Source organism: Microtus pennsylvanicus, chromosome 6 (assembly GCF_037038515.1).
Source record: "Microtus pennsylvanicus isolate mMicPen1 chromosome 6, mMicPen1.hap1, whole genome shotgun sequence".
Lineage (NCBI taxonomy): Eukaryota > Metazoa > Chordata > Mammalia > Rodentia > Cricetidae > Microtus > Microtus pennsylvanicus.
Genome location: NC_134584.1, coordinates 73,179,266 through 73,323,444, shown reverse-complemented (window position 1 = coordinate 73,323,444; position 144,179 = coordinate 73,179,266). Strand labels below are relative to the sequence as shown.

Genomic DNA, 144,179 nt, shown 5'->3' with positions numbered 1-144,179 from the left:
ACTGAAATCTATTTGGCACCTACATTTCCTTTGCTTACTTCAACCTCTCCTACCTGAATACTCCACTATGTTATGGGTGCAGCTATCGACAAAATGGCTATTGTCCTTTCATGGAGTTACCATAGATAATTTCACTGATAGCACTGAAGAGGGGAGTGGAGGAGAGGACAAAATTCAGCAAAATGGCAGCATTAATTGGCAAAACAGGACCAAAAAATCCTAGATCAGAGGCAATGATCATAGTGATGTGTCCCCAGTTCACTATTCTGATGTATTAAACTTATTACAGTTTAAAAAGATAATTAATTAACATCAGTCTATTGTCTGTTCCAGATTGAGTAATTTGTATGTGTGTTTCCAAGTAGTATCAACACATCTTCCAGATTTGCCTGGTAGGTGTTATTGTTAAAGTTTATACTTAGTTTAAAAGCTGGCGTAGAAGAACAAAGTATAAATATTTCATCACAATTGAAATTGAGATAGACTGCACTTTCCTGAGGATTTTAGTTGGCTACATGAGACACTAGCTGCACTTAAGGTGTGCTGAAGGGTGCTGGGAAAACTAACAGTCTTGATGGTTAGCCCAGCCATCGGTATACAGCACCCATAAGGAGTAATCTCCAAGAAATCCAGTGCTGTCTTCGGAACCAGAGTTAGGAAAGTTATGGAAAGATAAAAAGACTGGCATTAGTCCTCAAAATCATGCAGTCATATTTTCTGACTTACAATGCAAGAGGCTAAATGGGTACTCTCTTAGATCCTCAAGCCTGCAGTACAACAGGATAGATGCAGTACTAAGGAGAAATAATAGCAAAATAAACTTGTCCCGAAAAAGTCTGGCTTAGAGCTTCTCAAACACAGCCAAGAGACAGCCTGGTGCAGACGGCACACACTCTGGACTTAAAACCAAGTGATGTGTGTGCTAATCTTCACACACTAGTTAGTGACTGCTTTCACTTAGCCTCTCTGAACTTGTCTTCTTTTTTTGGGGGGGGGGCGGGGTTGAGACAGAATTTCTCTGTAGCTTTGGTGCCTGTCCTGGAACTAGCTCTGTAGACCAGGCTGGCCTCGAACTCCCAGAGATCCGCCTGCCTCTGCCTCCTGAGTGCTGGGATTAAAGGCATGCGCCACCACCGCCTGGCTCTGAACTTGTCTTCTTATTTGTAGGATTATAGCAAGAATGTCCCTCTAAAGTACGAATAAAAATAGAGTGATATTTTAGCTTTCCTTTTTGCACATGTATGTGTGTATGTGTGTTTGTGTGTTTGTATGTGTGTGGACATGTGTGTGCAAGAAAGCAAATATATGTGAAGGCCCATGGTTGATGTCAGGAGTCCTCAGTTGTTCTTTACCTATCTCATTGTGGCAGGGTTTCTTGACGTAGCCTAGAGTTCGTTGATACAACTAGTCTAGCTAGTGAGTTTGCTCTGGCTCTACCCTTTGGGAATTGGAATTACAAATGGGTCAGCACCAGGCATTTGCATGGGCTCTGAAGTCTGAACAACAGTGCCATTACTTGCACAGCAAGCACGTTATCTACTAAGCCAATTCCCTACCCTCAGAGCCTTTTTGAGTGAATCAAGTTGCAATGAATTATGAGTATCAGTGAATAAAAAAATGTTCATCTTCCAAATATCTAACATGGTATTTTATAAAAATAAACACAATTAAAGATCACATTTAACTTCAATAACACATCAGTAAACTTATACACAAAAACTGAAAGTTATTTATTGGGATAAGTTCAAAAATTTGTTTTATGAGTCTTCTAGTTGATATTGTTACTTCAATTTTTTCTAATTAATGTTGCCTTTATGAGACAAGCAGCTAATTACGGGGTTAATTCAATCTGGAAAAAAATAACTGATGAAGTAAAAGTCAAGGTGCAGTGTGAGGCTCTGTGGAGAAGTGGTAATCATGGCCTTGCTTCTGCACTTATGGACTTGGCCATGGTGAGCATCCATGCTCATTCATGCTTGCTTTGTAATGGTTGCTGCAGGCTTTGGCAATAAGCTGAGCATAAAGAGATGGATATATATATATATATATATGTATATGTATGTATATATATATATATTCTCTTAGTCTTGTGTCATCTCAATTAATCTAGGATATCAACAATATTTTATTGATTAAAATGTGCTCACTCTTTGGTTTAGTTGATCCTCAGCATGAGTTTGGCCAATCTAACTTAAATTTAGATTTTATAGGGAAGATATGTGGCTTCCTGACTTCACTGTTTCTCTGGGTACTTTATTGAAGACAATCTCACTGACTGTTAATATAGTCTACTTATAAACAACTTGTATACCAGATGATATATTAAGCCTAGATCTATTAGTTAGAGACTTTGCAAAATCAATTCTATTCCCATTTATAAATCAAGTAGAAGTAATTTGTGCATGTCTGAAGGAGTGATGACTCAGGAAAGTAAAGGGGCAGACCCTAGGCCTACCTGTGCTCACAGCGGACCTTTCAACCATTTCTATTGAACGACTAGCATGGTTAGCAGGACTTGTCCTTAGCATGGGCTCCACTTCTCTAGCTGTATTCCTCTCCAGCACTAATATTTCTTTCCCATCAGACTGCAGTTTCAAATGGAGGCCCACACTTACACAATAAAAACCCAGAAGTTTCCTCTCTGGTGAAGATAAATGGCATTTATGTTATAATCAGATGAAAACACATCAATTATTAGAACAGAGTGGATGGCTCTTGTTTCATTAAAATTCATTTCTAGAAATTTCATGAATTTATGGAGGGACAGGAAAACCTCCCATGAATATCTGTAAATCCAGACATAAAAGCCTCTAAGCATCATCCAAACCAGAAAGCTGGATGTTGTTGGACAGGGGTGAGGAGTGGGAGACTACTCATCGATCAGATCGTTGCTGTATGAAGGACAATAAACTGGGGTTTTCATTTGCTCCTTCTGATTTGTGACTTGCCTTCACTGCAAAGCACCTTGTGACTCTGGCTTCTTGACAATTAAGCATGAGCCAACCTGTGCTAACCTTTGTAGATTCTGTTTGGTCTCATTTCCTGTTTCTCCTTCAGGTCTAGCCAGATTTTATTTAAAAGATCATTATTGACAGATTGCTTCCTAAGGATATTTTTAGTGCTATGGATAAGAAAATCTCCAACAAAGGTCAGATATTTCACTGTCTTAATTAAATTGCAGTGGAAAAAGATTCTATCATGAAGGGAACGGCCAACTCATTCTTCTGTAGTATGCACAGGGGTGCCACAAGTCCCCTTCATCACTATGCTCACGGAAGAGTGATGTGGAGAACTAGGACCCGGTTTTAATTTAAAATGAGACTTTATAATTATTTAGTTATCTTCGGAGATGTCAAGGGATATTTAATAATGTTTTACAGATAAACTGTGATCATAATTAGTTCATTTTATTGGGATACTATTTCATTACTTTCCCTTCTGATATGAGGAGGTGTTTTCTAACCCATAGGGTCTTGTGATTAGTTATTAAATGCCTCCAACGAATCTGCCCAGTGACTTTCAGAAAATATGTCTCTATTGGAAATTTTCCATAGCATTTCCCACTTATTTACCTCATCACATATTCTCCTGAGGACAAACTTGTTAGAGTCCATTTCAAAAGCAAACGTTACACGAATTTCAGAAAAGATGATTTATTCTGTGGAAGAAATCCCATTAAAGACTGTGCAGTGTTATGGCTGAAATGAAGGTGAAATACTGTTGCTTTTAGATGAATACATTCTCACTGGTGCTACATCTCTACAGGACTACATCTCTACTGATGCTACATCTCTACACAAATGATTCAGCTTTATCTGCTTTGTGGACTTAGCAGGCAGTCATGATTTTTTATTTCATTTTAAATTGGTTTTCATGGGTTGCAAATTAGATACTAACATCTTTATTTAAAATGCTAAAAAATACTGTCAAAATTGCTTTTATGGGTAAAGGAAAGCTCTTATTTCAGAACTACTTATCACATGGAAACATTTTGTAAATTTATAGTAAGTGGTACCTATTATTTATCATCGTTCTATGTATCTTTCTATGTATCATCAATTATATATATAATTATATGCATATATATGTATATAATCAATTATATACAATCAAATATATATATATATATATGGGGTGTCTATGTATTTATATATCTATCATCTATCCATTCATCTTTGCTGGGGATCTATCTGTCTTATTTAGGGTTTCTATTGTTGCAATGAAACACCATAACCAAAAAGCAAGTTGTGGAGGAAATGGTTTATGTGGCTCACACTTCAGCACTGCTGTTGATTACTAAAGGAAATCAGGACAGGAATTCAAACAGGAAAAAATCCCAGAGCCCAGAGCTGATGCAGAAGCCGTGGAGTGGGAATTGCTTACAGGTTTGCTTCCCATGGCTTCTTCAGCATACCTTCTTATAGAATCCAAGACCAGCAGCCCAGGATGGCACCACCCACCAAGAGTCGGGTCCTACCCCATTAATCACTAGATGAGAAAATACTTTACAGTTGTATTTCAAGGAGGCATTTCCTCACCTGAGGCTCCTTCCTCTGATAAGTCTAGCTTGTGTCATGCTGACACACGAAACAATCCAGTACAGAACTCATGACCCGGTGCATGTTGGTCAAGAAGCACACCATGATTTAGCCATACTCCCAATCCGATAAGTGTTGCTGATTAAGCAAAGACAAATATTGTGTCAATAAGGAATAACATCAAACTACATGTACATGTATACAATAGTGCTGGATAGTGGCTGTTAATGCTTTTTGAATGAGTTTATTCATACATCATCATATTACTTCATTATTTGTTCTTCAGAGGACAAACTTGCCAGCGTTAGAAAATGTAATATAATATGATATGATATGATATGATATGATATAATATGTACATATATATGTATATATATTATAAAATACCTGTGTATGTGTGTGTTCTTAAAATTTATAGGAGAAGAAAAAGGATGTGGTAAAGATAATAGGTGGAAGAAGGAAAGAAAGAATAGGGAAGATGGGAATTAGAATACAGATTTACTTACCTTTGAGAATGATCCCAATGTCTTCCATTTTTAGTCCCCTTTGTCTGATTGAGAGCTTCTCTCTCCATGTGCAAATTTAGCAGTAAGCCTCCATCCTGAGAAGTCTGTGAAAGGTATCCATTATTACAAATGACTATCTTCAGTGACAATCTTGTTCTTTGTACAGCTATTTTCAGTCTAAAATCTGTCTCCTCTCTATTTTGTCACCAAAAACTGTTTTCTCAACCCAACAGTATAGACCACCCTGAATTGTAGAAGGAGCAGTGGGCTGTGTTCCTGCCGCCTGGCTAGCTTATGCCCTGAAATAACAACACACAAATTGTATTCTTTTAAACACTGCCTGGCCCATTAGTTTCATCCTCTTATTGGCTACTTCTCACATCTTGCTTTAACCCATAGTTAGTAATCTGTGTAGCACCACGAGCTGGTGGCTTATCGGGAAAGATCTTTGTCCATCTCAGAGAGGAGAGGCATGGTGTCTGCCTCACTGCCTTCTTCCTCCCAGCATTCTGTTCTGGCTACTCCGCCTACCGAATCTTTTGTCCCATCAAAGGGCCAAGGCAGTTTCTTTATTAACCAATGAAAGTAACACATAGATAGATGACCCTCCTCCATCACTAAATTCTCTTAAATATCTTCTAATCTTAATATCCATGGGATCACAGTATCTGACTTCTAGTCCACCGCATTAACCACTCCTCCATTTTTACCAGCTGCTTCATCCAGTTCCCAACAACTTTAGAATCTATCAGATGTCAGTAATAAGCATTGATCTGTTCAGGTCACCTTTTTTACTGACAAAATTATTGGCACACTTACTTAGGACATGTTACAAGCACTAAAATGCTAACTTGTTCAAGAGTGACTCAATCTTCTCTGTCCCGAGAACAACTGTTCAAACACATTCTCCCTACATTCTTCATCTAGACTGATTCAGAATGTCTTAGTATTTTCAACACAGTCCTCTGTTGTTTAACTCTATAGTTTCTTTCTCCCTATTTGCAGGAGCATAACTTACCTTTCTGAACTACAACCCCACATTCCACTCTATAAGCAGAATGATCTTTTTGTGATGAATATTTCCTCCCCGTTGCCCACCTCATTAAAACCATTGATGTCTTCCCAAAACTCTAAAGATAAGATCCAAATGTAACCTAACTAAATATTCTATTGTTTGGAATTTTCTTTCTCCCTCTTTCCCTTTTTCCTTTCTTTTTTAAAAAACCTCTTAGCACCTTCTCTTGATTGGTTTTAGATAATCCCTCTTTACACTTCTTCCAATGAATTGACTTGCTCTCCACCTGAGCTTGATGCTTTTCCCTTCTCTGCTTTTGTATTCTCTTTTGCCTGAGGAATTGCTCCTCACATTGCCTCTAGGTTTCAATTGTGTTTTCCTTCTTATAATTTGTTTTAATTCTGACCTTCCTTGACAAGCTTTAAGGCACATTAAGGCAGAGACTTCTTATATGTCACTATCACCTGACATGGAGTTAAGTAATCAGTGAGTATTTTCTGTGGTAATGAAGGAATTATTATTTTGGAAAAGAAAAAAGTATTTTTATGTTATATTAATCCATCTTAATGTAGTTCATCAAAGACCATGGGGGTATATTAAGCACTACTTACAACTATAGCAAGATGATTGACAACAAGTATCTAAAAAAAAAACCAACAAATAAAATAGTATGAAACTTTATCTAACCAATAATAAAGAGCATTGAACTTAAGAAATGTGGTAGCCCAGCAAACTAAGAATGGACTAAGGCAAATATTTGGAACTTCAATTTTAACCAATGTGAATTTTGGATTAGCTGTATGTCATCACAGTTGATATGGATGGACTATTTAAGATATATAAATTTTGTTGAGGTAAAATGAGTCATAAAATGTAGTAGTTCTCAAAAGTGTTAATAGCAGGAATTGGTTAAATCTTTGTGTTTATTTGCATACACTATCACTTCTTTTTACCATGGACTTAAAGTAGATTGCATATTCACTTCTTAAGAAGTAAAAGCAAAAACAGCTAATGATAGGTTTCACTAAAATCATAAAATAATCACAGACTTATGAGGAAGTGTTAATGATTCAACTTTGCCTGAAATAGTATGCTATCTGGAAAATAGACATATTTCTACTTCAAAAGAAATGCTTAAATTAGCAGGGTGAATTGAGGACATGACAAGTGGTATTTGAAGGTTTAGTTGTGTTTGTGGCTTGAATAGGTTTTTGTGTGTCACTGTCTTCTGGCTTAGGTGTAAAAATCTTACTTAAAATAACATGAGCTGAAGACGGACCTTAAAAAGAAATCCCACACTAGCTCAGAATTGAGTAGAATACAGGGTTATTTATTTAGGGGTAGATTCATAGATCACAGTCCTCTGAACAAATGGGGAAACAGAAACAGAATCCAGCAGCCCGAAAAGGGAGAGAGAGAGAGAGAGAGAGAGAGAGAGAGAGAGAGAGAGAGAGAGAAATCAGGAGCTCCTGCTTTACTTCAGCATTTATAGTATGAGAGGCCACGCCCAAGTGGGCTGGTAACTTAAAGGCTACTGGCTGAAGGATATCCTACAGCAAAGAGCCTCTTGGAATCTCAAAGCCCAAAACCAATGACATACTTTCTCCACCTAATCCTCTCTAAATCCTCTCTAAACAGCCACCCACTGGGGACCAAGTATTCAAGTGTCTGAGGTTTTATGAGGGGCATCTCAACCAAGCCACCATACTCTATATAAGTAGAGCTGAGGATAGCCTCAAACTCTCATCTTCCTGCCTTCCCAGCACTGGGAGTACCAGTGAGCACCTCCTTACTCCACTAAAAGGGTCTTTCTTACAAAAGTTTGCTTGATGAGAAAAATCAGTACTCTTCTATCTCTCACTTCCTAATCTTGTCTGATGCCACAACCCTCATTTTAGAACTACTGGTTATATGTTCCAGTGTAGTACTTGTAACCTTGATACTTGAGTCAAATCAGTACAGAAAACTCATATTCTTTCATCAAAAGTAATGATGAATATGGTAACTGGGAAAAAAAAAAGACATGCAGCTTTTTCTGTTAACAGTTCCTGAAATAGTCAAGAGTCACAGGGAGGACATCCATAGCCTGTCCCTCAAACCAGGGAACACCAGGTATTACCATGGTAAGTTAAAGCCCTATGGGCCAAAATATGATGGTGATTACTGGAAGGGTAATTGAAAGCAATTGTGAAGCAATTTGTGAAAACACATTGTGAATTATAAAATTTAAGAAAGGTACAGGTTAGCAGATTGATAAACCAAGTGTTAAGTATAAGACAAAGAAATTGGCTACACAAGAGAGTGAAGAATCTCCCACATTATGTGTTGATGTCTGTGTCGCCAGCATTGCTTTCTTTATAGATATGCATTTCCTTAGGGAATCTTAACAAAATGATAAAAGAATTATCCTGCAAATTATAAACAGACTGATTTGTCTTTGACTTATGAAACGTTAGAAAAAAATCTAGTCTTTTTTACTTGCTAAGATTGTAGGAGTTTATGTGGTTTTTGGCATGTTGATTTACCATTAGTAACTACATCAACAACCCTGAAAGAAATAGAATTGGTGTATTGCTGAGTACTTTGGGCTTCATTAAATGGAATCTATGAATAGAATTTTTTTTTTTTTAAAATCACTCATGGTTGGTATTGAGAGTGCTTACTGTTCTACAGTAACCTAAGAGCTGACAGCTCATATTGAGACAGTCATGAAGAAGATGTATCAGGATGTGTGTGTGTGCATGCATGTGTGTGTGAAAGAGGAAAGTGTGCTCTCAAATTTCCTAATTATCTTCTTCTTTACTAAAAATTAAAATACTGTCGAGAATGTGTATTCCCTGAGGTATACACATATGGCTATTACTCTCTGTTATGCATATGACTACCCCTCCTAGTTAAACATAAAAATGGGACAGCCAAGGAAGTGAGGAGGTCTGAAATATGTAATTTTATTATCTGTTAGCATGGAAATGATTTTATGATTTTAGATGCAATAGCAAAGGTCAAGATTTAAGGAAGAAGAAGGGATGTTTTTCTGTCCTGGACATTTATAATTTTTTTAATTGTAGTTCTACCTAAATATTTTCCTGGCTAACTCTTAACATCACTATAGAAATGTTGCTAGGAGGCCTAATCAGTGGTAAATGTGTCATTATGTAAGTCTGAAAATTTTCCAAGTTAATGATGTCAAGAAATAATAAGGTCAAGCAAGTAGGCATAAACATGGGGAAAACAAATTTAGTACTATCTAAAAATAACTAGAAGCCCTGGATATGGAAAAATCAGTAATGGTGTTATAAATATATTTACTTTCACCTTTTAACACATATCAAATAGCTCTTTATTTCCTATGCCTGAATTAATTTTACTTATGAGGTTACCACCAAAAGGGAAAAAAGTCTCAGTAAATAGCACTTCATATGCTTTTAGTTTAAATGTTATCTTAATATGGAATAGCCAATAAAACAGGGCATTTTAGGGGTGACTTCTTTTTTGCCCAAGAGGGAGCAGAAGGAGGGTTCCAGTAGATACAGGAAAACTGCCTTCCCAGAGAAGGACAGCTCCAGGCCTGGTCCACTGGCTGCCACCAGCTCCTTATTTCTCTCTGCTATGGTGCAACTGATCTACTCTCCCTGAAACCAGTTACCTTGACTGCAACTGATTCAGTCTAGCCAAAGAGGAAACTGTCACCTTTCTTTGGACACAAGATCTCAACACCAAGCCTCTCATTTTGCAATCTCTTTTCCAGACTCCTTTTCTACGCGCAATGTTTTGACAATCCACAACTGGGTATGGGAATTTACAAGTCTCCTGCCTGCCACATATAGGCAGAGTGAATTACCAAAATAATCTGTGCTCAACAGAGCTTGCTACACCCTACTGTGAACTTTCAGCTCAGAGGCTTCTCTACTGGGGCCCTTTGGTCCTTCTGACCTACTTTACAATAGTACATTGTGATTTGATGAAAACACTGCAGGGCCTGGAAATTCTGTTTACAATCTCATGACTGATTTAGAATGGACAGGAGAATATCCAGAGATCTTATTATTTATGTTTCCCTGAAACTGGAACTGGAAGTTAATCTTAGCTAGGATTTAGAAGTTTCAGTTCATCAGGTGCAGAGGGAAAAAACTTCCATGTTAATAAATCCTTATTAATTCATTCTAAATTAGGACACTACCCCATGGTGGAGAGCAGGGAGGCTATATACCTAACAACTCTTTTAGTCTTGGTGCTTTATTTTTCTCTAGACTGACAAATGGGACATGCTGACAGAACTAGTTTTTAAAGTAGTATAAATACCAAGATTGATCAAGAGTAATTACTAGGCTGAATCTGGACCTTAAACCTCCTTACCTTTTTTAATAATAATGTGTCATGTTGAGGAGAAAAGTTTTGCAGCATTTCAACTTCAAACAAAGAAGTACAGTGAATAAATGACTGCTGAGAGAAAGAGAATTATCTTTTCCCAAAGATGAACCCCCATATTGGTTGTCCAATTTTTAAAACCATATACACCACCAGCAAAACAGATTCAGGGCCTGAGGGAGAAAACTCTACAGGAGCAAAACTAAACCAGCAACCTGGGCTGGAGCAGGCCTGAGGCAGTAAATTCCATAGGAGCAGAACTGAACCAGCAACCTGGGCCAGAGTGGGTCTTGGATGGTGAACTCCACAAGAACAGGATGGAGCCAACAACCTAGGAAGGGAACAGGCCTGAGACAGCAAACTCCACAGAAGCAGGACTGAGCCAATGACCTAGGCCTGAGCAGGCCTGAGATGGTGAGCTCCGTGGGAGTGGGTGTGGATCCAGACCAGGGACATTTATGGAAACAGGACTGAGCCTGTGACCTAGACCAAAGCAAAACTGAGACCGTAAACTCCACAGGAACAAGAACAGGGGAGCAACTACTGAGGGAGTGGGCCAGAGCCTGAGACCTCTGCTGGTTCAGGCATGAGTCTCAGACCTATGAGGGTATAGATAGGAATGGGAGACCTCTGTTGGTCTGGGCATAAGTCTGGGACCTTTGAGGAAGTAGACCTGATCCAGGACCCTGCAGGTACAGGTGTGAGTCTCATACCTCAGAGGAACTAGGTCTGAGCTGGCAACCTATAGCAGAGCAAGCCTGAGACAGCCAACTCCATAGTAGCAGAGCAAACCCCAATGGCACTGACTGCACTATGAGTCTTGGATCTACTGGCACCTGGAAGATTGATCACCAGAGCCACAGACAGCCCCATCTATACTGATTAGGGGGAAAGATGGGTAGACAAGGTAAGAACACATGCAACACCAAAAAAGCAACACAACACCAGTAAAATCCAGTGACTCCACAACAGCAAGACTTGAACAATCAAATATAGATGAAGCAGAAAAAATGACCTAAAAAATAACTTCAGGAGAATGTTTGGTGCCCTTAAAGAAGAAATGAGAAAGTCCCTCAAAGAAATGGAAAAAAAGACAAACAATTAGAAGACATCAACAAATCCCTTAATTGGACTGGAGAGGAAGGGGGAGGGGAGTGAGGCATGGGGAGTGGGGGGAGGGGGGTGAAAAGGAAGGTGGGGAGGAGACAGAAATTTTTAATAAAAAAAATTTTAATAAAAAAATAAAACCTCTTGTATGAGGTACCCCAGACCCAGAAATACAAACATGGTATGTAATATTCACTTATAAGTGAATATTTAAAAAAATCCCTTGAAGAAAAGCAAGAAAAAAGCAAACATATGAAAGAAACTATTCAGGACTTGAAAACTAAAATAGAGACAATAAAGAAAACATAATTTAGGGGAATTATAGAAACAAAAATCATGAGAAAAAAATCAGGAACCACAAATGCAAGCATAAACAGCAGAATACAAGAGATGGAAAAGAAAATCTCAAGAGGTAAAGATGCAATAGAGGAAATGGACTCATCAATCAAAGAAAGCATTAAATCTGACAAAGCTTACCACAAAATATCCGGAAAATATGGGACACCATGAAAAGGCCAAACCTAAGAATAATAGGTATAGAAGAAGGAGAAGTTCAACTCAAAAGCATAGAAAATATATTTAACAAACTCATAGAAGAAAGCTTTCCCAACCTAAAGGATGATATGCCTATAAAGATACAAGAAGCTTACAGAACACCAAATAGACTGGATCAAAAACAAAAAAAGTCCCCTTGCCACACAATAATCAAAACACAAAACAGACAGAATAAAGAAAGAATATTAAGAGTGCAAAGGAAAAAGGCCAAGTAACATATAAAAGCAGACTTATCAGAATTACACCTGAATTCTCAATGGAGACAATGAAAGCCATAAAGTCATGGGAAAGCACTATAGAGACATTAAGAAACCATGGATGCCAGCCTAGACTACTATACACAGCAAACTTTCAATCACCAAAGAAGGACAAAACAAGATATTCCATGACAGAACCAGATTTAACCAAAACCTAGCCATAAACTCAGAGTTACACAAATTACTAGAAGGAAAACTCCATCCCAAGGAAGTTGGCTACATCAACAAAAACACAGACAGTTAATGATCTCACAGCAGTAAATACCAAAGAAAGGGAAAACCCACAAATTAACATCACCAACTAAAACTAAATAAAAAAGGAGTTAATAGTCACTGGTCATTAATATTCCTTAATATAAATGGACTCAATTCACCTATAAAAAGACACAGGATAGCCTGGCAGTGGTGGCGCACGCCTTTAATCCCAGCACTTGGGAGGCAGAGGCAGGTGGATCTTTGTGAGTTTGAGACCAGCCTGGTCTACAAGAGCTAGTTCCAGGACAGCCTCCAAAACCACAGAGAAACCCTGTCTCGAAAAAAAAAAATTAAAAATTAAAAAAAAAAAAGACACAGGATAACAGATTGGATTCAAAAACGGAATCCATCCTTCTGCTGCATACAAGAAACACACCTCATCCTTAAAGACAGGCATTCACTCAGAGTAAAGGGTTGGGAAATTTTTTTCCAATCAAATAGACCTAAGAAACCAGCTGGTGTAGCTATTCTAATATCTAACAAAATAGACTTCAAACTAAAATCAAGCAAAAAAGACAAAGAAGGACATCTCGTATTAGTCACAGGAAAAATCCATCAAGAGGAAATCTCAATACTGAACATCTATGTCCCAAATACAAGAGCACCCTCATATGTAAATGAAACACTTCTAAAGCTTAAATCATACATTAAATCCCACACGTTAGTAGCAGGAGACTTCAACATTCTACTCTCACCACTGGACAGGTCTGTCAGACAAAAAAATTATAGAGAAATAAGGGAACTAACAGATGTTATGACTCAAATGGACTTAACATACTTCTATAGAATATTCCATCCAAACATAAAAGAATATATCTTCTTCTCAAAGCACTTCATGGATCCACTTCAAAAATTGACCATATACTCAGTAATGAAACAAACCCCAACAGATGCAAAAAATTGAAATAATCTGATGTATCTTATCAGATCACCATGACTTAAAACTAGAATTCAACAGCAACACTAATTGCAAAAAATCCCACAAACACATGGAAATTAAACAATGCTCACCTGAATCACCAATGGGTCAAAAAAGAAATAACAGGCCAAATTAAAGACTTCCAAAATTTCAGTGAAAATGACCATACAACATACCCAAATTTATGGAACACAATGAAAGCAGTGTTAAGAGGAAAGTTCATAGCACTAAATGCCTACCTAAAGAAGCTGGAAAAAATCCACACTAGTGAATTAACAGAACATTTGAAAACTTTAGAACAAAAAGAAGCAAACTTATCAAAGAGAACTAGCCCATAGGAAATAATCAAATTGAGACCTGAAATCAACAAAATAGAAACAAAGAAAACGATATAAAGAATCAATGAGACAAAGAGTTGGTTCTTCGAGAAAATCAACAAAATAGACAAACTTTTATCCAAACTAACCAAAAGACAGAGAGAAAATATCCAAATTAACAAAATCAGAAATGACAAGGGGACATAACAACAGATGTGGAGAACCACAGAGAATCATCGAGTCATATTTGAAAACCCGCACTCCACAAAATTGGAAAACTTAAAAAAAATGGACAACTTTTTGGATAAATATCGCTTTGAAAAATTAAATCAAGATCATATAAGCAAATTAAACAGACCCATAACTGCTAAACAAATAGAAACAGTCATCACTAGTCTCCCAACCAAAAAAATCTCAGAACCAGATGGTTTCAGCTCTACGTGATTTTCAAAGAATTAATACCAATACTCTCTAAATTGCTCCACAAAATAGATACAGAAGGAATATTGCCAAAGTCTTTTTATGAGGCTACAATTACTCTGATACCCAAACCACATAAAGACATTGCTATGAAAGAGAATTACAGACCAATCTCACTCATGAACATTGATTAAAAAATATACTCGATAAAATACTAGCAAATCAATTCCAAGAACACATTAAAACCATCATCCATCATGATCAAGTCACCTTTATCCCAGAGATGCAGGGATGTTTCAACATATGAAAATCTGTCAATGCAAACCACCATATAAACAAACTGAAAAATAAAACCACACGATCATCTCATTAGATAATGAAAAAGCTTTCAACAAAATACAACATCCCTTTATGATAAAGGTCTTCGAGAAAGCAAACACAGAAGGAACATACCTAAACATAATAAAGGCAATATACAGCAAGCCAACAACCAACATTAAAATCAAAGGAGACAAAGTCACAGAGATCCCACTGAAATCAGGAAAAGACAAGTTTGTTTACTCTTTTTATATCTATTCAATACAGTTCTTGATGTCCCAGCTAGAGCAATAAGATACCAAAAGGAGATGAAGGGGATACAAATCAGAAAAGAAGAAGTCAAACTCTCTCTGTTTGCTGAGGACATATTACATAAGATACCCCCAAAATTCTACCAAGAAATTTCTACAATTCATAAACACTTTCAGTAATATAGAAGGATACAATATTAGCTCCAAAAAATCAGTAGCCCTCCTTTACACAGAAGATAAATGGGCTGAGAAAGAAATCAGAGAAACATCACTGCTCACTATAGCTACAAATAGCATAAAATACCTCAGAATAACTCTAACCAAACAAGTGGAAGAGTTGTATGATAAGAGCTTTAAATCTTTGAAGAAAGAAATTGAAGAAGACACCTGAAAGTAGAAAGATCTCCCATGCTTTTGGGTAGGTGGAATTAACATAGTAAAAATAGCAATCTTACCAAAAACAATCTATAGATTCAATGCAATGCCCATCAAAATACCAGCAAAATTCTTCACACACATTGAAAGACTGGTACTCAATATAGAAAAGCAAATATCCAAGAATAGCCAAAACAATCCTGTACAATAAAAGAACTTCTGCAGGCATCACAATCCCTGACCTCAAAATGTAGAGCTGCAGTACTGAAAACAGCCTGGTATTGGCATAAAAACAGACAGGAGGAACTGAATCAAAGACCCAGATATCAATCCACACACCTTCGAGCACCTGATTTTTGACAAAGAAGCAAAAAATATCAAATGGAAAAAAGAAAGCACATCTAACAAATGTTGCTGGTATAACTGGATATCAACATGCAGAAGAATGAAAATAGATACATATCTATTACCATGCACAAAACTCAAGTCCAAATGGATCAAAGACCTCAACATAAAGCCAGCCACACTGAACCTCACAGAAGAAAAAGTGGGAAGTACACTTGAACACATTGGCACAGGAGACCACTTCCTAATATAACACCAGTAGCACAGACACTGAAAAAAACAATTCATAAGTGGGACCTCCTGAAACTGAAAAGCTTCTGTAAAGCAAAGGACACAGTCAACAAGACAAAACAACAGCCTACAGAATGGGAAAATATCTTCACCAGCCCTACATCAGGCAGAGGGCTGATCTCCAAATATATATAAAGAACTAAAGAAATAGGTCATCAAAAGAATAAATAGTCCAATAAAAATGGAGTAAAGACCTAAACAAAGAACTCTCAAAAGAGGAATCTAAAATGGCTGAAAGACACTTAAGGAAATGCTCAGCATCCTGAGTCATCAGAGAAATGCAAATCAAAACAACTCTGAGATTCCATCTTACACCTGTTAAGAATGACCAGATCAAAACCACTGATGATTACTTACCCTTGGGAGGTTGTTGGATAACGGGAACACTCCTACATTGCTGGTAGGAGTGCAAGCTGGTACAGCCCCTTTGCATATCAGTATGGCGATTTCACAGAAAAGTAGGAAACAACCTTCTTCAAGACCCAGTAATACCACTTTTGAGTATATATCTAAAGAATGCTCAATTGTACCACAAGGGCATGTGCTCAACTATGTTCATAGCAGCATTGTTTGTTACAGCGAGAACCTGGAAACAACCTAAATGCCCCTTGACCAAAGAGTGGATAAGAAAAATGTGGTACATTTACACAATGGAATACTACACAGCAGAAAAAAATAATGATACTTTGAAATTTGCAGGTAGTTGGATGGAGCTAGAAAACATCATATCAAGTGAGGTAACTGAAAGTCAGAAAGATTATTATTATATACATTCACTCATAAGTGGCTTTTAAATATAACTCCTTCCAAATAAAACCCAGCCTACAAATAACAATCCCAGAGAACCTAGACAACAATGAGGACACTAAGAGAGACATACATGGATCTAATCTGTATGGAAAGTAGAAAAAGACAAGATCTCCTAAGTAAATTAGGAGCATGGGGACCACGGGAGGGATTTGAAAGGGAGGGGAGAGTCAGGGAGGGGAGCAGAGAAAAATGTATAGCTCAATAAAATCAATAAAAAGACAGACTCGGAAGGTTGTATTTGTTTATGTTTCTGCATGCACACACACACACACATACACACACACACACGTAAGAATAATAAGCAAAGAAAAAGCCATGGTACTCAAGGTGGGGGGAATGAGAGGGGTGAGAAGTAGGATACATGGAATGCACTGGAGGAAAGAAAGGTAAAGGGGAAAGTGCTATAATACTATTTCAAAGAAACATAATAAAATATATAAAAATGAAATACACAAGAGAAAATCTGGCTTTAGTACTGATGTTATTTTCAAAGCTACATTTAATTTTGTGGAAGAAAATAATTGACTGCTAAAGCAAAAAATATGGGGCTAATAACTTTATATGACTACTAGTAGGCAATTTAGATTTTAACATGTACACTGTGTAGGTCCTTTAAAATACTGATTAGAATGTAGGTTGTGCATGAGATGTCTTTTACATTTTTAATTTTTTTCTGCACTGTATCTATCCAGTGTATCAATGTGAGACCAGAGTTGAAATAGCCTTAGATCAGTGTTATCACCCTTTTTAATGTTGCCATACTTTAACACAGTTCATTATATTGTGCTGATCCTTTAACATAAAGTTATTTTCATTGCTACTTCATAACTACCTATACTTTTTCTAGTGTTGTGGATCATAATGTAAATATCTGTGTTTTCTGACGGTATCAAGCCATCCCTGTGAAGGGTCATTAGACACAAAGGTTTCTGAACCATATGTTAAGAACCACTGACTTAGAGTAAGTCACTTTCTCTAATCTCATGTTACATCTACAGATCTAGAAAATTACCATATTTAGGTCACCATATCTAAAAATCTATTCTATATAAGTTACTGTGCAATTCATTTATGATTAAATACTAAAAATTTCTAAAATAAAAGAATAATACAATTAGAGTTAATTTTAGTTCATTTGAATAGGTCTTTTTGAGTCAGATTTTGAAGAAAATTAAGAGTACTGGTACAGGAAAAACAGTTATGCTAGCTTTACAACTGTTGGGCGTGTTGGTCTGTGGCTTGTTCTGACACATTCTTAAATCTAGCATTATAGTGGAAAAAGTTGGAAGTATGCTTGTAATTATTGGCATTCTAATTGGAGAAAATTAAAGATGAAGAAATATCTCCAGAAATAGGTACTTTGAGTTCCATTTTAAAGAAATTTTTATATTCTAATAATGTTTTTATCCTATGTGTGAACTTCAACTTTATGTCAACAAGTCTTCCCAAAGCTGCTGAATTCAATAAATAGAGTGATCACTACAAGCAGATTTAGTGTTTAGAACTCATTACAGAGGAATACTTTTTCTTTGTCTCCTCTTTCAGTAATAAATAGGTAGCAGGTGATAGGGATGCCATGCTTATGATTCATTCACCAGTATTATGTCTAAAAGTAATTTATGTGTCAGCTCAACCACTGAGCAATTTCAAATTTCTAAACAGATGGCAAAGTACATGAGCGTGATTAAATACACCCCCACAAGAATAAGTGTTTGTTCTCCATATCATAACATAGCCTGTACAGCTCTAATTCCAGTCTAGATATTAAAAACAACTGTCAAAATACATAGAACATGATTATGCTTTGTATAGTGGGAAGGTGCACAAAAAGGTAAAGTTCCTGACTCAGAAGCAAACTTTGTTGTGCCCTCTTTTCTCAAATAATGACTCAACTGCAGAGCTGATATTTTGTTCTAGGGATTATTCCAAATTACACAAAAATATGTTGCATATTTAGAAAACTTGTTCAGTTTATTTCATATCGATAATTTCTCAGGTTGGTGACTTTAAGAACTTTATTAAAAAATCAACACCAAAGATTCCTTTGTGGTATACCCATGTGTTTAAAGGAGGGCCCACTTGTTTGTCCCAGCCACATGGCTAGCTGAGCCCTGAAATAACCACACAGAAACTGTATTAATTAAAACACTGCTTGGCCCATTAGCTCTAGTTTCTTATTGGCTAATTCTTACATCTCAATTTAACCCTTTTCTATTAATCTGTGTATCACCACGTGGCAGTGGCTTACCAGGTAAAATTCCCAGCGTCTGTCTCAGGCTGACCCATGGCATCTCTCTGTCTCTGCTTCCTTCTCACAGAATTCAGTTCCATCTTCCCTGCCTACCTAAGTTCTGTCCTATCAATAGTCCAGGGCAGTTTCTTTATTTGTTAACCAATGAAAGCAACACATAGCCAGAAGGACTTCCTACACCATTTCCTCTTTTCTGTTTAAACAAAAAGGAAGGCTATCTTAGCTCTGAAATACCTATGGGTCAATGAAAATCTGTTATCAAATAACTATCAAGAAAGCATGCAAATAACACATACGTTCATACTCTTAAACAAGATTTTCAATAGATACTATTCCTAATTTGATGATGACAAGGTCTTCTGGAAAAAGGTTCTGTAGAGAAGTACCCTGCACTTAGTAAGACACAATTTGTCAAAGACATATATGTATTTTTACATTTGTATGAAATTTCCAAGGAATATGAGCTTAAGAGACTCCAAATTTTCCAAAAATATGGTATCAATTAAGAAATAAAGTGTATTGTAGCTTTAATCACTAAATGTTATTGTACTTGTTTTAACCAATTTTATTTCAGAAAAATTCAGTGGGATTTTCCTTGGTAGAATCTTAAATCATACCCTTATACCCTAAATATTGCATATTTCTGGAGGTAAAATTAAGTAAAAACAAGAAACCATACCTGTTTAAATGAAAACACAACAAGGGCATGTTATTTTAGAAGTGGTGAAATGAATGATCCACATTGCACAGACACATTAATTTAGAAATTTGAAATTAGAGCTAAAATATTATTGGTTCACAATATATAACACCATGAACTATACTATAGCATCAACAAAACTATGTAATAAACAGTCAGATAATGATGGATGTAAAATAAGACTGAAAAGGCAAGAATGGAAAAAACATGAGACTGCTGGTATTCATATTATGTGTCTACATGAAACATTTTAACCGTACGTCTTGTATAGTGTTATGTATCAGCTGGGGTTCTAAATAGAATACTGACTTTCAATCCTCAGCAGCATTAGTTAATATGCCAATTTATAAATATCAACTATTTAATAGTTATAGTACATCCATTAACTTAGTAATAAGTTGCCATAGGTATTACATGGGAGTAAAAGATGAATTTGCATATCTTTCACAGTTAAGAACCAAGAAGGGCCAGGCCAATTGTGAAGGTTGTTAGATATATTAGTAGGCTAATGGTGATCTTTGGATGCTATCTTAAGAGTCATTGAACTACATAGCTAAAGGAAATATATCTACTTTTCTAAGTTTTATAAGTCTAATGTATAGAGACTGTGTTAGTTAGGGTTTCTATTGCTGTGATAAAAACACTATGAGCAAAAGCAATTTGTGAAGAAAGGGGTTTATTTCATCTTACAGTTTGTAGTTCACTACCCAGAGAAATTAAGGCAGGACGTAGAGCAGGAACTTGGCGGCAGGAGCTGATGTAGAGGCTACAGAGGAGTGCTGTTCACAGGTTTGCTCTCCATGCTTGCTCAGGAACACTAGCCCAGGGGTAACACCACTTACAGTAAGCTGGGCCTGCCTTATCAATAACCAATCAAGAAAATGTACCACAGACCTGCCCACAGAACAATCATGTAGGGACATTTCATCAATTTAGGTTCCCCTTTTCCAAATGGGTCTTGCTTGTGTCAACTTGACATAAAACTAATCAGCACATATATGTAGCAAGTTTTTTTTTTCTTGAAAATCACTCTGTGATATCTTAATAAGTTTCAATACTCAGATAAAATTAGGCAATAGGACTCTCTTCATGAAAACATATTACAGAACAGAGAAGGACTTTGAGGTCATCACAGTAGCATATCACTTACAATGGGGCTGAACTAGGTTAGACTGACCAGGAGATCCATGTAATGAAGTTCAGACCTAATGACCACAGAAACTAAAAGTGACTGATGTCTCTAGACAGATTAAAGACAAGATAAATTTTCAGTATTGTAATTTTTAAAACATTGGATCAATAGCTCCCAGAGTCATCATATTCTTCAATGTTAGATGAGAGAGAATTAATTTTTTCATTTTTGGATATTTATTTATTTTTTCATTCAAAAATTTACACTTCCTCCCCTCCTCCCATTACCCTTCTACTCCCCCACTCACTCTTCTCCCTCCCCCTCCCTCCTTAAGAGAGGGCACCCTAGGCTTCCTAGGCCTGGATGTAGGGGGGAGGGCCTTGGAGAATTAATTTTTTAACACAATATTTACCAGAAGGGAACTAGTAATCAATTGATTGCAATCCTAACGAAATACAAATGTACGGATGTTTAAAAAAGTATCTAAATTTAACATAAATCACACAGAGACGGGGAAAGAACAGACCTAAGTAGCTTTATAACATTTCACAGCAACTCCAAGGCAGAGGAAGAAAGGGTCTGTGAACAAACATATTACTCTGGTTAGTGAATTTGGATTTTGCAGTAATGTGTGTCATATATTTAAAGCTGCATCATGTGTACTCTGTGACTGAGAAAACAAGCAAACACATTGTGGCTAATGAGATCCAGATGTTCTTGTTGGAAGAAAGAATTACAGATAAGAAAAAGCGGGAAGCTACAATGAATTCTGTAATGAATTCTGGATTGGAATTGGAGCTATGAATTAAAACTCATAGACAGACATATTGTAGATAGATGGATGCACACACACACACACACACACACACTTGGATGAATAGATCTGTGGATGTGTAAATGTACCCATTCATATTTTTCCTGACTCTGGTTTCTAAAATGTAGAAAATCAAAGGCAATCCAAATGGTAAATATTGCAAGATTCAATATGCTTTGTGATTTTAAAAGTATCAAGATGAGGTTTAAAAAATGTTCTACATTGGATAAAGGCTCACTAACTATCCACAACACTGATAATACTCCATGAAAAATAAAATGAAGGTACACACCCCAGACATGTTGTTTAGCATCAGCATCTCAGTTTCACATTGTACTGAAGTCCTAGCTGATACCAGAAAACAGGCCAATAGGAAAGAGGGGGGAATGAAGGACTGATAATTAAAAAGGAAAAGTTAAAATTAACATTACTTTTATACATATGATCTAACATCTTACATGCCTGAAGAAATCTTCACTTATAAGAATTGCAAAGAGGAAAGAGGCTCAGCCATCACCAGCACTTGTTACCGGAGGACCCACAAGGCAGGTCATACCAATCTGCAATTCCAGTCTCAGGAAGCAGGACACATTCTTCTGGTCTCTGCACTCACCAGGCATGCAAGAGGAACATGGACATACATACAGGCAAAACAACCATGATACAGAGTAAAATAAATTAAATTTAACAAACAAATCTTAAAGATAGCTGAGCAAATTCCCAGGATAGAAATATTCAATATATAAAAAGCAATTTTATTTATAAACATCAGAGCATAGAAAGTACAACTTAAATAAAGACATTTACAAATTAGAAAAACACTGAACCTGTCGAGTATAGATGTGTCACACATCTACAGAGAAAAATACAAAATATTCTGAGAAAATAAACAAAAAACAAAAACAAATACTTGATAGATGTATTATAGTCTTCGGTTGGAAGAGTCAACTTCGTTAGTTCTCCCCCACATTGATCCATATATACAATGCAAACCGTATCAGAACCCCAGTGAGATTTCTATTAGAATGTGAACATCTCTTTCTGAGATATAAATGGAGCAGCAAGGGGAGGAGACACAGTAGTCCTGGCAAACATGTAGGGAGCACTTAATATGTTGGATGTCAATATTACCATGATCTATAGCTGAAAATGTGTGCTTTTTATTGGCCTCTGTAATGACTACCTAGTGTTCACAATATATATTATGCTGTACATTAGAGCTCATTCACTTTTTTGGAGTAAGTCATTTTATTATGATATATTTTATAATAAAAATGGTATTTAAGAATGAAAGTTTTACAAGATTTTTTCTTTGTATCTATCTAAGTCAAAATTCATTCATGAGTTTTAAGTTTGAGACTGCACATTTCTCTAAGTCAACGTTGCTTATGGCAGTTTGGTAAAATACTTCTTGACCTGACTAGAATTAGTTGAGGAATCTCAAGCGTACTGGTCTTCATGTTCAAGAATCAAATATGAAAAACTACCCTGACTAAAGTATCTTTTAGATGCACATGGGCTGGCCTACAATGCAATTGCATAACCAGTCCTTTCTGAAGCTCTGCTTTCACTTCTGGCTGAACAAAAGAGTTCCTAAGTCATATTGGGAGGGAAATAAGCCCCCCAAAATAGTTTGTGTGTAATTTTATTTTTAAAAGGAGACATGTTCATCAAAAGCCTAGATGTTAATGATGATCTGATCTGCAAGCTTCTTTCCCACAGTCTAGCCCCCACAGTACCAGAAAGTGTTCTGCAAGTTGCTGAAGGAGGGAAGCAATTAATAGCCCATACACAACTGCAACTCCTATGAAACAAAATGGTGACAAGCTCAGCAGGATATCCATGATGGTGCAATCAACGTCTGTTACTGTTGACGGTAACCAACATTTATCTTACTGACTTAAGTCCAGTTCATCAGGAGGGAACTCATGCCTCTTCTGAAACAGTCTCTTTTAGAGACAAACACCATGGCTGGGTGTTTGTGGCTCATGAACAATCCCCAGGATTGCTGTGAACTATAATGGCAATATTATGGCCATATTAACACAGAAGTGAAAGTTTTTATGAGGTCCCAGCTTTAAACAACTAATGACTGTTGTGAGTAGAATTAGCTTCTCCTATAAAACAGTCCTCTTATTGGATATTCAATACAGAAAGGTCAGTTCTGAAACCATATACATATAAGCAACAAAAACACACTCAGCAGGTTATATTTATGTATTTGTGCATGCATATGTATATATTTAGCAATAATAATTAAAGGCTGTCAACTTAAGAATTGGAGGCATGAGAGGGGTTTGAGGAAGAGGTATAGAGAGGAAAATGATGTGAATATTTCAATTAAATATATATATATATATATATACATATATATTCAGCCCAGCAGTGATGGCACATGCCTTTAATGTTAGCACCTGAGAGGCGAACACAGATGGATCTTGTGAGTTCAAAGATAGTCTAAACAGAAAGTGAATTCCAAGACAGCTATGGCTGTTTCACAGAGAAACCCTGTCAAAAACCAAACCAAACCAAACCAACAACAACAAAAAACAAAAAGGAAAAAAAAAGTTGGAGAGAGATATGGTGGTAGCTGCCTGTAATCCTAGCACCTGGTGGAAGGCAAGGTATCTCTGTGAATTTGAAGTTTAGTTGGTCTAAATAGTGAGTTCCTGGACAGCCAATACTACATAGAGATATTCTTTCTTAAAAAAGCAAAAATAAATAAATAACCACACACAACCACCATAGCTCTTAGTCTAGAAACTTTTCTTGATTTTTTTTTTATAAGAATGTATTCATTTCTAGATTGAGTGTTGGGCTCAACTACATACTGACATGATACAAACTAGAAGAAATCTAAGAGGGGATGAAAATTGAGAACTGATTTCTTCTGATTGGCTTCTGGGCACATCTGCTCTGGCACTTTCTTGATTAATAATTGATGTGGGAGGGCCCAGCCAATCATAAGTGATGCACTCCTGAGCTGGTGGTCCTGGGCTGTATGAAAGCAGGATGAAGACGACTTGGAGAACAAAACAAGCCAAAGCTTGATCCTCCAGGGTCTCTGCTTTAGTATCTACCTTCAGGTTCCAGCTTTGGTTTGGAATAGTGCTGGACTATAACTCTCCAAGTTGGATTGGGGAGGAAGAGCACAAAAATGCATGGAAGGGAGGGAAATCAGTAATAAGATTCTGTTGTCTGGCTGTGCTCATCCAAATAAGAGAGGTGTTGCAATCTAGAGAGTCCTTTTACACAAACTGATTAACATCATCCAAAGAGGTTGAATCTGAGGAACAGTCGTTCTTTCAGATTGAGTGAGAGCATCTAGAAATTAACATTTTTTGTTTAGAATAAAATCAGAAAAACTAACCTTAGACTTGTCAATAAGAGTCAAAAAAAGAAAGAAAGGAAAGGAAACAGAAAAGATGTGGTCTTTTTATAACAAGATCTCCCAGGTAACAAGTTACTTTGGGAATTTGAAATGCTGCAAAAAATGACCTTTTCTAAAATAGAAAGCAAAAGATGCACAGGATTTGATCTCACTGAAAAGGACACTTGAAATCTGAAATTTTCTACACCTCTCCTGCTATTTTGCTGTGTATGAGAAATAAGGCTAAGCTCCAAGTCACAATAATCTAGAGAAAACTGTTGGTTACTTAATATGACATTGTCCCCATGAATGAAACTGCATTCCATTCAGCAAGCTCCTCCATACTCATGTTTGTCTACAACTCCGTATCATTTTCTCCAGGAATGGAATATTCATGGATACTGCAGATACCATGCTAAGAAGTAGTGTATCAGAATTTCAGAATGGGAGACATTATAAGTGAGACTTTAATTTGTATTAGAAAGGTACCAAAAATGATAGTCAAAATTTAAGTAAAAGGTAAGTATTTATCAACTGCTTATAGTATGTTTCTAAAATAAGTGTCTTAACTGATACTAAATGAAGCCCTCATAATAGCTCAATGAGGTAGAAATATATAATTTTATAGCTAAGGAGCCTTACACACATATATATATAGAGAGGTACTATTTACTTGAATTGGAGTCAAGACCCTTTGATTCCCAGGCCAAAGCCCTACAGAACCACATGAGATACTGATCCATGTAACTCCACTAGGAAAAGGTCTAACTAGTCATTAGTAAGGCTGTTTTCCTATGCTGCTATGTTCCCAAGAATAAAGAGTATATCTGCTTCAAAGTAGGATATAATTACCTCTTTACATATACAGAGTTTGCCATTGACAAAGTCTCACATATACTAGACTGACCTCAAACTTTAGCTTGCTATGCAGCCATGAATGACCTTGAGCTTCTGATCTTCCTGCTTCTTCATTGTAAGGCCTGAGGCTATAAGCATGAGGCATTATGCTGGGTTTATATGTTTCTGAGAATCTAACCCAGGGCTTTGCAGATTTAAGGAATCCATCTATCAACTGACCCACATCCCAAGTGCCAAATTGTGATAATGATTTATACACAATGCAACTTGAATTTGCAAATGAAAGCATGTGTAAGCATTAAAACTGCCATATGAATGCTATCTATTGACAGATTGTTGAGAGGGTAAAACTAACCTATGATTAGGATACAATTTTTATTCTTAGTTTAATTCATTTAGTTTGAAAGCAAAAAGACCATGGATTGAATGGTACTTTTTTAGTTGCTAGGGCAATGTGGAGAATCTGCTGATAATCATTTTAACCAGTTGCTTAGGATGATTGCCTTAAACATGCTGGATGACAAACAGTTCCCTATGATGTGGAATTTTCCTCTGCATGCTGTGATTATCATTAATGAATAAAGAAACTGCTTTGGACCTATAGCAGGGCAAAACTTAGGGGGAAAACTAAAGTGAATGCTGGGAGAAAGAAGGGTGGAGTCAGGGAGAAGCCATGTAGCCCCACCAGAGATAGGCAAGGAAACTTTTCCTGGTAAGCCACAGCCTTGGGTCAATACACAGATTAATAGAAATGGATTAAATTAATATGTAAGAATTAGCAAATAAGAAGCTAGAGCTAATGGACCAAGCAGTGATTTAAATAATATAGTTTCTGTGTGATTATTTCAGGGCTAAGTGGTGGGGAACTAACTAGCAGACTCCTTACAACATCCCTAGGATGGCTGTTAATAACCAGTGTTAATGGGATGTAGAGGCACTGAAACCTTGAGGCTTTCTCGGTGAAATGAAAAATGTCCTAGCCTTTTTGGCATCAGTTCTGGGGAATTCCCAAGTTAAACATAAAATTGCCAAACATTCCAGCAATCCCATTGCTATATATGCAAGATAGTTGAAAAATGTATGTCATATAAAACTTGTATGTAAATGTCCATGACATTCTTATTAAAAATAGCCCCAAAGAGGAAGTAATTACAACATCCCTTAACTGATGAGAAATACATTGAAATACTACTAAATGATTATAAGGAATAAAGTAGCTACCTTCTTTGTTTCTTTCTGTTGCTGTGATAAATATACTAACAAAACAATTTAAAGAAGGAAGGGTTTATTCATTTGATGTACAGAAGTTACAGTCCCTCATGTTGCTGAAGTCACAGAGGTAAGGAGTCTGAGGAAGCTGGTCACTTCAGCATACATAACAAGAAGCAGAATGCAGTGAATAATTATGACATGGCAGCTCACTTTATTGTTTTTTATACAGTCTAGGGAATGATGCTAGAATAAATCCACCCAAAATAATCCCTCACAAATAGGCCTAGGAATTTGTCTTCCAGGTTATCTAGATCTCAACAAGTGGACCAGTATCTGCTCTAATATAGAGGAATCTTAAATGCATTACACTAACTAAATCAGGGTTAACACAAAAGGCCACACACTGTAAGACTTCAATTGTGTGCAATGGCCACAATGAACAAAATCACAGCAATAGAGAGCTGTTTCCCATTTCCAAGGCCAGAGAGAGGAAGAAAGGAAGGGTTACATGCAATGGGTCTAGATATAGGAGGACAATTAGTGTATTAAGTTGTGTCATGATGATACTTGCATAAGTATAACCAAAGAAGCATTATTAAAAGAGAAAGCTATTATCTCACTTTTTTTGTCTAGAGATATATAACTTATACAAAAATCACGAAGATGGTAAATATTTTCATATATTTTTATTCACCCTAAAAATATAAACAAAAACAAAATAAAAAACTCAGAATAATGTGAAGTGATTCAGGCCTAAAAAAATGTACTTTAACTATAAATATGCAAGTGCTTTATTCAACCACAATGTTTTTCTATTGTACTGTCTTCCTTCTCCACTTCATTGCCTTTACACAGACAAACAGAACCTCCAGTGCCACTTTCAATTGTGAGGCAAAGCTCTGGACCTGAGGTTTCTTTCTTTCCTAATCATATTCTTATAATTCTTCTGTCTCTATCTTCTCCAGATTTTCAAGCATTCTCATTTCTTATTGACTGTTTTTAGATCCCATGTCTTGGTTATGTGCTGAAACGTGTTAAACAGTACCTAACACGCACACCATTGAACTCCAGCGTTGGGCACGTGTTATTTCCCACACCGGAGTCTCTTGTTCTCTGGCATCAGGTACTCATCAGCCCTCTCATCTTCTGGCCATTGACCTGTGCATTTTCCACTCCTTTCGCCTGGTCTGGAATTGTTAGCCAAACAAAAGAAACCAAGGTACTCAGCCTGGAGTGAAGGGCAGCTCCGAAGCAGCTTCCTGTTTGCACTGCACAGTGTGGGCAGAGGAGAGGGCACGGCCTTCTGCTGCTTATGTCTGTTTGAACAGAACACAGGGAAGGCTGTTTGTGTTTCACTTCCCTAGGCGCTATTACTCGGAACTGCTTTCTGGATCCATCTGTGGTAAAATCTGAAAATGTGCTACGCGCAATTACACAAGCAAACACAATGTCCCAAGACAAATATGCCCTATTAGTAAGCAAGCCAGAAATGAAGCAAAAACAGGTGTTTCCTATATTGGGCCTGATTGCCTACATGTGTGGCTGGCTACTCTGTATTATTGCATTATTTCCTTTAGGACATGATTTTTTTTTATTTTTTTAAAACAGTCTTTTCTCATTTTACATAACAATGTCCATTCCCACTCTCTTCACCTTCCCCTCAAACCACCCCACTATCTGTTCCTCAGAGATGGTAAGGCTTCCCATTGGGAGTCAATAAAGTCTAGCACATCACTTTGAGGCAGGGCCAAAGCCCTTCCCAATTTATGTAGGTATCACTCCAAAGAGAATGAGCTCCAAAAAGCAGTAGGGATAAATCCTGGTCCCACTGCCAGTGACCCTACAAACTGTCCCAGTCATGCAACTGTTACCCCCACTCAGAGGGCCTAGCTTGGTTCTATGCTGGTTCACCCTCTATCAGTCCAGAGTCTGAGCTCCAGTTATCTCAGGCAAGCTATTTCAGTGGCATCCCTATCATGGTCTTGACCCCTTTGCTCATATTATCACTTCTCACTCTCTTTGACTGGATTTTGGGAGCTCAGTCCAGTGCTTCACTGTGGATCTCTGCATCTGCTTCCATCAGTTGCTGTATGAAGGTTCTATGATGAAAACTAAGGTTGTCATCAATCTGATTACAGGGGAAGGTCATTTCAGGCACTCTCCACTATTGCTTAGGGTTTTGGGTGGAGTCGTCCTTGTGGATTCCTGGAAAATTCCTAATACCAGGTTTCTTGTAGTAGCCCATAATGACTCTGTCAATCATGGTATCTCTTTCCTTGTTCGCCCTCTCTGTCCTTCTCCCAACTCAACCATATCGTTCCCTGATGTTCTCCACCCAACTCCCCCTCTCCAGTCCTCTTCCCTTTCTGCCCTCCCTTTTATCCCCACCCCCATGCTTTCAATTTTCTTAGGAGATCTTGTCTATTTCCTCTTCCCAGAGGCATCTATGTATGTTTCTCTTAGGGTTCTCCTTGTTACATAGCTTTTCTGGGGTCGTTGGACTATAGACTTATAGTCCTTTGCTTTATGCCTAATATCAATCTATGAGTGAATACATACCATGTTTGTCTTTCTGTGTCTGTGTTACCTCACTCAGGATGGTTTTATCTTTTAAATTTGCATGCAAATTTCAAGATGTCATTGTTTTGTTTCTTTGTTTGTTTAACACTGAGTAATATACTCCATTGTGTAAATGTAGAATATTTTCTTTATCCATTTTTGGTTGAAGGTTATCTAGGCTCTTTTCAGGTTCTGGCTACTATAAATAATGCTGCTATGAACATAGTTGAGCAAATGTCCTTGTAGTATGATTGCACATCCTTTGGGTATAAGCAAAGAGTAGCATTTCTGGGTCTTGAGGTAGGCTAATTTCCAATTTTCTGAGAAATTGCATACTGATTTCCAAAGTGGTTGTACAAGTTTGCACTCCCATCACCAGTGGAGGAATGTTCCCCTTATTCTACATCCTCTCCAGCATAAGCTATTTGTGTTTTGATCTTAGCCATTCTGACTGGTGTAAGATTACGGTATCTCAGAATTGTCTTGATTTACATTTCCCTGATGGTTAAGGATGCTGAGAAGTCCCTTAGGTGTCTTTTGGTCATTTGAGATACTTCTGTTGAAAATTCTATTTAGTTCTGTATTCCATTTTTAATTGGATAATTTGATACTGTAATGCTTAGTTTCTCGAGTTCTTTATATATTTTGGAGATCAGTCTTCTGTCTGATGTGGGGTTGGTGAAGATTTCTTACCAATCTATAGGGCTACCATTTTGTCTTATTGACTGTGCCCTTTGCCTTACAGAAGCTTCTCAGTTTCAGGAGGTTCCATTTATTTGTTGTTGCTCTCAGTGTCTGTGCTATTGGTGTTATATTTAGGAAGTGGTCTCCTGTGCTCATTCATTCAAGGCTATTTTCTACTTTCTCTTCTGTGAGTTTCAGTGTGGAAGGATTTATATTAAGGTCATTGATTCATTTGGACCTGAGTTTTGTGCATGAAAATAGATACGAATCTATTTTCCTTCTTTTACATGTTGATATCCAGTTATCAGCACCATTTGTTGAAGATGCCTTTTTTTCCATTGCATAATTTTAGATTCTTTATCAAAAAACAGGTGTTCAAAAGTGTGTGAATTAATATTAGGGTCTTTGATTTTATTTCATTTGCCTGCCAGTCTGTTTACATGTCAAAAGCAAGCTGTTTTTTAGTGTGGTAACTCCATAGTAGTGCTTAATATTAGGGATGGTAATGCCTCTAGAAGTTCCTTTATTATTCAGGATTCTTTTGGCTGTCCTAGGTTTTTGTTTTCCATATGAAGTTGAGTATTGTTCTTTTGAGTCTGCGAAGAATTTTGTTGGGACTTTGAAGGGGATTTCATTAAATCAGTAAATTGGTTTTGGTAGTATTGTCATTTTTTTTATGTTGGTCATACCTATCCAAGAGCATGGGAGATCTTTCCATTTTCTGATATCTTCTTCAATTACTTTCTTCAAAGACTTAAAGTTCGTGTTACATAGATCTTTCACTTCTTTGGTTAGTTTTACCCCAAGATATTTTACGTTATTTGTGCCTATTGCAAATGGTGATGTTTCTCTGATTTCTTCCTCAGCCCCTTTATCACTCGTACATGGGAGGACTACTGATTTTTTTCTTTTATTGAGAAAAGGAAAAAGAAGTTTCCCCCTCCTCCCAGCCTCCCATTTCCCTCCCCCTTCCTCCACAGCCTCTCCAGCAAAGGCTATCATTGGTGTTTTTGATTTTAGCCATTCTGACAGGTGTAAGATGATATCTCAAAGTTGTTTTGATTTGCATTTCCCTGATTGCTAAGGATGTTGAGCATGACCTTAAGTGTCTTTTAGCCATTTGAACTTCTGTTGAGAATTCTCTGTTCAGTTCAGTGCCCCATTTTTTAATTGGGTTAATTAGCATTTTAAAGTCTAGTTTCTTGAGTTCTCTATATATTTTGGAGATCAGACCTTTGTCTGTTGCGGGGTTGGTGAAGATCTTCTCCCAGTCAGTAGGTTGCCTTTTTGTCTTAGTGACAGTGTCCTTTGCTTTACAGAAGCGTCTCAGTTTTAGTAGGTCCCATTTATTCAATGTTGCCCTTAATGTCTGTGCTGCTGGGGTTATACCTAGGAAGCGATCTCCTGTGCCCATCTATTGTAGGGTACTTCCCACTTTCTCTTCTATCAGGTTCAGTGTGTTCGGACTGATATTGAGGTCTTTAATCCATTTGGACTTGAGTTTTGTGCATGGTGATAGATATGGGTCTATTTTCATTCTTCTACAGGTTGACATCCAGTTGTGCCAGCACCATTTGTTGAAGATGCTTTCTTTCTTCCATTGTATACTTTTAGCTCCTTTATCGAAAATGAGGTGTTCATAGGTTTGTGGGTTAAAATCCAGGTCTTCTATACGATTCCATTGGTCGACTTCTGTTTTTATGCCAGTACCACCCTGTTTTCATTACTGTAGCTCTGTAATAGAGTTTGAAGTCAGGGATGGCAATGCCTCCAGAAGATCCTTTATTGTATAAGATTGTTTTGGCTATCCTGTGTTTTCTGTTTTGCCATATAAAGTTGATTATTGTCCTCTCAAGATCTGTGAAGAATTTTGATGGGACCTTGAGGGGAATGCATTGAATCTATAAATTGCCTTTGGTAGAATTGCCATTTTTACTATGTTGATCCTCCCAATCCAAGAGCAGGGGAGGTCCTTCCATTTTCTGGTATCTTCTTCAGTTTCTTTCTTCAATGCCTTAAAGTTCTTGTCAAATAGATTTTTCACTTCCTTTTTTAGAGTTACTCCAAGATATTTTATGCTGTTTGTGGCTATCGTGAAAGGTGAAGCTTCTCTGATTTCCCTCTCTGCTTCCATATCCTTTGTGCATAAGAGGGCGACTGATTTTTTGGAGTTGATCTTGTATCCTGCCACATTACTAAAGCTGGTTATCAGCTGTAAAAGTTCTTTGGTGGAGTTTTGGGGGTCGCTTATATAGACTATCATATCATCTGCAAATAATGAAAGGTTAACTTCTTCTTTTCCAATTTGAATCCCTTTGATCCCATTATGTTGTCTTATTGCTATTGCTAGAACTTCAAGAACTATATTGAAGAGGTATGGCGATAGTGGACAGCCTTGTCGTGTTCCTGAGTTTAGTGGGATGGCTTTGAGTTTCTCTCCGTTTAATTTGATGTTAGCTGTCGGCTTGCTGTAAATAGCTTTTATTATATTTAGGTATGACCCTTGTATCCCTAATCTCTCCAATACTTTTATCATAAAGGGATGTTGGATTTTGTCAAATGCTTTTTTAGCATCTAATGAAATGATCATATGTTTTTTTTCTTTCAGTTTATTTGTATGATGGATTACATTGATAGATTTTCGTATGTTGAACCAGGCCTGCATCTCTGGAATGAAGCCTACTTGATCATAATGGATAATTTTCCTAATGTGTTCTTGGATACGGTTTGCCAGTATTTTGTTGAAGATTTTTGGTCGATATTCATGAGTGAGACTGGCCTGTAATTCTCTTTCTTGGTTGAGTCTTTGTGCGGTTTTGGTATCAGAGTGACTGTAGCTTCATAAAAGGAATTTGGCAATGACTCTTCTGTTTCTATATTGTGAAATACATTAAGGAGTATAGGTATTAGGTCTTCTTGGATGTTCTGGTAAAATTCTGCATTGAAACCATCTGGTCCTGCGCTTTTTTTGGTAGGGAGGTTTTTGATAACAGCTTCTAATTCTTCGCGACTAACAGGTCTATTTAGGTTGTTCACCTGGTCGTGGTTTAACTTTGGTATATGGTATTTATCTAAAAAAAGTGTCCATTTCTTTTACATTTTCCAGTTTTGTGGCATACAGGCGTTTGTAGTAAGAGCTAATGATTCTCTGAATTTCCTCTGTGTCTGTGGTTATGTCCCCCTTTTCATTTCTGATCTTATTAATTTGCATATTCTCTCTCTGCCGTTTGATTAGTTTGGATAGGGGTTCATAAATCTTGTTGATTTTCTCCAGGAACCAGCTTTTTGTTTCATTGATTCTTTGGATTGTTTTCTGTATTTCTATTTTGTTGATTTCAGCCCTCAGTTTGATTATTTCCAGTCTTGTACTCCTCCTAGGTGAGTCTGCTTCTTTTTTTTTCTAGAGCTTTCAGGTGGGCTATTAAGTCTCCAATGTGTACTTTTTCTGTTTTTTTTTTTTTTAAGTGGGCACTTAGTGCTATGAACTTTCCTCTCAGGACTGCTTTCATAGTGTCCCATAAGTTTGAGTAGGTTTTTTCTTTATTTTCATTGAATTCGAGGAAGACTTTAATTTCTTTCTTTATTTCTTCCTTGATCCAGGTGTGGTTCAGTAGTTGACTGTTCAGTTTCCGTGAGTTTGTAGGCTTTCTGGGGGTAGCATTGTTGTTGAATTCTACCTTTAATCCACGGTGATCTGACAAGATACAGGAGGTTACGAATATTTTTTTGTAACTGTGGAAGTTTGTTTTGTTACCAAGTATGTGGTCAATTTTCGAGAAGGTTCCATGAGCTGCAGAGAAGAACGTATATTCTTTCCTATTTGGGTGGAATTTTCTATAGATGTCTGTTAAGTCCATTTCATTCATTACCTCCATTAATTCTCTTATTTCTCTGTTAGGTTTCTGTCTGATTGACCTGTCCATTGGTGAGAGAGGAGTGTTGAAGTCTCCTACTATTAGTGTGTGTGGTTTGATGGCAGCCTTGAGTTTTAGTAATGTTTCTTTTACGGACGTGGGTGCTTTTATATTAGGGGCATAGATATTCAGGATTGATACTTCATCCTGATGAATTGTTCCTGTTATGAGTATAAAATGTCCCTCTCCATCTCTTCTGATTGATTTAAGTTTGAAGTCAACTTTGTTAGAAATTGGTATGGCCACACCTGCTTGTTTCTTAGGTCCATTTGCTTGATAAGCCTTTTCCCAGCCCTTTACTCTGAGTAGGTACCTGTCTTTGTGGTTGAAGTGTGTTTCTTGTAAACAGCAGAATGTTGGATCCTGTTTTTGTATCCAGTCTCTTAGCCTGTGCCTTTTTATAGGTGAGTTGAGCCCATTGACATTAAGTGATATTAATGACCAGTGGTTGTTAATTCCGGTCACTTTTTTAGTAGTAGAGTTTGTGTGTTTCCTTTGTTTGAGTTGTGCTGGTGTAGGGTTTCTAGATGTCTGAGTTATTGTGGTTATTGTTGGACTCCTTGGTTTGTGATTTTCCTTCTATTACTTTCTGTAAGGCTGGATTTGTGGCTACATATTGTTTAAATTTGTTTTTATCCTGGAAAATTTTGTTTTCTCCATTTATAGTGAACGAAAGCTTGGCTGGGTATAGTAGTTTGGGTTTGCATCCATGGTCTCTTAGATTCTGCAGTACCTCTATCCATGACCTTCTGGCTTTCATGGTTTCCATAGAGAAGTCAGGTGTAAATCTGATCGGTTTACCTTTATAAGTAACTTGGCCTTTTTCCTTTGCAGCTCTTAAATTCTTTCTTTATTCTGTATGTTTTGTGTTTTGATTATTATATGGCAAGGAGATTTTTTTTTTGGTCCAGTCTATTCAGTGTTCTGTATGCTTCTTGAACCTTCAAAGGAATATCCTTCTTTAGGTTGGGAAAGTTTTCTTCTATAATTTTATTAAATATATTTTCTGGACCGTTGAGCTGTACTTCTTCTTCTTCTATCCCAATTATTCTTAGGTTTGGTCCTTTTATTGTGTCCCAGATTTCCTGAATGTTTTGTGATGAGAATTTGTTGGCTTTGCTGTTTTCTTTGATCAGTGTGTTTATTTTCTCTATGGTATCTTCAGTGTCTGAAATTCTTTCTTCTATCTCTTGTAATCTGTTAGTAGTACTTGTCTCTGTATTTCCTGTTCATTTACCCAGATTTTCCATCTCCATCCTTCCCTCGGTTTGTGTTTTCTCCATTACTTCCATTTCATTCTTCATGTCTTGAACCGCTTCCCTTACCTGTTTGATTGCTTTTTCTTGTTTCTCTTGGTTTCCTTGGGTATCTTTGAGCGATTTATTCATTTCCTCTACCTTTTTGTTTGTGATCTCTAATTGTTTATGGCAGTTTTTCACCTTCTGATTAAGGTCTTCTATTATTTTCATATAATTCACTTTTGAGTCGATTTCTTCTAATTCTTCTAGAGTAGGGTGTACAATTCTTCTTATTTCAGGATCCCTGGATTCTGGTGATGTCATGTTGCCTTTCAGGTTGTTGGAGGAATTCTTGCCTTGGCGCCTTCCCATCTCTTCCTTCAAATGGAGCCAGGAGAGGCCTGGTGTCTTGGTCCAGTCTTTGCTGTGACTGACTCTCTGGTTGTAACTCTTCAGTGTAAAAGCAGGAACTGTCCGGTCCAGCACTGAAACATAGACGCCTGGTAGTCCAATGACCTGCCAACAAAAGGGAGAACTTGGGGGGCAGGGCGGGAACACAGTAGAACACAGGACACCCTGCTGCAAAAGCTGAAGGTGCGTGTGCTCCCTTTGGGGTGGGGGGGTGGGGGGGTCCTTGAGCCCTGCCCGGTAGGCACTCACCTCTCTGGGTGGGTAGCCTTGGTGTAGGAGCAGAAAACTGTTCCTGAGCAAAGGACCTAGCAGAAAACGCAGGCTTGGGGGGGGGTGTCGTGTATAAGAAAGACAGCCCTGCAGAAGGAGCTGGGGAAGGGGGGTTTGTGGTCTCTTCTGAGACAATCCGCCCCTGGATAACACACACTCACCGGTCCAGATGGAACTCCTCAGTACCTATGACTACTGATTTTTTTAAGTTAATCTTGTATTTTGCCACATTACTGAAGGTGTTTATCAGCTGTTGGAGTTCCCTTGTTGAAATGTGGGGGTTAGATATGTATACTATTATATCATCTATAAATAGCAAAAGTTTGACTTCTTTTTTTTCTGGTTTGTATCCCCTTGACCTCCTTTTGTTGTCTTATTGCTGTAGATATAACTTCAAGTACTATGCTGAATAAATACGAAGAGAGTGGACAGCGTTGTCTATCTTGTTCATGATTTTAGTGGAATCACTTTGAATTTCTTTCCATTTAATTTGATGTGAGCTGTCAGCTTACTGTATATTTCTTTTATTATATTTTGATATGATCCTTGTATCCTCAATCTCTTCAAGAACTTTATCATGAAGTGGTGTTGGATTTTGTCAAAGGATTTTTCAGCATCTAATGACATGAGCATTTGGTTTTGTTCTCTCAATTTGTTTACTGGATAAATTACATTGATAGATTTTTGCATATTGAACCATCCCTGCATCTCTGGGATGAAGCCAACATGATCATGATGGATGATGTTTCTTATGTGTTCTTGGGTTTGACTTGCCAGTATTATACTGAGTATTTTTACATCAGCATTCATGAAGGAGATTGGTCTTTAATTCTGTTTTTTAGATGAGTCTTTGTGTGGTTTGGATATCAGAGTAACTGTAGCCCCAAAGAGTTTGGCAATGTTTCTTCAGTTTCTATTGTGTGGAACAATTTGAGGAGTATAGGTATTAGATCTTCTTTGAAGTTCTGGTAGAATTCTGCACTAAAACCATCAGGGCTTGTTTTTTTTTTTGTTGCTGTTGTTTGTTTGTTTTTGTTGTTGTTGGGACGGTTTAGATGACTGTTTCCTATTTCTTCACATCTATTTAAATTATTCATCTAGTCTTGATTTTGGTATGTGATATCTATCCAGAAAACTGTTCATTTCTTTTAGATTTTCCAATTTTGTGGAGTACAGGTTTTTGAAGTATGACCAAAAGGTCTCTGGATTTCTTTAATGTGTGATGTTTTGTCTCCCTTTTCGTTTCTGATTTTGTTAATTTGGATGTTCTCTCTCTCTTTGCTTTGATTAGTTTGGATAAGGGCTTGTCTGTCTTGTGTTTTTTCAAAGAACCAGCTCTTTGTTCCATTGATATGCTCTTGTATTTGTGATATACATGTTCAGGATTGAGATTTCTTCTTGATGGATTTTTTTCCTGTGATGTGTATGAAGTGTCCTTCTCCATCTCTTTTGATTGATTTTAGTTTGGAATATATTTTGTTAGCTATCAGGATTGCTATCCTAGCTTGTTTCTTAGATCCGTTTGATTGGAAAAAAGGTTTATTTGATCTTTTCCCAACCGTTTATCTGAGATAATGTCTGTTTCTGAGGTTGAGGTATGTTCATTGTTTATAGCAGAAGACTGGATCCTGTTTTCATATCCAGTTTGTTAGCTTGTGTTCTTTTATAGGTAAATTGAGTCCATTGATATTAAGAGATATTAATCACTAGTGATAGATAATTCCTATTATTCTCTGGTGATAGTGTTTGTGTGTTTCCCATCTTTGAGGTTTGCTTATGTAAGGTTATCTGTTGTCTGTGTTTTTGTGGATGTAGATGACTTCTTTGGGTTGAAGTTTTTTCTTCTAGTGCTTTATGTAAAACTTAGTTTGTGGATAGGTGGTGTTTAATTTTGGTATTGTTATGGAATATCTTGTTTTCTCCATCTATGGTATATAGTAGTCTGGGCTGGCATCCATGTCTCTTAGTGTCTACAGCACATCTATCCAGGACTTTCTGGTTTCAAGGTTTCCATTGAGAAGTCCGGAGTTAGTTCTGATAGGGCTGCCTTTATATATTACTTGGCCTTTTTCCTTTTCAGATCTTAATATTCTTTCTTTATTCTGTATATTTAGTGTTTTTATTATTATATGGCAAGGGGAGTTTTTATGGTCCAGTTTACTTGGAGTTCTGTAAGCTTATTATACCTTCAAATACCTTCATAGGCATATTCTTCTTTAGGTTGGGAAAGTTTTCTTATATGATTTTGTTCAATATATTTTCTTTACCTCGGAACTGGAGTTCTTTTCCTTCCTCTATCCCCATTATTCTTAGGTTAAGTCTTTTCATGGCATCTCAGATTTCCTAGATGTTTTGTGTTAAGGATTTGTTGGATGAATCTATTTCCTCTATCATATCTTCAATGTCGGAGATTCTCTCTTCCATCTCTTACCTGTTGGTTATGCTTTCATTTGTAGTTCCTGTTCATTTACTCAGATTTTCCATTTTAGAATTCCCTTGGTTTGTCTTGTCGTTATTGACTCTATTTTAGTTTTCAAGCCTTGAACTGTGTAAACTTTTTGCTTCACCTGTTTGATTATCTTTTTTCTTGGGTTTCTTTAAAAGATTTGCTGATTTCTTCCAATTTTTGTCTTTTCGTCCATTTCTTTAAGGGTATTTTTCATTTCCTCTCTAAGGGTCTCTATCATCTTCATAAAGTTATATTTAAGGTCATTTTCTTCTGTTTCTTTTGGGTTGCTATATGCAGTCCTTCTGTTGTATGACCATTGGGTTCCAGTGTTGCCATGTTGCTTTTTGGTTTGTTGAATGTATTTTTGCATTGCCACCTACTCATCTCTTCCTTCAATTGGTGTAAAGCAGTGCATTTTCCTCTTAGTCTGCTTCTTGCCATTATTGCATGTATTTCAGGGGTCCTCTCTTGTACCAATCATTGTAGTTGCTCTCTGTGTGTTAGGAAGATATTCTTGGTCAACTCTGTACAGTTACTGTCTTTGTCCCAGAGAACTGCTGAGGTCTCCAGAATGGGCAGGTTTGGGGGTGGAGTGGGACTTCTAGATTACTGAACCTGGTCAGTCTGGGATGTTGGAACAGGCTGCCTGCAGGTGGCTTACTTTCTGACCAGCTAGTGAAGATGAGAAGGTTGTCGAGGGACCCAGGGTTTTTCCCAGGTCCCTGGGGCCTAGACCCTGGGCTGTCTAGTTTGGAAGCTGAACACTCACTTCTAGGTTCAATCTGTGCAGTCACTCTGAAATTTCTTAATGATCCTGAAGTGTGATCTCCAGCAGAAAAAGGAGAAAAACCACTCCACACTGCTACTGAGGGCTATTTGATCCTCTGCTGAATTAAAGCTTAAAAGCTAAGTCTTGTAATTAACTTACATATTTTAGATCTACCATGATCTATTTTTTCTAAGCAAGCAAATTATAAATTCTAATTCTGAATTAGATTTCCTCTTCTTGTTATTCCTGCAGAATCATGGACTTTTTAAGCCCAGAATTCTAATTAGATAGAGATATTGCTTAATTGTATGCCACACAGCTTGTAAAGTATTTCTGAATTTTAATGTGCTTTATATTTTCCAAATCTAGGAGAAATGAAGTATGTAGAAAGAGAAATGATCTTAAAAGTGAAAGGACCTTCATTCTTGTTTGTGTTGTCAGGCTGAATTACAACAGCCAGATCTAGAAAGCAGCATTACATTTATCAAGTAGAAAAGACTGTTGTTGATCTTGTTTATTTCTCAATGTTAGTATTTTATATAGAAAAACAGAAGGGAGAGAATTCAGAGTCAGAAAAGTCCTCAGTTATGGAGACTACAATACAGCAGCAGTGGACATAGTCTTAGCATCATCACATACCAAGAGGTGGGAAGAAAAATCAGACTACCTTCATCTTCAAACACATTCAAGGATACTAAAATGAAATTGGTGTTCAGAATGTATAAATAAAAAACAGTATACACTGACTACTAAAACATGGTGTATTGTTTCATACTACAAGCAATCATATTAGGGTGAGATCTGAATGGGTGAGCTAAAGATACAGTGAAAAACAGGACAACCTAGATAGAAACTGCTCAGATTACTAACATACTACCCAACAGAGTTAATTCTAATTGTTTTCATGGTGTCATTAGGAGCTTATACCCAGCAGAGGATGACCAACATTAAAAGAACTGAATGTTACTTTTGTAGAATTTGTGTTTTATATAGCTTTGTTTGGACATTTTTGTTTATTACTGGACTTTTATTTGTATATTATAGCTCCTAATTATGATTTTTATGATGTGTGTGTCTGTCTCTCTGTCCGTCTATCTGTGTGACGCTGCATTTATCTATTCCTTGAGGTTTTCCTTTCCTTTGTTTGTTTTGTAAGTTTTTATTATAGTTTGTTTTGGGGGGTTGTTTGTTTTCCTGTCTGTTTTCTAAAGAAAGAGACAAAGAAAAAGTCCAAGAGTTGAATGGGTTGTGAGGTGGGAGGTTCTGGGAAGGAGAAACAATATTCATATTATACTGTATGAAAAATTTTATTATATGTGTATCATATATGTATGTATAAGAGTTTAAATCAAGAAAATTAAAGATTAAATTGATTAAGCAATGAAGCTCACTTCCCCTATATAAAAAAAAATGATGTTTGTAGGGATAAGTCCCTGAATCTTACTGATGTTTTTTGTTGCCCACAATAACGCTGATAATACCATACTGCTGTAGATACCAAGAAAATTCTCATGTAAGGCTTTCAACATTAGATTTCTTTTGTTTTAAATCATATCCTTACAATTCTTCTCTTTGTCTCTGTTTTCTTCATATCTTCAAGCATCTCTTCTCATTCCTTATTGACTGTTTTTAGATTCTATATTTCCATTGTGCCATTAAAGTATGTGAACATGCAGCTATTAAAACTCTATTAGCTATTATTATCCAGTTTTCTCCAATGGTGTATCACTGGTTATATCAACTATACTCCCGAGCAGGAAAAATTCTAATAGCTAAAGTTCAAGAAGTGCCAGAGCAAATAAGTATGTTTGAGACATGATAGAAATGCTGTACTCATGAACTCACAGCAACAGTAATTGCCTACACAAGACCTGCACAAGATTAGCCATTCCACATTCCACATGCTGACATGACATAAAAAGAAACTCACTGGTCCTCAACACCAGCTGAGGCACTAAGGACAGTTTATGGCTTCTCATGGAGGAAGAGTCATCTTTATTTGAAAGGTGTAACTGCTAGCAAGTCAACCACATGCCAGTGGGTGGTCCACACCCATAACAATATGGTCATCACAAATTGGAGTTGACAGGATTTTCAATTAAAAAAAAAGAAGATATGAAGATGAGACGTTTAAAGGCAGACGGTAGAAAGGTGAGAAAGACGTAAGAGAATTAAGGAGAGGAGTAAGGGATCAACATGTTCAAAATAAATTATATGAAATTCTCAAAGAACTAATAAAGATATTTATTATAAAAGAAACTTTGGCAATGATATATTTACTCTTCTCTTACATCCTTAAATTTTACTCAGCTATGAAACCTCTAAGTTTGTTGATCATTACTCTAGATAAAGCTTTGTATAAAGGCACAGATTGGAAATGCTCTAGGCTTTGTGACTCACCCAGGTGTCATTTGCAACAACCTAAATCTTGTAGTGTAGGACAAAAGCAGTGAGAGACAACACAGAGAAACTAGGAAGATTACATTTCATGAAAATTTAATTTGCACACAGAGATATTACTTTTATAAGATTTTCTTGTCTTACAGAATTTATATTTTCATTATTTTTTAACTAATTGGGAATATGATAAATATTCTTAGCTCCCAGGTTGCAAAAATAGATTGGGCATATGTGTCTTGTGGTTCAAAGTTTGCTGATGACAACAGATTGGGCAAGTCATTAATACATAGAAATGAAAGCAGAAAGACTGATTTTGACAACTTTTTATCATGATAGTTTCATTTTCTGTAAATACATATCCTCCATCACTCTGACACAACAAAAACAAGGAACATAAAAAGAATGAAATATGCTCATTTCAAATCAGAATACACGTTGTATGACATAGAGAAACTGTGGCTGCTCACCTGAGTGGCTTCCAAGTCAAGAATGATGGCCACCCTTAGTGAGTTCAGGAAGACATATGACCATCAGTCCTTTAAAAATGATTTGCATAAAAATGATAAAAGTTAGTTGAGTATTAAAAAGGATTTACTTGCACATAGAAGGAAGCATTCAAGTTGAGTTTAAGAACAACAGGCAAGTCAACGGATTTGGGCAAACAGCTTAATGGAAGGACAAATATCAAACTTAGTTAGATGTTCTCTTAGGGCAGACTAGAAGTCTGTACTTCATGGTAAATGTCAGAGGTTGGAAGTGAGTTGTCAGGGAATATTATATATAATATATATCTTTCAAATTCTAGTTTCCTCTTATAAATCACATCTGTCAACATTACTCTAGCATTTCCACACCTGTTAATGACGGAGTACCTCACTTTTCCATAGTTCTAAACTCTTGTTCACTAATTTTGATATATCTATATAAGGGTGGTTCAGCTGCAGTTCATACTCATGAAACCATTATGTATAATTATACTCATCTCCAAGCCTGAATACACACACCACATGCACACACTTCACTATTCCACCATGAATAATGTTACAGTATTTAATGTGTTTCTGGATTCTAGGAATAAAAAAATAAAAGATAAAAAATACCATTTAATTCTCTTGGCACTTAATTAAAGGTTTGTAGACGATCAGGTAATAAAAAGTTAATAAGTAGTCTGGAAGAAAGTATCAAGTAGGATGAAGAACATAAAATAGAATGGGGGTTCAGCACTGTGGGTGGGAACAAGATGATACCTCCTGTAAAGCATAAAAGTCAGACTTTGTTGGCAGAGTGACAGCAGAGAACATACATTAAGGGAGTTAGGGAGCAAGGCATGCGCATCACTAGAAGAAGACTGTGCTAAGAGCTAAGCACCAGAACAAAGCCTTGGACTTCATGGTGTATTAAATGAGACCACAGCATCTGGAACAATGCAAAGGGTGAGGTGCAATGTAGGAAATCACTGAGAAACATGAAATTTATTAGAGAGTTTTCATTAGGGAGGGGACGTGATTTCTAATGAGGGTCATACTTGCTTTTGTGCTGAGGACAGACTACAGCAGGTGGCCAAGAAACTAGCGAAAATTCAAATAAAATTCATGTTGATTTGGGCTAGAGCAACCTTAATCAGAGAACAAGGAAAAATGAAAATTTTGAGAGAACTAAGATATAGCATTCATCATCTGAGAAGATAAACTTGATATGAGAAATGCTGGAGAAGATCAGATAAAGAACATTAACATGCTCTAGGGATATCTTCTGCACACCCATCTAAATCCCTCATGGGACAGAACTTCAAGAATTACAAGAATGTGTCCATATTACTTATGAATTTTTCACTGATGCCTGGCATAGTATACATATTACAACTTTTTAGGTAAATTGATGAATAAAACAAACTGAATGCATTAAAAAGAATGTTTATAACCATAATGTGTTTGGAAGATAAACCTCAAGACAATGGTCTAAACTTTCTTAAGGATATTAAGCCAAACAGAGGAAAACATGCTGAAGTTGTTAAACATCATTACCACTTTAAGAGATTTTGGATTTGGGAAACCTATACAGAGGACAAAATTTATCATAGAAGCACAGGTCACAAAAACACATAAAAGTATGTTTAACTTTTAAAGTAACAGATCTAACAAAAGCTTCTATTCAAACCAGCAATTCACATAAAATTTGAGTTTCTAGCCTCTGAAATCTTCAAGCATTCTTGAAATCATCTTGAATTTTTCAAGAAGAATGCTTCATAGAAACTAAGTCCTATCCAAGTGTCTTTAGGGCCTACATTGTCCCTCCACCAGATCATCAGGTTCTTCATTCCTTATTATTCAAATGCCAGAAATGAAGGAAAGTTCTCCTCTGTCATATCCCACTCTCTTTTCTCATTTCTGTTTCCCGTTTTGAATCTGAGGGTCAGGGAGTTGTCAGTAACTGCATCCCCTGAGAGGCAACTTTCTCTGTCTTCTTCTGACTTCACCTTTGTCAGCTAGGAATCTCAGATTATAATTTTTCTTCTATTTCACTGTTCGATGTCCTGTTGTATTAGATACTGCAGGTGCAATGGCCTCTAAGTAGACCTAGGGATTTATCAGCAGAGATCCTCAAGTATAAAGATCTCAAAAAGACTTGAGAAATAAGAACAGACTAACATAGGTTTAAGATATGGTCAATGCCATATAGAGGGGGAATGGAACCTAAATAATTTGATCCAATGAGATATTTTTGTATATAGCACATACAAAGTATAGTATATTATATATAGTATATTGATCCAAAGAGATAACTTTGTATATAGCATATAAAAAGTATAGTATATTATATATAATATATTGAGCCAAAGAGATATCCTTGTATATAACATATACAAAGTATATACAAAGTATAGTATATTTTATATAGTATATTGATTTAAAGAGATATCTTTTATATAGTATATACAAAGTATAGTATATTATATATAGTATATTGATCCAAAGAGATACCTTTGAGATGGTAGATAAACTGGATGAGGACAGAAGAGATCTGGAGGGACAATATGACAAGGACACTGAAACACTAATGAAATGAGGCTAAACTTGCTGTGGAATTCTGAATCAGGACAGAAAGTGTGAGTCAAAATTAGAAGGCAGGGAGACAAGATGCAGACTCTGCAGGACTGAGTGACAGCTGAAGTGCTCCTGTCTTCTTTTCAGTGCTGTGTGTGCCCATCTGGCCTGTGAAAAATCCATCACCATCCTCAGAGCTCATTATCAGGGAAAGATGGTACAAGCTTTCATGTTAAACTAAACTAACTGGAGGTGAGTGATACCAACTTCTTGGTGGAGGTAGAGTTTTATTTTAATAAGAGTCAAGACCTGAAACGTGTTTGCCATGCCAAAATGAAACGTGCTAGCAGAGTGTGTAGAAGCTGGACCGTAAACCTCACCACCATTCACATGTATGAAAAATTAAATGCTTCAGAGAAACAGTCCTCATATCAGGAAGTAATCAGGCAGAGTCGTTAACCCAAACTAAAGGATGACTGTGTTTTAGAGTAACAAACACAGTTTAGATAGTACTTCAGCACCTCCCTTATTCAGAGGTCATGAGTCAGGAAGTAACTGGCTCTGATACAAAGAAAATGATTCTCCATACCTGACATGGGCCCAGGACAGCTCTCCCCTGCCTCTCTAGACCACCTAATTTTTAAAATTATTTTTCAAAATCAGGTAAGTAAGAGGAAATATAAAAAACAGTAGAGTTTGGAAACTTAACCATACCAAGGCTATTTTGGTACAGTGAAATCAATTGACTTCATGATGCTGCTGGTACCAGTGACATCAGCAGTCCTGCCTGCTTTGTTAATTTCCATAGTGACAACACAGATGCAGGTACTGCTGACTCAGTGTAGACTGGAGACTGTTCTAGAAGTTAAGGAAGAGTAAGAAACACCATGGAAAGATTCCTTTATGACACGATTTTATAAAGGTAGTTTCAGGAAATAATAGTGGAATTCCTTAATCCAGTCAACAAGGAGGAAAGGATTCTTTATTATATGTTTCCCTGGCAGTCATAACTTGACGTCCATCTCAGGAGTGTCAGCATGTGAAAAGTGTGGAAAGGTGGATAATGTGATGAAATTACAAAGCTTGGAATCTGGTACATTTGCTTTGTGTGGATTGTGGATTCTCAGACATGGTTAGACAAGATAGATCCCTTTGTTGTATGTTTGCACTGTAAAAGGAAAGGTTGTAAAAAAGACCCTCCTTAGATATTCCAGTGCAGACACACACGTATTAAATGCTTATGCTGGTTTAATATCCTCAAATGAGACTCTTAATTTCTGGAACCACAATGCCAACATTTATTATCCTGATCGTGTTAGAAACAACTTGGGTTTCTTTCCAAAGGTTATTTATAGCTTACCTTGGATGGAAAGAACTTTATGGCCATTCTATTATTTATGATAGCATCTAATTACTGAAAGCAAGGCTTATATGAGTAGTTCTTAGTTCACAATTTCTTTTCTGCAAAATATGATTTTTCACTTCTGTTCAGTCTTCACAGATAGCAGAATAGCCTTTTCTTGTACATGGTCTGAGCTTGGTCATTGCCCAAAAGAGGTACAGTGTGGGCTGCCCACTATGTACCTGTTTCTTGGTGATGGTAATTCAAGTCATTCATCTGAAAGATTGACTTTCTTGCTATAGCTTAAACTACTATTCACTATGAACCATTGTTATATGATTTTATTATCTTTTAATTTTATTTAATTGACTTTATTTCTACCCTAAATCAATTTAGAAATGAAATTTATATCACTACCACAAGTGAAAAATTATCATCAATTGTCATAAATAGAGGAAACCAATAAATCAAATGCATTGTTGCTTTTCAAAGTGGTTTTGAGCCAAATATCTGCTTTGGTTTATTGGCAAGGAGTTTAACAGCAGTTTTAAAAGCATCTTAGCTCCAGCCATCCTTGTCGATGGTCACTAAATGGATACAAAAACCATTACATCTCTCTTATGATTCAGTATTGATTCAGAGTCAGTGGACCACCTAAAATAATTTCAAATGTTATCTGCAGAATATTTGGGAAATAAAATAATTTTGAAAAGAAAACGATCCCTGCTCATGAAAACATCCATAAATTTATTATTTTAATGATAAAGATTATGGCACAGTAAGATGACTGCATGGAAATATACAATAATTCTGCTGAGACTATTGGTAGTCAATACCAATATATTTTTTTAAAGGGCCATTCACTCCAGAATTAGATTCCAATCTAGTTTAAGAATTTTACTCTTTCAGCTCTTACGAAGGGATTTTAACCTCTCTTCTTTGATTTCCTTGTCTCTTATATGGGTCTGATAATGCCTCTCTGATATGAATGTTATCAGGATTAATAAAATAGCATAATGATATGTCTGCCACATACTAGGGACTTAGAAACTGGGAGCTATTCTTAAGGGCAACATACAGACAATTGGTTGTATTATCCCAAGGCTTTGTCATATAATATAAATGAGAAAACAAAATCTATTTGGTAAACTAAGCAAAGCCCCAAATCATTTCTATGAACTCATATAGAAGAGAAATTTCAAGGAAATTGTCCAAATTATACAGATCAAAACCTTTGCTACTTAGAGCTACACAGCGCTAGTATGGCACCTTTTTATTTGCTTAGTTCTTTGTGGCTGAAGTCATCTGGACAATTTACTAAATTATATATATTTTTTCTGTTGTGGTAACAGCTTGAAAGGCTCCATTATGAGGAAAGATAAAGTGCTAAACACTTCTCTAGTTCAGGTCAATGTACAAAAGCAATTAGTTATGTTTGTGACTTCAAAGAGCCAGCGAATTCTAGTCATACACACTTTGAAAAAATTACCACATGCAGGTTCAGCTGAGCATGGCCACTGAGAATAACCCAGCTCTTCAGCATCCTTAGGAACACCTCCTGTGGCTACCTGACACTTACTGTGATATGACCACACCTGACACTTTTAATTTTATATTGTAACACTCTTCATTTTACAAGAAACTTTATTCTTTTAAAATGTACCTTACTGTTATGGACTATTACTTCAACAATGTAAAGTTGTGTTATGTTTCTTTCTGTTACAGAATATTACTTTAACTATATAAAGGGAGTTATATTTTTTTCATGTTGCATTTGTTTCATGATGTAAAGATGTGTTGTTTTGTCTGGCTAAGGTACCTGATTGGTCTAATAAAAGAGAATTAGATGGGGCTGGCAGGAAAAGAGAATAAAAAGGAAGAGGAATTTAGGTTTAAGTGAACATGAGAGGAGAAAAGAGGGAGAAAGAAACGGAGAGCCCCCAGGACCAGCCAGAAACCCACCAGCCAGCCAGATACAAAGAAACTGGAAAAGTAGAACATACAGAATGAAAGAAAAGTAAAAAGCCCCAATGAAAAACATAGATAAAAAGAAACAGGTTAGATTAAGTTATAAGAGCTAATGGGACAAACAAATGATAAGGCCAAGCGTTAATAACTAATAAGTCTCTGTCATCCTTTGTGGTCAGGCGGTCCGGAAGAAGGACTGTTACATATTATTTATATAATTCTCTACAAGGATTTTATTAAATGTCACCACACACCAGTGAACTAGGCATGTATGCAAAATAAAGTTAATATGGAAAATAATAATATAATTATCTTACTATTTACATACTTACTTAAATAAAATTAATAACTCTGCTCATGTTGATACCAGTGGGATTAAAACTGGATTTATATGCACATATAATGGTAAAAATTAATAGGAAAACAATTACTCCATAGGACTTTTTCAAGTGTTAGGGCCTCAGATATGTAGAAAAGCACACTAGCACTCGGCTGAATCCAAGCTTTCAACTGACATTTTTGATTAGCCATTTGTATTGTATTTAAGATTTGGGAACATAACGTTGTGGTTCTTACAGTCATCATAACCTGAAGGCATTTATTTTTTGGTATGGAGTCTTCCTTAAAAGTAAATGAATGTTATTTCCTTTAGGATAAAATATGTTTTAACTGTTTTAAGTTTTTATAGCAGAACATTATTTAAATATAAAATGTTTCTCTTGTTCCACTTTTTCATTTACCAAGAACTTAACAGTGGTAAGAATACAGTTAGATTGTTAGAAGCAGTGTGGTTGTAATAATTGTTTGAAGCAGGTGATTGGTGGTACACAAAAATATGTAAAACAGTACACTGCTTTCCAGAGAGTTGCAATTTGTAATTACATAGACTTCATCTAGGCATCAGGAATGAAGATATGCTTGACTCTCTTCTTTTGTGTCTAGAAACCCTTCCCAAACTCTCAGGTTATATGTGGATATAGTTGTCAATTATTGGGCTCCATTTGTAGTACAAAGTTTCTGTCTCACCTAGTCCTGCAACTGTTCAGTCCCAAATAAACACACAGAGGCTTAATTATATCAATAATAAACTGCTTGATCTGTTGCTCAGGCTTATTACTAACTAGCTCTTATGACTTAACCCATAATTTTTATCTATGTTTAGCCACATGACTTGCTTCCAGAGCTCTCCATACCAGGCTAAAACTGGCTCCTGAGCTAGAATGGCTGCATCTTGGTGAGTCCCTTTCTCTTGTCCATGCTACTAGAGTTTCAGGGGACCCATTTGTGTTTATTTTTGTTGATTATCGTGCTTTTGTAAAAGAGGCAGTCTGTGTCAAAAGCCTAATCCAAGTGGCAAAAACTGAGACTTTTGCTGAAGTGGACTTTGTTTCTTTAGGGATGCCTAACATTCAGTTTTCACAGCCCCATTCTGGCCCAAGCGCTATTTCAGCGGACACACTGTAATAGACTTGAGCCACACAGTTTGCATAGACTTTAAAATGGGCACTTGCATTTCAAAGCCAGATCCACTATCATCCCTGGGATACCTCTTACAAAATCCTTTTAAATTGGGGCTATCTAACTTAAAACAAATAATGCTCCAAAAGGTTTTTAGATGTGCGCTCCCACCCTGCTCCTCTTTCTCTCCCTACTCTTCTCCCATGCTGTGTTTTCCTGGCCTTTGCTCCACCTCCTCTTACAGTGTTTACTAAAAGTACTTTGTCTGTCTGTTAGAATGATGTGGCCACAATATATCTGTATGGGTATGTGGATTTATGTTTCTGTGTCCATGTGTGCTTCCAGATTACAGCAGCTCTAGAAAAATATAATCACATGGGTAGCTGCTAGTTTAACCTCACTGCCATCTTTGATAAAGGCACCCATGTGTGCTAGTCTGCCATCTTTGGTAAGAGTAACCACATGTGCAAGTATTCTATTAGCATTGTTAAACTGTAACTAATTAAATAAAATATATATCTAAATTTAGCTTATATGCCCAGTTTAAGTAACAGGTAATAAATACCCAGTTCTCAGGTGCCTTTACAGATCTGAGATTATGGGATTTTAACAAGAGCCTCTAACACAGAAATGCAGCTTCCATGGCATTCTTTGGCTCCTCCAAGAAGACAGAAGACCTTCTGCCTCCAGGCCTTGCCTTTGGGTTAGGCATAGCTATCTACACATCCACACAGCAAAAAAGCAGCAGTGGCTTTTAACCCAAACCAATTGCAAATTTAACTTCAATATTCATTTGTAAATTTAGATCAATTTGAGTGGCCAAGACATTTGCATCCTGCCCTGGTCAGGTATCCATTGTGCTAGCAGAAGAAACTGACTGACTAATGGAAAATCCAGCAGCCCTAGCCATTCTGGCAGCCACAGCAATGGCTGCCATTATCATGGGATGGGTTGATAGAGGAACAATCCTTGGCACTCAGACCACCACAGCCAGCTCCTCAGGATCCCAGCAACTCTTCAGTTGACAAGCCAGTGTCTATTTGATCTCTTGGCTCTGCCTTGTCTTCAGGCTTCTGGACAGGAAAATCAACAACATGCACCAGACGCTCAGGTACCCATATTGGACTGTCAGTATCCTGTGGGAAAACACAAACAGCGCCTCTCTTCCCCACACCAGTACAAAATCTGGGCCACCCAAGTGCCATCTGTTAGATTTTTCCATTTGACATGAGGCATCCCAGAAGAAACTGGCTGCCAATGCCGGTCAGCAGCGGTACAAGATTGAGCATCAACAGTCAAAAAAATCTGGGATGGAGAGATGGCTCAGTGGTTAAGAGCATTGCCTGTTCATCCAAAGGTCCTTAGTTAAATTCCTGGCAACCACATGGTGGCTCACAACCATCTGTAATGAGGTCTGGTGCCTTCTTCTGACCTGCAGGCATGCACGAAGACAGAATATTGTATACATAATAAATAAATATAAAAAACAGTCAAAATTTTAAAATGTATAAAATAAAAGATAAATGATCTTTGGGGTGGAACCATAATCCCCTTTTTTGTTTTATGCAAATAGGCTTTGAGCATATGATGCACTCACTCCACTGTAGCTTGTCCTTGAGGATTATAAGGTATTCCTGTTTTATGAAATGTAGAGAACTCAGAGCAAAATTTAGCCAAGCCAGTGCTTGTGTAGGGTGACGTATTGTCAGTTTTTACAGTTTTTGAAACTCCCATGTAGGCAAAAGCTTGGAGACAGTGACTTCTAACATTCCATAATTTTTCTCCTGTATGGGCTGAGGCAAAAATAAGATTAGAATATGTATTCATGGTTACATGAACATATTGCATACACCCAAAGGAAGGAACATGGGTAACATCCATTTGCCATAAATGATTAGAAGGAAACCCACAAGGATTAATTCCAAAATGGAGAACAAATGCTAAAAGTTCTGTACACAGAGAACATTTTTTATCAATATTAGTGGCCTGCTCTCAAGATATCTTAAAATGAAATCTTAGAGACCCAGAATTGAGATGAAAACAATTATGAGCTTTTTCTGCAGCTTCATAAGATTCTTGCACAAATTTGTAAGCTGATCAGCCAATGCATTTCCCTTGCTCAAGGGACCAGGAAGGTCAGTATGAGCCCGCAAATGCCCTATGTGTAGGAACAGATGGGACTCAAAGCAATGTTTCAATAGCCAATAACTGCATCTGTACTCAAGATACAGAGGCAATATTAGCTGCAGTTTCCAAAGGTGCAAGAATTTTGTTTATATATTGACTGTCAGTAAAAAGGTTAAATGGAATATCAGCATATTTCTCTAAGTACATTTGTACAGTGACCAATTCAGCCACCAGACCAGATTTAACATTAACAGGCTGAATATCAAAATCAGGAAGGGAGGCCACTACAGCTCTCCCAGTGGAAGGCCCATCAGTAAACACATTCCATGCCCCTGCCAGAGGCTGCAAAGAAATAACTTTAGGGAAGCATATCGGGTGATTTTTGAAAATGGTGACCAACTTATCAGAAGGATAATGATTATCAAACCTGCAGGGATTAGTGCATAAAAATAAGGTCCAATCTTCAGAAAAAAATTGCAGCCAAGTTATTTCTGCCTGGATATATGGTGTAATAACCTTATCAGGTAACATTCCAAAGGTTTGCAAACTAAGTTTATACCCTTTCTGAATAACACGTAGCACAGTTGATGAATACGAGATAACAATTTTTACAGGTGACACATGTTCATGTTACCCATAGGATGGGTCCTTGTTGCCAAAATACTGCAGTAGTTCTATGCTGAGAGGGAAGAATTATCAACAGCAGAGGCTGACTATAGTCAATATAATGAATATGAGCAGAGGCAAGCTTTTCTTCAATTAAAGTAATACATTGCCTCGCCTGAGGTGTCAACTTACAGACAGAGGTTGGATCTGGATTCCCCTACAGAATGTCAAAGAGTGGTTTTAAGACTCCTGTAGGAATTCCCAGACTGGGCCAGACCCAATTGAAGTCTCCAAGTAATTTTTGAAAATGATTCAAAATTCGTAGTTTATCTAAGCAAAGAGTAACTTTCTGTGGTTTTACTCCTATCTGCAACAGCTGATGCCGCAAGTACCAATATGGAAACTATTGTTGTACTTTGTCAGAGGCAATTATCAACCCAGCATGTGCTAGACATTCTTGTAAGTCAGCAAAGCCTCAAGAACTATATCTGGGTCCTGTCCAGCTAATAGGATGTTATCCATATAATGAATGATATATATTTGAGAATACTTTTATCAGGGCAATAACCTGGACCACAAACATTTGGCAAATGACAGGACTATTGTTCATGCCCTGGGGTAAAGTTATCCATTGGTAGCATGTATGTTTCTTTGAAATTTATAGATGGTACACTGAAAGCAAAATTATCCAAGTCTTTTGGATGCAATGTAATGGTGATAAAACAATCCTTCTGGTCAATAACTAAAAGATGGTATCCTGCAGGAATACCCACAGGCTGAGGCAATCCAGGTTGAGTTGTCCCCATAGTTTCCATATAATCATTTACTGCTCTAAGATCTTGCAGCAGCCTCCATTTACCAGACTTCTTCTTAATAACAAAGATAGGAGAATTCCATGGAGAAGTAGATGTCACTATGCAGACTGCCTATAGCTATTCCTGGACCAGGGTATGAACAGCCTGTAATTTTTCCTTACTTAGGTTTTTCAATTTTCCATTTTATGGGACTGCTTTATGGCTGCTCTGCAATGGCCCCTAAGAAAAATTTCCTAACCCTGCACACCGTCCAGGTAACTATTGTATTATTTTGTCTGTTAAAATTTGTATATCTCTCTGCAGATTTTTGCCCAACCCCCAACCAGGGACAAAGCCCTGGTCTGTTAACATGTGCTGCACAGGTTCAGTGGTCAGAACTGCTCCCATAGCTTGCAAAATATTTCTTCCCCACAAACTGAGAGGAAGGTGTTCTAGGACAAATGGTTTAAAAATGCCCGTATGGCCTTCTTCATCCTTCCAGTCTAAATATCGAGTACTGCACTCTGGAGAACTAACCATTATTACCCCCTGTAATGCTGTAGAGGCCAGACTGTGGGCCAGTGTTTTTTAGCAATCACAGAAGAATCAGCCCCTGTATCTGGAAGGCCTTGGAACCTTTTCCCATTGATTGTTAATGTAAGTGTGGGGTCATTCTCTAAACTAGAAACCCAAAAAGCTCCAGGGAATCCCATGGAGCCAAACCCTTTGTCCCCTTGTTCTTGTTTAAAGAATGGATTAGTAAAGCGAAACATGGGCAAAAGCACCAGTTGAGCTATTCTTGTTCCTTGGGGGATGACAAGGACTCTCATACAAGCTTCAATCATAATTTTAATTGCTCCAGTATAATCAGTCTATAATTTCTGGTAAAATTTTAATTCCTGTAAGTGCAAAACTACTTCTACCCAAGACTATACCTACTGAACCCTCTGGAATAGGTCCATATAATCCAGTCCCCAAGGCCCACACACCCATTTGTGGGGGGTCAATATTGCTCAGGCAGAGGTATGGAGGTTTAGTCCTGTACTTCCTAGGGTGCCTTAGACAAGGTCGTAGACAGTGAGGCATTTCTTTGAGGAATGAATCTGATGGGAACAGCTGGTCTGCTCATGGCCCTGTACACTTGTGTTTTGGGGGCCCAGGGAAGGCCTCTCCTCCTGTTTCCCAATACAGGAATGAGATTTCCTTGAACGTCAATGTTAGAGTGGCAGTCATTAGCCCAATGAGCCCCCTTTTGACATTTTGGACAAACACCTGGATTTCCCCTGGGCTGATTAACTGCCCCTTTACCTGCAAGGCAATTTCTTTTGATGTTTCCTGACCTTCTGCACTGAAAAAAATTCCTTGATCTAGCTCCACCTTGACTCTCCCTAAAAGAAGAAACAAATACCTGACCTATCATGTGAGTGCCATCAATGTCCCTGCATAACTGGATAAAGTCTTTTAAACTCCTATTTCTATGGGGGGGCGTATAGCCTCTTGACAGTATTTGTTTGCATTTTGATAGGCCAATTGCTTTATGACAGTCATAGCTAAGTTCACTTCCCCAAAAATGTGTCTTTTCAGCTGTAACAGGTGGTCAACAAACTCAGAATAAGATGCTGGAGGTCCTTGAAGGACCTTAGACAGTTGTTCCCCTTCTCCTTTGTTAGGTAAAGCTTTCCAAGCTTTAACGGCCATGGCAGCTGAGCATAAACAGCAGGGTCATACACAATCTGTGCTACTAAGCCAGCATACTGTCCTGCACGAGTTAACATGTCAAGGTGAAAGACCCTCAGAGAGGACCTTTTCCTCCAATGAAGTCCCCAGAACCAGGACACTCCGAGTCCAGACCACAGGATGCAATTAGCAAGAGGTTTATTGAGTAAACACAGGTACCTGCAGGCAGCAAAGTCTTTCGGAGGACTTGCGCGCCTGCCAACTGGAGAGCGGACTTTTTATAGGGGAGAGCAAAAAAGCAAGTTTACAGAAGCAAAAGCATAGTTATCGGTCGATTGGAATGAGGTGGGGTGTCAGCAAAAAGCAAGTTTACAGAAGCAAAAGTGTGGTTATCGGAATGAGGTGGGGAGCATGACTGTCCCTATCTCATAGATATGCTGTTTTGCAGTCAACCTGCTTTGTTGATGTCCTATCTTATTGACATCCTGCCCTACAGTCTTCCTATCTCATAAACATCCTGCTCTCTCAAGCACATGGGATGTTCTTACGAGAGCAGGCTGGCTGCTGATCCGGAGAATTTTTTTTAAAGCAAACAGGATGTTCCCCCGGGAGCATGCTAGCTGCAGGTTTTGAGGAGGGGGTCTGTAGGGTCTTTCAAAGGTTATGCTGGGGAAAACCCGCAGTGGCATTACGCAGTGCTGTATTTTTGCAATTTTTGCATTTCGCCTCTCTATAACAAATAATCTCCCCCTAAAAGACAGCCCTGCAAAGCTGCATCCAGTCACTGGGTATAAGGTTGAGTTCCACAAAATTCCATTAAAGCCACAGTGAAGGGGGCATGAGTCTCATATGCCCTAACTGCTTCTTTTAGTTGCTTAATGTCCTTAAAGGCCAGAGGGTTATGCTGTCTGGTCCTCTGTCCTTGCAGATCAATAATTTCCACATCAGATAAATTTTCCTTTCTCTACTTAGATTATTTAGTCTATTTTGGATCAAAGCAGCAAAAGGATTTGAAATGGTAAGAAATTGATTTTGTGGTGGAGGTCTCATGGAGATATCTCTGCTCCCTTCCTTTCTTCTTTTTCTAACTTTTTTTTATCAGTGCAATCTCCTTTTCTAAAATTTCTTCTTCCTCTTCTATATCCCTACTAGTACTCTTAACTTCCCCCCCCCTCAAAGCTCTTAATAGAACTCACAGATTCTACCTCCTGAATCTCCTCAAAGGTTTTGTTCAAATTCTCTAATTGCTCTTTTACTTTTACATCATCATTGAGAAGAGCATCTCTGACTAGGTGTGATACTGAAAATATCGCTATGGGGAATTCTTCTGGCCCTCGCTCTTTCAATGCTTTTTGAAGGTCAGCCTTTACTGCTCCCAGTCAGTAATATTAAAGCCCCTGCAGGTAGAAACCAGGGACTAAACTCTCAAATTGTCTTAGTGATCTCTTGTGTTGCCTCAATTTTAATGCTGGTGTCTTAACTAACAATTGATCTGTTAATTGGCCCATTAACACTAGAACAGAATTATTTGCACCCATTTTCAATTCACCTTCACCAATCAATTTCTTACCTGCTGGCCAGCATTTGAGGGCAATCTCTCAGGGGTCTCCTACTTTCCCATCTCACTGCATTACTCTCTTGGTACAGTTCATGCACCACTGTGTCGTATGTGAGCCCAGCAAGGGCCTAGAGATTGAAAGAACATACAAGAGACCTGGGTTATTCAAAAGGAGATCAGCCTAATGCCCTTTATTCAAATTTAGGAAAATTTTAAATACCTAGCTGCTGCACAATGGAATGCCCTCCAGGCATGTGGGAAATTACCAAGCCTAAGGTAGAGTAAACAATGGCCTGGGGGGGGGAATGGGGGGCATAGGGAGCCCAGGAACAAACAGGATGTTTTAGCTGGATGGCCAGAAACTATCCTCAAGATGAATTCCAGGAGCAGGAATAGACCCATGGGCCCTACATGCTCCCTCTGTCTTTCCCTTACCATGCTCTCCCGGCCACCCAGGAGTGTGCCACGATTAAACACAGGCATTTAATTTGGCTTATCTGTTCTGATTTGACCAGCGGAGATGCTTACCTTAAGATTTATTTCCTAACAATTGAGTGTTGAATTCTAAAGTGGACAGCTATATTATCCCCTCTAAGGCCCAGGGTACACTGCAGAAGATAACATAGAAAGAATGTAAGACCCAGAAGATGGGGTAATGTACAGTAAAATAAGGTGTCTTCTGGATATGACATGGCTATTGCACTCAGGATTTCATTGCAGCTGTGGTTATTTGCATAGAGATTGAGTAACATTGTGCCCATTGATATTTTTATCATGGATGAAAGAGGAACTTATGAGCCCCCCAACACCCTGTGTATCTATGCAAGGCATGCCCAAGATTGGGTCTTTCATTTTATCATAGATAGAAGAAGAACTTATGAAGCATTGCCTCACAAGACTTCTAGCAATTAACAGTTGTTGGAAGAGAAGTGTCATTTTCTTCAGTGGTGTAGCTTCTGATAAGTTGCCTTTGTTCCAGTAAATAACCTTCCATTCATGTTCTGATAAGAAACTCTAATCAAACTCAGTGGATTAAACACAAAAAGAAGACATGATAGTGGTGGGGAGGAATTGTTAGAAGAAGAGCTTTAGTGGGAGAGAGAGGGGAAGACAGAGGAATGGGAGGGTGAAAAATTACTAAAATTTATTATATAAATATAGATCAGCATGCATGCAGAGAGTCTAGTGTGTACCCATTCAGGCTCCATGATTGCTGCCTTAGTCTCTGTGAACCCCTATAAACCCTGATTGGTTGATTCTTTGGACTGTGTTCCCCGGGTGCCCTTGATACCCTGAACTTACAATTCTTCTCCCCCCCCCCAGCCTCCTGTGGGGCTTCCAAAACTCTACCTAATATTTGGCTGTAGGTTTTTTATTCTACTCTCACCATCCGGTTGAGGAAGCCTCTCTGATAAATATTGGGATAGGCACCTATCTATGAATATAGCAGAATATCATTAGGAATCATTTCATTAGCTTGTTTTTTTGTCAGTAATGTCTGGTTCTACTCTAACTGTAACACATATTTGAAGAGTTTTAATAGTCAGGACAAGGCAGGTAAACTAACTCCACAATGGCTGACCCAGTGTTTGATATTTAACAAACATTTGGTAAATGAATGAACAGGGAGTGAATGGATGAATGAATAAAGCAAAGCAAGCTATTCCTCAGACATCTGATCATGCAGTGCCTATGTGCCAGAGCAAAACATTTGTGGATTTGCTCTCAGTCTCTCTTTTAAATTCAGAATAACAAAGAGTTGGAGAGCATCAAAGTGCCAAGGGACATAATTAGAGACCTTCATGTGAAAATTTTCCATTTCATTTTGAGTCAGGACTTACAAATTTAAAATTTCTATCCTCCACATGTGGGTCAATATACTTTTCTGAAATATGCTCTGTATAGCAAGTAGGAGAACAATAACTTTAAAGTGACTTTTTTTTTGTAATGATCCTTCAATTTCATAAAGATACTCAACAGATGTCTGGGGAGGATTCTGGTCCCTCATCTTTGTTCAGCCACAAAGGCCTTGATTTTGTCTTTTCTTTCTTTATATATAGGCAAGCCATTCAAAATGAAATCTCTGACACTTAGATTTGGTGTGTGGCAGAGTAGCTATGCTAGAGTAACTTGAGCAAGGTTAATTAGAATATCAAAATCAGAGCAATTTAGCTTACACATGTGCAAGCATGCACACGAGTCACATGTCTGAATAAGAAACAGTGTTTGAAAAATAGAGCTTTATGTTTCTATAACCAAGTATACTATTTTGTCATAATTCCACATTTTCCATTAAAAATAACAAACTAGATTGAGTTTGTCCAAGTAAACTCAGTCAAATTATTGCTGCTATTTTAGTTTCAGAATAAAAAAAAATATAATGTTTTACCAATCTCTAATTCCTTACCAAGTAGCATTAAAATTCTAAAGAAGTGTTGTTCATCTCTGTGTGTACATATATGTGTGTATGTTTGTGTGTGCATGTATGTATTATTGTATATGTACATATATGTACGGTGTGCATGTTCATGCCATGTTTATGTACATGTACATTGTGTTTGTGTGTGCCTGTGTATGTGCATGTGTATCTGGATGTGTATTCATGTGTGTATGTGATGTGTGCATGTGTGTGTGCTTGAATATGCATGCATGTGTGAGCATGTGTGTGCACATGCATGAATGCACAAATGCATGTGTGTGAGTGCCATGGCCATCAAGCATCTTTGTCTTTGTCTTGCATCAGCTACTATTTAAATCATCTTGTTTGTTATTTGGGAATTAGTCCTTGTGCCCAGTATTTCTGTTGCTTACTGGGGTCCCAACCCTGGGTTTGAATCCTCTATTGATCTCTTTCCATTCCCAAGCTCCCTGAGTAATTACACTTCAATAGTCACCAAATTATTTGAAAATCTAGTAGAGATTTGAGACGGTCTCTCATGCATTCTCATGTTTAAGCTCATTTTATTTTATTCCTCCCTCGTCACTCTGCTCTGAAGCACAGAAGCAACACTGACTATTCCTATACAGTCTCGAGCATTGGCTCCTCTCTTTAGGTCTGCTATTCAGCCTGCATGCTGAAGAGTGTTTATTGGATTAATTATATAGTTCCTCTGACAGGCCAAGGCTTGTGATTTTTCTGGTTGTCACCTAAATGGAATCCTTTCTGTCCTCAATTCTCCAAATTACTAGGAGCTCAGTCACTGTGCCCTGCTGTAGACATTGGTCTGATGAGGACAGAAGCTACAATAGCATGCTTCCTTGGTTTCTTTTCTTCAAAATAATTCTTTCTGGCCTAAGCAAATTCTGCTCAGTCTGAAGGATAGAGAAATCTAGTCCTCTATCCATCTCCTTTCCATTATGTTATTTATCACATAAACTTTAAGTCCTTTGGGACTTTACCTTTTGTGGCAAAAAAGAAAATGTATCTTGAATTTCAATACCCTTGACTTTGTAGATTGTGTGTCAGCCATGAGGTATAAATTTTATATTTAGAGATCCAAAGGCTGAGAGCTGACTGCTTATTTTCTTTTTGTGTTCCTGGAATAAAGCCTTCATCCTCTGTGAAATATTGCCTGCTGCTAGATGAACAGGAAAGGGGCCTGGGGAGCCCTGGATAATATCTCAAAATGTCATCCTTCCACACCACAGACGAGCAGGACCTATTCAGTCATTCCTTTCTGAGAACTCAGAAGAAAGACAACTATTACAGAAACTCAGTGGCTACAGTCATATAAGATTACAAGGTCATTTAAATGGTAGAGTGCTTTGTAAGAAAACAAAGCCTCATTAGCAAATAGTTCTTGTGTCATTAAAAAGTCAAGTAATGTTAACAACTGAAAGATGGACTTTTTATATAAATAAAGGAGAGATTTTTGTAATTAAAAAAACTTGATTTTCTTTGAACACTAAGAAATTATTTTTGCCATACCAAGTAGAAAACGTCATGCTAGCCAACTTCCTTCCTTCCCCTACTCATGCTACATCACAATTGCCTCTCCAGGATACCACGTAATAAAAGAACCTAATAGTCATTGTTCACAACAAGCATGGCAAAGGAATGTAAGCATGTAAGGAATGCTGGAATTTAAAAAAATGATGTGGCTAAGGAAATTTATAGAGTGATACCAAATTGGAATGCTTGGAATTCCAGAGTACGAAAAAGAATATTTCTCAAAGGATAGAAGAGTGAAAGTCAGAGAGAAGATATGTAGGCTAATAGAGGCATGGAACATTAGGAGAACTATACCAAGCACCATTGAGATGGCTCCCCTAGAGATACAGAGAGCACCCCAAGGAATCCAGTTAGTATCCGGGCAATAAGGATATTCTCTTCCTTCAGGTATGCCTTTGGTTTTTAAACCTTCACCACTCCATTCTTAATGTTTTGAATTTGCCTCCAGTACCCTGTGTAGGTGCTCAATTGGGGACAAATGTCTAAGGCAGTCTTTAAAGGAATCGTTTCCTTCATGTGTCAACTTTTATATGAATTGCTTTTTTATTATGGAAATTAGGTCCAAGAATGATAGACAACAGGAGCCATGGAACTGGTCGCAGTGTCTAGTACTTCACACATTTCTTGGGACTTATGTGGGTTATAGAAATACGATTTTTATACAGAAATTGAATCATATGCTACAATCTTTGTTAACTTTGAAAGTAGATTGCAGCGGACTTGCTTTGGGAGCCATCCAGTGTACATGGATGGAAAATCCCCACAAGTTAGCAACAGAATAAAATAAATCACGTAAGTTTGTTACAATTAAAAATTCTGGCCCAGAACCTAGACAAAAGCCCAGATGTCAGGCTTGCTGAATTGCAGTTTCATTACTTTCCACAGAATAATCTGCTTCTGGCAGGAGGGAAATCAAGCCTGCTCACTTTTGCCCTAGGCCTCTTAGGCCCGTCTGATTTCTTACCTCCCTTTGTTGCTAGGCATCATGCTGTTCACAGAGACAAGAGAAACCCGAGAAGCCACCTCTTTGTTTGATGCACCCTTGTCACCCATTATGTCATTTAGCATGATATAGCTAGTAATTGGAACTTATTGGGCCTTGAACGTTCAGGAAGCATTGTTTGTTTTTCCCTTTTTTTTTGTTTGTTTTTTTGAGACAGGGTTTCTCGTAGCTTTGGAGCCTGTCCTGGAACTAACTCTTGTAAACCAGGTTGGCCTTGAACTCACAGAGATTTGCCTGTCTCCGCCTCCCGAGTGCTGGGATTAAAATCATTGTGCCACCACTGCAAGGCAAGGAGGCTTTGATAATTGAGGGGATTAGTTGTAAATGCCAACTTAAAAGAATCAGGAGTCCTCCCAGAAAGGAGCAGCAATGAAGAATTTCCTGTTTTGGATTGGCTGGTGGGCCTGTCTGGGTGTGGTGATTACATTAATTGCATTAGTAGAAGTGGGGAGATCCACCTACTGTTGGTAGCACCATTCAGTAAGCAGAGGATTCTGAACTATTGTAAGAGTGAGGAGAGTGAGCTGAGCATAAACATACATACATTAACTTGCTTCTTCTTTCTGCTTTGTGATTGTGGATGTACCACACCAACTTCCCAACAATGATAGGCTGTAACCTGGATCTATAAGATGCTTTTATAACAGTAACTAAATTCAAGGCAAAGGAGTTCTCAAATCTGTGTTAAAGATAATTTATCCTTAAGGAATTACTTAAATTACTTAAATCACTTAGAGATCATATGGCTTCCATACATTGTTAAACTTCAATGGTTAAGTATATGTGTCAAATTTTATTCCCTCAAAAACTAACAGGAAATAAGTTTTAGATATATAAACTCAAAGAATATGAATAACAGTAGAGGGAACAATAGCAACAAAATTATCAATGCAGAAAAGCAATTTAGACTCCAGCAACCATGTTGTGATTCTAACACCTATGTGTGTGTGTGTGTGTGTGTGCGTGTGTGTGTGTGAGAGAGAGAGAGAGAGAGAGAGAGAGAGAGAGAGAGAGAGAGAGAGAGAGGAAGAGAGAGAGAAGAGAGGTAGAGAGAGATGCTTCCTTCTCCAGAGAATAAATCAGGGGATCCCCAGGAAAACCAGGCTCTTTCACAATCCTAGGTTTCCCACTGGAGTATAGAACTAAGAAAGGCACACACAGGATGCTGAGTCCCTTTGGATTTTAGTCCTTCACCTAGCAGCTTGCTTCCTTCCAGATAGGAGACTTGGCAGCCAGCTCTCTGAAGTCTGGCTGACTCAAGACAGAGCCTTTTCAAGTTTAATTATGGGAGTTTTCTCAGTACATCCTCCTGACAAGTGTTTAGTTGGAAGCCTCACTCCAGCCCCTGGCATCCATATACCCAAAGAGTCCGGAATGTTTGGGTTAAGGCTTCACATAGACCCTGGCATTCATATATCCAAAGAGTCTGGAATGTTAGTGTGGAAGTTCTATCCCAAGCCCCCTGCCCTGGGAGCTGCCTCAGTCCAGACTCCACCCCTGAGAAAGCCCTCCAAATGATGATCCCTCCCCAGAGATGCTCAAGACCACAGGGTATTTAAACTGCGCCCAAAAGAACAGTCATGTGATTTCCCATTCTTTATTCCCTGGCTCCTCTCTGGGGATCTGGTTAACTAAAAGGGAGCATTGCTACTTATTAAACCTGGGCTTTTTCTAATTCAGTTTAACTGTCAGTGGAGAGTCTTATGGGATATAGGAACTTTTCAACAAGTGATCCAACAGCTGAGCTCAATTGCATCTAAATAACCACAGTCTTCCTTTCCTCATTTTTAATATGGTTCACTGACCAAAGATTCCAGAGATCTGAGAAATACTTTTATCATGAGAGATAGAACTGACATGAACAGGCAAGTATAAGTTGCTAGTTGCTTAAGGGGAAGAGAACTAATCACAGCACACAAATACACACACACACACACCAAAATCACAAATCCTAGCATTAATATTTTTGAGCATGAGGAACAAAAATCATTGATGAAGTTAAAGGAATCATAAAATAAAACACCTCTTAGATGAGAGCAACTGGTTTGAAAAGGAAAACTCAGTTGATGAGCTGAAATGTAAATTGAGAAATTTTTTTCAGAAACTGTAGACAAGTCCTAGCTCAGTATCAGACAGAGTCTTTGCCTAGCATATATGAAACTGAAGTCAATCTCCAGTACTGAAAAACTATACTTGTTTGTATCTGTATATATATGTATATAAAGATATGAGTACAAGTTAGAGAAAGAATAGTCTTGTAGACCAAAGATGATATTTCAATGAAAAGATATTTTAAAAGTTTAGAACATGCCTATTTTATAGCTTTGAATGAAACTGAAGGAGCATTTAATTATTTAAAGTCTTTAATTATGGAAAGGGTGAAAGGTTTTTTAAATTGATTTTATTTAGCTATATATTTTTCTCTGCTCCCATCCTTTCCTCCCCCTATCCCTTCTGACCTCTCTCATAATCCCCATGCTCCTAATTTACTCAGGAGATCTTGTCTTTTTCTATTTTCCATGTAGATCAGATCTATGTATGTCTCTCTTAGGGCTATCCTGGGTTTTTTGCTTTTCCATATGAAGTTGAGTATTGTTCTCTCAAGGTCTGTTAAGAATTTTGCTGGGATTTTTATTATCATTGCATTGAATCTGTAGATTTCTTTTGGTAAGATTGATATTTTTACTATGTTAATTCCACCTACCCAAGAGCATGGGAAATCTTTCTATTTTCCGGTGTCTTCTTTAATTTCTTTCTTCAAAGATTTCAAGTTCTTGTCATACAGGACTTTCACTTGTTTGATTAAAGTTACCCCAAGATATTTTATGCTATTTGTGGCTATTGTGAAGGGTGAAGCTTCTCTGATTTCTTTCTCAGCCTATTTACTATCTGTGTAAAGGAGGGCTACTGATTTTTTGGAGTTAATCTTGTATCCTGCTACATTACTGAAAGTGTTTATGAGTTGAAGAAGTTCCTTGGTTGAATTTTGGGGTCTCTTATGTAATATCATGTTCTCAGCAGAGTTTGACTTCTTCTTTTCCGATTTGTATCCTCTTGATCTCCTTTTGGTGTCTTATTGCTCTAGATAGAACTATATTGAATAGATATCCAGAGAGTGGACAACCTTGTCTTGTTCCTGATTTCAGTGTGATCGATTTTAATTTCTCTCAATTTAGTTTTATGTTGGCTGTTGGCTTGCTGTATATTGCCTTTATTATGTTTATTTATGTTCTTTTATCCCTGATCTCTTTAAGACCTTTATCATGAAGGGATGTAATATTTTGTTGAAGTCTTTTTCAGCATCTAATGAGATGATCATGTGAGTTTTTTTTTCCCAGTTTGTTTATATGGTGGATTATGTTGACAAATTTTTGTATGTTGAACCATCCCTGCATCTCTGGGATGAAGTCACGGTGGATGATTTTTCTTATATGTTCTCGAATTCTGTTTGCTAGTAATTAATTGGCTATTTATGCATGTATGTTCATGGTGAGATTGATTGGTCTGTAATTCTCTTTCTTAGTATTGTTTTTGTGTGGCTTGGGTCAGGATAGTTGTAGCCTCATAAAAAAAAAAGGTTGGCAATGTTCATTTTCTTGTGTGTGGAACAGTTTAAAGAGTATTGGTATTAGTTCTTTAAAAATCTTGTAAAATTCTATGCTGAACTTTTCTGGTTCTTAGCTTTTCCTGGTTAGGAGACTGTTGATCACGGTTTCTATTACTTTAGCAGTTATAGGTCTATTTAATTTGCTCATCTAGTCTTGATTTAATTTTGCTAAGTGATATTTATCCAGAAAACTGTCATCTCCTTTATGTTTTCCAATTTTGTGGAGTTTAGGTTTTCGAAGTATGACCTGATGATTCTCTGAATTTCCTCCATGTATGCTCTTAAGTCTCTCTTTTCATTTCTGATTTTGGTAATTTGGATATTCTGTCTCTGACTTTCAGTTAGTTTGGATAAAAGTTGGTCTATTTTGTCGATTTTCTCCAAGAACAAACTCTTGGTCTCATTGATTCTTTGTATTGTTTTCTTTGTTTCTATTTGGTTGATTTCAGCTCTCAATTTGATCATTTCTTGCTATCTAGTCCTCCTTGGTGAGTTTGCTTCTCTTTGCTTATTTTTGTTCTAGACTTTTCAGATATTCTGTTAACTCAGCAATGTGGGATTTTTTTCCAGTTTTTTTTTTATGTTTTATATAGGCACTTAGTGCTATGAACGTTCCTTTTAACACTGTTTTCAGTGTGTCCCATAAACTTGGGTATGTGGTGTGGTCATTTTTATTGAATTTTAGGAAGTCTTCAATTTCTTTATTTCTGTCTTGACACATTGGTGATTCAAGTGGGCATTGTTTAATTTCCATTTGTTTGTGGGTTTTCTGAAATTAGTGTTGCTGTTGAATTCTAGTTTTACGGCATGGTGATATGATAAGCTCCATGGTATTTATTAATTCTTACACACAATACCCATCAAGATGGGAGCAGAAGTGGGAAATTGTTGGAGATCACCCTGTATTTTTCTCTGAACTTTTATTTTCTCTGTTGTGAGAGATGCTCCTTCCTGTCTCTCAGTGTGAAAGTTTATTTGTCCCAGAACCTCTAGTCAGAAAAGACTAGACTATCATTAGTGGCCTTTGTAAATGCCTAATAGCAAACTAGTGAAAACGATGCTGCACAAACTCATTGGCAAGTCATGGTTTCAATGTACCAAATTTCAGTAAGAATAGAAATGACATAAGCCAGAAACACAAGGACAGAGGACATCTTTCTGATGTAAGTCTCTCCAGCTTCTCTTTCTGAATCCACAAGAGATACAGTAGTGTTTGGCAGTATTATTGTAAGTTGTGTTGCTTTTGTTTATGCTGCGTTTGTATAACTCTGTGAAGCTGTGAGTCTTTGCCTGTCTACAACACCTGATGGTTTAATAAAGAGCTGAACAGTCAATAGTGAGGTAGGAACAAGGATAGGCAGGGATAGCAGGCAGAGTATAAATTGAAGGATAAAGAAGAGGAGGAGCAATGAGAGAACAAGGGGAGGAAGACATTATGGGCTAGCCACCCAGCCAGCCATGTAGTAATAATGAATGTAAGCAGCCATTCCCCACCTCATCTCAGACAACTGGAGTCTTGGCCAGCTGCCCTTGGAGAAGGGAATGTCTGGGATCCCAGCTGAATGTCCCCGCTCTCCAGTCCCTAGCCCACAGAAGAACATACCATGCCCCACACCCAATCATCTAATCCCAGAGACCCTGGAGAAGCCTCCCCTTACCTGCAACCAACTCCACTGCACCTACAAGCACTGCAGCTTTGGCCATGACTGTACCTGGAGAGAGCACCAAGAGCTGCATCAGTGAATACCAGAGGCACTATCCTGCCTTCATCAAGAGGAAGAGTGACCACATAAGCTGCAGGCCCCACTGGCACCAATTGAAGAAAGAGAGACCCAATGAGCACAGGCCCCATCTGCACCTCTTGGAGGAAGAGAAGGGTAGCCACCGATGCAAGAATATATTCAACAACCTAAAGAGAAATATGGCAAAACCTGAACCTAGTGGTCTTACAAAAGAAAGACATGAACATTATAACCCAGAAGAAGCACAAGAAAACATCCTTAATTATAACTTTGTAAAGATATTGGAACCCTTAAGGAGGAAGTAAAATATTTTCTTTAAAAAATGGAGGATAAAACACAAAAAAATTGGAAAAAAATCAATTAATCTTTTAAAGAAAACTAAGAAAAAAACAATCAAACAGGTGAAGCAAAACAGTTCACGACTTGAAAATTGAAATAGAATCAATAAAGAAAACACAAACTGAGTGAATTCTGGATATGGAAAATCTGGGTAAACAAAAGGTAACTACAGATACAAGCATAACCAAGAGATAACAAGAGTTGAAAGAAAGATTCTCAGGAGTTGCAGATATGGTAAAGGAAACAGATTCATCCAACAAAGAAAATGTTAAATCCAACAAATACTTGAGACAAAATATCCAAGAAATCTGAGACACCATTGTTGCAGGAGAGGGGCCCTTTGTTTGTTCTGGCTGCCTGGCTAGCTTACACCCAAAATAACCACACAGAAGCTGTATTAATTAAATTACTGCTTGGCCCATTAGCACTAGCCTCTTATTGCCTAATTCTCACATCTTGATTTAACCCATTTCTATTAATCTGTGTATCACCATGAGGCCATGGCTTACTGAGAAAGATTCAGAATGTCTGACCTGGTGGCTCCATGGCAGCTCTCTGACTCTGCTTCTTTCCTTCCAGAATTCAGTTCTGTCTTCTCCACCTACTGCCCTGTCAAGGCAAGCAGTTTCTTTATTGATTAACCAACGAAAGCAACACATAAACAGAAGGACCTCCTACACCACACCATGAAAAGACCAAACTTAAGAATAGGGATAGAAGGATATAAGGTCCAGCTCAAAGGCAAATAAAATATATTCAACAAATCATAGAAGAAAACTTTCCCAACCTAGAGAAAAATGTGCCTATGATGGTACAAGAAGCTTACAGAACACTAAATACACTGGACCAAAAAAAAAAGTACCTTGCCACATATTAAAACACTAAATATACAGAATAAAGAATATTAAGAGCTACAAAGGAAAAATGTAGTAGTAGGAGCGGCGGGGCTGTGTCCCCAGCACCCGGCCGCCTACATGGCTATCTCTAGCTTATGCCCCGAAATAACAACACACAAACTGTATTCATTTAAACACCACTTGGCCCATTATATCTAGCCTTTTTTCTAGCACCTGGACTAGCCCATTTCTAATCATCTATGTAGCCCACGAGCTGGCTTACCAGGAATGATCTTAACCTGTGTCTGTCTGGAGTGGGAGAATCATGGCTACTCCTTACTCAGCTTCTTTCTCCCAGCATTCTGTTCTGTTTACTCCACCCACCTAAGGGCTGGCCTATCAAGGGGCCTAGGCAGTTTCTTTATTAATAAGAAATCACTCCCACATCAGAAAAAGACCAAGTAACATATAAAGGTAGACATATCAGACTTACACCTGTCTTCTCGATGAAAACCCGGAAAGCCAGAAAGTCCTGGGCAGATGTGCTATACACACTAAGAGACCATGGATGCAAGCCCAGACAGACTACTTATTATACCCAGCAAAGCTTTAAATCACCCATCAATGAAGTAAACATGATATTCCATGACAAAACCAGAATTCAACACCTATCTACAAACTCAGCCTTACATAAAGTACTAAAAGGAAAACTCTAACCAAAAGAAACTAGCTGCATCCACAAAAATACAGGTAACAGATAAAATCACATCAACAAAACCCCAAAAAGGGAGACATATAAATACTACCACTGAAAAATGACAAGGATGCTTACACTGCTGATCAATATCTTTTAATATTAATGAACTCAACTCCACTATAAAAAGGCACAGGCTAACAGAATGGATATGAAAACAGGATCCATCCTTCTGCTGTGTATAAGAAACAAGAAATATGTATTCTGCTGTATACATATCAACCTCAACAACAAACATTATCTCAGAGAAAAGAATTGGGAAAAGATTTTCCAATCAAATGGACCTAAGAAACAAGCTAGGGTAGCTATCTTAATATCTAACAAAATATATTTCAAACCAAAATCAATCAGAAGAGTTGGAGAAGGACACACTTCATACTCATCATAGGAAAAATTCATCATGATAAAGTCTCAATCCTGAACATCTATTCTCCAAATACAAGAGTACCCATCTATTGATTGGATCCTTTAAATTGGGACTATCTAACCTAAATTAACAAAAAGTCCACGTTTTTTTATATGTGCACTCTTACCTCCCCATCTCTCTCTTTGCTCATTCACAACTGCTGCCCCCTTTCCAGCTTCTCTTTGTCTGCTCATTCATGACCAGCACTTTTTTCCTGCCCCAACTTCCAGCTCAAAAGGGCCCACTCCCTCGGCCTTTTTAACAGAATGGTGATCAGACTTGTCTTTTCTACCTCTGTAGCACATTTCTAGATGTAGAAGCTCTAGGATTAAAAACAAACATCTGTTTCCCCCTTCCTTCCACTCTCCTGGCTTCTGCCACCAAACTACATTGAGATTTTTAAGTTTGTCAGCAAACACAGGTTTCTAAAAATGGTTTTGTTTGTCTCTCTGTTACAATGATGTGGCCACACTATGTGGGCATGTGTAAATGTGTTTTTGTAATGTACTCTGTGTAATTGTGTTTTCATGATGTACTCAAAATATTCCTTTAAATCTTTTTTATATTTACTGTCAAGTTGGTAGCGTAGGCCCCAACCCCTTGCATCTATCTCAGCCCCTATGCCTGGTCTAGATTCCAAATCCCAGCAAGCCAAGTCTTGATCCCTCCCAGGGGGTGGGGTTAGGACCACTCCCCATGGTATTTAAATGAGTCCCCAAAAGAGGAACACATGGTCCCTTTTTCTTCCTCCAGGTGGTTGCATTTGTGTGACTTAAGCCATTTCCCTCTATGGGCCACCCAAGACTGCAGAACTCCCATTAAACCTGGATATTTCTTAATTTGGCTTGTTTTGATTTGGCTTGATTGGGAATTTTGCGTTGGCAGGGGGCTCGCATTAGGAAAATATTCCTAACATTTTGGAGGTCCCACTGAGCTAGGGCAAACCTTTCCACGTGGCTGGCCACATGTTGAAAGCCCCCCTACACTACAATTCGAGTTCTCTACACCATGCTTATAATGGGATCCCGGGCAACAGTGGCTGTGTCTTGGTGAGTCCCTTTTCTTGTCTATGCTATAGGGTTTTGGGGGGACCCATTCATACTTATTTTTGTCATTTTTTGGATTCCTGCTGAAGTCATGAGCTCATGCCAGGGGATCAATTCCCAGCGGCAGTCAGACCTGAGGGACTTGGCTTGACTGAGGTGGAGATATGTTTGTTTTGGGACACAAGGCATTCAATCTCCATGGCCCCATTTGGACCTAAGAGCTGAAGGCTTAAGCCACAAACAATCCCACACCAGTTTGGAATTATGATTAATAGAATGGTTATTTATTTAAGGGGAAAAAACTTACAGATCACCGTCCCAGAAAACAGCCCTCTGAGCAATCAGGAAGAGAGCCTAGTTGCCGGAAGCAGAGCCAGAAGCCAGAGAGTGAGCGGAGGGCAGTGGCAGCTTTTTTAAAGAGAGAGAGACCATGCCCCAATGGGCTTGTATCTCAGCAGCTATTGGCTGAAGGAGCTCCCGCAACAAAAAGCCATTTTGGTGGACTTAGCTCACGTGATTGAGCATAGACTTTAAAATGGACACTTACAGTTCAAAATCAGATCTACTGTTGCCCCTGTAATGCCTCTTACAAAAACCCTTTTAAATTGAGTCTGTCTGATACAATTGGTCCCAAACGGCTAATTTTCCTATGTACTAAGCCTTGAGCTTACTGTCCTCCAGGTCCTAAAAAATATTTGTTGCCATTAGGACAAAAGGACAGAGCTTACATATGTCCACAGGTTTTGGGTTCTGAGCTCCTATCCTTTCCTCAGTAGCCAGTGTCTTGCAGCACCAATCTTGGTTGCTAAAGCTACAATGCCTCCAAATTCCTGGCCATCTGGAAATTGGGACCCCTGCCAACTCCAGTTGGACCTTGCAGCCAGAGGCACTGGCCCCTCCCAGACTTCCTCAAGTCCACACTACCCAACCCCCTCCTGTGGAGCAACATTCTTCACATTCCTCCCCTTCCTCCTCTACCACCTCCCTTCTTAATCCAGAGCCTCAAGGTCAACTTTCACCTCACCCACCTTCTCCTCCCCCTCTGACAGTCAACTCTCCAACCTTGGACCCCCACTGCACACTGGGCTAGCCCCTCCCAATCTTCTCCAGTCTCCTCCATACCAGTTCTCACTATAGCTCTGCCCTTCTCTGCCCACTCTAGGAGGTTGCTGGAGCTAATGGCACTATAAAAGTTTCCTTTTTCTCTTCCAGATCTCTCTCAGATAAAAAGGCAGCTAGGTTCCTTTTTATCTAATCCTTCTGCTTACCCATTTTTTCCTCAGTCAGTACCAGATATTAGGAAAGAATAAACAAAGGTTGAGGAGGGTCCCCAAACTCTTATATGAGAATTGGTGAAAATGGCCTTTAAAGTTTTTAATGCCCAAGAGAAATTAGCTGAGACTTTCCAACAGACAAAGCTACAACAGTCTATAGGCCCAGGCCTTAGCAGCTGTCCTAAAGTTGTAAAAATGGGGACAAGAGAAACCAGACACAAGGCTCTAGCCTGGTAAACCTCAGCAAGCAAACTGTTTCAAGTGTTGCCTAATGGTCACATGGCACGATATTGCACTACACCTGCTCCAAGGTTATGCCTTATTGTAGAAGGAGCGGCAGGCTGTGTTCCTGCCGGGCTCATCTGCCTGGCTAGCTTATGCCCGAAATAACAACACACCAATTGTATTTTTTTAAACACTGCTTTGCCCATTAGCTCTAGCCTCTTACTGGCTACCTCTCACATCTTGATTAACCCATTTCTAATGAGTGTAGCACCAAAAGGTGGTGTCTTCCTGGGAATATTCTTGCATCTAAGATGCTGTCCTATCAATGGCCAAAGCAGTCTCTTTATTTGACGAATGAGAGTAACACATAGACAGATGATCCTCCTCCATCACTCCAGGACTTCACCATTGGTACCAACTCTTCTGGTTCAAGTACACCTGCTGACTAAAATCTGGTTGTATCTGATACACCCGAGCTTAACCTATCCAACCTGGGCACTTCCCTGTTCCAGTCTCTCTGGCAGTTAATGCATAGGACCAGTAATAACAATATTTTTTTTTAGCCTAGCTATCTGCCTTTTCATTTCCTTCAAAAAGCAACTGCCTAAGGACTCCAAAATGACAGCAAATCAAATGTCACTCCAGTTGCACCTCTTGCTGAACATGAATTCCAACTCCCAGGTTCCCCTCTCTTTCCCATACTGCCCCATGCCCACAGGAAGTAGTCAGACTTGAACAGATGCCCCTATATCCAAAAACTCTGGAATGTTTAGTCAAAAATGATACCCATATATCCAAGAGTCTGGGATGATCAGAAGCATCACCCCAGTCCCTGGCACCCATCCTAGGGGCACCAATGGAGCTCCAATGGAGCAGAATGCTACATCTCAAGTCCCCTCCCCCTGGGAGTTGCCTTGGGCCAATCTTCACCTCTGGACTCGAATTTTCAACCTGCCAGGTGCTTGGACTCTAACTCCCAGCCTGCCAAGTCCTGACACCAGGCTATTTAGGATTGCACTGGAAAGAAGAATATGTGTTTTAGATTTGCATGTGTGCTCTGTCTTTCCCTTGCCACGCCTCTGGCCACCTGGAACCACTGTCTATAAAGCATGGGCATTTGATGTGTTTTAATCTGGTCTAATTAGATTTCTTTGTGCCAACGGAGCAGCTCATTTTAGGATTTTTCTTAACACTTATGTATAAGAAACATTACTAAAGCTTAAAGCACGCATCAAACCCCACACAATAATAGTAGGAGACTTCAATACCACCTGTCCATAACAGACAGGTCAACCAGATAGAATCTTAACAGAGAATTAAGAAAACTAACAGATGTCATGACTCAAATGGATTTAATAGACATCTACATAATATTTCATCTAAACACAAAAGAATATACCTTCATCTCAGCATCTCATGGAACCTTCTCTAAAATTGAACACATACTTGGTAGCAAAGCAAACATTAACAGATATAAAAAAATTGGAATAACCCCATGTATCATGTCAAATTGCCATGACTGAAAGTTAGAATTCAATAAAAACACTAATTGCAGAAAGCTTACAAATGCATGACTATTGAACAGTGATCATTTGAATCACCCCTGGGTCAGGAAGAAATAAAGAAAAAAAATCAAAGACTTCCTAGAATTCAATGAAAGTCAATGCACAGCATATCCAAACCTATGGAACACCATGCAAGCAGTGCTAAGAGGAAAGTTTACAGCACTAAGTGCCCATAAAAAGAAAGTGGAGAAATCTCACGCAAGTGACTTAACAAAACACCTAGCACAAAAAGAAGAAAACTCAAACAAGAGAAGTAGAAAAGAGGAAAAAATTATGGGCTAAAATCAACAAAATAGCAACAAAGAATCAATGAAACAAAGAGTTGGTTGTTTGAGAAAATCAACAAGATAGACTAACCCTTATCCAAACAAATCAAAAGGTAGAGAGAGAACATCCAAAGTAACAAAATCAGAACTGAAAAGGGAAACATAACCATGGTCACTGAGGAAATCCAGAAAATCATTATGTTATGCTTCAAAAACATGTACTCCACAAAATCAGAAGATCTAAAAGAAATGGACAATTTTCTGGATAGGTACCACATACCAAAATTAAATCAGAACCAGATGAACAATTTAAATCGACCAATAACATAGAACTTGTTATCAAAAGTCTCACAGACCCCCCCACCCCCAAAAGCTTAGGGCCCAATGGTTTCAGTGCAGAATTTTACCAGAACTTCAAAGAAGGGCTAATACCTATACTCCTCAATATGTTCCACACAATAGAAACAAAAGGAATATTGCCACACTCTTTTATGAGGCTATATTTACCCTAATGCCAAAAAACACACAAAGACTCAACCAAGAAAGAGAATTACAGACCAATCTCTCTCATGGACATTGATGCAAAAATACTCAATAAAATACTGGCAAACTGAATCCACAAAAACACATAAAACATAAAAACAATATCATCCATCATGATCATGTTGGCTCATCCAAGAGATAGAAGGATGGTTCACCATATGAAAGTCTATCAATGTAATCCTCCATATAAATAAACTGAGAGTAAAAAAACACATGTTTATCTCATTTGATGCTAAAATAGCATTTGACAAAATCCAGCATCTCTTCATGATAAAGGTCTTGAAGAGATCAGGGATACAAGAAATGTTTCTAAACATAATAAAAGTAAAATACTGATACCCAACATCAAATTAAATGTAGAGAAACTTAAAGTAATTCTACTAAAATTGGATAAAAGACAATGCTGTCCACACTTTCATTATTATTCAGCATAGTACTAAGAGTTCTAGCTATAGCAATGAGACAACAAAAGGAGAGCAAGGAGATACAAACTGGAAAAGAAGAAATCAAACTTTGATGAAGGAACTCCTACAGCTGATAAACACCTTCAGTAAGGTGGCAGGATACAAGATCAACTAAAAAATAGTCCTCTTATATACAAATGATAAAGAGGCTGAGAAAGAAATCAGAGAAACATGACCATTTACAATAGCCACAAATAACAAAAAATGCCTAATCAACAAAGTGAAAAACCAGTTGGACAAGAACTTTAAGTCATTGAAGAAAGAAACTGAAGAAGATATAAGAAAATGGAAAGATCTTCAATGCTCTTGGATAGATAGGATCAACATACTATAAATGGCAATACTACCAAAAGTGATCTAGAGATTCAATGCAATCCCAATCAAAATACCAACACAATTTTTCAATGATACTCAACTTCAAATGGAAAGACAAAAACTCAGGACAGCTAAAGCAATCCTGTATAATAAATGAACTTCCAGAGACATCATCATCCCTGATATCAATCAGTAGTATAAGGCCACTGAAATGAAAACAGCTTTGTATTGGCCTAAAAACAGATCAGAGGATCAATGGAATTGAATCAAAGATTTGAATGGTAATACACACAGTTATGAATACTTGGTTTTTGACAAAAAAGCTTAAATTATACAAAGAAAGAAAAGAAAGCATCTTCAACAAATGGTGCTGGCATAACTGGACATGTAGAACAAAGCAAAGAGATCCATAGCCCCATATACAAAACTCAAGTTCACGTGAATCAAAGATCTCATTATAAATCTGGACACCCTGGACCTCATAGAAAAGAGAATGGGAAATAGCCTTGAATGCATTGGCATAGGAGATTATCCACTAAATATAACACCAGTAGTACAGATACTGAGAGAAACAATAAATAAATGGAACTCCTGGAACTAAAAAGCTTCTGTAATGCAAAGTACACAGTCAATAAACAAAAAGGCAGCCTATTGAATGGGAAAAGGTCTTCACCCTTCACCAACCCTACCTCAGACAGAGGACTGATCTCCAAAATATATAAAGAACTCAAGAAACAAGACATCAAATACCAAATACTCCAATTAAAAAATGGGGTACAGAGCTAAACAGAGAATTCTCAACAGAAAAATCTCAAATTGATGAAAGACACTTAAGAAATGGTTCGACATCTTTAAACATCAAGGAAACGCAATTCAAAATAAACTGAGATACCATCTTACATGACTTATAATGGCTAAGATCAAAAATGCCAATAATATCTTATGATGGAGAATACACAGAGTAAGGGGAACATTCCTCCATTGCTGGTGGAAGTACAAACTTGTACAACCACTTTGGAAGTCAGTATAGTGGTTTCTCACAAAATTGAAAATCAACCAACCTCAAGACCCAACAATACCAATTCCTGATCGTATACCCAAAGGATCCGTAATCATACTACAAGGACATTTGCTCAACTATGTTCATAGCAGCATTATTTGCAATACTCAGAACTGAAAAGAGCCTAGGTAACCCTCAATTGAAGAATGGATAAAGAAAATGTGGTATATTTACACTATGGAATACTACTCCGTAGTTAAAAAAAATGCATCTTAAAATTGGCAGGCAAGTGGATGGAACTAGAAAAAAAAACCTAACCTCATGACAGAGGTTTTTGTCCCACCTGATCCTGCAGCCATTCAATACTAAGGAAACACACAGAGGCCTACATTAATTATAAACTGGCTAGCCTATTAGCTCAGGCTTCTTATTAACTAACTCTTACATCTTAAATTAACCCAAAATCTTGTCTGTGTTAGCCATGTGGCTCGGTACCTTTTTATCAGTGAGGCATTCTCATCTTGCTTCCTTTGCATCTGGGTGATGACTGTAGAGTAAGTCTTTCATCTTCCCAGAATTCTCCTATTCTTGTCACCCAACGTATACTTCCTGCCTGGCTACCAGTCAATCAGCATTTTATTAAACCAAAACAAGTGACAAACCTAACAGGATACAAGACCATTGTCCTATAGTACCAATCTGAAAGAGGAACATGGTATATGCTCAGTGAGTATTAGACATAAAGCAAAGGACTACAACCTATAGTCCATGACCCTAGAGAAACTAGGTAACAAGGAGAACCCTAAGAGAACCACACAAAGATCCCCCTGGGAAGGGGAAATAGACAAGGTAAAAAAAAATGGATTCAGAAAATTGGGAGTGTTAGCATGGGGGAAGAAGGGAGGGTGGAAGGGGAAGAGGAGGGGAGAAGGGGAGGTGGGTAAGAGAACTTGAGAGATGGGGATGATTGAGATGGGGGAAGGACAGAAAGAGATATCTTTTCTGAAGGAGCCATTATGGGCCTAGCAAGAAAAATAGCATTAGAGAAATTCCCAGAAATTCACAAGGATGACCCTAGCTAAGGCCCTAAGTGATTTTGAAGAGGGGGCCTGAATTGGCCTTGCCCTGTAAATATATTGATGACTATTAAATGTCACGATATAACCTTCATCAAGCAATTGATGGAAGCAGATGAACAGACTCACAGTGGAGCACTGGCCTGAGTTCCCAAAGTCCAGTTGAAGATAGGGAGGAGTGAGAATATGAGCAAAGAGGTCAAGACCACTTAAACAAGCTAATGGGAGCTCCCTGAGCTAATGGGAGCCCACTGACTCTGGCCTGACAGCAGAAGAGCCAGCATAGGACCAAACTAGGTTCTCCAAATGTTGTATGGCTGAGGCAGTTGTATGGCTGGGGCAGACTATGAGGCCACTGGCAGTGAGACCAGGCTTCATCTTTACTGCTTATACTGGCTTTTTGGAACCCATGCTTTTTGGAGGGATATCTTGCATAGCCTAGATATGGTGGGGAGGGGTGCTTGTTCCTGCCTCAAATTGATGTGCTAGAGTTTAGTGACTTCCCATGGGAAACCTCACCCTCTCTGAGGAGTGGATTGGGGTGTGGCAGGGGGAAGTGGAGAAAGTGGGAGGAAAGGAAGTAGTGGAAATTGGGGTTGGTATTAAAATGAGATTTAAAAAAAGATTTTTTAAAAATTAGGGGAAAAAGCATGAAAGTAATATATACAGAAGTAAGAAAAGGAAAAAGCCCAGAGGCAAAAGGTACTTGAGATAATTTAATGAAATCTGGTAACAAACTAACCAAGGTAATGCTAGGTATTAGTAAGTAAGAATAAGTTTCCATAAGTGATTTATTTGGGAACTGAGTGGTGGGACCTACAAAAGCCAAAAGAGCAAATCATCATCCAACAGGGTAGAGTGAACTTGTGACTCCTGTGACTTTTTCTCTTATTGCACCAAGAAAAGGAGTTCAATGTCAGTTTTACTTCTCCTTCACATTGATCCCTCATATTGACACTGATTCATTTGGAACATCTTTGAGGTGCTATGTGTTATAACACTCCGGGAGAATTTAGACAAGTTCATACACCCTATCAAATTGCAAAAGAGAATCCTGACAACTAAGAAAAAAATTTAGACTAATATTTTGTTTTCCTGAAAATATAAAAGAAATTGAGATGAAGGTGCTCTTGAAGTTGTTTGCTTCATTTTATTTTTAGACATAATCTATACTCATATATATTGCTTAATATCTTAAAGAGATGTCAATTGTTAAGTGAATTTGATTCATCTATATCAAAACATACTCCCAGATACCTAATTCAAGAATCACCTGACATGTTCCAAGTCATACAAATTAAATTATAATATTATACTTCAGGTCCATGGCATTGATATTTGAATGCTACCAAATAACTGCACTGTACAGAAAGAAAATTAAATATATGATTTGGGTTTAAAATATTTTGAAGTATATGGCTTGACTTGACTGGTATATTTTTTTAAAATCTGGAGGTTGCAAGGTTGCTACTTTCCTTGAAGCTCTCTGTAGAAGGTCCCAACTGGATACTATATTTAGTTAGTGTAAGTTGTTACGTACTTGCAACTTGGTTTTCTTGCCTAATTCTCAGGAATGTAGATGCAGTAAGAATGGAGTAGGAGCTTGGAATGGTAACTATGACATCATTCTCTGAGTGCCTGGCTAATTTGAAGCTAAGGGCCAGCATTAGTTTTATGTTGAACTGTTAAGAATTGTTACCCTGTATCTAGTTATGTACAATATTCATAGGGAAGAATATGCCTTGTCGTCGACATAAGTTCGACATGGACAAGCTCCAAAAATCATCATGCACTACTTTTCTTCTTATAAGAGGGATAGAACCTGAAGTGATGTATTAGCACATGCTTGCTTTTACTTTATGATTTACTAATTGGCTCTGGGGGAGTTATATGTGTAACTTTTTTCTGTGAGGTATCACTGTGTCTGTCTTCCTATTCAGTGAAATTTTCTGTAAGCATATAACAATTGAGTTAGCTTGGTGGAAACCAGCCCCAGGCTGTCCATTTGAAATGAAGCAAGCAAACAAACAAAAAACAAGAAAAAGAGTGATATGAAAAGAGTGAAGCAAAGTAAGAAAACAATAATGATGAAAACAGTTAAGGAGAAAAAGGAGAGAAGGCCAAGGAAGAGGAGGATCAGAAGCTCCTTCAATAGAGTGGGGACAAACTCACCTAAGTGCTGATTACAAACTTTGTGACAATGTTGGAACATATATGTTGCTAGGTCTTGGTTCCTACACCATGTCAGAGTCAAGAGTAAGGAGAGGAATCTCATGCTGCAAGCACAGAGTACTACTGTGTACATAACAAGCCATTTAGGAACCATTGGTCTATAATGCTTTGTACACAATTTCAGACAGACACTCCGACTAAAGCAAAAACAGAGAATAGATCCCTCATACCCAGATGGCAGTGCTTATAGGATCATTTTGAAATTACTCTTCAATGAGAACCCAAGGTGATATTGCAGCCAGCCTCCACTAGGCACTTATGATATGCCAAGTCTTGTTCTAAGTGATATTCATGATTTAGTCATGTTCAGTTCTCACAAATACTAGGAGGTTGGTTTGGGAAGTCCTTCTGTATATATGCCACTTTTATTGGTTAATGAATAATAATAATATTTCTGCTAGTGGCTTAGCAGAATAGAGCTAGGAAGGAAAACTAAACTTAATGCTGGAAGAAAGAAGGCAGAGTAAAAAAGAAACAATGTAGCCACCACTGGAGACAGACACACCAGAACCTTGCCAGTAAGCCACAGTCACATGGTGATACACAGATTAATAGAAAAAGGTTAATCTAAGCTATAAGAGTTAGCCAGAAATATACTTAAACTATTGAACAAGCAGTATTGTAGTTAATACAGATTTTTGTGTAATTATTTCAGGAGTCTGGGCAGCTGGGAAATGAACAAACAGCCTACCCCAACAGATTGATGCTCCAATGTGTGCTAGATAAATCTGCATAAAACCTGAAAGGACTTGGAAAGGAATTCTAGAAAGTAAAAAATAAAGCTTAGCTGCATTTTATTTTCCAGATGGTCTCTGTTGGTGGCCACAGCTCCTTTAAGAGTAGTTTTCCCTATTCAGCAGCAGCAAAACAAGAAAAAAAAACATGCAGTTTTGAAATGGTAGCTTCCTAGTTCATGTTGCTAGCATGAATTCTGACTCTTTCAGGAGGCCAAGCACTTAAATGGAGTTTGTGAGCAGTCTGTTAGAAACTGCTTAATGGTGACACAGACCTGGTATGACCATGGGTCTGGGGCAGAAAGAATGGCTCTCAGAGGCAGTAAACATGCCTTCACCATGTTGGAGTGGGTGGAGCAAGCAGGCAGGACTGGAGAGTTGGTCCTAGGAAAGGGGGGCACTTCTGGTCAGAAAATAATTATAGATATGCAATAAAGACAGATTCAAATAGAAATAAAGCTCTGAATGAGTCACAGTGTTTTCAAAAAAAATGTACATAGACTTGAGAAGGAGAAGAAAAAGAGAACAGTTATAAATAGAAATAGTTTTTAAAAAATAAAGCAGTGTCATTAAAGAGACATAGTATAGGCAGTCATAGATTAAAGGAGAAAAGAAAATAAGCCATGTAAAGATGGAATATACACAGAGAGTCTGGATTATGTATATTATTGATTTTTCTTTGAAATTTTTGACTGCGAAGGAGCAAAGTAGAGAGACATTTCATTGAATGGACTGTTAAGCTAAACCAATGTGTATATTTTAAAGGTATCTTGACTTCAAAATTTGGGTCTAAGGGTTTAGTTGCTTTGGAAAAGAGGTTCTTCTTTTGCTTTCACAGAGGATGAAAACCTGTGGATTTCTTCCAGACAAATGTGGTTTGACAGACCAAGGCCACCTGCAAGGCCTCCATGGACACCACAAAAATTACTTTGCCCAATAAACAGCAGGAAGTAGTTTGGAGATAAACTATGCCCAAATTTCCAAATATTGTTTATAAATGTGCTACCAATACAAATGCTTTGCATTGGTATGGATCTTAGCCTATTGATACAAATTTTAGACCAATTTTGTTATATGTAAATTTCTGCTCTTGATTAAGGTATTGTATTTGTGCAGCTCATTTAAAATATAATGTATAATTAAGAAATACAGGTTAATAGTGATATTTCAGAACTGGGCACACAACTCAGGGCACAAAATCATTTCCTCATTGAAGTTGCCTCCCTAAACACAGAACATTGTCTAATCCAGGCACTAAAAAAATTCTTATATAACAAATTGTGATGTAATGAGAGCTCTATTTCTCAGTAAAAATAATGAATATTTACCTGTACTGAACAAAGCTATACATATATTGCGTGCACTAATTCCATCGGGTAGTTAACTATTACACTTCACTTTTAAATGAGAAGTATTGGAAAGATGACTGAATGTTGCCAAAGAGGAAGTAGCAGAGCTGTGGATCAGACCTATGTAGTCTACGTGTTTGCTCTTATCCATGCAATTGAAATGGTGTTTAGCTAGAGTTTTGGCAATATTTATTAAATGGTGTCAACTTTTCTATCAGTTCTCACCTGGTTCTGTGTACAGAAGTATAGCCACTGCCTTTTCTTTGCCTAGAAACAGAGAAATGGGAAAGAAACTGGATCATCAGTCATTGCACTGCATATGTTCTTCCATACCAGTTTAGTCAGCTAAGCCATGGATCCACCTCAGGTAACAATTTTAAAATGCTCTTTTCAAGCACAGACTTAATATTTTTCTCTAGGTCAATAGCATTGAAAGTGGAAGAAGGTTTTCTTTTTATCCCATGTCATGAACCCAAACACTGTGGCCCTAAAAGTATTGAACATGTATTTCTTCACCCTGTAAAAGAGCTTGAGAACTGAGAGCTTTGGATTGGATGAGGGGTGGGAGAGAAAGGAGAAACTGAGAGAAAGAGAATGCTGGCAAGTTGGGGCCAAAGTGAGAGTGAAGAGTCCTCACCCACGTCACATCTGTGGTCTCTGCCTAAGCTTCTGCCTTGTTTACTTGGTGCTGGACTGTAACCTGGAAGCCAAATAAATTCTTTCATACTCAAAGTTGCTTTTGGTAAATATTTTATCACAGTCATAGAAAAACAATCTAGATCTCACTGAGGGAAGACACCAATGGGTAGTGAACATTTAAATATAACACAAAGCAAGAAGCAAATAACTTATTAATAAAATAAAAATTTTCAAATATATTGTAAAGTTAAAACTCAGAAAGGGAGAAAAACAATCTTAATTTCTTATCTTTTCTCTCATATAGACAGATCAAAAATCAACAAACTAAATAAGTCAGGTTGATAAGTAATTTGAAAGCAGCATAAGAAACCTAGAGTCTAGTATTCACTAGTTGAGTAAAAAAAAGGAAAAATAATTCTATTTTGATTCTTGAAAAAAAATTCCATAAAAAGGCAAAATTATTGCTCTGGTCAGCTATACACAGTCTCTTTCATTCTGGGTGCTGTATTTTTTTAATTATGTCAAAACATATTCCTAATTAACAGAAACATAAAATAATAAACAGATAATGGGTATTTATTATGGACTAAAGCAGAAGTCACTAAGGTGTAATCACCTGTCTTTAGACAATGACAAGCTGATACTTTCATAAATAACCTGAGTGGATTTGTGTGGCCATACAAGATGAAATTAAATGGGAAAGCTGGGAGACTTGTATCAAAACAAAGAAGGACTTTATAACCATTTGCACTTTTCCAACCACAGAAGGACTGGTTTGGGAGGCCACTGGTTATCCAACAACTTGTTAGGGGTGTCACACAGAAGTGCCATCTATACAGAGGTTTGTTAAGCACCCCAGCACTTTTCAAACTTGAATTACATTTGAATCATCAATAGCTGGATAAAAATGCAGTGGTTTCTAGGGTTGCTATAAAGACCTGAATGTCTAATTAGCTCCCAAGCAATACTTGGAATGCAGCTATGTAGACCACATTTTGAGAAGCAAAGAATCTGTCAATTAAAGTTCAAAGATAATAGCCACTAATTCTCTGAGAGGAGCAGAGGAAACAGAGAGGTAAGTTTTACCATACATATATACTGCTCTTGGGAACAGAAATGTCAGAAGAATTTCCTGGAAGCAAGGAATATACTAAAAATTCAGTCAGGAAATGTACATCTTTGAAGAATCTGTTCTGAAGAAATGAAAGTTCTTACTAAATATTTGCATATAAAATAGACTTAACCCACTTTCATTAGAAAAGGCCAATTATTTTCAACAATTGAAATTAATAACAGTTACCAGTTCCATTTTAGTAATTCTACATTAAATTCAAGAGTTTAAGTATTTGTGTATTCAACAGAAGTCCTTCGGAATTATTCATCTACCCAAAACTTTTTGTTCACAAATTTTGCTTTGTTGCTCTACCATTTATACAGACAAGTTCTTTCCAACTTACTGGGTCATCACATTGCCTCAAGATTCTTCTTGGCTTTCTCACCCTTGGGTAAGACCAGGAAAGCAACTTGAAGATGGACTTCTGTAACTAAACCAAGCAGAAGAGAGTTCTACCAAACCAGTATTTATTTAGCAACCTACTCCAAGCATGTCCCTTTCCATCATGTAACAACAATCTATAGATCAGTTGGACAAGTTCATATTTTAAGCTGCTAATTAGTACAACAAGACCAGCAAAATTTGGCCATGGGAAGATATCTGATGAGAAAGCAAGCCAGGCATCCTGGCTTGTACAACATCACTTGGTGTCTCCACTATCAGTCTTCTCATGTGCTAAATATTCACCTCCATTTGTGATAAAGCTGGATATGGTAATCTAAGGATATTTTCCAATTTATACTTTCAATATAATTTTATAATACTTTTGTATATAAAGTATATAGATTTTTAAATCAATATATATCCTCACATGGAATTATGATAATTAAATTGACAAGGAAACATTATATTATTTTAAATAACTGGAGGTTGTCATTCTTGGCTTCAGTCATTTTGTTCTCTACTGTCTAAAATACTTCATTGATGGCAGCATCAAAAGTTTGAAAAATTTATTGGTTATTAAAGCATACCATAATAGTAACACAGTTCTGTATTGTGTCTAAATTATTCCCTTTTCTATATAAACTAAAGAGATCAAATTGTTATTAAAGTATATTGATGAGAAATGCATATTAATGGGATCATATATCTACTGATTTAAAGTTAATTATATTCAATTTTAATGTTGTTAAAATAGTGGATTTTATGTTTTTGTCATAATTATATTATGTAAAGAAATTATTGAAAAGTGTCTATAAACCTCCCTACTGCTGCAAAAATCTAAATCAAACCAAATTAAACAGACTTAGAAAGAGCCCAGGTTTAGTGGTTACAAGGCTCCCAAATGATTTATCCAGCCCCCCAGAGAAGAGATGAGAAAAGAAGACCAAAAAATCATGTCTGTTTTCTGGGAGGGGGGCAGTTTAAATACCCTGTAGGAGTGATCTTGAGGAGCTCTGCGGGAAAGGTCATCATTTGGTGGGCTTTCTGAGACGCAGCAGGGTTTAGAGAGAGGTGGGGGAGAGGGCTTGGGGTGGCGCTTCTCCCTAAACATTATCTTCCATTAGTCCTATAAGCAAATACCCAAATTTCTTTGTTTGTCTCAATGTACCACATAAATATTTTCTAGGTTGAGAAACCCACTAAATGTTGCCTCTAATACATATTCTGTTCCAAAACATCTTCTCCTTTAATTATGAACTCAGTGTGCAGTTATTATTACCCATAGCAAACTTTTAAGTCTAAATAATGACTAGGAAATAGCAAACTAAGTGATTTTATTGTAATCCTTTTTATTTGTAAATAATGTCCTGTTTTCCTAACCCAGGCTGGCCTGATGCAATCCTCCTGCTTCAACATTCTTAATACTTTCTGAAAACTTTGGAATAGTATTATATTGGGGTTGAAAATGTTCTTTCTGTTTGTTCAGTTTGCAGCAAATTTTATGCAAATTACATGTTATGTTAGGGTACACATTTAATCTTAAAGTAGCATACATTTCTAAGGCCAAGTAGAAGCAATGACCTGTAGGAACCTATTCTTTCTTCCATACAAAGTTTGTTTTTATTACTTTCCCAAACATCTAATAAGTTCTTAACTTAATCACTGGGCATTGGGAGCAATCATAACAGGCATGCCATAATAGAAACATTCAGTGTCTGAATCAGTCCTTCCTTTATAAAAACTAGAAAGTTATAAAAGTTATTTAAGGCAATTTTAGGGCTTGGAGAGACAGCTGGTGTACCACACAAATAAGAACCCAAGTTTATATTATGTTTAAAAAGAAAAAAAGAAAAAAAAGGTCCAGTGAAGGCAGAAATGGAAAGACAGCCAGCCTACCTCCAGGTTCAGTGAGAAAACACGTCTCAAGAGAAATAATGCAAAAAGTGATAGAGTAGGAACCCAGCATTGTGTTCCAGTGTTTGAACACACACACAGATCTGCAAACACACAGTGCACATACACCTCCTCACATATACTTTAGAACCACTGAGCCCCTTCCTCTATGAAGTCTTGCCTAGTTTGCTTATAGTGGAGAGCATTTCTGCTTCCTTTCTCTGCTTGTTCTAAAATATTTTCCCAGTAGCCTTTCTTTTCTTTATATCACACACACACACACACACACACACACACACACACACACACACACACACACACTCATTAGGAGTTTAAAGAATCTTTTTCAGAAAAACAAAACATACAGTCTTCTTTTAGTTGCAATATTAATTTTGAGCAGAGTTCAAAGCATTCGCACACACAAGCTGCACACAGCAACCGTCATGAGCCTCATCACATTCTCACTTAGGCCAGCTTTCTATTTTGTTGTTCAAAGAGGAAGCAGCTGAGAGTTGGTCAGGGGCAGCAAAGCAGAGATCCATTTTGTTCAGAAGGTCAGCGCTTCTTTAAGCACTGTGGCTGTCGCTGTCCAAACTTCGGTGCTGATATTGAAGACTGGGCTTCCTCTCGCCAGTTCAATCCCTCGGAATCCAGAGGGATTCTGTCAGGGAAGCCAGAATGCTGTCTAGCAGGTGGGCGTGGATACGTTCTCTTATTTTCTCTTTAAGGAAAAGATGTTTTTTCACAAAGTTACATGGAGTATTTAATGTGAAAGCTGTGAAACAGCTTAGGTCAGCGCTCAAATTGAAGTCTCCAGTGAGGGAAAACAGGAAAATTCTGGGGTAATGAACCTACCCCTCCCTTTCCTGAGTCGATAAGACATTTTTTTCTATTTTGAAAACTCACGATGCTAATTAATCTTCCTCCCTTCGTCCCTCCCTTCCCCCCCCTCTCCCTCTCTCAATACTGCACTGACGATGGCGCTGGGCTCCAAATGATCTGGGTAGAATTTTAGGCATTACTTTAGAGGTGCTCAGGAAAAGAGAAGGGACTGCAAATGGTTTAAAACATACTTTGAAAACGTTTCAACACCGTCTTGAAGCCCTCATTTTCTTAGGTGATGTGGGGTAGAAAGGAACGCAGCAGGTAGCTCCCCTACTGTTTCTAGCCTCTGTCACATTTGAAAAATCTAAGCACGAGCACTGGTTTTGTCTGTTGTTTTATAGCAATGCTGATATTCAAGGGCAATTAGAATTCTAGCTTCACTCTCTACCCCCAGGCACATAGGAGACAATAAAGTAACAGAGAAAATAGATTGGGGGTGGTGGTGCGCTTCCTGTCTTGGGATCTTGGTAATTCAAATGGGGCGCTTCTCTTTGAAGAATGGAGATGTTTCTCATAGCTACAGTATTTACGGGCAAACAGCAAAATTGATTGATTCCACTAAACAGTCCTTTCTTTTTTTTTTTTCACCCTTCCCTGCTTATTTTAGTCGTTTCTCCACCCCGCCGGGAATACCATCTATTTCTCAGTCCAGGTAGAGCTGACGTCAAGAGATGGCTTTCGTAGATTTGACGTGTAAACACTCATTTCCATTCTGGTTGGGGAGGCTGGGGCTCCACTCTGCCGGGAGACTGAAGCGCTTCAGTGAGCGCTCGCCGCCGCCCAGCCTCTCCCAGAGCGCCTCGTAGCTCCAGCAGAGCAACCCGAAGGCTGGAGTGTTTCAGAGCTGCAGGGTGAAAAGGTCGAGTCTAGCTGGTGTTTCTCTTGTCTCGCTTCTTTTCTCTCAGCCCTCTTTCTTGCTTGTGTGACAGCAAGTGTGTGAGCCATGGAGCAAAGAGGTTGGTCTCTGCAGTGTACTGCTTTCGCTCTCTTTTGCGCTTGGTGTGCACTGAACAATGTAAAAGCCAAGAGGCAGTTTGTCAATGAATGGGCGGCGGAGATCCCCGGAGGGCCGGAGGCTGCCTCTGCCATCGCCGAGGAGCTGGGCTATGACCTCTTGGGTCAGGTAAGAGTTTCCACTTTCGAGAAACTTTCTGGAGCTTGAGGACACTGGTGGGGCTGGAGTACAGTCTCCCGAGAGGGGAACCCCAGATTGCACTGCCCTGCTCTCAGTGTCACAAGCAGCTAGGAGCACCCCCTTTGCCCCCGTACCTCCTGGGCGCTCTCAGAGGGAAAATGCTTGCATTATTTATTGTTTGGGCTGGGCGCCGCCAAGCAAAAGGAAACTGCGGCAGCTCAGCAGACCCTGATCTCTCCGTTGTCCGCTCTAGACTTGAAACCCGCACCCACAAGGTTTGAAAAAAAAAATCCTTCATGTTTTTTCGGGGAACTTGAGGTGTACACAGGCGCTAGCCTACCTTGGGTGAGCTAGTGAGCTTGGCCCCACTGGGACGCCGGCCGCCTGCTTCCAGAGTCGGCGATTTCCTCCTTTCAATATGGCAGCACCAGCTCCCAGTCCTGAAGCCAGGGGCCAGGCAGGCTTGGAGATGCCCGCGTGCTGGGGCGCGCCCAGAGCTCGCAGAGAGCGCCGACTGCTGGGTCTAGGGACCGCTGGTGGCGGTGGTGATGAGTGGTGGGGGAAGCTGGAAGGGAAGGAGGTAAAGGAAGACATCTGAGAGTCGCTTATGGGGGACCGCCAACTACAGTCCAAGCTTCCTAACTTTGCATGACCAATGTCTCAGCAGGGTCTAGCTGGGGAAAAAAATCTCTCCCTGTCTTGTTCCTTGGCCAAGTGCAAAATCAATTCCTCGGGGTATCAGATTATTAGATAAACTGACGTTTGTCCAAGAGTGTGTTCAACAGACAAATGGGGAGGGGCATGCAGAAGCCTTGAGAGCAAGCCTGCTTGGCAGAGCTATCCCACAGGGGAATCCAGAGGGTATAATTTCTAATCTGAGCTTTCCTTTTCCTTGAAGTAGAGTCAAACCTTCGACCCATGTCACGTAAATTGTCCACAGTTAAGCGAGGGAGGAGGAAGTTGTAAAACATTTTGGCGCGTTTTCTATTCTGGGGGTGGTGATTGAAACTCTGAAGTCACAGATGAGTAATCGGCGTGGGTGGTGTCGACTCCATGCATCAAATCCACTAGGAACTATGCCTTCTCTAGCCAGAGGCTCATTCTCCAACTCTGTGAGGCAAATCCACTAGGAAATATGCATTCTCTAGCCAGAGGCTCATTCTCCAACTCTGTGAGGCAAACGGTCTTTGAAAGGCCCAGCATGAAACTCAATAAATCCCCAGAGCTGTTTTGAACAATCCTTCAGGGACTGGGAACTAAAAAGGAGGAAAAGTCATGCTCTCAATGGAATTCACAATTCTCAATGGAATTCTAGAGGACAGTGGATTAGGAATAAATAATGACACCTGAATGCAATTTGTGTAAGAGAAGCTGTAGTTGGTAGTTTTTAATGCAGCATTTTTTTTTTTTTTTTGATGGAAGGGAGAAAAGGCCAAAAGGGAATTTGGGAAGCAAAAAAGCAAACTACTGAAAATATCTATTACGCAGAGTTGAAAACAAGAGTCAGAGGCTGCCAGGAGAGCAGGGTGAGCCTGGAGAAACACTCCAGCATAGAAAACAGCTCGTGTGGAAACAGACACAAGCAACTTCAACACAACTTTGTTGATTGCGTGCAGTTCTTGAGGGTTGGGAACCAAAAACATAAAAAAAATAGTATCAGATGGAATTATCTTGGTGCGTACTGTAAACAGAGTGGAAACTTGTAGTCCTAGGGTGGTGAAGGTAGTATTTAGTTGGCAGCTTGGTAGTTGTGGCTAGGAAAAGAGGAAACAAACAAAAAACTATGAAACTCTCTTTGGCGCCCCCTCACACATGAACCCAGACACACATCCAAACCTAGGTCACTCTGTGTGAAAACAGTTTTTCAAATTAAGCTAGCTTCCTTCTGGTCGTTTTTAGTTAAAATGCCTTATTCAATAGCAAAATTTCAGAAAATCATTTCTTGCTTTTCTGGTTCTGCTTACATGCCATTTTGTTCAGCATTTTTTTAAACTTTATTTAGTAAGGATTTCTGCCTCCTCCCCGCCGCCACTGCCTCCCATTTCCCTCCCCCTCCCCTCCATTTGGTCCCCCTCCCTCATCAGCTAGAAGAGCAATCAGGGTTCCCTGACCTGTGGGAAGTCCAAGGACCGCCCACCTCCATCCAGGTCTAGTAAGGTGAGCATCCAAACTGCCTAGACTCCCCCAAAGCCAGTACGTGCAGTAGGATCAAAAACCCATTGCCATTGTTCTTGAGTTCTCAGTAGTCCTCATTGTCCGCTATGTTCAGCGAGTCCGGTTTTATCCCATGCTTTTCTAAAACCATACTAATTTAAGACAAATAGCATTACAGCCTCATGATAAAGCCAGGAATAGTAGAGACAGGATCTGAGCTAGTTAACAATAGGATCAGCTCTAAGCAGCCCTGGCCTTTTCTTGTGGCTTTTGATATCTCCTGGTAATTACGTCTGCAGCTCACAGTGTATTCATTGCCCAAGGCTCTGCTTTGTAACTAAGCCTTGACATATCTACTAAAAGCAATTCTCTGGATGATGAGAACCACATAAAGAACATACATACTTCTTTTGAAACAACATTGTTTGTGTCTTAATTTAAAATAATCAGCATCGAAAGGATTTAGTCAATTTACATTTTCTACTGGTTCATAGGAAAGAACATTAGCTCAAAAAATATTAAACATATTTCTAAATGACCCAGAGGGTATTAATAGTTACTAAAGAAGTACAAAGATCCTGAGGTGGGGCATCTGTCTTAAATACAGCACACTTCTGAACGCACTGTACTAATGAAAAAATGAATCACCAATAATGGCTGGTAACATTTATTATAACTGATCCAAACTCTATACCTATAATATCTTGTTTAAACTGAATGTGACAATAATTACTAAAAAAATCCTAAGGGGTTATTTTGTGTTCCACAAATAATTGTTTTCTGACAGGGTATATTTGTTTAAATGGGCATGTTTGGAGAAATATCTACATATGCATATTTTCATCAAAAAATACCACAGTATGCCTCTAAAATAGAAAGTGCCCCTATTGCTACGTGAAACAGGAGCATCTCTGTTCTTAAATACTGAAGGTCATCTAAAACTTCTGTGGCTTCCTCATGAAGAAAGAGTTAACTTCAGTAGGTTTAATAAAAAATATTTTTGTTAATAAAAGCCAACTGCGGTATTTGATTTTGAACTAGTCTGTATATACATTCTGAAAAGAGTGGACTGTTATTTTGATTTTTTTAATAGATTGGATCACTTGAAAATCACTACTTATTCAAACACAAAAATCATCCTCGAAGGTCTCGAAGAAGTGCTCTTCATATCACGAAGAGGTTGTCTGATGATGATCGTGTAAGTGTACATTCATCGTCAACCTCACGTTGTGACCAACTGCTTTCTGTATAACTCCCAACAGGAACAAAAGCACTTTACCTTTGATCCTTTTGTATTGTGGTCATGATTGCTTCTCTATATTGCTTATTATTTCTTTCTGTGGAATTATATTTGCTCATAATACATTTGTATTGGATTAAGATAATGAACATTAGTTTTATACATATGCTTATTTAGTTATATATAATGTATATTTATATATCTAGAGTTAAGTTTTGAGTGCTGAAAATCAGGGGAAAAATTAATGAAATAATCGACACTGTAGTCAGCCAACTGACTACATTTTATATAGTAGAGTGTGGCAAATATTAAATGCTTTTTCTTGAAATCCTTGAATCAGAAAATGTAAAGATCATTTTAATATGAGGGAAAGAAATGTCTGAATCTAAATTTCAACAACAATTCAATATAATTGAAAAGCATTTTACCATTTTTACTGTTAAAATATATTAGTGTTTATGAGAAAGCTTCTCATCTGTTTCTTCACACAGTGTTTCCAAGCATGTTTTGTATGTTCTTTGATCCAAACTACCAGTTTCAGTTCTTTTCATCCTTGTTTTTATACCAAGACATAATTATTTGGCAACAGCAAGGAATGTCTAGGATCAATATAGATAGTGGGAAGATGATTTAAATGTATATTTAATTATACCTGTTGGTTTGGGGATCTGTTTTCAAGGTCAGAAGTCATGCTAATGGAAAAGACTGAATGAGTCCTTTAAGGGTGTTGAAATACAGATGCACAATGTTGCCTTCTCTTCTGTCCCTGGTGTTCCTAAAGAAATCCATGCTGGTTAGCCTAGTGTCTGTGTACATGAATAAAGTTTCTTAGGACACCCTGCACGCTACTGTGAGAAATACAGAGTATTGTCTTAGCTTTAGGAGGGAGGAGAAGGTAAATGACAAAAAGGTGACAGTGACATAGTAATTGAAAGTACATGGAATATAGAAATCCTGTGAATTATATTGTGGTTTGGTTTGCTCCTTAATTAATTTTTTTAAAATAAGAAACAATTGTTGGGCCTTGGACTTCAGGGTTCAAAAGCAATAGAATGTCCCACACTGATGCTGCTTTATCAGGACCAAGGGCCAAAATCCCACAGCTCATGCCAGCCCATTGCTAATTCTTTGTGTCAAAGTATGGCTAGACGTGGAAGACCAAACTGGAAGCCAGCAACCTTATATAAAGGTTTTTGTGTCTAGTGAAATTTTTTTCTTATGCCACACACCAAAGTAGATGGCTCCTTGTATGTGGGTTGTAAAAAACAGAACAGGTTCCAGTACCCTGGCTAGGCTGGCTTGGTCCTTGGACCAGGCAGGAGAAAGAATTCCTTCTCTTTCTAAATACATTCCCAACATAATAGATGAGAAAGTCAATTGAAATCCCCTTTCATCTTCATCAGAGAAGCGGGACAGTGTGGAGTGTCACAGTATATCTCATTCAAATTAACAGATGGTTTAATTCTTTTCTTCAGTTATTTTCTCAATGATTGGGGGAAAATCCCAAGACTTATAACAAATGACTAATAATTATTCCTTAATAAAAGTTCATTAAAAAGAAATTAATCCCATGAAAAATTAACCTCAAGATAATTTTAGTTTAGGAACTACCTTGGAATCACAGAAGCTTGCAGTGGACAAGATGGTATTTAGTATCTTCGCAGATCCGAAGTGTTATTTACAATGAAGTTCATGATACCTATCATACACATGATAAGAAGGCACTGCCAATATTCTCTAGTCTGTTTAGTCTGCTCTTCTAGAGAATAAAATGTAATTCTATTTTATGACATTAATCATAGCATGGCTTGCTACAACTGAATGTTTATCTGATAAGATGGCAAAGAGGTTCTTCTCATATGTTAGTCTTAAAAATTGTTCTTGATTTGCACTTTGCTGCTCCTTTTTAATTGGAGAAATATTCATTCAAATAAACTCCGTGTCATGTGTCAAGATGCCTATTTTTACAGACTGATGAATTTTCTAACTTTAAGTCGTCCCCTCCCACAAAGATTTCTATGTATTTTCTTGCTGCCAGCTCCCAAGGGCAAAGCCGGACAACAGGCAATGGATTCTGAGTAGCGTGGTATTTAAGCCAACATGATAGCATTTGAAAATACAAGCACTTTAAAATAAATTAGACGGACTAATTGCTGGCTCTCCACTTCCTCCCAGGCTTTGGATTGGCTTGTAATATATTTTCTAATTGAAAATTCAAGACATTCCTAGTGGATGTCTTTGTTCAGCTGGAAATTATTTTTCAGTTTTTATTTTTGGATTTGACCCATGGAAACTCTCATTTTAACCATGTGCCACCTGACAGTGTATTGTCATTACAAACACAATAGAAAAATTGTGCTTAGAGTCAGAAATAGTCATATTTCTCAACTTACTCATAATGATAATAACTACAAGACAGCCCTGCATTCGCTCAAGCATAATACGATTAGGCCAGAGATGTAGGCCAGGTAATTTTTATAATGTCAGATCAGTTTGCATAGTGCATGAGGCTAAATTAATGACAGGTGTGTCTGGTCAGTGATGCTCATTGATCACCTCAGCTCTTGAATCTGTTTCTCATATTAAATACTCCTAGGTAGGAGGTAAAAATATAGCAGAGACAACGTTTCAGATTTACACACAGCTCCATTCTTATGTAACACTGTAATTTTTACCTTTGGATATGAAGAGAGAAATGAGGCAGCAAGAGTGTTCCAGCAATAGTCCCAGAGGACCCTTGGCTTATTCACTCGTTCTCTGAAAATGAGCAAATTTTCAGCCTCAGAGCCCTGGAACCTAGGTGTGCAAATGTATCTTGTGGCCTGGTTTCTGATGACAGCAGCCTGTGCTTCTGTTCCCAGTGTCAACACATTGTAAATTATCTGAGGGCCTCACTCCTTTTTTACTGCTTCTCCTACCCCTGGAGAGGACTCCTCATTGTAATGGAAGGAACCCTTGTCTCCTCAGTGGGCAATCTTTCCTTCTTCTCCCTGGGCTGGGAGTTTGAGTTGTGGTCAGGCAAAAATATCACTGAACTTTTTAAGTTTTTGTGGAAGGGTCTTGCAGGTAGAGAGAAGATGATTTGCACAACCAAGGAGCAAGGTTGATTTCGATTTCTTACCGTAAATGTATTTGTAGGTGATTTGGGCTGAACAACAGTATCAAAAAGAGAGAAGCAAGCGTTCAGTTAAAAAAGACTCAGCATTGAATCTCTTCAATGATCCAATGTGGAATCAGCAATGGTACCTGGTAAGTACTGTCAGAACTGTCTAGGATCTAGGTTCTTATACTTCTACATCATCTACATGGTGGATCTGTCTGTGTTTTTTACTGTACTACTCAGGATTTCTAAAGGAAGAGAACCTACAGAATAAATTTATATCTATATCTATCTACCACCTATCTATATGTCTATATATAGACTTATAGAACGGGATTTATTGGAATGGCTTATGAGCCATGGTCCAGATAGTTCGAAAATGGCTGCCTAGCAACAGAAGGTCCAGGGATTCAGTAGTTGTTCAGTCCATGAGGTTGGACTGAATGTGCCAGGGAAGGAATAGGCTTGCTAGTAAGAGCTTCCTTCTTTCATTCTTCCATGTCTTTATATAGGGGGACAGCAGAAGATGTGATCAGATTAAAGGTGGATCTTCCCACCCCAAAAGATCTGGATTAAAAGTGGGTCTTTCCACTTTAAATGACTTAATTAAGCAACAGTCAGTCACAAGTGTGCCCAGCCATTTGGGTTTTGATTAATTTCAAATGTAGTCAATTGACAGCTAAGAATAGCCATCCCAGTATTCAATACAGAATTTGGGAGAAGGTTATGCCTCTAAAAAGCAGAGCTGATAAAACTTCATGACATGGACCTTTTGTTTTGCTGAATGGGTATCTAAAACCAATCTATCTGTTAGTGCTTCTTGGCTTTGTATCTTCTTAAGTGTAACTGGTACAAATGCAGAAAAATCAGGTCCTTGCAGGAAAGAATTTCCAGAACTACTTGGCATGATAAGATCGTTGTGGTAGAATTTACTCTCAAGAATGCTCTTAGTCAACACAGTATGCAGTCCAAATGGACAGTTCTTAGACACACCTCAGACAAGAATTTCTGAATGAGGCAAAATTTTACAAATACCTAGCCTTACAAATCATTGTTCCTTTAAGATGTTTACCAAGCCTTGATATGTGGACATGAATTCAAGGTGTTCTGTTTTTTGAGGTGTCAAGCCTCTATAGTAGGCTGCTACAGTATGTTCTATAGTAGGCTGCTAACAGAAGAAATTTGTTGCTGGAAATAGAATAAAGATAATTTTCACAACCATAGACTGAAGTTTTTGTTCATATATTAGATAGGGAAGACTATTAGTTCCTCATGTGATTCTTTTAAATTAAGCAACACTTACTGATTCCAGCAGAAGATACTTGTCCACTAACACTTAGTGTATATTGACTATTTTAAAGAAATCCAAGTTCTATTCTAAGTGTTTGATATCACTAACTCATTTCTCTCACAACTACCTTATGTTGTAAAGATGGAATTACTAATTACAACCATTTTAACTGATGAAGAAACAGACATTGCTAAGTTGAATAATTTATTTAAATTGTGTGGCCACTGGTAGCTAGGTCATAATTCATGGTCCCAGAGGACATAGTCCTTCTTTTTTTAAAAAATCCTTTTCTCATATATTACATCCTTACCACAGTTTCCACTCCCTCCTCTCTTCCCAGCCCTTCCCTGCCGCTTGCCCTCTTCTCCAGATCTATTCCTCTGTTTCCCTTCAGAAAAGAACAGGTCAGAAGCTATATTATTTTTAAAATTAATTAACTAACTAATTATTTAATATTTATATCAAGACCATAGTTCCCCCTTCCTCCTCTCCTCCCAGTCCCTTCCGCTGCAGCAAGAATAAGCACATCTTCTCATATTAAGGCTAGACAAGGCAACCCAGGATGAGGAATAGGTTCCCTAAAGCCAGCAGATGAGTCCCAGAGAGCCTCTGCCCACATTGTTACGAGGGTCTTTCCACAAGAAGACCAAGCCATACAACTGTAACTTATATGCAGAGGGCCTAGGTCAGTCCCAGGCAGGCTCCCTGGTTGTGGATTCAGTCTCTGTGAGTTACTATCAGCCCAGGTTAGTTGATGCTGTGGGTTTTCTTGTGATATCCTTGACCCCTCTGGCTCCTACAATCCTTTTTAACCCACCCCCTGCAGGATTCCCTGAGCTCAGCCTAATGTTTAGCTGTGGGTCTCTGTATCTCTTTCCACCAGTTGCTGGATGAAGCCTCTCTTATGACAACTGAGCTAGGCACCAATGCATGAATATCATTGAGTATCAATGCAGAATATCATAAAGTATCATTATATTGGCTCATGTATTTATTTATTTATACCATGTTTGATTTTATCCTAGGTCTCTAGGCCACTCAGTATCTAGATCCTGGTGCTCCAGGCAGTGTGAGGGGGGCTCACTCTCATAACAGGGGTCTCAGATTGGACCAGTCATTGGTTTGCCACTCGCACAATTTCTGGACCCCCTTTACCCTAGCACATCTTGTAAGCAGGACAAATTGTAAGTCAAAGGTTACATGGCCTAGTTGGTGTTCCATTCCCTCCACTGGAAGTCTTGAGAGGCTATATTCTTAGCAACTATATACTATAATTACTCTTGCAACTCACATGGGACCTTCTTCTCTACCACTGGCTAATCAAAAGGTTAGATATTTCTAACTCTTGTGATTCAACCTCAGAATCACCTAGTGACCCTTCCTCACTACTACATATTTGTAGGGAGCATCCAGGGTAGCATTGACAAGGGGACAGCCCATCCATGGGCTTTTGTTGTGTTTACTTACACATTGCTTGCTGACTCTATCACGAAGTACCTGGCACTCACTTACTGAAGTTGCACATGCTTAGAAACGTGATTATATCGGTGCTGCCTTGTTTTCTAGCTCTTCTATACAGTCATATACTCTGTAAATATCAGGGAAATTACCTGAAAAGAAAAGAAAGTAGTCCCTAAATTACATATACAAAGGAAAAGGCTACTAGATAGTGATTTCAAGTGAGACTACTGTGTCGTAGGCACTCCAGATGCTTAATTTCCTCTTGGGAGAATATTTTGACCACAACCATACACTATGTGGCAAGGAAGGCTCAGGACTTTGGGGAGATGAAAACATATATCATAAAATAAAACTTCAGCATGAGGAAAGCTTGACCTTGTTAATGTAACTGGGGAAAAAAGCAGAATATGTGTAGCTAAGAGGTCAAAGATAATTCATCTCTTACGTTTTTTAAATCAGGACAATTAGAAGAGCAGCGTACGGGTTGTTTGGCCTGTACTCTCAGCTTCGTGTTTTCATCTTACCCGACTGCTTTCTCTTTGCTACCCAAAGATAAAGAGAAAATGGCCTTAAGTTCCTGATTAAGTGAGAAAACTCATAATTTTACCAATGTTTCTTTGTTTTTCTTCACTAGCAAGACACCAGAATGACTGCAGTTCTGCCCAAACTGGATCTCCACGTGATACCCGTTTGGCAAAAGGGCATTACAGGCAAAGGAGTTGTTATTACTGTACTGGATGATGGCTTGGAGTGGAATCACACAGACATATATGCCAATTATGTGAGTCTGAGCTGTCCTAAAGTTTATCACTTAGGGGGTCATCTGTGCAGCCATGAAGGGCTTTTCTTCCCTTGGAGAGAGGTGGGTTGCCTGGGTGTCAGCCTCTGGGCTCTGCTCTCTGCCTGTACCAGGAGGCATAAGAAGAGTCCAGTGAAGTGAAAAACAAGTCCTAAAAACCTGTGTTAGGAAGAGAGATGAGGGGTGCTCACATCAATGGAGCTGTTAAAAGCCTTCAGATCATTCGCCATTTAAGGCAGTAAAGCTATCAGACCAAGCTTAATGCCTGATATCATTTTATTGGTCATTTTCTCAAATGCCTTATGGGTTAGTATCCCTTTTTACACGAATATAATTCCTACTATGCAAAAGCAAAATGTGTGCCACAATAAAAATATGAAGCCAAGAAGGGAAGAGTTTACTACAAGTGGGAAGTTAATGATGTTTCTAATAAAACATGAACTCCAATTATTGACCTATTTCCTTTAGAACAGGATGGTGAATATCTCACCTATCAAATTATCCTCTATTATTCGCTTGTCGTTTTCACCCATCCAAAACTCCCCAGCCATAATTCAAAACTAAACAGCAAAGGAAAAGGACTGTAGAGAAGAGACCTAAAAAATAGACCAGAGTAGAAATTATGAAATTTTAAAAGACAGAGCAATAGTAATAGTGGTAATGGATCTAAGTCAGATGCATGCGTAAAAACACAGTAAGATTGGAAAAGAAAACACACAAGTTAAACTTGTTTGAGTTTCAAGTAAATTTTCAGTAATTAAATTTCATGATTTCTTACTATGTGTAAGAAGGCTGAGAGAAAGCATTATAGAAGTCAACCTACCCCACAGCCATCTCTTTGTGCTTTGCTTATGAAGGGATGCAAGTTGCCGCATCAATAATTAGCTCTGTGGCCTTAATAAGTCACCCAGCTTTCTGGGCCTCACTGTTTCTGAAAAACGAGAGAGAAGAACCCATGGCTTGCTGGTTTGTACAGCTTTCTGAGCATCTGTGGAATATAAGTTTGGGACATTCACTGAACGTTGGGTGGCCTTGCTCATCACTGCTGCTGGTTTGTGGGGATAATACATGCTAAGTCAGGCTAGAAGCTCTAAGATCCACCCTTTGGAGCTATCTGCCAGGATAGAAAAAGCTCAAGAAATGCTGCTTTTTATGACACTATGTTGTTATTTTCATTGTCTCTTTAGGATCCAGAGGCTAGTTATGATTTTAATGATAATGATCATGATCCATTTCCCCGATACGATCTCACAAATGAAAACAAGTGAGTAAATGTGCATTTTGGAGGAATAAAGTATATACACTGCTTTTGTCTTGTTTGGGATATTTATGCTATAAATGTAGACCTATTTCAAATCTTAGTAAATGCTGCTACATACTCTCTGTATCATATTTCATTGCTTTTAAAGCAGAAACAAAAACCTGTTTTCATATTCCTCTTAGTTTATAGAAGCATATTTAGTTAAATTTTTTATTTTATAAAACTGTCATTTTTATATCATGAAATTGCCCCTCAGGTGCAAGTAAATATTTGTAAATTTACAAAGAATCTTAGGAATGTTATGGATATAAGCTGTGTGCCTCCCTTCTCTCTTCATGCTTGATATTAATTATGAAAAAGAAACATAAAGAAATATACGTACATGAATAACAACACCGAACAACTTTCCATGCTATTAACAATCATGCTTCCTAATCTAGTTCCTCCAGAAAGCCATAGTAAGGCAGCAAACAAAGGAACTCAGGTGAGGTCTGCTTCTTACATCTGGCTCAGTCTCTAAGATGTTGAAGCAGCTGGGCGCCTTCCAAGGAAGAGAAAGGGGAGAGTCTCTGTCTCTTAGACTAACAGTTTTCCTAAGGGAAACCAAGAACAAGTGAGTCCTTCCAAAGCTAGATGCCACAGAATGATTCAGCAGCCAAAGACTTTAGTCCTCTCTCCTAACTCTAGAGGAACTTTACCCTAGAGACCTAGAGTCTCAAAGTATCTATACCCATGTGAGCACTTGCCTTTTATCATATTGATATTCCTTACAGGCTTCAAGGAGACATTCAAACTTTATATTCTTTCCACATAGAAGAGACTTTCACCAGTTTGAAATTGGGGTGAAATTGAGGCTTGTTACTGAGAGGCTAGAAACCATATTGACAGCTGTTGGTAGGTGAAGCATTCTACATGCAACATGAAGCGGTTCTCTCTCCTCTGGGGCCTGAAAGCCTTGGGTAGTAATTTTAACTTAAAATTATTTTTTCTTTGACTTCCCTAAGGAACACACATCCTGTCTGCCTTCCTGAGACCCTTCTGGTACACTTCCTTCATGTAAGGAGCCCCAACTCACATTGTATCCCTTTACACCACAACTCATTCTTGCTTTATCATTATCTAGGAAACCTAGACTCTCTTCCACCTCCACTCCACTCATTCCAACCAACTCTGTGCATCCTCATTATTTGTACTTGGATACCTAATTCCTTCTTTAGGCAGACATCAAATTCGAGCAGTAAACCACATCCATCCCCACTTCCTAAGGAGCACCCTGTTGGGGGAGGCTGCTTGTTTGTTCCTGGCTGCCCAGAGTATGAGATAATCACTCAGACATATTTATTAAATCACTTGGCCTATTAGCTCCGGGTTATTATTGGCTAATTTTTACTTCTTAATTTAACCCATTGCTATTAATCTGTGTATCACCACATGGCTCTGATTTACTGGCAAGGTTTCAACTGGCAGCTCTCATCTTCCCTCTCTGGTGGCTACATGTCATCCCCCTGACTCCACCTTCTTCCTCCCAGCATTTAGTTCAGTCTTCTCCGCCTAGTCTATTCTACCCTATCACAGGCCAAAACAGCTTCTTTATTCATTAACCAATAAAAGCAATACACATAAAGAAGAACTTTCCACATTACCACCCCTCTCCAAGAAGGGGTGCTTAACACACACTAGCAACTCTACTCACCCCTGAGCTAAGCACCTTCCACATGTCTTACACCTGCCTTTTACCTCCTCTTCAGGTAGAGATCCCAGACGTGCATTGCCAACTCTATCAGCACCTACTATCTGAGACAAAGTCCTGAGAATCTCCTCCAGATCCCTAAAGATTGATTGAAAATTTTATAATTTTTTTCCCTAGGCTACTGAGCCAGGACTGCCCCTGCAAGCCCACCTCCAGAAGAATAGTATACATCAAAAAAAAAAGACTGAACATATAGCTCAAATTCTACTGCTTGTTTTTTCCTTGAAAAAAGGGGAAAGGGTTTGAGTAAAGGAGCTAACCACAAATTCAGAACATCCCAATAACAATACAGGGGAAAACTAGTGGAGTCTCCTTGGAGGAAAGTGGGAACATCTTGAGTGAGAATGACAAATGAGTTCATGAACAAGTTTTTAGAAACACTTCTCAGTTGGGACAGTCAGAAACAACAGGAATACAAGTTCTTTTTAGAACACTAGGCTAATGCCATGTGGTATTTGCCCAGCTGGGAGTTTTAGCTTTGCCAATTACTAGCATAGAGTTGGAGTAACTCATGGGGAAATAACTCATTTCTCAAATGAGTAGTAAATACTTGAGAATAGGCATGACCTTATTTGAATTGTATAAAAATAGCTTTAATTGCACCCCTAGTTAAGACTAAGAACAATCTGCCTGTGGCCAAATGATGAGTCTGGAGACTTAGTGAGAGAGCAGGCAGTGTACCTCTATCCTGTGTAGAGTTTTGGGTCTGGCTATATGGTGCAATATGGATGATAACTTGTGTAGTGGTACTCTGCCATTTCTCTTATCATGAGAAAGACCTAGACCTTTTATGAGTCATTATATGCATTACTGTAACAAATAAAGTTAAATCAACTTGAAAAGGGAAGGTTTTTGTTGGCTTACAGTTTTAGAGTGTTCAGTCCATATTCTGTTGTCTCAGCTGCTCTTTGGACTTGCGGTGAGATAGTATGTCACTGTGGTGGAATAAGCTGCTGACCTCACAGCAACAGGAAACAACCAGAGAGGAAGAGTCCAGCACCTCACAATCAACTTTTTAGGATATGTCCCTGACTATATAAATTTTATCTATTATTTGCTCCAGTACCTTCCAATAGGGCTAAGATAGAGACTAGGCCCTTGGCGCATGGGCATTTGAGAAACATTCCATATAAAAATGTAGCCAACCTTCTTTCTTTCTTGTTACCCTCATCATAGTGAGTTCCAAAGTCCCATATAGTGTTGTTTATGCCTATCCTGAAAACCCTGTGTTTCCAGAACGTTGCCCACCATGGGCCTTCCACATAGTGTAAAGTTAACATGCCATCTGTACAACAATTAGTCTCAGCTCTTCTACTTCTAGTTGACTCAACAAAGTGAGGTGATTTTATGTTTAATTTCAGCATCTTTTGAAAATGAGTGTTTTGAATTACTGTTTTATTATGGAGACTATGCAGATATGTATATATTTATGTGCATATTTATAGAACGGGCATTGACAGTGATGGTGGATTCTCACTTAGAGAGTGACATGGACTGCATTTCATTAAAGATCAGCATAGCAAGAATAACATCATTTGATGTGAGCAGAAGGAGAAACATATTTTAGGTTATTTCAGCCAATTCACAATCTGTATTTGAAAATAAGATAGCAATATTTCTCAGAGCACTCTTGACTATCACCCAGAATGATAGTATTCCTATCACTTTTCAAAAGTTATAATCCAAAAGTAGTTACTTCTCACACATTGTCAGACATAACATTCCTTAGGAATAAGTGGTCCTGCACAACAGTGGGTTTCAAATCCATGAGTACTCTTTAATCCATCCCTCTCACTGCTCTTCATAACTACTACACAAGAGCCACATACAGCCACATATGAATGCCCTTTGCCAATCAGAAGGGGAATCAGCAAACAATAAATCATAAAATTTTAGGTAACTCTTACTGTTAAGCTGGCATGAACCTGTATTCAGTACTTCAACACCAATTATCAAATATGTTTCCTGTTAAATGTCAAAAGGATGTTATAAGCAAAGTAATAGTCATTACTTTTTGAAAAATTTTAGTCAGTTTTTAAAATGCCAGTTACTGCCACTGTTTTAAGTTAGTAGAAATTGATTGTTTGTTTTGGATAATCAACCACATTTTATTTAGATTTAAGGCCTATTCTATAAAATGGAACATATAACTGACTTTGCTATTGGGAGTCTAAGACAAGATAGGTTATGGGCCTAGGAGAAAGCCCAATACTAAATCAGCATGACAATAGAAGGACTCCTAATGACATATTACTATGCCCCTAATTAGTACATTACTCAACTCTCATCAAGAACCTTCGTCTTGCAGTGAATGGGTGCTAATATTGCACTAGTATAAATATATACTAGTAGGCAGATTGCTGTTGTAGGTCACAGTGTTTTTAGTGATGAGCTTTTCTCATCCAGTAGTATGCAGAATGCCTATCAACACCATGGATACTAGTCAGTAAAGACCGTTCCTAGGATAGAAAGTGAGGAACCATTTCCCGGCCGGATGTAAGGAGCAGAAGATGTGCTGGTGGCACTGTCCCTGGGTGTTGGCTTACTCACAACAGTGTCAGAAGCGACACTGACCAGGTTCTTAACATAGGTTCTCAACGCTCTGCACACAGCTCATGCAATCTTCATGGCAGATGTTTGAGTATAAGTTACTAAGCCAAGACTACTCCATTGGTTAGGGACAGAAGCCAGACTCTGAGCTCACATGTTTTGTCCCCGCTGCCTATGTCCTTTGTCTTGACAAACTTTATGTAATAACTTCTGTAGAAAGAACACAAGGAAGAACACTGATAAAAAATTAGTACATCTAAATACCATGAAGTCATGTGAAAAACCCAATTGTTATCTTTATTACTGTTTTGTAAGTTTTACTCCTTTAATCTTCAGACATGGAACTAGATGTGCAGGAGAAATTGCCATGCAAGCAAACAATCACAAGTGTGGTGTTGGAGTTGCATACAATTCCAAAGTTGGAGGTAAGATTGCCCTTTTCCTGTAGTTTGTAACTAATTCGGGGCTTGTCTTCCCTGCTATAAAATGAGGGGGAGAGGACTTTCTCCAACCCAAGGGCAAAATGAATTCTTAACAAACATTATTGCAGGACTAGAGGGTGACTTGCAAGAAGATAGTGGCTCTGAATTCCTAGGATATGTATATGTATGTGTATATGTATGTGTATGTATATGTGTATGTGTATATATGTATATATGCAGGAAAAATAATGGGCATGTTGAATGGCTCTCAAGTGAAATCTAATCTCTATATTCTGTTTTAGGAGGATAGATAGCTATTGAATTCTTGCTAAGAAAGCAGAAGTAATAGATAAATTTAGGCAGATTTTCCCTGATTCTCAATTCTTTGCCAATTAGTAAAGGTCATGTGCTTTTGGTTATTTTTTAAAAACTTTTTTTCAAGACAGGGTTTCTCTGTATAATATTCCTAACTGTGTTGGAACTCACTCTGTAAACCAAGCTGGCCTTGAACTCACAGAAATCTGCCTTCCTATAACTCCCCAGTGCTGGGATTAAAGACATGTGCCTCAATGCCAGGCTCAAAGACTAGCTTTTCAATGAGTTTTTCAAAATATGTTTTTGTTATATGCAGTAGCCAGTGCTACGTTTTGATGCCAAGCAAAGACAATTCACTACTTGACTTATTCAGTGTAGAGCAGGTGAGGACAGTTGAGGTAACTGAGGCCATTCATATAAATTAGAAGTAACAAGCAAGGGGCTAATTATAATAAGCAGAGGTTGCCACCTCTGGTCTCAAAATAGTAACGGAAAAGGGAAGACAGAGAAAAGCAGAGAGAGAAAAGCATAGCCATAGAGAACTCTTGGGCAGGAGCTCTGGCTTCGCATGTGTAAAAGAAGCCACTGCCAAGCAGGCAGGTTACAGATGAACAAAAGACTTTACTCACCTCCCGTGGGCACCCTCCTATGGGTGACTGCATTTGACAAAGCTACTCGGAGGTAAGAGAGCCCACTGGTAGAATCCATGTTCCAATGGGGAACAGTGGAGAACAGATCTGTCATGATAAGTGGAGAACAGATCTGTCATGATAAAGGGGGAAATAAAAACTGTCTCCTTTACTTCCTATCTTGGGCTTTCACAGTTATTTAGTAAATTTTGAACTTAATTTTATTTTCAAGACATAACCACAAAGTGATCATTTGTAGAGTATGTCATTATAATAAAGTTACATTAGGATCTACATGGTTATACTTTGAATTTGGTTATAGAGTTCTATTTAGAAACCAAATTAATATACATTGTAACATGGATATGGCTGCATCTCTCACCAATGTAGAACACACATGCATCACTCCTGATTCTTTCAATAGTACCATCTTCAAAATGCTGTTCTTTTTTTTTTAATGGCCAAATTAAACCAAGGTTTATTCAGACACACATCAGAGCAAAATCAGCAGCTGTTTCTCTCTAAGGTGGAATTCATGATACCAGCCCCAAAGTCAATTTCTTAAGCCCCTTATATAAGGCAAAACCATAAAGTGGGGAAATTTTTCATACAAGCATGGTTACAGATGTGAGACCAGGCTTTAAGGAAAGTAGATTATAGAACAAAGGGCATAGACAATTTCCAACAGCAGGTAGCTCTCCAGGCTGTTCTAATGTAAAGAAAATGAAGGCAGGCACAGATCATGTGACCAACTGAAAAAAAGAATTCAGTTTTAAGTATCTGTAAACCAAACAGTCATAGTTTATTAAGAAATTATGTGATACTTCATGTTTTGGAGAAGAATTGTATCAGTGGCAGCATTGAGCCAAAACGTAAAATTTCTGATCTTAAATCTACTGTGCTTTTTCTTCACTTCTGCCTTTGATGGTTGAGTCCCAATCTGAACAACAATTTACTGTACTAGGCATCTACTGTATATCTGTCAAATATCATACGTTATAGAATATGTTCCCTGTAGAAGGCAATGTAGATATTGGTGCCATGTTTTTGGAATTTGGATTTAGGCTTACTGCTTTCGAGCTGTGTGGTCTTAAAGAATCCACTATGTCTCTCAGGCTTCAGTCTGCCCACCTATAAAATACAAGAACTACAGCAGCCATCTGAAATGGCAGTGGTAAAGAGATGAGTTTCTGTATGTAATGTGTGTGGAATAATGATTGCGTATAACTCGAGTGTTCTGTTATCATCACCTGTATTTTAGAGTTGATGAAAGTGAACATAGAGAGGTGGAATAGCTTCCTCGGTATCCATACAGCTTTGAAGAATTAGAGCAAAAATATTTTTTTCAAACACATTTAAAGCATCTTGTTGCTGTTTTCAGACAGGGTCTGTAGCCTAGGCTGGTCTTGAACTCACTGTGCAGCCAAGGATGATCTTGTTTTATGGATCCTTCTGCCTCTACCATCCAACTGCTGGGAATTGCAAATGCTACCATGCTTAGAAAAGCAATTCTCTAAAAACTGCAGGACATTCACTGATCATGGGAATTATGTATTATTCCCCCTCTGATCCATAGTAAATAATAGTGCACTGAATTATTAAGCCAAAGCCAGGAAAAACCAGGTAGCTATCCTTTTTCCTTTCTGTCTCTTAGATTCATGAGTCTAATGGGTGACAGAGTGTTGGAATGCACAGAGAGCTCTCTCCTGATGAAAAACAATCTCCTTTAGGAGTAAAATCTGTGGCAATGACTTCATCCTTGAGACTTTTTAGAAGAAAAGACAACATGTTCTTTAAAGAATATTTCTCAACAAGCATATAGAAGAATGACCTCTGGGTTGCTTATAATCTGTGCTTAGAAACAACAGTTCTTCCCAGTGTTAGTTTCTTATTGTAAATGGATCCTCTGTGTCTGGTGTTTCCAATGAGGGTCTTTGTATGAAAGTTTGGGCCATAGTCACACGGCAGTCAGGAGCAGGTATGTTGAGGGAGAGATGTTTGGTTTCTTTTTCCTTCTGAGAGCTCTCTGTCATCTGTCACTTTGTTCCTATGTTAGAGAAAGAGGAGACACTTTTAATGACTAGTAGCGATGGCATTTCCTCTTGTGCAAGGATGCCACTCCTTTTAATCTCAGTATTAGGGGTGATAATTTGAATCGTCAACAATAGCAACAAAATGCAGCTACTTTATAGTACTTACTATGGACTCTAAAGTCCTCTCACAGAGGCATGGGCTGTGTCTTTGGTGCTATTAGGAACTGCCTCACAGCTGTGGCAAACATCCAGGGACAGCCTTGCTTTTTGTTGTTATTGTCTTATTTGTGTTTGTTTTAGTTTGCTTCAGAAAATCATTTAAGAATATAATTATTGGTGTTTTATTTTTCTGCTTGGACACATTGGCATTCCTGTTACATTCTCATTGTGTTGCTTCTTTGTTTTGCTCAGGCATAAGAATGCTGGATGGCATTGTAACTGATGCAATTGAGGCCAGTTCAATTGGATTCAACCCTGGCCATGTGGATATTTACAGTGCAAGCTGGGGCCCTAATGATGATGGGAAAACTGTGGAGGGGCCTGGGAGACTAGCTCAGAAGGCATTTGAGTACGGCGTCAAACAGGTGAGATGCTTGATTCGGACTCGCAGGGGACTATTAGGAGAGGAGAACATTTAGGTTAGACAGAAAATACAGTGAGCTTTGTGGAAAACACCTTCACAAGTATAATTGCACTTAAATAACCAAATTACTCTTCAGGAAATGGGTGTTCAAGATTAAGAGCCATATTTGGGTACTACATGGCACAGAGATTCATAATGTTTAGAATATTTACATTTGAAATATTTTGGGGGTGAGGTAGATGGCTCAGATGAAAAAGTAGTGGTTGTAAAGCATGTAAAAAAGTAGTGGTTGATTTGGAGCCCCAGCGTCTGGGTTATAAGTCACAAAGGACAGTGCACATTTGCTCTCCCAGTGCTGAGGCAGCAGAAAGAGGCAACGATCCCTGAAGTTCACCGTCTGGCCAAACTTTGATGAGAGACCTTGCCTTAAACAAACAAGATGGATTATTTAAAAAAAAATAGGTAGATAATATCTCAAGAATGACAATCAAGGCTGACGTCTGGCCTCCACGGACGTGCATGTACAGCTACACACACAGGTATCTGAACACATACATACATGACCCCATACACATGCATACGTGCTGAGTCATCTCTAACCCAGACTTCTTCCAGGTGCTGTGAGAACGCATGCTTGAATGCAGCAACAGCTGTTGTCTACATTGCACTAGCACCTGGACTCTTCTCACCCGTCTGAGGCTGCTCTTTCGCTTGAGTTTACTGCATTATTGGACAGATTCTAAGACCTTGAACCAAGCAGGATGAGACAAAAGGAGATGGTTTGGAGAGCACCAATTGAAAAATCACAGAAAAGTGGCCTTGACGAGTTTCATTCAATCCAGAGTTTTTTTTTAATGCAGCTGCAAGGCAGATCTGAATAATGCCTGATTTTGTCATTCTATCAGTCAGACGATTCAAGTAGAAATAGAGGAAGTTCAAAGATTCAAGGAGAGTGACATAGCCAAGAAAAGGGTGAGGAGAATTATAGTTCTTGTGCTAAAGGCCAGATAAATAAAGAAGAAAGAAAAAGCCTTGCTGGACCCCACTGCAGAGAGGACCGTAAAAACTAGAGACTGGCCAGGACACTCTGGTTCTGTTCTCTAATATGCAGCCTGACGTTGACCCTTGAGACCCTGAAATTCAAGACAGATTCCAAAGAATTGTCTCTGAGAACATTCTACATGTATTTTCTGGTGGTTTTGTGGTCTTGTCAGTAACCACAATAGATGATGATCGTTTGATTTATATTTTGTCTTTCTTTTAGGGGAGACAAGGGAAGGGCTCCATCTTTGTTTGGGCCTCTGGGAATGGGGGTCGTCAGGGAGATAATTGTGACTGTGACGGCTACACAGACAGCATTTACACCATCTCTATCAGCAGCGCCTCCCAACAAGGCCTGTCACCCTGGTATGCAGAGAAATGCTCCTCCACACTGGCCACCTCCTACAGCAGCGGTGATTACACAGACCAGCGAATAGTATGTTTCAGATTGCTTTTGTTTCTATATCTCTTCCAGATCAAGGCAGGCTTTCAGAACAATCCTCTTCCCTGACCTTTGGTGAAATTGATTTGCTTCAGCTTGATGTCTCTGTTGGGGAGACTCGAGCTTACTCACTTGAAAGATTGACATACATTGAGAAGTTTCACTCCAGGGATAACAGCACTTCTTCCAAGATGATCTTCCCTGTCATTTTTTTTTTAAAACTCAGCTCAGAGAAGCCGCAAAACCTGTCATTACATACAGCAGACACTCCAAAGGCCTTTTCCGCTTGTCTGATGCATCTCTGGAAACAGCGTAGAAGGAGATTTCAGGGTCATAGGGCTTCATCATTCTGTGCTTTGTGATCCTTTAATAACAGGGATATAGTCTGACTTGACTGTTAGCAAATGATAAAAGTATAGACTGTACACTGGTGATATCGCTTAAGAAAAGATGACCTACATGAAAAATAACAGTCTCAATTTTGCCTGCGGTGAACTCCTCAGCCTTCAGGGAACAGCACAGGGAGTTATAGGCTTCAATCTCCTCCAGCCCACGCAAGCCTGTGCCTTCACTTCCATGAGTCATGAACAATTATTGGATTTCCCTTCAAGGGCATAATGATGAAGAACTGTTTGGTGGTGTTGAGAACAGAGATGGGCACTTTAAATTTAAACTTTTAAAGCCTCAAATTTAACTCTGGATATAGAATCCACTCAATAAAACATGTAGATCCTAACCTCAATAAATTAGCAGGCTGTGACCTAGTTAATAATGACCAGGTCTGGGGACTGGTTGCCAGTAACCCCAATAGATTATGATAGATAGTATTATACATTCTGTCTTTTGGGGGAAACAAAGTAAGGGCTTTGTCTTTGTCTACTCTTCTGGGAATGAGGGTCCTGGAATATATGTACAATTCCCACTAACAGCCCTGAAAAGATCACCAGCACTAATGTCTGGTTTGCACACGATTGATGAGTGTTTTATTTCTCCTTTTCTGTACCTACTTTAGGCAACAGAGCTGTTTAGTCTCCACTAAAAGGTGTTGGCCTCCCTCTCATGCCATATGTTCAGTTACTTGAATAATAGACTGTGACATTCTACTCAAAGGTTCTTTATGGTAGGCAGACTTTATAGCTTTACAAAGGAACATATCAGACATCTGTCCATGGGTGTCAGAGCCCCTAGCTGTTGCTATTTCTGCAGCATCCAGAGTTGGCTTGTTTAGTTGAAATGTTAAAATCGCCTGTTAAGCATTTTAGAATTGCTACTGTATAGACTTCCCCTCACCCAAAACCCAGTGCACTGAAGCAGGGAAGAGATTTCCACCGTGGTGAAGATTTGTTTTTAGGTAAACGAGTTCTGGCAGAGACAGATGGTGAGTTCTATTTGAGACAGTGGCAATAATGCTGTTTCTTACGTAACCCTTTTCCTCCACATAGTCATCTCTGGGGGCTTATTTGCGTCAACAGGTATAAAGGGCATCTTGACTTCCGCAGCTCTCTGAGAAGCAGAGCCACCATAACGTGATAAATTCAAGGATGTTAAGTAGAAATCCGAAGGAGGTGCTAATAGAACAAATTATTTTTTTACACCTCCCTCCCACACACTGAGATCTCTAGCTAACACAAAGACACTGAAGCCTGGGTGGGTGTCTGCTTAGTAATCCCTTGGTCCCACTGCTTGTTCAGCCAGGAGACTGACTGGAAGGTTTTTGGTATTTCTGATTTATCTCAGTAAATTCTTTATTATCCTAAAGTTAGCCTGCACAGTTCCTTACGTACAATAATACTGTTTTCAAATACTTTCACAAACCAGACTGAATCTGGAAATATGAATCCCTTCTGCTAATGAGAAGACCATATCATGTGACCATGGGTCACATCTAATACACAGTGTTTTATAATCTGAACCACATGTGGATTAATTTTTAAATCTGACCATCTAAAGTCAGAAGACATGAACTCATAGCTTTCCAATCAAATTTAAAGTTAATGCGAAATTTATTCTAAGTAAGTTTTGTTGAAAGAGCTTTGATCAAGATGTCTTTCTATTCTTGTGTGACAGAGGCAGATAGATGTCAATCTGAAGGCCAGAGGGAATATTGTTTGAGTTATAATTTCTAAATATGTCAGACCGTGCACAATGGACCTGATGATTAATGGGCTGGGATGATTCATAGTGACTTAGAAACATTTCCTTTTTTATAGACACATTTCGTTTAGGAATCTCAGAAGAGAAAATATTCATAGTGGGAGTACTTCATTCTCAGAAAAGGCAGCTCACTGCCAGAATTACAGACAAGTTGCATATAGAGGCGAGTGAACTAAAATATCAGCAGATGGCAAACATCCGGTTGCTGGTGCTTGAGAGGAGGAAGTGGAGAATGGAATCTTGGGCTTCTGGGTCACAGCAGACGCAGACTCTGGTACTGTCGCTCCTCCTGTGCTCCTCATGTCTCTGCCTTTCTTCTTTCAGACAAGTGCAGACCTGCATGATGAGTGCACAGAGACCCACACAGGCACCTCAGCCTCTGCACCTCTGGCTGCTGGCATCTTCGCGCTGGCCTTGGAAGCAAAGTAAGGCTCCCAATTCTGGTCAGCTTTTGCTTTCTGAATATATGGTTATAGGAGAAATTTTGGACAACTGCAAAAACAGGAACAACAACAACAACAACAAAATCCAGATAAATCGTGCCACTTTGAAATTTTCATTTTTGACATCTCAGTATAGATTTAAATATATATATTTCTTATTTTAAATTATTTTCTAATATTTAAAAATCTATAATATATTAGAGATATTGACCCACATTTAAGTCAGTGTTCCTTGGCTTTCTAAATTTATGTTTTCTCCTAGTCCTCCTCTTGGACAACAAGCCTGTCTTATCAGGCAGAATTCTGTTTAAATCATTTCCTAGGAGTGATGCTGAGATCAAGAATGCTTTCTTCAGATTATTAAGCCTTCATGCTGGAGCTCATGTAACTAGATAATACATGGTAATTAACAACAGGACTTTACCTTTTCATACTACTACAGACTATAAATACAAATTTTGGTAAAACCATCCAATCATGTTTCTATAAATACTGTCATTTCTGATATGGTCCTTAAGGCGAGCACACGAACTGGGAATTCTGAGCCAAAGAAAAGGTGTGCTTCAATGATTTTGAATCATATTGACAAGTTCTTGCCTTGAAAGACCATATCATGCTATTGTCTCACCAGGAGTAGATATTTGAAACTGCCAATTTCTAAAATACTACCAGTGTTCACCTTTAAAGTGCTTGCTGTGTAGAGGAAATGGTGTCCTGTTTAATACTTGAGTCATTATTGATGAAGTTCAGAAATTTGACCAGTTGCCCTGTGTTACTGCCTCTTTATGGGCCTGGCTTTGTTTTATGACCTGGGCTCCAAAGGTCCATTACTATTTTATCAATTTGGAATTTACCTTCTGTTTACTCATAGGTAATGTAGTGTAATGAAGCTAATAAGTAATCATCTATGTGTGCTGGTCTATTTCTCTAGAGTTTCTTTCTTTAAAACATCTCATAAACCAAAATTAGAATCAAATTATTTGTGTTTATTATATCTCCTTTACTGCGCCTAACTTCTAAGTCCCTCAGGTCTTTATTTTAGTATGTGATGTTAAAAAAATGAATTTAGCAACATCTTTGCTTAGTAAGAGCTGTTCAACATTCTGACACTTAAACCAGAAGGGGAAATGCAGAGCATATTTACCCCATACATGCTTCCACAGCGTTTTTCTCCTTGTTCCTGCCTTCTGATGCTTGGTGACAAGAGGTTAACCAAGCTGGAAGAGGTGTAACCGCCTCCCACATATTTGCAGACTAGACTCACAGGAACAGACATGCTGCCTTCCAAAGCACCCGGAGGAGTTCTGAGCAGCTGAGTCTTTGTTCAAAGGAGTCTGGTGAAGCTCTGGTTCCCCTGGGGCTCCCTGAAGAGATGAAGGTGGAATTTCTGGGTATCAGCAATGAGATCGGGCATGACCCCTGTCCAGGCTCCTATCTAGTGTCTACTGGGAAGAACTGGAAAGATGTTTAAATTGGGGTTTTTCCCTTCTCTACACTGTCTATCAGATGCATACAAATACAGTACACCAGTCCAAGCCCATTTTGGTTTAAAGTATTTTTATAACATAAAAACCTTACAGTGTTAATTTTTATGTAAGAACTAGAAGTTTACTTTTTATTTATATGAATGCATGTGTGCGCACTACATGCCTGCAATGCCTCTGCATCTTAGAAGAGAGCATCATATCCCCTGGAACTGGAGTTACAGGTAATTGGAGTTGCCTATAACCTGTTCTGTACTGGGAATCAACTCAGATCCTCTGCAAGAACAGCAAATGCTCAAAACCCATGGAGACATCTCTCCAGCCCCAGAACTGAGATTTTAAAATTTCTGAACCTTCATACCTACATGGGAGGGAAACTGTCTAAAAATTATCTAGCCTAATAATCTTATCTACCACTAGTGAGCTTTGCCTAAAGGAGGGGCATCATTGCCGTGAAATCCATGCCTAGTTACTAAGTAGTCTGCCAATTTTTTTGCTCCCTAATGCAAAATTATTTGAGAAGATATATAGAGAATTTTATGGGCACTGGCTTGTGGGTTCTGGAAGATCAACATCATTTTCATGATTAAAACATTAGTAGTTTGTGATCATCCAGGGGCAGAACATACAATGTTACTTTCCCTAAGTTTGATTCTAGTTATTGGTACAACGGACATATCTGTCTAAGCACTTGTATCTATCCTGCTAAAGTATATAACAATTGTTGAGATGTCTGTTCTCAATTGCATGAGCCCTATTCAATGACCTATTCAGGACTATATATATATATATATATATATATATATATATATATATATATATATATATATCAGAAAAATCTGAATACTAGAATTTCTACATAGAAGCCTAAGCTATGTCCATATAGTCACTCTAGACTGAATCATTCAAACACTCATCACCACCTAAGAAACAGCCAGAGAGAATGAATGACTTTTGATTAAACTTATCAAGAATGGCATTCAGTGCTTATTATGTTCTTATTGTGGGCCAGACAATGTGCTAAACTTTTACATACAATGTTATTTCTAATCCTTATGTTTATAATATAGAAACTAGCAGTCACATTTTATAAATGAAGAAATTGATACTTAGAGGGGTTGAAATATGTGATTAATATCTCACAAAAAGATGTAAACTCTGGCCTGTCTGCCCTGAAATGGTACTACCCTATGCTGTTCCTGACAGCTCTGACAGGGAGAAGAGTGTTGAATGGAATCCAATCATCTCACCAAACAAAGGAGGCTGATGTGAAGAACATGTTGTTTCCATAAAAGGCTGCAGTCTCAGACACCTTACTGTACTTATGAGGAAGAGCTAGGAGACTGGAGAAGAAAGGGAAGGAGAAAGAATCATTTCAGGCTGAAATAATCTATAAAGCAAGACTTTCCTTCCCTAGGCAGTAACCCTTGAGTACAGAATCCCTCAGGGCAAGTTATTTCCATGCTCTTTCCCAATTGCTAAGGACCCAGATTCTAAAGAGTACATTCTAGAAGCTCTGTGTTCATCCAAGGCATTTTGGGGTACTTTAATCTAGCTCTGGGAATAAATACTCTACTCTTAAGAATTGTATTCTACAACTTCATCCAGCTGTGATTATGGGGTTGTCCAGTAGGGTACCAAATAAGCAAATTCAGGAGAAATAAATTCTCTGCATAAATATTTGTGGTACCATGATTAGTATGTATTAAGCATATCTAAGAAAGCTTGCAGATAGATAATCTTCTTAGTCTTCAAAGGCAAATCAGAACACTTTTAATAGGAAAGAAAAATTCTCAAGAGAATCATTGGATCCTACCACACCTTTGCAGATAGTCAATAAAAAGATGAACCTCTGACTTTATTAAAGTTGAGAGAAACAGAAATAAACCATCAATATTGCTTAAAGCCTTCAGGGAACAAACCCCCAGAACATTTATGGAATTCTCTTTGAAAGTCCAAGTTAGAAACTCTTCAGTATTTTAATTCAGATAGGGCATTGGTTAACTGATACATTATTGGCTTTGGGGGAAATGATAGCAAATTGAGTCATATTTCCATGATTCTGCAGCCTCATGGTAAGATAGAACCATTGAGAAATATGCATTATTTATTAAATAATGCTTTACTTCACAAGAGGGAACCAATGAAGTTTATAAAAGCAATGAAAAGCTTAAAGTCTTGAAATAGTCCAATGACTAACAGCAATAAGCTTCTAAATTAAATCAATATTAAACATAGCTTACTTCTTATTCATCAACATTGCTTACATATACTCTTTTTTATTATTTTTTGATTATAATTATATGATTTTATCCTTTCCTTTTCTCCTCCCAAACTCTTCTATATAACCTCATTACTCTTTAAATTCATGACCTCTTATTTTATTAATTCTTGTCACATATGTATATACGTATGTGTTCCTATATAGAACCTGTTCAGTCTGTTTAATGTAACTTGTGTGCATGTTTTCAAGGTAAGCAATGTGCTCTTTCTTGGAAGACAATTTTTCCCACTCTTAGTATTCATTAGGTACCTGTAGTTCTTTATGTAGGATTGAGGCCTCATAGACTTTCTTTGGTCCACTTTAACATGTCTGTTATTGTTGTCTTTGTTCAGTTCATGTTTGGGTAGACTTGGTGGTGAGACTTTTGTGTGCAGCTTAGATATTTTGTTATATTTTCCTGGTAGATGTATGTGCACATGTATGTGCTACAGAGGACACACATGTAGAGGTCAGAGGATACCTTGCAAGAGTCAGTTCTCTCTCCTTCCACCAAGCAGCTGTTGGGGGTAGCAGTCAGATCAACAGGCTTGATGTGAGGTGCCTCTACTTGTTTGCCAATCCCATATACTCTTGTGCCTGGCATTCTTCTGTGTGTTTTCTGAACATCATGGAACGAGGTAATAAGTTTTCAGTCCTTGTGGCTAAATCCTAGCTAAAGCAACTGAAAATAAGACACGAAACAGATGAGTGGACCAGTATGTAGTAATATGGAGAAAAGAGAAACATCAGAGCATGGTATGACCTCCAGGAGCATGTTGTGAAGAGCTGGACATCTCATCAGAGTAGTCAAGGAAGGTCTCAACCTATTGTAAAACTTTGAGTCTCCAACGTTAACATATTGTTGACAAAGTAATTTTACTAAAACATCAAATGTCACCATTTTCTTAATCAAAAGTCCAGAATAATTCCCACTGTCTAAATGATAAAATTGAAGCTGACTCTATGGCATTCAGCATCTTCAGGCTTCTGACTCAGCTCACCTCATTGTCTCTTCTCTGCTGTAGCATACAGACTGTAATCTGGCCCCAGCTGTTCTCCCACATCATGCTACTTCTGCTCCTGTTGCCATGGACTCCCTTTCAGAAGCTCTACTAACCCTTCAAAGTTCACCTCACATACATCTTCCCAGAAAAGATGTTCTCCAGGCTTTCATAGTACATTAAGTTATAAATGCAGCATTCAGCATAGAAAGTTACATAAAAGGCTTTTTAACTGCAGTGCACATTTTTGAAGAACCAGAACCACCTCCTTGAATATTCTAATAATATTTAGCATAGTACCTTTCAAGACTAATCTCACGAAGCCAAAAGTTTCTTGATAACCTTCTTTTATTTTCATCCCTCATTATCTGCCAAGGATCAGATTTAGGATCATGTTCTACAAGGCTCAAGTCTCTTATATGAAATGATATAGTAACTGTAAACAATGTATGCACACCTCATATATTTTAAGTAATTTTCAAATTACTTTCAATACGTAATACAATGTAAAGCCTATGTTGCGTGGCACTGTTTAAAGAATGGTAACAAGGAAAAGTATATACACAGCAGTACAAATGAAAATTTTTTCTTTTGAAATATTTTTATCTGTGTTTGGTTGAATCATAAGTATGTGGAACCCAGGAATATAGAGCTCTGACTACATTTAAAAAAAAAAAGAAGGCAAGATACTGCATGGCACATTATAGCTCTCAATGACACTTAAATGAAGAGGTGTTGGAGAGGTGGGAAAGACGGATGAGAGATGTGGGTTTCTTGTTTGTTTGTTTACTTTGGTCCATTTTAAATTAATATGTTTTTAAATTTTCTTTTGAGAGGATGTTACAGCAGTGAGAGAGAGAGATGCAGGGACTGGGAAATGAGCAGAATTAGGATACACGATGTGAAATTACCAAAGAATCAACAAAAATTAAATAAAAAACAAAAGAAATTGCTTTAGATAAATACAAATAACTAGAGTCCAGAACAAAATTTCTCATGTCAACAGTGCTTGAGGTTGAATTTTACTGACAGTAAGAGTTTAACTTGAATACTCTAGGTAAGAATTTTTAGTATTATATTGAGTTCTAAATAAAAGAACGTAGCATTAAACAACAGAATATATATTTACAAAAGGTATTTAATAATCCCTTGAGGATTAAAATAAGCACTTGAGTTTATAATAATACTTTATTTTATCCCTAAAAGATACTTTGGGTCACTTTCTCTCTAGCCCAAATCTCACCTGGAGAGACATGCAGCATTTGGTTGTCTGGACCTCTGAGTATGACCCATTGGCCAATAACCCAGGTTGGAAAAAGAATGGTGCAGGCTTGATGGTGAACAGTCGGTTTGGATTTGGTTTGCTAAATGCCAAAGCTTTGGTGGATCTGGCTGATCCTAGGACCTGGAGAAGTGTGCCTGAGAAGAAAGAATGTGTTGTAAAAGACGATGCCTTTGAGCCTAGGTAAGGATCTGCAGGAATTTTAAACAATGTCATGCCCCCAGCACGGTTTGGGTAAGGTGTTGTCACTGCAGTTTTTCTCATACACTTGGTCATATGAAATAGCTGAGGATGGAGTTCACAGAACAGTGTTCACTTTGTCTGTGTCCCTCTGGGGAACCATGGAGAAACCAAAGATCTGCTAGTCATGCTAACGTCTTTCCATTTTCTTCTTGCAGGCTACCTGCAATGTAAAGCTAAGCCTTAGAGGCATCTTTGTTTTGTATAACAGTAAGACAAAACATCCTCAAACCAATACCAATCAACAATTAGTTTTAAGATTCTTTCTCTGGGGTTAGTATATAAAATGAAAAGTAAATTTTTTAAATAAGAAATATGAAAAAATATTCTTTCTCAAATAAAAATATTGTTTGTTTTGAAAATGCAATTTAGCATTGATGGAATCCAGTACTTGCCAACTAGTGTTACCTAAAGCTTATTTCAGAAGTCCTACTTCCTACTGCATTTCTTTATGGATTATCCTGGCTCATTGTGTGTGGTTATGGAAACAGAATCTGCTATAATTGTCATTATGTTTTCATCAAGGTGACCATAATGCTAATAAAAATCCAATCACACAAATTCCCCAAGCTTGAAAAGCATAGAAACATGCCTTAGGAAGGCCTTATACATGAATCTAATTTTTATGAGGATCTGATTGCTATCATTGTTATGGACCACTTTTGTTGGACTGAAGACAAAACTGAACTTGATTGTACAGCAATAGCCTCATCTTTATATATTTGCATTCCTTACCATTTCTCATGCATTAAATTCTCCTACAGATAATTCTGAATTGAGCTCTCATTCAGATAATTATACAATAATTATAAGATAATTCTGAACTGACCTCTCACTCAGATAATTATATAATAATTAAGCCTTGCTGACTCTCTGGTCAAGACATGCATGCACCTGTGCACCTGTTTCAAAGAAGCAAAAGGATGGCAGGAAAGTTCCCCTTTCTTTAATGTTGCTTCTCTAATGTATGTAGAGCCCTGAAAGCTAATGGAGAAGTGATTGTTGAAATCCCAACAAGAGCTTGTGAAGGACAAGAAAATGTTATCAAGTCCCTGGAACATGTACAGTTTGAAGCAACAATCGAATATTCTCGTAGAGGAGACCTTCATGTTACACTCACTTCTGCTGCGGGTAAGCTTCAACAACCAATCAATGACTGTAGAACCAAGTCTCATTGTATCCATATACTATTCTTTAAAACATCCTCTTTCTGTTGGTGGTAGATTCTTTCTTCCTACTCACTATCACTAGACACTAGGTAAAGGGTTTGACCTGCTCCAGTATGCTAATTCATAAGCTTTTCTGAAATCACTGTTTTCAAACTACATTCTTTTCCCTAGGTTAAAGACTGAGCATTTACATCTCTTAGGTGACAGTGATATATTTTCAATAATTATCAACTTATAAATATGTCTGGATTATTGAAGTAATCAATTGAAAAGTTAAGAATTGTGACCCATAAAGTTGAATGAGAATAATGATTAAATCTTCACAGTGATACAAATAAAAATACGTAATAATATAGACTTTACCCTATTCCTGAGGGTGTACTAGTTAAGATGATTTAAGAACTGTTGAGCCATAAACCACAATCCAACTAAAAGTTGTCTCAATATATTTAAGTATGTTGATGGATCAGTGAGATAGGTAAAGGCACCTGCTGTTAAGCCTGATGGTCTGAGTGCCATCCCCAGGACCCAAGTGATAGGAGAGAACTGATTCCCACAAGTCATCCTCTGAATTGCACACATGTACCTTGGCTCATACACGTGTATGCACAAGCCTTCAAGCACACACACATGCACACACACAAACACATATACACAAATAAATAAAAATATATTATTAAAATTTCTTGCAAAATATTTTGATAACATTCAGCTGAATAATTTCATCTCCCATAGACAATAGACAAGCAAAGATGTGCTAATTGACTCTGTGATCTTTCTGGCATATGAAGTCTTGGAGCTTGTAGAAGTATACTTTCTAGATGCCTTGGAGTTTGCCTAAAATACTACTAAGATTCCTAGCCTCTCACACTGACAGACTATATATAGTTCAGTTAATCTTACCGTTATTTATCAGTTATTAAATGCTACAGTGAATCCTATGATCAGACTGTCAGGACAGGATATTCACTAACATGTTTGTTGTATGAAAATAGGAACCAGCACCGTACTGTTGGCTGAAAGGGAGCGGGATACATCCCCCAATGGCTTTAAAAATTGGGACTTCATGTCTGTTCACACATGGGGAGAGAATCCTGTAGGCATCTGGACATTGAAAATTACAGACATGGTAAGCATGAGTAAGAAGACAAAGAAACAAAACTCATTTTCAAATACTTTGAAGTACTTTAAAATGTTGATGACATCCCTAGCTAGGTCCTAATAAACTTGACCTGTCCACTTCTTAGCAGAAGAAAGATAAAAGTATAGGGTTGCCCTGCCCCCTTAGTTATATAGACAATAATTTTAAGAGACTACTAAACTCAGTTATGCTGTAAGGGAGGAAAAAAATGTATGCAGCCAGCCATGTGACCTGTGGTCACTAGAATCATCCATAATCACAGAGACACCTGGCTACGAAAGCACCTTTGGTAGGATATTTTGCTGGAGTCAAGGAGAGTATCCCTACAACTCATCCGCAGCTCTCACTGAGTAGCAGGTTCCTGTTTCAGGTTAAGCAAGACATTTTATTTAATATCTTATTTCTACTTTTAGTAACAAAAATACACTACAGTTTTTTAAATTTTGATTTCTAAAGCTCAAATGATACTCAACAACATTGCAGGTTTAGAACCCTCCAGACTTTATTTGGAGAATAGAGACTCTCAGCTGGTAAAAACCTTTAAGACCAGAGAGATTTGGAATTCTGAAATACTTCTGGTTGCAAACATTTCAGATGAAATATTTGTGTTAATACTCTTTATGACTTGTTAAAATACAATGCCACAAGGATCAAATGGCAGGGCTGTCTCTGACTTGAAGCCAAATAGCTGAATTCTTAGTTTCTGCGCCATTCCCCTGCTTTTGCTGAAGGCTGTGATGTAAATTTATGGTGTTCCATCTTTGAGGTGTGAGAGAAAAGTGTAAGGACCAGCAGTGAAGATCTCATTGCCTAGATAATTTTTAAAAATAAATCACTTTAAACTTCAAAAGTTGAACCTGGATCCCCTGAAAGAGCAGTCAGTGCTCTTAATCACTGAGCCACCTTCCTAGCCCCTCCTGAATTCTTCAGCTCAGTTTCAGCTGTGGGAAACTAAGCTCGATGGCTTACTATGATGGGTCCACTTCATGTCACATCCATACAGTCTGATGCCACAGGTGTAGATGTTTGACTTACGGATGTTTCAGAAACAATCAGCTTCTCAAGGACAGGACCAATGTGACAAAAGAGATTCAGCCGGGAACTCTGCTTTTTGAACGTGAGTGTGAGGCAATCAATCAGTCAAAATGCTGGACTTCCATAGCATTAGAGGAGTGGATCCAACCGTTCCTTTCAAAACAGATCTTTGAATGCGAAATGCACAACCCCTTAAAATTAGATTTTAACTATGAGATTCTCTAGGCATTTTGAATAGGTTTGTTTTATAATTGAAACACAGACTAAAATATACATGTGCTTGTTGTTGCCAGTCTGGAAGAATGCAAAATGAAGGAAGGATTGTGAATTGGAAGTTGATTTTGCACGGGACCTCCTCTCAACCAGAGCACATGAAGCAGCCCCGTGTGTATACGTCCTACAATACTGTCCAGAATGACAGGAGAGGAGTGGAGAAGATGGTGAATGTGGTAGAGGTCTGTGTAGCTCTGCTCCTGCTGTGTGTACTCTGTTCTTGAACAGTAGTAAACAATGAGCGAGGCAAGATGCATCTAGTTTTTACAAAGGGAAGAATTCATGTATAAATAGAGAGAAAGGGCTTGGGAGAGAAAAACTGTTGGTTCTGAACTGGATGAACCTTTGTTTTTTCTTATAGTCTTAAATCTGGAGTTCATTAATTAAAGCTGATGAACATAAAATTAAATTTCATAACATGAATTTTATTCATGTATGACAACATATTGCAAATCACACTGGGTCTTACATGGTTGTGTATACCTATTATAATATATTATGCAGTATTTTATTTCAGAGCAATTATTCCATATTAGTTGGGCAGTGGTGGCACACACCTTTAATCCCAGCACTCAGGAGGCAGAGGCAGGTGAATCTCTGAGTTCAAGGCTGGCCTGGTCTCTGGTCTACAGAGTGAGTTCCAGGATGGTCAAGGCTATACAGAGAAACCCTGTCTCAAAAAAAAACACATAACTTTATAAAAAATAATGTCAGTTTTATTTTATTTTATTTAAACTGTAATCTCTCTAATCTAGACAGAAAATATTTAAAGAAAGGAGACCAAGGTTAGACAGTCAAATCATGAAAGCTTCTCTTTACTAATTTCTCTTTAGAATTGGCACTTAGCTGACTTGCCTTGTCATCATTAAGAAGAGTTATGAAATTACAGTTTCTCTCAGAAAAATTCATAGTGTAGCCAATGTGATCCTAGTTCCAAGAGCCACTGGCTCTGCCTTTTTTAGAAGCCATGAAGAGAGGCCATCTGTTTCCCCACATCCCCAGCATCTGATATAGTGCCTCGCTGGAATGATCTACCCTAAGTGGGAGATCTCTCTACTGGATGTTTTAGAAGGTTTTGAGGCATGACACTTACAGGACGAACTTATAAACTAACTTTGAAAAATCCTCAAATAGGCTTCTGGCTTTGTTTGTATTCTACTAAGCATAGTCCAGGTACAGTTTCTCCACAACAATTGAGGAGAGTTCACACTGTGGGTGTTTCTGAAAGATTGTGGGGGCAATATTATAGAGGCCACATATTTTTTTGGTTCCTTTCCAAGTATTAACAAAACTTTTTCTTGTTGAAGTATTGAAATATGATCAGCCCTTATGGTGGGTTCTAAATTCCTATAGTCCACCAAGTAGAGATCAAAAATATTTGAAGCAACTGCCTCTGTACTGAACAAGTACAGACTTACTTACCTCTATCTATTCTTTTAAATAATGCAATATAACAAGTATTTACACTTTATTAAGTATTACAAATGCCCTAAAGATGATACTGTATACTAGAAGATGTATATAGGTTATATAGCAATCCCTTCAATTCTATGCAAAGGACTTGAACATCTGTTGATTTTTGTATCATGGAAAGACCTAAATGACACTGTATTTCCATAGTGGTTGACAAAGAGCCATTTCTCAGATCTCCAAGCTTCTGCTCATGACCCTTCTCTGGGATTTTCTCCAAGTCAAATAATTTATGAGAAGAGCATAGATCCTCTAGTCAGCTGAATTTGCCCACAGCAAGCAACTGATGCCATACAAATGAGTTGTTAAATACTTACTGTCATTTCCCCAAATGTATTAGATTGTAGCAGTCTTTATGGTGAAGGAATATAGCACATTGAATACATACTTGCATAGTCTCAGTCTCCAATGCCACCAGACATAGAAGCATTCTGATTTCTACTTAATAGCTAAAATTTTGGGAGACTGAAATGCCAAAGTTGAGCCAGTAAGTAGGAAAATAAGGAGTGAGATACAAAACCTTATAACTCCAAACCTTGTGCTCTCTCTCCTCTGCAAATTGCTTCTCAAGGGACCTGTAGTGCGCTTGAGTTAAGTCTGCATCTAGCTTTTCTGGCTGTAAACAATGAATTTCCCCCTTTGTTGATGATATTTTGTATTTCAGGAGCAGCCCACACAAAAGAGCCTGAATGACAATCTCCCGGTGCCTCAAAGCTCCAGCAGCAGCAGTGTGGAGGGCAGAAGAGATGAGCTAGCACAAGGGGCTCCTTCAGAAGCCATACTGCGGCTCCTACAAAGTGCTTTCAGCAAAATCCCACCTTCAAAGCAATCACCAAAGACATCTCCAGGTGCAAAGCTCAGCATCCCCTATGCAAATTTCTATGAAGCACTGGAAAAGCTAAACAAACCCTCCCGGCTTGAAGACTCTGAGGACAATCTGTATAGTGACTATGTTGATGTTTTCTATAATACCAAACCTTATAAGCACAGAGATGATAGGCTGCTGCAAGCTCTTGTAGACATTCTGAATGAGGAAAATTCTTAAGTGTGTGGCCCCAAGTTGGAAATATTCATGAATCCTCCTTCCCCTTAGATGGTCCTGGTTCTGGAGCTGTGTCACTGATTCCTATGCTTATAATGTCCTTTGTGGTTCTTTTACGTTTTCTCCTCAAACTGTACCTTGGGGTGAGTTCCAAAAGGAAAATCAACTTCATGAATGGGTCTCAGTATTTAAGAATGTCTTCCCTATCTGTATGAATCAAGCAACCATCTTTCTAAAGTCACTGTTGACATACAACTCTTTACCAAATGGAATGGGTCCTTGAGCCTCCCCATTTCATATCTCACAAGAATAGGAAAAGACTAGGAGATTCATTTTAACTTGGAAAAGTAATCTACAAAAATTGGAGGCTACAACTTATCTTGTTTCCTATTTTTGCAATGGAGTTCTTTGAATTTTTATCTTAAGGAAGCATTCATAAAGCATCTAGTGAGAGTTCACAGCTCACTAAGGACCCTAGGCCTTTCTGTATCATGTGTTGCTCATGCGGAGGCTGCTGATCTGACCATCTTAGAGAGGGTAGAATAAAATACATTATTTACATATGGAAGCAGATCTTAAATTTTATATTAACTAACTAGAATAGTTACAGAATATTCCTCTTGATTGGCATGCAATGCAGAGATCTCTGTGGATCCAGAGATGGCTGTGACTCATACTGTATATAGTCTGGCCTTTTATTTTCCCTTCTGCCTTGTATATTTCCTTTCTGAGACACAAGCTCAAAACTCAAAGAACTCATCCATGCCATTTTCTCAGAACAAAATTAAACTTGAGGTTGGGAAATTCCTAGTCATAGTTTTGTTTAATAACAAGTAACTACTCAATATATAGAGAGCCAATGTATTAACAGGGAATATGTTGATTAAAGAGGAGAAGCAATGAGAGTGTTTTCACAAATCATGTTCCTAGGACAGGTTCTTCTGACTTTCCGCAAATGAGTGTTCATTTCTGGATACCACAGGGTGTTCTCCAATCTCCGAGGACAATATTCAAATTCTTACCAATTTTCTTCCATGTTTCAAATCAGAAAACAGGTAGGCAGCACTTAAATCTTATTTGTCCTGTAAGTTATACATAATGTATTGAAAATGTGAAAATGTGTTCACGGTGTGAGATTTCACATAAAATCTGATTTTCAGACCCATCTTCCATCATGGCAATAGCTGGCTCGAGATAGCACTTTCCTTGTAAGATTTGAAGTCTAGGCTTCCCTGGCCAACATTCTTACAATGGCTGCTTTATTTTGCTACTTCGTATCCCATGGGAATTTATCCCTTTTTAATTAAAGTGTGTTAGTTATAGAAAATAAGGTTTCATTTTGACATTCTCCTGCAAGTATTTCATGTACTTGGTCAATGTCTATCCCTATTAACCTCTTTGCTGCCTGTCCCCGCTTACTGACCTTCTATTCACAAGTATTCTTGCTTCCAATTCCTTGTCTTTTCATTTCATCCGGATTCGATATATGAGAGAAAATGTGATATTTGTCTTTCTATGAATGTGATTTTTCCCACATTAAATGGATCTGTATAAAGTGTAAATGCATTAAGAAAAAAGATTACCATGATTACTTCCAGGCAGGCTCTGTCATTAATAATTGAGTTTGCTATGACCTAGTTAGTTTGGTGCATTTATAAGGAAAAGAGTACTTGGAATCCTAAAATACCTCTGAAGTTTTAATATGAGCACTTAATCTTATCTCACCTGGATGTTCATTTGTACTTCTCTTTGACTGGAGACCCCCACTTCCTTATGGTAATATGTCAATATAGTTAACTGTATGCCTGCCTTCTACAGTTGAATTTCTGTTTGCAAATTTTCTACAAAATCTGAGCGTTCTACAGCCACTCCTAGCATTGATCCTGTTCAGAAAGACAACTCATTTGCTTTGGTTTGCGTGTGGTTAGTATGACAATGTTCACCTCCTTGTTTCATCATTTGAATTTGTACATAGCAAGGCTCTCTCCAGAGCCATGCCCATGATGCCTAGAAGGTTTGAAGTAGCCCTCTGTTCTTGAAAATTTTACATTGTTTTTTTTCTATAAAGTTTAAATGAATTTTCCACTGTTGTAGCATGTTAAAGCTATAAATGCCTTATGAGTTATTACATTAAATTTCAACTAATAAATGGCCTGGAGGATAATATTGGTAATTGATAATTAGTGATTTAAATAATGAAAGAGTTGGAGGTTGACCCCATTCTTCCCTAATTCTTATACTAAATATATGGAGATTTTCTTCAGCCCTCTCTAATAATATATTTTCCCTGTAAAAACTTCAACCAACTCATGGGCTATAGCCAAAGGTTCACTCTGGATAAGCTTTAATATTAGACAATACCATGTTTGAATGTTTCCAACCTGCAGTATATATTGTCTAGACATAAAATATTTTTGTCAGTCTTTCTTAGTGCCTATGTGGATTTTGTGAAAATGTTAAAAATAATAACTATATAATATTTCCCTTGGAATTTTAAGCTATATTTTCTTTACAGGTATTTATAATATACCAATTCTTTTATCAAACAGAATTTTAAAAAGCATAATAAATTATATTGAAGAATCAAAAGCTTTCATGATATTAAGAATGTTTCATCCAATAAAATATTTTTGAAAGGCATGCCCCTTGTGAATGGAAAAGTATATCTATAGATAGATAGATAGATGTGTGTGTATGTATAAAAGTATATATGTGTGTGTGCATATGTATGTGATGTGATAATAAAAGTTATGTTCATCTAATATCCTAAAACAATGTACAACTGAGTCTAACATGGTCTTAGAATTCTTAATGGATTTCCTGCATTACACATTTGATGTATTAATCAGAATATGTAAATATACTTATAAAAAGAAGAATAAATGGTTCTTCACTAAGTCAAAAAAGAAAGGCTCATATTTGCAACAAAAAAATAGGTTCTCTCTTTTTCCCAATGTTTTTTCCAAATGGACTTTTTAGAAAAATGGGAGGTTTACAATAAAATGTTGATTAACTCATTTTTAGGAAGCCAGACCTTCTTAGAGACAGATTAAGTGCCTACTTGAACAGGCACATGTCATTTTCCTACTCAACCCAGGATTTCACTGTGTGACTGAGCCTTAACTGAGGTGTTGAGGAGAAAAGGCAGACAAAACTGAAGGGACTCACAGCCTTTCAGAAATCATTTGTGACATTTTGGTTTATAGGCCAAAGTAATGCAGCCAAACTTTGGCCACTTCTTCTAAGATGTCCCGTGATCAAGCCTCCAGTCTCAATCCTCAGGACAGTATTTCCTCATGCACAAGCTACCATCCCCCTGAAAACTCCACAGCTCAGAATCAGACCCTTCTGTCCCTGAAGATGGGTTTCCCTGACAACCAACTTTCTTCTCCTAAGAGACCAATCATTTAAGCGAAAATAATATTTCAAGTATTCCAGAGGAATTGTTCTAAAAGCGCTTTGTTCTTCTAGTTCAGACATTTTGTAAACATTACTCTTGACCAATGCATCAATAAGGAAGTGACTATAGGCATTTCATGTGCATCGTTGTCATGCAATTGTCCAGATAGATAGAGATCACTTTTATGGTTTCTCTACTATGTGCACAACTTCCAGACACTTGTCCTAAAATGCTGCAAAACACTTTGTTTGCCTTCACATATCCAGCTGGGTTTCTCTATTGAACCTGAAGAGGAAGCATACATAATTCAAAAAAAGTCCTTGAGTTGTGCTGAGGGATATTTGTGCACTGTGTGAAGATGTGTCACTGAGTTTGGTTTAATAAAAGTTGAATGGTCAATAACTAGGCAAAAGAGATTAGGCAGAACTTCCAGGCAGAGAGAGAGGAACTCAGGGGATAAAGCTAGGCCCACAAAATTAGCCAGCGAGACACAGAGGGAGTAGGACATGCAGAATGGATTGGATGAGAGGTAAAGAGCTATGTGGCAGAACGTAGATAAATAGAAACAGATTAATTGTGAGTTCGAGGCCAGCCTGGTCTAGAAGAGCTAGTTCCAGGATAGGAACCAAAAAAGCTACAGAGAAAGAAGATATAGGAGCTAGTGGGACAAACCTAAGCTAAAGTCAAGCTTTCATAATTTATACCAAGTCTCTGTCATTACTTGGGGGTTGTCAGTTCAAAAAAGGTCCAACATAAAAGATTTACTACATTTGGTACCCAACATGGGACATGACCACACTAATGGAGAAATCGCAGCAGTCTGTAGTAATATGGAGCGGCGGGGCTGCGTCCCCAACACCCTAGCCGCCTGGCTAGCTTATGCCCGAAATAACAACACACAAACTGTATTCATTTAAACACTGCTTGGTCCTTTAGTTCTAGCCCTTACTGGCTAATTCTGATATCCTGATCAACCCATCTCTAATAATCTGTGAGCACCGGTCTTACCGGGAAGATTATAGCCTACAACCATCCTGGGTCGGAACTTCATGCGTGCATCTTCCCTGGAGTGGGGAGCATGGCGTCTCTCTGAGGCATCTGCTCCGGAGAGGAGAGCCTCGAGTCTGAGCTCACTTCCTCTTCCTCCCAGCATTCTGTTCTGTTTACTCCTCCCACCTATCTCCTAACCAATGAGATGGGCCAAGGCAGTTCCTTTATTAGCCAATGACCTTCCTCCATCAGCAGTCAGTGCCTGGGACTCTCCATGAGCACTCACAACAGTTAACTGCCACTCATGGGGAGTTTAGAAAGCAGACTCAGCAGCTTCTGAGAGTTGGGGGAGGTAAACACAGCCCTTAGCTGGTACCGCAGGCAGAAGGGCAGAGTCAGACATCAATGACATACGCGAGCAGAACAAGCCTAAGTTAAGACCAAGTTTCATCATTAATAATAAGTCTCTGTGACATTATTTAGGGACTGGCAATCCAAAGAAAGTCCACCAAGAAAGACATGATACAGGGCTGTCTTTTATTAACTGAATTTGTACTTTATAATTACCTCTCAGCCCCATCAATGTCCCCTCCTCCCTCTAAATTCTTGCCATGCATAACATTTTGTTTTATTTCATGATCCATTGAGTTTAACCAGGGCTCTCTCTCTCTTTTTTTTTTTTTTTGCTATAATTCCATTTTAATATCAACAGTTTACAATTGTTTGGGAATGCAGGGCCAAGAAAGAGATCGAATACCAGGAATTGATGTTTCTTTTAACTGGAGGAGTGAGTCTTAAGAGTGCCGAAAAAAAATCCCGCTCCAGAATGGCTACAGGATAAAAGTATGAGGAAGGCAGGGCTCTCTTTGTGGCCATTTGTTTGAAATTATCCATTGGAACTAGGTAAAGGTAATGACTTCCTCTCTCTAGAATTTTTCAGTAGCCAATATTTCATCAGGGATGAATAGGACCTCCTGATCCAATAACAGATTTCTTGCAGGGCCAGTTTTGTGCAGTCCTAGCAATGGCAACAGCAGCTGATATAAGTTCAAGATCCCAATGGCTGTATTGCATATAGAGGATGATATTTCTCAGTTTTTCTCCCTACTTTTCAGCTCTCACATTATTTCTGTCCTGAAACATTTTGAACCATAGATTGGGAGGTGCAAATGTCTCACTTGTGACTGAGAACTCAACTGTCACTTATTCTCAGCCCCTTGAATGAGTATTCACTACAGTTCATTGCAAAAGGGGACTTCTCATTATGGGTATAAATATAGGTAGTTAAAGGATAGTTTGACATTATGTAATTTAACTAAATCAAAGTAGTAAGTTTATAACAGATAAACTTTTAATTTTTGAGTTTTTTAAAATATTTTTATTAATTTCTCTCAGATAAGCCTCTACCTCCTAGTGCCCCAAATTTGTATCCTTATTATTTTTAATTTAATAATTCATTGGCTTCAATTTGCATTGTCCATATACTTCTGAGTGTAGGAACATCCACTGGAGTAAGATGGACCTAAGAGTTCACCCTAAAAGAAAATTGACTCTCCATCCCCCTGGCACCATAGCTCCTTAGTTAGGGAAGGGCTCATGAACTCCTTCTTGTTCCATTCTAGAATGCTGGCTGACTTGATTTTGTTGAGGTCCTGAGAATGAATTTATGGAGGCAACATGCCTATGATGCCCAGATGATCCTGTTTCACTTTAGTCCTCCCCAACCTTTGGCTCTTACAGTCTTTAGTCTCTCTTCCATGATGGTCTCTGAATCTTGGGGAAAGGTGTGATACAGGTATTTCGTTTATGGCCAATCATTGCACAGCACTTACTCTGTGCACTTCTGCACTTTAACCCATGGTGAGTTTTTGTGTTAAGCACAATCCACTATGCAAAGACACTTCTCTGATGAGGAATAAGAGTTGCACTGGGTAAAGAAACATGAATTTAAAGAGAGATTGATACTTTTATGCCTATTTAGCAAAACAATAGTACTAGGTTTCCTTTAAGGCTGTGATTTGATGAATATACAGTCCTGTCATGTCCAGAAGATGTTGTCTCATTCTAGTGTCCCAAATATCTAACTCTTTCGAACTCTTCTTCCATAATGGCTATGAATCTTGGGGGCAAAGTGTGATATAATTGTTTCATTCATGGCTTCCCAACCTAGTGTTCTTGGCTATATTTTAAGTACACATATACACATAATTTTTTCTACTGTGATGCAGGCCTTAATCCAATTATAAAATGGTAGATTACAATCATAACATTTGTACCAACTGTTGCACCCAAAGGGATAGCTTGTAATTTTAAGTGATGATTTAATTTTATGAAGTTATACAAATAATATATGAACACATTATTATGACACAAAATTTTAAATACAGAAGTATGTTCAATAAAAATTGATAGCTCATTAGACTAATACACCCTTGATCACAGTTCAAGAATATATATCTAGATTATATATCCAGTTATATCTAGCAACTTAAGTAAAATTTCTCTATAATAAGTATTACAATAAAGTTGAAGTGTACAAAATCCTGCATAAAAATTAAATGAGGCATATAAATATGGTCCTGACTCTTTAGAAGTATATTATCCATCAATTTAGATGCCCGTCAACTGATGACTGGATAGTAAAAAGTTGTGCATATAGCTGAAATGAAAATTGAAATCTTGAAATTTTCAAGTGAGTGGGGGTGGAACTGGAAAAATATTATACTGATTGAGGTACTCAGGCCCCTAAGACAAATGTCTCATGTTCTTTCTCCTATGAGAGCGGTATCCTCAAATCTTTTGTTTTGTGTATTTAAAACTAACATGGAGTAGATATGAATGGTAGGAAACCAGAAATAAGTATTGACAGAGTGATGAATTTGATGTGACAGGACATAGTAGAATATAAAAGAAATGAAAGCAGAGACCAGAAATATGGGGCAGAGTTCAAACAGGTAATGGTGTAAAAGAACCATGCAACTGAAGTCTTAAACGAAGTACTGGGATTTAAAATATAGCTCAGCAGTTAAGAGTGTTTACTGTTGTAGCAGAAGACTAGAATTTGACCTTATATCTGCATTGTACAGCTCACAAATCTCCAAGGAATCTGACACCCCTTATGGCCTCACAGAGTTCCTGCACACACATGTGTGAACACACACACAAATAACATAAAACCAATCGTTAGAAAAACAAAATGTGCATGAAGAAACTATTTGTGGAGTGTGTTCTTGCAAACCAAGTAAAATTTATAATAATAATGTATAGTAGAACAGATCTGATATGAAAAATATGGGAGAATTCTGGGAGCTAAAAGTTTAGGGAGGGGACAGAGGACAGGGAAGAGGGGATGTATGAAGAAGACTTATGAAATGCCACCAGTTTGTAAGCTAATTGAAAGTATAAAATTTTAAAAAGGAGTTAAATAGGTTTACTCCACATTAGTGAACCATGCTACTCCAAGAGGACATGGATTACTGACAGAAAATATAGGACCAAGCATGAATCATCTCCCTTTGAGTTATTTCTCAAAGAGGACTTTTGAGATATCCAAAACAATATAGGATATTGAAGCTGCTTTTAGCTTCCCACCATAGATGGTAAGACCTTAATTCTCAAGATATTACATATTTTGGTTAAATGTCACAGAGAAATTAATGTTGAACTGACCAGGAAACTTTCCCTGTTGGTTCCTTTTCAGTGTTAAGGGGTGTTATGCAAGCTATTGGGGAAGAAAACACATTAATGTGCTATAGAATATTATTTTAAGATGTGTTATGTTTGTTTATGCTGTGAAACATGTTTTCAATGATACAAAAATGTGTTGCATTCTTTTGTGTTGAGATTGTATAACTCTGTGATGCTGTGTTGCTTGCCTGTCTAAAACACTGGTCTAATAAAGAATTGAACAGCAAGGCAGAAGCAAGGATAGATGTGATTGGCTGGCAGAGATAATAAACTGAAGAAGAAAAAGAGAGAACAGAGCAAGGAGCAAGAAAGAGGATGAGAGGAAGACTCCAGGGGCCAACCACCCAATCATACAGTCAGTCCCAGAATAAGAGTGATAGCAAGATATACAAACGGAAGAGGAAGGAAAAAGCCCAGAGGCAAAAGGTAGGTGGGATAATTTAAGAAGACAGGTTAATTTAAGTAAAAAAAAAATAGCTGGCTAGAAATGAGTCAGCTTAAGGCCAGGCATTTATAATTAAGAATAAACTCCGTGTATGATTTATAAGGGAGCTGGGTGGTGGGCTCTCAAAAGTGCCAAAGAAGCAAAGAGAAAAACAGTGAAAAACAACCAACTACATCAGTGGTCTTATCCAGTGCTGGACTCTGCCAGACAAGATGCAGCAAGACTATTTATAAGGTAACCAACTACTACATACTACAAATATGATCAAATCCCATAGCTAAGAAAGTCACAGACCCCAAGAGAGTAATTTTTATTTTGTTTTTATTTATGATCATGTTGATAAACTGCCTTCTAAATATTTATGTTTACAAGCATAGATTTATACTGATACTAACCTCAATCAAAGAAGTGGTGTGGGAGGTCCTTTTGTCTATGTGTTGCTTTTATTGGTTAATGAATAAAGAAACTGCCTCAGTCTGTTGATAGGGCAGAGCTTAGGTAGGCAGGACAAACTAAATGGCATGCTGGGAGAAAGAAGGCAGAGTCAGAGAGATGACATGGATTTACTGCCAGAGTCAAACATGCCAAAACTTTACCCTGAAGCCACAGCCACATGGCGATACACAGATTAATAGAAATGGGTTAAATAAGTGTATAAGAGTTATCCAATAAGAAGCTAGAGCTAAGGGGCCAAGCAGTGTTTTAATTAATATAGTCTCTGTGTGGTCATTTTGGTTCTGGGTGGCCAGGATGAACAAGTGGCCCTTCCCCCAACAAAGAAGTGCCTAGTTGTGGTTAATGCAGCGGTATATTAACTGTTTAAAGTGTGGAAAAGGAATTGGCTATGAGTGCTCAGTCACAGATGGAGCATCTATATCAACTCCTTTCTCTAAAGGCTCAAAGGAGATCACGGAAGAGGGGGTAGCAAGAATAAGATAGAAGATAAGGAAGGGTGTTCTGAAGTGCTGTCCTCTGAACATGTCATATCTGTTGAACATATGCACTCACAACAGATGTGGTTACTGTGACAAGATTTGTACAAGATAAAGCCGGTTAAAAACTACAACATGGATTGGGGAGGGGGTCCACAAAGCCCAGGCCTAGCTGAAAAGCCGTTGGTAATAATGACTGCTTGGGAGGCTGCTTGGGAAGCAACAGATAGATACCTTTCTTTGTAAATAGAATCATTGGTAGGTTTTCTATGCCCCCATTGATGATCTCACACCCATGCTCATTTGGGCAGCAATAACTGGATGCAGAATTAAAATCAACATCAATCAAAGTTTAAAATGTTTTATATTTTTATCACACAAATAAATAGGTTTCATTGTGGCATTTTCATACATATTTGTGTCTGCCAATTCTCTAGTGAACTGATAACTAACTCCTTTCTCCAAATCCAACAAAAGATAAAGTGTCAGAATCAACAGAAAAATAGAAATATTGTAAAATATCTCTAGCTAATATGATATTGACTTGGATATTATCATCCAACTATGACCCCAAGCCTATCCTGGCAACTGTTTAATAAGAAACAATGTAGACTGTGCTCCAGCAACAGGTCCCATGACCAAGGAAAGCCAGAGGCAGCTAGTTAAAGAGAAAGAGCGTAATGAAGGAATGATAATAATCTGCTTAATTTTGTATTATGCTTAATTACTTTTGTGGAAGAGTCACAGTGCCATTTTTCAAATATAAAGAAATTATAAATCATTGGCAACTAGGGAGGTCAAGAGGTTCTTAAGTACAAGCACAGTGCAGTCCATTGTCTAATTGAATTCTCACAAATACTTTAAGATAAATATGAAACAAATGGTATCATTCCTAGTTTTTACACTATAAAATTGAGGTATGGGGAGGTGTTCTGATTCATTCAAGGTCACATAGATAGATGGGGAGTAGACTTGAGATTGTAATGTGGCAGTAGCTCTATTCCCAGGAAATGCCTCATAGTAGCAATACAAGCAGGTCATGTATATTTAAAAGATATTTATATGATTAGTCAAGTCAGAATCGGGTAATGATGATGGAAGTCACAAACAATCCCACACCAGTTCAGAATTATGAATAATAAAAGGGTTATTTATTTAAGGGGAAAACTTACAGATCACTGTCCTCGATAACAGTTCCCTGTGTACATAGGAACAGAGTCTCGCAGCTGGAAACAGGTGCCAGAAATAAGAGAGTGGGTGCATGTTTAGAGCTGCTTTTACAGTATAAGACCATGCCCAAGTAGGCTGGTATCCTAAAGACTATTGATTGAAGGAACAGAATGTGCTCCCACAGCAACTCCCCCTTTTGTTTGAATAAGAGAGCTCCAAACAAAACTATATATACTAGGAACAGATATAAAGTATAATTAGAATTACAATCAGCATAAACAATATTAAGCAAGGAACATATGCTGAATGTTTTAATAAACATTCTATCTTATGGCGTCTAAGTCTTGTATAGGAAATGGCTTGGCTAGTTCATAAGAGTACAGTAACTATGACTATCTAATCTTCAACCGCATTGAAGGCCTAAAAAGGGAGATAATATTACTTGGGCAGGCAGGAAGTACAATCAAGCAGCTTTCAAAGTGAGCAATATATGATGGAGACAATTAGATACCTAAGCAATTATCCAAGTTCTCATTTTGCAATGTAGAAGCAACCAACTTTGGCTAAGGCCTAGCATAACTGACAGACCATTTTCAGAGGCAGGAAATTTTTCAAAACCATCTCACCCTGTCTTGGCAAGATTTGACGATCCTGCTTATCCATTTCTGGATACCATGTACCTTGTCAGTGGTTGAAGCATAGGCAGTTCCTTGCCTAAAGGCCAATTTTGCCATGAAGAAAACAAATTCTGGGTGGAGTGTCTTCAGGGCTCAGCATTCTTTCAGGAATAGATTGGTGCTATCAGGAGCAATCATGTCTCATGTCAACAGAACCCAAAGTTATTTAAATGCCATATTCTACAGATTTTTGATGTGGTTGAAGATTACCTATCTGGATAGAATATAATCTCTATATACCTAAAGAACCTAATTTATCTAACTGTATGTACAACAAACATGAACAAATATTGACCTATAATATTTAATATCTGTATAACTTAAAGTCTAAAACTTTGTGTCAGAATATTAAGCATTTTGTAAACAAAGGTGCAACAAATAAGGAAAATGACCTCGAAATGTAAACAATATATAAGTATCTTGATCAGAATTAGGAGTAATATATAATGCAATATGGAAGTATATCCTAAAGTTTGTGTCAATATACAAAATGTTCTAAACAGAGCTAAACATGCATATATGCAATCTGACAGAATAACTTTGCATAGGTGCACAAATAATGTAAAGAAAAATAACGAATGTAATTTGAACTTGTGACAATATACAAAAAATATACCAATGTAATGAAAATTATCCATAAATAATAGCTCACAAGTATTCACTCTGTTTACCCACTATTATTATCCTTTTTTTGAACAAACATAGTTTTTACCCAAACCATCTATCTAATAAAAGTAATAATCAACAACCCCTGAACAATGTTCCCAAATCTAAGGACAAACATTTTTGAGATAGGGGGTGCTGTCCTCTAGAAATGCTTTCCACTCTCATGGGGGCAATGTTCTCTTAATAGGATCCTGCAAAAATTAAGTGATGGTTAAGTTCCAAAATTACTTTCTAATATAGTTGCACACAATTTCCAAGCAGGTAATAGGTGTTTTTTTGTTTTGTTTTTTGTTTTTTTGTTGGTTTGGTTTTTTTTTTTGTTTTTGTTTTTTTTTTTTTTTGGTTTTTCGAGACAGGGTTTCTCTGTGGCTTTGGAGCCTGTCCTGGAACTAGCTCTGTAGACCAGGCTGGTCTCAAAATCACAGAGATCTGCCTGCCTATGCCTCCCAAGTGCTGGGATTAAAGGCATATGCCACCACCGCCCGGCTCAAAGTTCTCATTTGGAGTTCTGGCCAGGACGTCATGAGAAGGTGCACCATTTCAGCAGCTGGTACCCCCCATCAAATGGTCTTATAGTAGTGCTGTCAGCATCGTGATGTCATCTCAATTAGGTAGAGTTATTGCTGTGAGGCCCCATATTATTCCTGGAAACTTCAAAGATTACTGCAGGAGGCAGATGATGCAGGAGGCCAGGACTGATGGGGACCAGTGTGGTGGCAGGCAATGCAGGCCACAGGTGGCCGGAACCAGAGGGGACCAGTGCAGTGCAGACACAGGCGGCAGGGACCAGCGTGCAACACTGAGAGCAGATTGCCCACTACAATTAAATCAAAGAGGTAGGCCTTTGGTTGGCAAGGTCCCTGGCAAACGCAGAGCCTGGTCCTGTTCCTGAAGACCCTTCTGAGGGGTGAGAGGGATCTTGGCCCCTGGCAGGAGCCAGGAAACAGAGCAAGGGCATTTTGTAGGAGGAGCCCCTGGCCAGCGGAGAAACCTGATCCGGTTTTGAAAGACTGATCAGATAGCATTGATAGGAGGAGATGGGCAGGCGCCAAGGCAAAAATTCACCCAATAATCTGAAAAACAACATGAAAACACCAGAACCCAAAGATCTTACAACAGAAGGACTTGAACACCATAACACAGAAGAAGTGGAAAAAATTGACTTTATGAAATCAATAGAGTCCCTTAAACAACATGTAAAAAATGCCCTTATAGAAATGGATGAGAAGTATAACAAAAAGTTTGAAGAAATGAGTAAATACGTACATGATACCCTGGGAAACCAAGAAAAACTGATTAACCAGGTAATGGAAACAGTTCAAGAATTGAAAACTGAAATGGAAGCAAGGAAGAAAACACAAACTGAGGACCAGCTGGATATGGAAAATCTAGGTCAAAGAGCATAATGAATAGAATACAAGAGATAGAAGAAAGAATCTCCGATTCTGAGGACACCATAGAGAAAATAAATGCACTGATCAAAGAAAACAGCAAAGCCAACAAATTCTCATCACAAAACATTCAGGAAATATGGGACACAATAAAAAGATCAAACCTAAGAATAATAGGAATAGAAGAAGGAGAAGAGTCACAGCTCAAAGGCCCAGAAAATATTTTTAACAAAATTATGGAAGAAAACTTTCCCAACCTAAAGAAAGATATTCCTTTGAATATTCAAGAAGCATACAGAACACCAAACAAACACATCAAAAAAAAAAAAAACACATCCCCTCGCCATATAATAATCAAAACACAAAACATACAGAATAAAGAAAGAATATTAAGAGCTGCAAAGGAAAAAGGCCAAGCAACTTATAAACGTAAACCGATCAGATTTACACCTGACTTCTCTATGGAAACCATGAAAGCCAGAAGGTCCCGGATAGAGGTACTGCAGAAACTAAGAGACCATGGATGCAAACCCAAACTACTATACCCAGCCAAGCTATTGTTCACTATCAATGGAGAAAACAAGACGTTCCAGGATAATAACAAATTTAAACAATATGTAGCCACAAATCCAGCCCTACAGAAAGTAATAAAAGAAAAATCGCAACCCAAGGAATCCAACATTGCCAACACTGCCAACAATAACTCCAGCATCTAGCGACCCTTCACCAGCAAAACTCAAAGAAGGGAGACACACAAACTCTACTACCAAAAACAATATAAATAACCAGAGTAAACCACGACTGGTCATTAATATCACTTAATATTAATGGTCTCAACTCACCTACAAAAAGGCATAGGCTAAGAGATTGGATACGAAAACAGGATCCAACATTCTGCTGTTTGCAAGAAACACATCTCAACCACAAAAACAGGCATCTACTCAGAGTAAAGGGTTGGGAAAAGGTCTTTCAAGCAGATGGTCCTAAGAAAAAAGCAGGTGTGGCCATACTAATTTCTAACAAAACTGACTTCAAACTAAAATCAATCAGAAGAGATTGAGATGGACACTTTATACTCATAACAGGAACAATTCATCTGGATGATGTCTCAATCCTGAATATCTATGCCCCTAATACAAAAGCACCCACTTATGTAAAAGAAATATTGCTAGAACTCAAGGCAGACATCAAACCACACACACTAGTAGTAGGAGACTTCAACACACTTCTCTCTCCAATGGACAGGTCAATCAGTCAGAAACCTAATAGAGAAATGATAGAGGAAGGTCATTGGTTAATTATAATGAAGAAACTGCTTGGCCCTCATAGGTTAAAACATAGGTGGGTGGAGTAAACAGAACAGAATGCTGGGAGGAAGAGGAAGTGAGCTCAGACTCGACAGCTCTGCTCTGTGGAGTGGATGCCATGCTCCCCTCTCCTGGGCAGATGCAATGAACTCCGACCCAGGAAGAACGTAGGCTAGAATCTTCCTGGTAAGCGCACCTCGTGGTACTACAGAGATTATTAGAAATGGGTTAAGAGGATGAAACTAATGGGCCAGGCAATGTTTAAAAGAATACAATTTGTGTGTTGTTATTTCGGGGCATAAGCTAGCAGGCGGCTGGGGTGCTGGGGAAGCAGCACCGCCACTCCTATTACTACAAAATGGCTCCCAATGTGGGGCAGCAATTTCTTGGTTCGGCTCTGTTTGCTAGAGGCAAGAAAGCACCTCATCTAAGAGAGGTGTCCTGACTCAGCTTCAGCTGCAAAACCCTGCAGCTCTTAAGAGGTCCTGCCACGAAACATTTAAATGGTTTTGATGAAAAGCCAACTGAATGCTTGTTTGTTTTCAGCTGTAGCAGGAAAAAAGTTGTGCTGTTTTAAAATGCTGGCTTTCTGGGCCATCCTGCCAGGGCAAACTCTGACTGTTTGAGGCAGGAGGGCCAACTACAGAGAGAGGACTTGTGTGTTGTCTGTGGACATAATGCTGCAACTTACTTGCTGGCAGGGACCTTGAAATGCCATAGAGTTGTGGCAGTAAACATGGCTACAGCCAGTACCTCAGCCATGAGGCTGGAAAGCTAAGGAATGGCCTACATCTAGCCGGGAAAGCCACGGCTTTAGTCCTACTGAGCTTGCTTGGTAAATTAAAGATTCATGTGGTCAGAAAAACAGAGAGAGATACAGTAAAGAGAGCATCAAAGACGAAGAAAATGTTTAAATGATTCACAGCGTGTTAAAAATATATGCAGACTAAAAGTTGAAGTTCTTAAAGTAAAAATAAAAAAAAGGAAGAGAGTTGTTGTGTGTGGTAGTACACACCTTTAATCCCAATACTTGGGATTGACCTCTGTGACTTCAAGGTGTGGTAGCACATGCCTTTAATCCCAGTGCTTAGAAGGCAGAGACAAACAGATCTCTGTGAGTTCAAGGTGTAGTAGTTTACACCTTTAATCCCAATGCCTGGAAGGCAGAGACAGGCGGATCTCTGAGAGTTCAAGGACAGTCTGGTCTACAGAGTTATTCCAGGTCAAAGATATACAAAAAAATCTGTCTCAAAAACCAAAATAAAAGTAAAAATAAATGAAATAGAGGTTAAAATAAAGCCACACAAAGATGGAAAATACACAGAGAATCTTGATACTGTATGCTATTATGCTCTCTTTGAATTGTTTGAATGCTGAGAAAAGAGCAACAGCTGCTAAAAGATATTTGTTTATAAATGCTGCTGAACTAATCCAACAAAGATATTTTGAAAATGCCTTGACTTTGAAATTTGGATCTAAGGACATGATGCTTTGGAAATGAGTTTCTTATTTTGTTTTCACAGAGGGTGAGAGTCTGTGGATTGCCTCTATCACAATATGGTATGATAGACCACGCCCTCCTGAAAGGTTGCTGTGAACACCTTCAGAAAATTACTTCACTCAATTGACGACTGAGATGAACCTAGCACACAGGTTATACCCTGAAATATCTGATTAACAGCACCCCCATTCAGCAGGAAGCAGGTTGGAGAGAAATAACTGTGCCCATATTCCCAAATATGGTTTATAAACGTTCTTTTACATTTAAAGGGGGATATGATATAGGTGTGAATAATTTACATTGATATGGATTTTGCTTTAGTGATTTAAATTTAAGGTCAATTTTGTTATATGTATATGTGTTTCTGATCTTGATTAAGGTATTGTGATTGTGGAGTTCATTTTAAAAATGTAATGTATATAGATTGTTAATGGATAATCAAGCTTGTAGTCATGTTAGATTTTCTAGATGTGCATAGATAAATTTTAGATAAGCATTCTTCATATTTTTCAAAGATTATAGAATATGGCATTTTAAATGTTTTAATAACTTAGGGTTTTTCATGACAATGAGACACTCTGCTCCTGGCAGCACCAATCTACTTCAAGAAGAAGATGGGCATTGAAGAGGATCCTTATGGAGTTTGATAGCCATTTGGGCAAGAAACTGTTCTTGCCTGGACTATTGCATAAACTGGACACAGAGAACCCGCAGAGAGAGGACTACTGAACTTGCCTACAGGTGAGATGATCTTTCGGGGTTCCTGATTCATGAAAGGAGTCTGCAAGACATTCTTCAGGACAAGCAGATAGTGACTGCCTTTGAAATTTCCTGCTTTGTGGAAATGTCTGCTGGAAACTATGGGCCTGTAGCCCGAAGATGGATGCCCCAATGGTACAGAGGAATTTTGGGTGACTGTCCAGGCAGCGAGATGTCTCTGTCATTTCTAGAGTTTTAAAAGTTGCTTTTTTCTTGTTTGCTTAGGGAGTATTGTATCTTTCTGGAGTCTTTGATGGAGTTAAGAATAGTTAGTTATAGTTATAGTTTTCCTTATGATAAAGATTATTGTAACTTTTACTTGATAACTGTTTTGTTATATGTAATTTTTGCTATGTTAAAGTTAAAGCCTTTTTTTTGTTTAAACTGAAAAAGGGGAAATGATGGAGGAAGGTCATTGGTTAAATAAAAAGAAACTGCTTGGCCCTCATTGGTTAGAAGATAAGTGGGAGGAGTAAACAGAACAGAACGCTGGGAGGAAGAGGAAGTGAGCTCAGACTCCACAGTCTCCTCCTGTGAGCAGACACCTCGGAGAGACACCATGCTCCCCGCTCCCGGGAAGATACACGCAATGAAGCTCTGACCCAGGATGGACATAGGCTAGAATCTTCCCGGTAAGCGCACCTAGCTGTGCTACATAGAATATTAGAAATGGGCTAGTCCAGGTGCGAGAGTTAGCCTAGAAGAGGCTAGATAGAAATGGGCCAAGCAGTGTTTAAATGAATACAGTTTGTGTGTTGTTATTTCGGGCATAAGCTAGCCAGGCAGCCGGGGTGTTGTGCTGGCAAAACTGGATGTCAAATCTGTGGAAGAATGAAAATAGATCCATATCTATCACCATGCACAAAACTCAAGTCCAAGTGGATTAAAGACCTCAATATCAGTCTGAACACAGTGAACCTGATAGAAGAGAAAGTGGGAAGTACTCTACAACACGTGGGCACAGGAGACCACTTCCTACGTATAACACCAGCAGCACAGACATTAAGGGCCTCGTTGAATAAATGGGACCTCCTGAGATTGAGAAGCTTCTGTAAAGCAAAGGACACTGTCACCAAGACAGAAAGGCAACCCACTGACTGGGAGAAGATCTTCACCAACCCAGCAACTAACAAAGGTCTGATCTCCAAAATATATAAAGAACTCAAGAAACTAGACCGTAAAAGCTAATGAACCCAATTATAAAATGGGGCACTGAGCTGAACAGAGAACTCTCAACAGAAGAAGTTCAAAGACCAAAAGACACTTAAGGTCATGCTCAACTTCCTTAGTTATCAGGGAAATGCAAATCAAGACAACTTTAAGATACCATCTTACACCTGTCAGAATGGCTAAAATCAAAAACACCAATGATAGCCTTTGCTGGAGAGGTTGTGGAGAAAGGGGTACACTCATCCATTGCTGGTGGGAATGCAAACTTGTGCAACCACTTTGGAAAGCAGTGTGGCAGTTTCTCAGGAAATTTGGGATCAACCTACCCTTGGACCCAGCAATACCCAAGAGAGGCCTTATTATACAACACAAGTATATGCTCTACTATGTTCATAGCAGCATTGTTTGTAATAGCCAGAACCTGGAAACAACCTAAATGCCCCTCCACTGAAGAATGAATAAGAAAAATATGCTACATTTACACAATGAAGAACTACTCAGTGGTTAAAACAAAATGACATCTTAAAATTTTCAGGTAAATGAATGGAAGCAGAAAAATCATCCTCAGTGACATAACCCAGACCCAGAAAGACAAGCACAGCATGCACTTACTCATAAGTGACTCTTAGGTATAAAGTTAAGAATAACCAGCCTACAGCCTAAATTGGAAGCATGAGGGGTGGGAGGGAGGGTGGAAGGGGAAATGGGGGAAATCTATGCATAAAAATACATAGCTCATTTAAAAACTTTAAAAAAATAAAGTATAAAAATCTGTTTTTATTTTTGTTGTTTTTTTGCATGTTATGCTTGTTTGTTTTTATTTCATTGCAAGAAATCTCAGAAGTCCATTTCATCCATTGGTATTCACTATGAACATTTAAGATGGGAGTGTCTTTCTCAGAATCTCTCTAGACAGATTTTTCCTGGAGCATCTGCCAGGACCAGAATTCTCTCAACTTGAGACATTATCTTGCAGTCAACACCCTCCAGCTAATAATTGATTTTAAGTTCTAAAGCATGAGTAAAGCCTACAATCACCATATGCCTGATTATTTCTGGGATATTACAGCTCATACCATTCCCTTGTCTTGGTAAGAAATGAGCAGCACCAGCTGACAGAGAGCAGGTGCCAACTGTGGTCAATAAGGAACATGAGTCAGACCCCACCAGGAGTGATAGAGAGAGAAGAGACTCATTTTCTGAGGAGAGAGAACTCCTCCTTCTTTTTCTTCTTTTTTTTTTTCTTAAAATGAGAACTCAAGAACAATGGCAATGGGTTTTTTGATCCTACTGCACGTACTGGCTTTGGGGGAGCCTAGGCAGTTTGGATGCTCACCTTAGGAGACCTGAATAGAGGTGGGCAGTCCTTGGGCTTCCCACAGGTCAGGGAACCCTGATTGCTCTTCGAGCAGATGAGGGAGGGTGACTTGATCGGGGGAGGGGGAGGGAAATGGGAGGCGGTTGCGGGGAGGAGGCAGAAATCCTTAATAAATAAATAAATTTTAAAAAAATCACATCTGAGTGAAGAAAAGAAGGAGAAGGATGAAGAGGAGGATGAGGAGGATGAGGAGGAGTAAGAGGAGGAAAGAAAGAAAGAAAGAAAGAAAGAAAGAAAGAAAGAAAGAAAGAAAGAAAGAAAGGAAGGAAGGAAGGAAGAAAGAAAGAAAGAAAGAGCAAGCCCACTACATCACTTGGTCATGGTAGAGTGGCTATTGTCCCAGTCTGTTGAGAATGTCCTTGATTTTTTCTATTGAATTAGTATGATTATGATTTCATATGTATTTTGTCTGACAAGATACATACAGTTATCAGAACAAGGATTGTCTTGCACATTTTAAAATGTGTTGTTAGTACTAAAATCATTGAGTCTCAGAATTAGAAAGAATTGCCTGTGTTTTACAAGTTTCTCCCACTTGAGGTAGATGCTGCTCATTCATAGAGAGATACAGAGCAGAAAATACTGCTTCTCTCTTGTCTCTATCACCCTGTATCTATTTGTAATGTCAAGAGCTTTGACAGTCATCAGGGAACATTACTGAGTACAACCATTTCTGAAAGATTTCCCCAATTTCATGTTTCAGGTCATAGAAAACCTGATGTTCCTCCTCCTGGGTCTTCCTCCTTTATGTCTCTGTCTTCAGTCGTGAAGTCTAATCATCCAAACCTTCCAGTTTCTCCATTGTCAAAGTTATCATCTGGTTCAGAATATCTCTTCAGTATCACTACTGTGGACAGAGTTCTTCCTGATCTCCTTTCATACTGTGATGCCACCAAACTGTACATTTCATTATAGCACCCTCTCTTTGAAAATTGACAAAATTTAGAGTCAGACCCAAATGATTCACCTGGGTTAGAAACCCTGGAGAATTGGCCTTAACTCTGACTGCAGTTAATGCATTCTTGCTGACTCACTCTCTGAATTTAGCACACTAATCCTGTTCCAGCTGCGCTAAGATCATTGTTGGGGACATACTATTCTGCCAACATGCCCTACTCCATATTTTTCTAGTTAATTCTTTTCTATTCATCTTTAGAAATCAGTTTACAAACCCTTACTTGGGAAAGCTTTTCTGATCACTGGACCAGATACAGTGAAAACTTCTCATTTATGTTCCCATATAATATGTATTAGAGGTTCAAACACAACTCTTTGATGTTTGTATCTGTAAATGGCATGCCAACACCATTATTATATCTCATGTTAATTATTATACCATAAAGAAAAGCAAAGTTTCTTATATAAAAGGATGAATGCACAACAAATCTTTATGGAATGTTTGCTTCGCACTTGATTAGCTTAACACTGAAATCTAGAATTTGCTTTGTGAATTAGAAACTGAAAAGTGAAATTCACCCTTCTCAAGTATCATGAATCAGTAATTTGAGCTTTTCCTCCTACGGATGCAGGTACTGGCTCCAAGCACACAATCTAGTCAGTGTGAGTGCATGATACAAACACTTTCAAAACATGGACAGGACCTTTAAA

The 144,179-nt window shown here is 38.2% G+C and overlaps 1 protein-coding gene across 4 annotated transcripts; it reads left to right on the top strand.

The window, feature by feature from the left end:
* The first annotated feature begins 86,614 nt into the window (after window positions 1-86,614).
* Window positions 86,615-125,998, top strand: Pcsk1 (proprotein convertase subtilisin/kexin type 1). 4 transcript variants are annotated; one of them, XM_075976443.1, is made up of 14 exons: window positions 86,617-87,018; window positions 90,278-90,382; window positions 93,563-93,673; window positions 96,911-97,057; window positions 98,263-98,339; window positions 102,973-103,061; window positions 106,447-106,619; window positions 107,883-108,095; window positions 110,580-110,680; window positions 116,678-116,911; window positions 117,942-118,099; window positions 119,133-119,266; window positions 120,607-120,768; window positions 122,721-125,998. In XM_075976443.1, exons 1-14 carry the CDS (start codon window positions 86,839-86,841, stop codon window positions 123,099-123,101), a joined length of 2,265 nt encoding a protein of 754 aa, XP_075832558.1. In that variant the 5' UTR covers window positions 86,617-86,838; the 3' UTR covers window positions 123,102-125,998. The 4 variants fall into 4 exon arrangements, with proteins under 4 accessions (XP_075832560.1, XP_075832558.1, XP_075832559.1 ...); XM_075976444.1 differs by having other exon boundaries at window positions 86,710-87,018; window positions 122,727-125,992; XM_075976445.1 differs by lacking the exon at window positions 90,278-90,382 and having other exon boundaries at window positions 86,615-87,018.
* Window positions 125,999-144,179: the final 18,181 nt, after the last annotated feature.

Bases quoted from the DNA above. Each gene is read 5' to 3' on its own strand.
- Pcsk1 (XM_075976443.1), top strand. From the start codon at position 86,839: ATGGAGCAAAGAGGTTGGTCTCTGCAGTGTACTGCTTTCGCTCTCTTT. The intron at 90,383-93,562 runs GTAAGTGTACAT...ATGTATTTGTAG, and splicing joins GGTTGTCTGATGATGATCGT to GTGATTTGGGCTGAACAACA. The intron at 98,340-102,972 runs GTGAGTAAATGT...TTTAATCTTCAG, and splicing joins GATCTCACAAATGAAAACAA to ACATGGAACTAGATGTGCAG.